The sequence below is a fragment of the Mugil cephalus genome, chromosome 5 (genome assembly GCF_022458985.1).
Source record: "Mugil cephalus isolate CIBA_MC_2020 chromosome 5, CIBA_Mcephalus_1.1, whole genome shotgun sequence".
Taxonomy (NCBI): Eukaryota; Metazoa; Chordata; class Actinopteri; order Mugiliformes; family Mugilidae; genus Mugil; species Mugil cephalus.
Genome location: NC_061774.1, coordinates 6,895,120 through 7,000,803, shown reverse-complemented (window position 1 = coordinate 7,000,803; position 105,684 = coordinate 6,895,120). Strand labels below are relative to the sequence as shown.

Below are 105,684 nucleotides of genomic sequence, written 5' to 3'. Positions count from 1 at the left end.
AAATGACAAGAGCGCTTGTGTGTTTCTGCTGACTGATTATGTGAACTCCTTCCTCAGATCTGGGAATCGACCGGGAAATTGGAGAGAATAAGAATTTTATCAGCTCTGCACGCTTCAAGTGAAGTGGGAAGGAGAAACATTGGCTAAGCATGTGTTATTTAAATCTAGATTCGGAAACTTAATTTCCATGTGTTCAATATAATACTCTCTCACTAACATTTAATCTGACATAAAAAGATGTAATGGTGTTAACATACTGTCCCTGATTGACCCCGGATGCTTCATCAAAAAGTACCCGAACACAATGTCTATGCAAATATTTCTTCCATTGTTTTCTAGTTTTTCCATTTATATTTCCACTTCCTGAGGTTTCCTCAGGCTATTTTTAGACCCAGATCTGTCTCAGGGCTGTTGGATCAAAACCCCAGACAATGTATGACGGCACCCACACTCAGTAGTAGGTTGAAAAAGATGTGAGAAAGGAGAAGACGCTACAGTGTGTAATCCAGAATCCATCAACAAACATTTCTGCAGTGATTCTTGCACCCACGGGAGGATTTATTTGTTCATATTGCCCTGGATTCATTCCCTCCATACGAGCTCTGTAGACATGTCTACCACCACACCTCTGACACACAACCTTTTAACATGAGCCAGGTAATTAAGGCAACACAAATGCAAGAAAACACATGATGCTGAGGAGAGCTGACAACTCCGTCGTCTTTGCACGAGTCAAGAAGGTTGATGCAGCTTTGATGCACCAGCAGTTCGCTCTCTAAAAGATGGTCAGATGGACATCCAGGCTCTTCTGCTTCTAACTTCTCTCAAAGTAAAGTTTTTCATCGATTTGAATAATGAAGTCAAGGAATCTTACTTCTTCAAGACACAGAAGGAAAACATTTCAAGCAGTACTAAAAAAAAAAAAAATCATCCCTGTGTATACTTATACAGAACAGAAATCCTATGTGGATTCATTTCCACTAATCCCTTGCTGTGCTTCCACTTTTCTGTAATGCGAACATCTGTGAGAAGCCCTTCAGCTGGGAACAGTGCAGCTCAGGGTTTACATGGATGATGGCTATAAAAGGTACATGCTCCGCGCATTTTCTTTGTCGAGCGAACGAGGAATTAGTCCCTTCCCAGGCCTTGCATGCAGAGAATAGGCATCAGTCAGACCCTTTTTATTTGAATTCCCATGCTGTAGAAGCGATTCACACTTTCTAGAAGAGGCGAGCTTACTGGAAGATTGAATTAGGAATGACAGAAATTCCTCATACAAGATGCCATAAAAATTGTGAAGGCTTTCCTGAAGTGCAACATGCTGAATATAAGAATTCTGTGTAAGACTTTAGGTTATAGATAGCAGCATTAACAAAGATTTTAAATTTAAGACTGCGCCTGTGCTTTGATAATGAAATGAATTGAAAGATGTAGCAAGCTAAACCTAGATTCAAATTTAGTACTACTGAGTCCAAACAACAAAAGAAGAAGAAGAAGAAAAAAAAAAACAACTTCTGAAAAGCTTGTAATATCTTTTATGAAGGTTTTTACCGGTGGTTCAGATCTGGTTAGAGGGCATATTGTTGTTAGCACTTTCACCGGAATCAGATATCCCCTCTAAATATTCGCAGTGATTTCATTTAAATTACCATTTGATGGTTAATATTATGCAAAGGGCCAATTATAGGAGTGGTAATAGCCAATAGCAAAACGTGAAGCATAGATTGAGATTAGCTGTATGCACCGTCATGCAGGAAATGAATGAGAAGAGGTGTTGTTGGGTAAATTCATTAAGAAGTGAGCAAGATAAAAATTTATATCTCACATAAGGAAGAGCAGAAGGTCGCTGCTTCGACTCTGGCTCGGAGAGCTGGTGCTTAGAGAAACAGTCTTGGGACAATGAGGTCACTGGTTTGATCCTCATTATGTCCATGGCTGAGGAGCCTTAAGCAAGCTCCTAAAAGCCCCGAACTGCTCCTCGGACACGCTGCAGAGCTGCCCACTGCTCCAACAGTGCTGACATAAACGGGTTACATGCAAAAATCTAATCCGTTGAATATGTGCGCGTGAAGTACGTACATGGCAAATATACCTGATTTGACTTCGATAATTTGCTTTACATCACTAAAGCATCTCATAACTTCATCCACCACTTCATTCATTTGCTTCACTGTTAAATGTTTTAATTGCAGCGAAGAATTTGCCTGGCACAGACACAAGCGCTGACACGTGACTAGGAGACGGGTCATCTCTGCCTGTTCTCCCCCTCTCTTGCTGCTATTTAAGTAAACGTCAGATATTTTTCTCCTCCTCCTCCTCCTTTCCTGCCCTGTCCATCAGGCACGACTGTCACTACCGTTAATGCCCAAGAGAGCGAGGGAAGGAGACGGTTCGCAGCCTTTCTCGTCTGCTGCTCTGACACCGATTCAGTGTTGGTTCTGTAAAGTGAGCCGGGAGGGAGAAATAATCTTTTCCCCAGGAAGACGACGCATGTATGTGCCTAAGGGTGTGTGCGCGTGAATTTAAGACAGCTGAATGTCTCCTGGCTTCTCACCAAAGAGACAGAAGAGACAGAGGAAAAGAGACAATTGTGGTCTTTCGCTCCTCCTCCATAGGAGTGACCATAACTCTTATCTGGTTTCCTTCCGTGACCCTGTCAGCTGAGCATCACAGACTCTGTGTTTTGTAATGTTTCTAGGCATGCATACACAGAAATGCTTTTATGATGTCACTTTCCAATTAGTTTTGGGGATTACTTCCTACAGTGGTGCGGCCGTTTCAGAGAAAATGTTTTTATCACAAGAAACAGAAAAGGATATTTCCTCGAGGCCTCCATCTTCACCAGAGGACGTCTACGAACTAACAATGAGGATCGTATGAACTCTGATGATGCAACTCCACAGTTCAACTCAAAAACACACACTTTCCTCAGACTTCAGTGTGTGTTAGCAGACCAGACGAAGGCACAATACTAACGGCTGAAGACAAAGCTCAACACCAGTCAAATACCACCTCAAAATGGCTCCCGTGTGTTTCAGGGGCCTGTATTTATGACAATGATGTGTTGCTTCCAGCCTACAAGATTGAGATTCTACCGCAAATAAAGTCAAATTTGGCAGCACATGTAGAAACGTGATGCAATGCCACGTAGCATGACACGGAGGAATTAAGCTAACTGAAGAAGTTGTACTCAGCCACAGAAGATATAAAGTGTAAAAGTAGATGACTTCTACTTACAAATGTCGTCCACATCATCTATGATCGTTTCAGGTGGCATTGGTCAGTCTTCTGGGTGCTGATCCACTTCCTCGGGTGCTGCTAATCCTCTGCCATTTTAGAATTGTTGCTCAGTCCTGTGTCCCACTGGGTTCTTCTGGAAATCATCATTTCAAAGCATGTTGCTGCTGTGTGGTGGTTTGACCCCTGAAAACTCCCTGATTCCCTGCTTATTTGGGGACATTTTCACCACAGACCTTGTATATGGCAAAAATACTCTCCAAAACGTGTGGCTCATATTTGTGGGAAAATAAAAAAAAAAATAAAAAAACTCCCATGTGTACTTCACCAACACAGTCTCTTTCCTCAAACCGACACATAAATATCTTCAGCAGAAGCCAGACCCCATTTTGATTAATTTATTAAAGGACTTTGCAATCGTCTCCTGTGTCTCATGACATTACAGCAGCCTATTGAGTTGTGCCTTTTATACACCAGGAGCAATCAAGCTAACCCTCCTCAGGTGTGGACTAATGGGCTGTTCCAGAGTAGGAGGAGTCAACATGCTGCTTAGCCACACCCAGTTCTCCCCTGGCTGTCTTTTTGACCATTATGACCACTGCCTTTTGGGTTGTGGATGTTTGTTAGACATGTACCACCCACCTAGACCTGAGCCCCACCTTGAGCCTCCAAATTGAGCTTTGCAAGTATTTCTGGGATGATCCACAGAGGCCCTCTCCCTTCAACCCATTTGACCCAAAGGCCCCCACTAACAACATCCTGTTACCAGACACCATAGGACACTCTCAGAAGGTCCATGTCCATTCTCTGATGAGTCACAACTGTTTTGGAGATAACAAGGCAGACCTACACAATAACAGGAAAGTGGTCATAATGTTATGCGGGGCAAGATGTATAATGTCTATGAAAGACCTGTACAAATGGGATAACCATTTAATGCCTGGCTCTAGTAACTGCACATACAGATGCAGATGTAACATCTGAGATTTCCTCCAATTTCCCCTTACAAGGTGACAGAGGCACTGACAATCCACAAAGGTAATTTTCTCCTGTGCTAATTAAAAGTGGGGCAAAGAAAAGTCCCTTTGTTAAATATCACGTGTCCCAGAGAATGCCAGAGACAGCAGGATAATGAATGCTTCAGATGCCTCTTAAGGTTAGCCTTTCCATCTTCATCTTGCCTGTTTTCAGTGGCGGATCAAAAGAGAGGTTAAGTCTGGAGGAGCTTGTCAGTCTCTGATTTAGAATGCAAACAGAGTTTACCTTCGTGCTTCCCAAAATATATTATCAGAGAGTCTGCAGAGGTTTTTCTTTTTTTTTTTTGTTAAAGAATAATACAACCAATTATACAACATGTATAGCAACAGTTATACATAATAGCTTTCAAATATATGCACTCTACTATGGCATAATTTTTCATCCAGTGGTTTTTAGGTAATGTTTTTGTAGTGGTTTCCTTTTTTTCCTGACTTCTCAAATGTCTCGTTTATCAAAACCTTTGCCATCCTCATTCTCTTTGTGTCATTTGAATTCAGAGAATCATCTGTGAACTATTGCTGATCATGACATTATTTTAACGAGAAACCACAAACTTCCCAGCAGCAGTACAGTAATTGTCACTGTGTTGAAGTTTTAGTTCATAGGGACTTTGTATTTCAGTGCCACTAATTGGTTATGTTGTTCCTTCAGTGTGTTGAAATTTGGTCCCTTCTGCTGTAAAAGCCTGAGATACACAGTCCTCACTGCCTCGCCCCATTGGTCGCCACCACTATAGCCTAAGTTAAAACCCCACTGGTATGCATCCAATGCTCCTGTGGTCAGGTGATTGTGTATGAGAGGGTGGACCTCCAAATGCTAGGCCCGCTGCCCTAACATCTGACCAGCCCTCACTGCTGGCGTGTAACCTAACCTGATCTGATGCTGCTAGAGGAGACCACTCATTATGACCTCTTTGGATGTTGAGAAAGTTACCAAACAGATACACCCAGGATGGAACAGACAACTCTTCAAGTGGACACGTATGGTATGGGTGCGGAAGCAGCTGTTTATTTCCTGAGTCTCATGTTTTCCATTTTGGCGTTTGTCCGGAAACGGTGTTGTGATTCAAGTTCCTCAAAGAACTAAAGAAGAAAGATGTTCTGTTTATTTTTGTTACTGCTCAGAGTGAGAGCAATCCTGCAAGTATTTTCAGTTCATGATCTCCTACAGTCTTGTGATTACTGTGAAGATAGGTCTTCCAAGACACGCTGATCCCTCACTGTTGGTCTACGCCCATCCCACTGAGGTGGATGATCTGTTACCTTGTGAAGCAGTTGAATTTTCGAGATCAGGAGATCACAAGACAGTTCAGCTTGCTGGGCTTCAAACTATGTGCTGCAGGCTCATACAAAGAGGTGCGGACCTGTCCTGTGATGAACTACTTGCAGCTATGAGCATATTTTATGAACAAATGTTCCTTACAAAGATGTCAAGAAATGTGTAATTGCATAGATATCTTTCAAAGCTCCTCATGATAGTGGGTTAGTGTGTTTATCCAGTGACAGACAGAAGGTTCCTCGACCTGCCAAATATGTTTTTGAAAAGGCCTATCCAAACCAAATAGCTTCCAAGGACGATTCTTCAGATGGTTTTATGTAGCAAATAATTTGGTGTGTCAAGTTAGTCATGCCCTGCAGTGCTCTCTCTTGAAATGTGTGCTGACTGGAAGTAACTGAATTTATTTAGCAGAGTACTCTCACTTCTCTCTCAAAGTGTGTGAACGTGGTGCCTAAAACCTGCACAGGGAAAGGTTTCGTCTCGTAGAAACAGGAATCAAATATGTTCTCCGTGTTTCACAATACCCACACCCCTCCATGAATAGTCAGAAGAGGACACAACCAGGCTTGTTCACAGTGTTGTGGGGTGCCGCCAGATTTTGTGGCCTAATTAATTAGACGTTGGAGGCGGTGTTTAGAGAGCAGAGCATCTTAGAGTGATGACAGTTTTGCCACAGCAGGGCAGCTATGGCTGAGATTCAGAGGTGGCTTACTGGGCTTTGCCTTATTAAAGAAGGTCATTTGTGGGCTTGTGACAGGATATACAAACTGGGTAAGCTACATGTTTACCTACCAGCTCAGACTCTCCCTGTTCAGTGGCACTGAACAGGGAGACATAACATTAACATAATTTCCCGTCAGACCATGCCAGCTTGATCACTCAACCAGCACTTAGCGAGCCTCCAGTGGTGGTGGAGCTGAGAAGGACAGCCATCCATGTGTCAGTAAACACAAACACACAGGTGACCTGCCTTGTGGGGAGGCGTGCTGTCTTCAAGGTTCAGTTGGCACACCAACCTGCGTCAACCTGTTGTTGTTGTTCTTGTAACTCACTGAGTCAGTGATAAGCAGGAAGGATCTGCTAGTGAGAATCTGTCACTGCACCCCAGCGACTTCTCGTATCAAAAAAGGGCCTGTGTGCGAGAAGCCTGGAATACACATGAGGAAGGCAGGGGAGAGAAGGATTCATTCATCAATGTACTATACTTCCCATCCCCTCCATTACTTTTCCTCCACTCTAGAACACATGAGGTTAATCTTTCTAATGATCCACATGCTGGTGCCCACTGGATAGCTGCTTACTAGTGGAATTGGAGGAGCTTCGTGTTTACAAAGCTCCTGACTAAGATCAGTATGAACATGTCAATGTGGTGTGCAACAGAGTGCTTGGAGAGTACTTGGGTGCTTGTTTACATGTGTGACAATCTGTTAAGGTAAATCAATAAGCAACATCAGATACCAAGACAAATAAAACTCCCTCTCATACAGAAAGACCACGGGCTACTTTGGTCTGAGAAACAAAAATAAAATGCTCTTTTATTTGGTCAACTTTTTCCATCAGGCTAGGGAACGTTAAAAATGCTGACACTTTTGAACACAGCAAACCCAACACTTCCTCTAAGTCTTGTTGCCTTGGAAACAAAGGGCCCGCTGAGGAGCCTAGACTGAATAATTCGGTGAGACATGGGGATGTAATTGAAGGCGAGGCAACCAGTCTATGGGGGCTGACGCATGAAGGTGTGTATATGTGGATGCGTTTGTGCGAGCACATGTGCTGTGCACGGCGCATATGCTTGTGCTTGAGGGAAGGTACTTTGTTGTTTGAAGGAGATGCACCAGGATCAACACCAGTGATTTGAGCTTGTGTGCTCTTCTCGCACATTTTTTTTTTTTCCTCGCAACATCGTTTGTGTGAGCAGCCTCTGCAGGAGCTTCAAAAATAAACACCACATCTTTCTTTGTTAGCCCTGTTTGGAGCTTTGCATCACAAGGCTGTTTCCGTGCAAAAACATCCAACAACCTAAATATGAAACATAAGTCTCAGGAGGGAACATTCAGCAGGTGCCATCACACCCTTATATTTACTGTCCACTTCCTGCTGAGTAATAGTCTGTCCCATCCAGTCACCCCCCACTACACACATATCATCCAATGCTGCATGGGCTTAAAAAAAATGCTGTACCTACCTGCATTTATTTTTCCATTCTCTGGCACTGTTGGTGATGTATAGATATTACAATAGAGCTGAATGTCATAAAATGTCCTTACCGCTGGCCATTTGTCAACTGTTCAACCTCACTGTGAGCGCTGACAGCTTTTCCACATTGAGATTTTATCTTTCAGGTCAATTTAAAGGGAGCAGGCATTACAGAAAATGGCTCGAAAAGTTACTAATAATTCATTTTTAGAAGAAACATACGGTTTTAGCATCTCAGAGCTATGAAATTGCTACTGAAGGTTAAATCTGCATTAATGTTTTCTGATATGTTGCACACAGAAAGGGAAACACATCTAATTGCCTTTAGAGGATGTCTACAAAAGTGATTCTAACCTCTGGGTTAAAATCATAAACTGTATAAAGATGGACAACAGAACAGCTCCTCAAAACGGAAGCTAAAGCAAGTAGAGCTCCCCCTGGTGACTGGCTGAATAAAGGTGAGACTTATCTGGGATTGCCATTTTTATCTAAAAACAAACAACTTTTTACTCTGAAAAACTGAGCTTTTTTGTTAAAGATGAAGAAGGGTTTTGTTTCAAAGCGGGTTGAACTTATTCATGCTCAAAGAAATCTAAAATGTCTGTTTTGTCTGTTTAAAACAGTTTAATCTGTACTATGAACTATGTACCCCGTGCTCAAAGTGAGAGTAGACTTTCTTCAAACAAGTTTTTTAAAAAAATACTTGAAACATGTTTGTTTTTTTCCACCCTTCTAAGTGTTGCTAATAGGAGCCACAACCTTTAGTCTCTGTGTCAAATAATTAAAGAGCTGTGGATAGACTTTGCTTTAACCTACCAATTCCTCATTAGCATCCAACATGAAAAGAACAGAGCATTAAAATTTTAGCATCTTCAAGCACACAGAAGTTTATTCTAATAGGTTAAAATCTCATTTAAATCCAATTACGCCTTTGCCATTTGAGCCAAGTGTTGCAACACTTACCAGCCTAGTGTAACAAGGGTAATGAGCTGAAGACTCCATTTTCACAGGTCTGTAAACAACTGCTGGATGTTTAGAGCATGAAGACATGGACATGGAATTGCATGGACGTGGGATCTCCTGGACGCGCCGAGATAGGAATCTGGACGTGTTACCATGGAGATGATGGTTATAAAATCCTGACAGTGTTTTCCTGTGCAAACCGTTGTTCCTTATACTGTTTTTGTGTATTAAGCTCAGGTGTGGTGTTACATATCACAATGAGTCACGATACGATACATTATCACAATATTATGATATTGTGATATATTGTAATATTCTACATATTTCACTGAGACATTTTAAATGCAACTTAAAATACAAGTTGTATATATGTACATTGGATGACAATAATAATTCACTGGACGAATTAAGTCAAAAAACATTATTAATCCAAATCATCCATTTCCAATTTATTGCACTTGTACAGAAAAGGTGGAGGTGGAGGTGCAGAAGTAGTCAAGATAGACCAAGATAGGTCCTAATTTACACCTTGAGACCGGAGCCTCTCAATTGCTGTGTTTCCATTATCCCTAGAAAAACTGGTCTCGCTTTTGGTGTGCTTTCACATCGGCAAAAGTCCTGGGTCCAACTCCCACCATGAGAACAGAACAGCTCCTCAAAACTAGTAAGTAGAGCTCCCCCTGGTGACTGGCTGCAGGGGGGGGTACAGGCTAAGTCGTCGTAAAAGCATGTCATAAAAGTGACACTTATCTGTGATAACCTGAGTGGGAAAAAAAAAAAAAAAAAAAAAACATTTCCTGTCTCTGCTGCACATTGCATGACCAGGTGAAATAATATGACCTGATGACCTGTTCCCTTATTATGACCGAACAGAGCAATGTAGCAGTACAACGCATGTGTGATAACAGAGAAGAAGAGCGTAGTGCGTGACATATTTGTTTTTTTTTTTCTTCTCAAAGCAAAGAGAATAAAAGATGTGCTCGGGGCTGCAAGCTTGCCCCGAGAAATCAATTTGTGGGTTCATGGTAACCTGAGACATATTGAACTCCTGTACAGAATAATTTCTTCAAGTAATCCAAAAGTAGTGTCTGAAAGAGAACCTCAAATGAAAAATTAAATATAAAGTGCAGCCCAAAAAAAAAAAAAAAAAAAAAAATTGATTCAGAATCATTGTGAGGCTCTGCTACAAACTGGTGCACATGAAAACTTTAAAGTGTTTGGTTCAGTACGCTTTCAGGCGGCAAACTGCTAGCCGCATGGTCCATCTGCATGATCGGAGCTGTGTGGGGGCATTTCTGGCACCACTGTTTATATCTATTTGAAAAGGTCAAGACTGCACGCAGAACACAGATACACAGATGCAACATGTGAACCATGAAAGAGGAGTTTGAACTAGTGAAATGGTTGACGGCATTCTCACTTTGTGAATGGCAAAAGACCTTTTTGCTTACTGTACAGTGTAGCGCAGTGCAGCTACATCAACAACCCCAGAGAGAAAACACCCAATCAAAGGTCACTCTGTCTGGAACTTAGGCAGCAAAATCGGTGAAGTAAGGCACAGCGATGGAGGCTGAAACAACTGCTCTCAGCTATTCATTCAGCAGTCGAGGAAATAGCTCTCCTTGGACTTTTTTTTTTTAAATGATATCCAGATCAACCAAAGTATGAGACAAACAGAGAATATGACCAGATGACAGTGTCAGTTTAAAAATGAGAGAATCCCAGATTTTTATGCTTTTCATCTGTTAAGGGGCACAATAGTGTCTTACTAAATATCGTTAAAATTCATTATTAAGACCAAATATTACAGACAAAACCTCAACTGTTTGGGTTTGCTATGTGTTGATTGTGCCAATGTGATGCTACAGTTAGTGCTAGACAAAACGTCACACCCAGCAACTGTGTGGACTTTTCAGTCTGGTTCAAATGGCAGATCTGACTGACACAGCAATTCCTAGAGAAATGCCGCTAGCGTGGCTAAAAATCAATTACTTGTCAGTCAATACAACAATAAAAACAAACTCATTCATGATTGACCTAAATGACTCTGTAATCACCTGCCTTGCATTTAATTGCTAAATTAGGCAGAGCGCCCTAATCCTCACTGCTCTATCTGGGAAGCCTTGAAGGAACAACTTTTTACTCATTACTTTTTGCCCTGGTTCTGATGTGCAGATTGTTGAAGCCTTTTTTACAGGAGGAACTATTTTACATGTCTTTTAGCAAAACACTATCTGAAGAGTCCTTTATAGGTATGCTTTGACAGGCGGCTCAATCGAATCAGACCAAAACAGATGTAAGTTGAGTCTGAAAATATCGCCCAGTCACTGATTTCATCAAAAATGTACTGCCTCTTTTTCATTGGTATTGATTTTGCAATGCACTTAGTTGAACAACTGCACCACACAATGGAGCTCTCTATCTAATTACTGTAGAAAATGTGCCTCACTGGGACTCCTCTAAGGCAGGATTAGTCCTGGCAGACCCTTAGTGTCTTTGTAAAAGCAGCCGGAGCGAAAGTCAGTCTTTGTGTTCTCCCTGACTTTTTAAGGACTACAAACTGAATCATATATTGATTATTCTATTAAAATAGATTCTTCACAGCATATACTCTGTGCTGAGGTGGCCTCTCTCTCTCTCTCTTTGCTGCTCCTGAGATCATTAGTAATAATATTTCAGATGTAATCATTTCCACATTGCAAGAAAGTGATGAGGAAGCACATTCACAGGACAGAAATGTTACAGATGTTGTGTGGAGGAGAACTGGAGATGTTCTCTTTCCTTTTAAGAAAAATTACAATCTTAAGAAAGCAAATATAGCTGAAACAAACAAACAAAAGGGAACGTGGTAGACTACTTCTTTCGATTAAACCCTTTAGCCATTAGGCAGTGAATAATTCATTTGGTTAATAATGTATTATGAAGGTTTATTGATAAAAAAAGACTTGTCTCCAGAGCAGTGCCTAAACATGTGCAGGGGGAGATGCAGAAACTGACGTAAGGACACACAGGAAATCGAATGCTTCCTCTGTCTGTGTACGTCACATGTAATCTCAAATAATTATAATAATAGTAAAGACAAACAGGACATAAGTGAAGAGAAGCCTGGTTAATGCATGCGTGTCTAACTCGCTTAAGATGTCTTAATCTGTGGGAATGCAGCAGCGTGGTCCCCCTCCGAGAGCCAAGAGATTTAACCCGATTCATAAAGAACACATCCAAATCCATCTCTGCACTACATGCTTACATCAGTGAGAATCTTGAAGAAGAAAATGGAATAACCACCAACTGAAACGACAGCACGTGGAGCAAGTGGATTTAACACAAAGCATATAAGACAGACGTGGCGCACACATTTAAGATAAACTCGCTACATTTGTGACTTTCTAATTACATTCTGACTTGTAAGAACGACGCACTGAGTCGTATGGAGAATCTAATTATAGATATCTGCAGTTAGGTTTAAATAACCGTACAACTTAATGGTTCATTCTTTCTAATTACAGTGTAATTAGAGATATCCTAAATGGACTAAATATTAAATTAAACTTGTGACTATATGGAGGGAACGGCTGACAGCCTGGTTAAGCACGTGGTACATGCATCAGAAATGTCATAAAGTCTGGACAGCCTAATGGAGGGCTAGCAACATTATAGACACATTTCACATGGTATTTAAGGTTTATGTAAAATACAATGTCACAGAGACATCTCAATGTGTCTAAAATATAATAATTGCCGGTGGATGCTGAAGTGAAGCCTTGCATTTCCTAACTCTGCTTGTCACATAACATCAGACAATAATAAACCCACTGAGAAAGAAGCAGCTCTGGCAACCACCCGGAAAACCAAAACGATCATTAAGCCGAGGAATTTAAAGCTTAATTAATCTTTAACTCATTAGCAAAATGCTTGCACAAGTTATTTGATTTTTTTTTTTTTTTTTAAAAACAAACATCTGAGCTGAAAAATATTGTCAATACTAATTTATTGGTTATCAGCTCACCTCTCAATATTATTAGCAAAAAGCCATTTCAGACACACTCAGTCCAACAAGGACCTAATTAAAGCAGCAACATCAGCACATGTAGGCGCCTTCCCCGGGACGCTCGAATAAACAACTTAAGCAGCTAATTACACGACAATAAATGATTTCCCCCAAGTGTGCATGAGCCATACACGGTTTGTATTTATGGAGGCTCAACTTCTTCTTCTTTTTTTTTATGACATTTACCCATGCTGCCATCTGTTCCTATAGATCAATACAAAAATTAAACTCCTGGGTAAGACGGCGCACCATGACGCGGCGCTCCCTTTCATTTTACCCTCCGTACACTTCGAAGCAAAGTTGCCAACATAAGTCAACCATGGCAGTATCTTCAATTATGTGACAGCGGGGAAGAAAGGAACGTGATGGATCTGTAGTGTGAGCCAGGCAGCAAACATGGGCTGACCCATCACTCAACAATCTCAATTAACCACTGTAAAGATAGAAGCTGCTCTTATGTGCAGCACGGTGGAAAAACAACTGTCTATGAAACAATGTATTTAGATGAGCTGGAATGGTCCATCCATCAGCAGGAGGTGGTGAGTCAAATTGAAATCTGACATTTAGAGCCTCAACGCCTTTGCTCGCAGGCTCTGATATGAACTACAGCATGTGACAAATTGTTTGTATCAGGCCTGTCCCTGGGTGAAGCATCTGATAATGTTTAGGGTTGAAATAGGCACTCTTGACATTTCACTGAAAGGTCATGTTTTGTGTTCATTAATGCTCCCCTTTTTACAGCCAACAGTGGGGGTTGAGGACCATTGTTCTAATCTGGGGCTGTGCCATCTCCCCAGTGCTGCTTCATTTGTTTTGACTCCTCTCAATGGCAGGACAAGAGGAGGCATGCACAGCAAGGATGCGAAGGCCGCGAGGAGAAACGCCACAGGTGTCTGTTGATTCAAAACAGTGTCGCACGAACTTTCAACTCCTTTGGAACTCCTTCCCAGCTCCAAAATAACCACTCTGGTTAGCAGCACTCTCTTTACATTTCTACAAAGTAGCAGGCCACTACCAGAGACAAAACTCATCACTGTCTCTACATGCATGCAAAGATCTTTGACAGCCTCACAAATAAAGACGTCTAGAATTAATTTGATTCAGTAGCAGGGTGTCGGCTTGCAGCTGAATTAGGAAGGCAATCTGTAATTCATTTAACATCAGTGCTGTGCAAAGCAGTGTCTTGCAGCCTCAGCTAATAAACAGATAGAAGCGGGATTTTTGATTAATCATGCTCTGCGGGGAACGGGGTAAAAATCAGACATTTTGTTTCACTGGAAAACAAATACAAATGAATATTCACAGCGTGTGCCAAGGTTTTCCACTTAGATCCTTAAAACCTTTGGATAAGATGAAGGTTCACTGCCTCAATTAGCCATTAACTGCTCTAAAGAAGAACTACGCCACTTTATGTGGATTGATGTTTGTACCAAAATAGACCCAGAATCAAATATTCCCACCACCATGTTCCAGATTTCTACACTTATCCTCTCTCACGTTATTGTCTTTACACACACTGTTATCTGGAAATACCACGAAAAGAGCCAACTGTGCCATGTTGGGAAGTGTTTGTCTTCATTTCCCCTCCTGAGAAGTTAGATACTACGGATCCTCTGAGATCATGTCATAGTCATAGCATGTACTGACACAACTCACACACACAGAGTGGGAAAACAAGTGCTCATTAGACATTTTGGGAATTACTCTCATTTGCTTTCTTAGATGAAAAGGTCGATGTTGCTCTCATGTCTGGCATAAAATGTGAATGTGAAGTGAGAAACAGCTATCATGGTTTGCCCAAAGGTAATAAAATCCGTCAGCAGGCACCTACAAAGCTGAGGGACCTGTTTATCTGTTTAATACTACCTATAACAAAGAAACTGTGGTTTTATGTGGAGGTTGTGTTGGACTATTTCTTAGCCGTGAAGAGCAACTTTCTGTACGGCAGCTCCGCAAAAACTCCCTTGTGTAAAGCATAATTACTGCTTCTCTATATTAGTTTGTGTGAAGCACAATTACCTCTCAACAAATCTGGAGGCATATCACCATCCAGAATTCAGTAGTTCCACGCAGCAATGGTGTTGGTGAGTATAAATAGCTGTTGGTTTTTGTTCAAGGCATTGCAGCAAATTATTTCGGGGTTGTCCACAATAAAAATAAAGCTCGTTTTGGTATTTAGAAGAGTCACGAGACAGGGATATCACCTTTTCATGTCACCTGACTCGTTTTTTTTTTTTTTTTTCCCCCCCCCACCTGACTCACAGCGAAACTCCGCGCTTCCTTATGTGCGTTAAGGGAACCTGTGCGCAGCGCCATTGGAAGCGTACAGACGCATTTTGATCCTGTTGGTCCAGGGATATGTCAATCACCCAGGAGAGGCGGGCTGTTTTGAATAAGGAAATCCTGAAACAGCTACAGCCGGCATTGTGTTTTTGTATGCATGAAACGTATGAAGTAGGAAAGTGAAAATGCGCAAGTTTGTGTTTCTCCTCTCGTTCATCGGTTTTATCAGTCCCGCCGCTGAAGCCCTGGATAATGGTCTGGCGCTGAAACCCACCATGGGCTGGCTGCACTGGGAGAGGTTCATGTGTAACATCGATTGTGAAAGAGACCCCGATAACTGCATCAGGTACGACTGTGGAGACCAGTCAGAGGGATCGAGAGCAGTCTGACATGTTTGTCTGAAACTCCAATGAAATTATGTGCGCACATCTCATAGAAATGCATTTACATATTCTGCATTTTCAGTTTTATTTAAACACAAACCTACTAAAAGTGCATATGTAGACTATACACAGGAAGCGACCTTTTAATGTCCACATAGGTTTGGATCCTAGCCGTATAATCATTCAATTCAATTCAATTATCAAATGTAATTATAGACATAAACATGCAGAAACCGTTTAATCATTTATAACTTCGCTAGTCTAATTTAAACCAGGAAGAATCTGAGAACAGGAACACGTGATTGTTGACGCTTGTTGACAGCTGATTAGTTGCTCTTCAGGTTCCGGTAACGCAGAAAAATTATAATCATAATTAATAATTATTTGTTTTTTGTGCACCTGTCTTGATTTGTTCAATTGTGAGTTCAAATTTCAAAGATACTTTTTGTACTATTGTATGGAACAAGCAAATGCTGTTGAATATGCTGATTTACGCTTGAACCAACAAACGTCTCATAGAAACATTATTTTTCTCGACATTTTCTGAATTGACCACATATCTACCGAAATCGCTACACAGGAAGTGGTATTTCAATTTCCGTGTTGGTGGATTTATCTTGATTAATCACGATTAAATATCAATATCCAATCACGTTTCATTTTGCGCGAGAAAACAGACTCAAGTGAAAAGGGAATATATTTGCACTAGATGTGTTTATTAAACACCTTCAACAGTTTCAACAAAACAACACTTTTTTTTCTGTTGGTGTTTTAAGATGGAAGTACTTCTGTGAAAAGAAAACTCCTTCCTGTAGCGTGTGCATAATAATATTGGCCGACTGTTCAGTGCTGTTTACTGTCTTGCACCTTTATGAGGTGGTTTTGTTTGCGCACGCACGACCACGCTTCTACTCGGACAAACTGTCCGAAATGTGTTCCCAGAGACGTTTATATGGGTTAATTGCGTTAAAATTTTTGAATCAGATTAATCGTGATGTTGGGTTAATCCGCGTTAACGGGTTAATTTTGACAGCCCTAGTAATAACTGAGGCATCTCATAACATCTCATTATGAGTGGCTGTCACATGAAATTTGTGATCTGTAAGGCTAATTTGATTTGCTCTTATTTGATCTTCGGTTTAGGTATTAGGAGATACCCAGGTCTGAGATACTGTAGTGTAATAACTTACAATCTGCAAAGGACTTTGCAAACATGTAATACGAAACTCATTTCTAATTTATTTCCAGTGGAACTAAATAAGACAAGTGGTTTGTATGGTCGCAATTTTATGTGAATGGACTGATTGTAAAAATAAGACATAACACTTGTATCAATCAAAAGAAATAAGGATTTAAAGGAAAAACGGATGCAGAGAAATAACACAGAGCCATGCCAATCAACTGTTTCCATTATCACTTCAGCTGATGATTTCATATTTTTTCTATACATATTTTTCTTTTATTTTATAAATGCTGCAAAATTCTGTTTCTGCACATCCCTTCAGTGATTAATGACAAACATAATATCCCTCTCTTCCTGGGCGCAGCTAATTGTTTTTTTCTAGCCAACAAAGCACCAAATGTCACTGAGTTGGATTAATCTTTATTGTTGTATGAGCAAGCCTGGCATTCGCTGTGCTAATAATTCCTTCAGCATGTGTGTGCCATATTGCTGTTGCACATGACACCGGATACTGGCATCTAACTGGTACCATCGGGCCTGCCTGTCTGCTCCTGTTGCCCTGGCAGCGAGCGTCTGTACATGCAGATGGCTGATATGATGGTGAAGGAAGGCTGGAAAGAGGCCGGTTACGAGTACGTCTGCATCGATGACTGCTGGCCCTCCCATCAGCGCGATGCCAAGGGCCGCCTGCAGGCAGACCCCAAAAGATTCCCTCAGGGCATCAAGAAACTGGCCGACTATGTGAGTAGCAGGTATAAAAGTGTAATGAAGACTGAATCTGATATTAACGCCATGAACCCTACATAGACATCAAAAAGAAGCTGGTTCAGGGAGACTTAAGGAAAGTGAGAAATGCATCAATTTCTGTTATTTTACTGGCTGGAAGGAGCAAAGTGAGGATATGTGACAGGACTGCTTTTATTAAAGCTTGCAGTCTGTGTGCTGCGGTATGAATACTACCCACAGTTATATAATATTAAACTATATTATATTTAACACACACACACTTACTGATGTGATTCTATGGGGTGCAGGGCTCTCGAATCATCCATACATTGTGTCTAAGTTTGCAAATGTTAAAAAGTTCTTTCTTGAATAAGAAGTGAAAGTGATTACGCAGTTGAATTATGTATTCATTATACCTCCAACCTGCAGTTATTTACATAATGAAGGGAGAACAGACCAGATGTGGAACCCAAGTCTCAGATTTCATACAGGCAGAAATACAGCACAATGAGCCAAGGGAGATAACGTAGGCATATATATCGTCTCAGTTGGGAGGGAGCTGCCGTGCACGTTATTTCTGAGCTTTATACTGACCCAAGCTATGCATACAGGGAAGCAGCACCAACCAAGGGAGGGTTGTTTCTTGTACCATCAAGTTCTCAGCTGTGCAACATCACCACCTACTGGCACAGAGACCTGCTGCTGGAATGAACGTATTCCAACCTGTTGTATCTGATTTAGGTCCATTCTAAGGGTCTGAAGCTGGGCATCTATGCAGATGTGGGGACACGTACCTGTGCTGGATACCCTGGCAGTCTGGGTCACTACGAGACAGATGCTCAGACTTTTGCTGACTGGGACGTGGATCTGCTCAAGTTTGATGGCTGCTACATGGACTGGACTTTTCTAGGAGAAGGTGAGCTTTTAATTTGGAGTAGAAGTATCTTCCAATGTTGCTGATTAATTCTGGTTCACGTTAAAGTCTGCTGATTGAATTTATTGCACTGTTTGTCATTTAAACTGCTCCTTATCAGTGTTTCTTGATGTTTTCTGCTGGTCCTCGTACGAGTTAACTACTTATTTCCTTCTGGTTAAGGTTACATAAACATGTCAAAGGCACTCAACAAAACTGGAAAAAGTATCCTGTACTCCTGTGAGTGGCCTTTGTATGAATGGTCTCACCAAAAGGTGAGAGAGGACTTACTTACTTACTTATTTAAAATATATAATAAAAATATATTGTCCATCTCTGGTTTTCCAAAAGGCTGCACACTGACTGCATGACCATACATCTTGTCTTATTCTGTTCCTCCAGCCTAACTACACAGCCATCCGTGAGACGTGTAATCACTGGCGCAACTTTGATGACGTGTTCGATTCGTGGAGCTCTATCAAGTCCATCTTGGACTGGACTGCTGCTCACCAGGACACCATTGTCCCTGTTGCTGGACCTGGGGGCTGGAACGACCCCGATATGGTACGCTGCTCTACTCATTTCTCTGTTACCCTAAACTAAGCAAAGAGACGCGGGTCTTTAAGTGTCGAGCTACTTCACTATAATTTCTAGTCAATGGCGATCCAGTGATTTGAGGTTGCATATAAAGAAATCCTTTTTAGTGCACTTATTTCCCTTCTTGCTGAGGGATACGAGACATGTGCTACCACTTTCACATCTCTACACCTAATATGGAGCCACAAATGACTAAAAAGACAAGGTTACCATGCTCACGTTACTCTATGTGCAAATTAAACTAATGAGATTAAGATTTGTCTTTACAACAGCAAGGTAGATGTTACCTTTAGAGCCATTTCAATGTTTTCTCCATTTCCTGTTAATCTAAATCTAGTACAGCTTTTCCTAAAATGTCCATATATACCTTTAAAATGTTGAACGCCATAATATATTTTTCTATAGCCTGTTGATTTAAATGCCAGAAGACCACATTCCTCAGCAGTCAGTTGTTGATTCAGCCCTGTATCAATAATGAATGAATTTACATATTTATGATATTTTCTCTAGCTCGTAATTGGGAACTTTGGCCTGAGCCATGACCAGCAGGAGTCTCAGATGGCGTTATGGGCCATCATGGCTGCCCCTCTGCTCATGTCTAATGATCTGAGGAACATTTGTCCTCGCTCCAAAGAGCTGCTGCAGAACAGACGCATCATAGACATCAGCCAGGATTCGTTGGGCATCCAGGGATACCAAACTGCCAAGGTGGGTGACAGAGACATGAACCACCATGGCCTCCTGTAGTGACAGCTGTCAGTATTTGTTACGTGTCCTTCCTGTTTAGATAGGCCAAGTGTTTTGTGATAAGGTTGGCAGGATGTGACCGAAAACTTGATGGCAGAGATTGTAATAAACATGATGAAAGTGTGTAGTAAGGGTTGTGAACTACTGCCATATTTTCCACAGTTGGACAGTTTTGAAGTGTGGGAGAGGCCGTTGTCCAAGAAGCGTCTGGCTGTTGCGGTGCTGAACAGGCAGGAGATCGGTGGTCCTCGAGGGTACATCATCAGAGCCATTCCTGGATGGAAGATCTGTGACCCCATGTGCAATGTCACACAGATCCTCCCTCAGTACAAGGAGATGGGTGTTCAGACTCAACTGAGCACAATTGTGTTGTCCGTCAACCCTTCAGGCACCGCTCTGCTGACCATCACTCCAATCAGCGGCGACTTTAGGGGGTTTTACAAGCTGCACTGGCAGGACACGTCTGACAAACGCAAGCAAATGTTTTTATAGTCCTGTGGTGGTTATGCACTTTATCCATGTGCATTGTTTTAATTGAGGTGTTTTTTTAAAAAAGGTTTTGCTTTTGTAACTGTTGTAAAAATAAATAATTCATACAATTTGCATTTGCAAATTTTAATCAGATTGAATAAATGTAGCTGAAAGTATTGTTGCACACATGGAGTCTGTCCTGCTGCTAAAAGGTTAAAAAGCCTTAACAACTTAAACAAGCATGATGAAAAAGGTCAAAATAAACACCCGACACCAGAGTATGTTTCCATACATTTATTGAAAATAGTGACAGCTTCAAATTGGACCACAGTTTAGAACTGGATGACCTGGCCCTGGAAGAGAGAAGAGGAAAAGACTGGTTAACATGTTGCACAATATGAGTTATGTCAATGACATGTCTCTCTTGACATGCTGCTGACATTTATAATGATTTAGTAAGGAGACCGAATGACTTTTGTATTATAATTGAATTAAACTGTTGATTTTGACCCGACTCTTGTTCTGGTTCTTGGACACAATTTCTGCTGAAATAGTGTTTTCAGTTCACATCTACCTACATGCACAAGGCTGCAAGAACATTTAATTTTACAAGACAAAATCTCAAGGTCAATTAAATATCTTTGTAAATGATTTGTTCTAACACAATTATGAGTAATGCAGGTGACTGATTTTGTGGCACAGGAGAACTACACTCCAGGAAAAGGGGCAGCTAGTCTACTTTATTTTCTCAAAGACTGTTTGAAGGAATGTTTCAGTGTTAATATGGTGACAACTGATGATGACTGACCCCAGAGAAGGGGGTACAACCATAAAATGCAAACCAATGTGTTTGCAAAATCGTTGTGTAAAACGTAGTCTTTATTGTAACAGACAGCGTCTTAAATGCAAAAAAGATGATCCTCCATGTTTCTCAACTCATATGGTCCCAAATTAAAAAATTTACAATCAACCAAATGCCTGACAAGTCAGCAAAATATGCTCTGGTCACAATGTAAGATGGGGCTAATTTCTTCTGGTTCTTTACCCCTCCTGTCTGGAGTTGTATGATCCAAAAAGCCTTCACTCCCTTTTATTCTGTATCCAATATCTTTATGTGTTTAAGTCCACAAATTGAGCTAATATGCAAAAATTAAGTGCACAAACAGTAAAATCCAATTCTAATGGATGTCCAGAAATGACGAATACCAGATTATAGTCAATAATTTAGCAGCGACTCAATATGCAATACAAAGTCAATCATCTTCTCTTGAGCCAAATAGCTACCCACATCAGGAGCACCTTTTGACAACACCAAAGGATTTAAGATTTTGGTTATTTGTTTTAACTTGGAGAGAGACTCTGAAAAGTCCACATTAAATATAGCACAGTGAGGGTGAGCCCATTCAAAATTCATGACACGAGTGGCGCTTACCTTTCTCTTCTTGTCACCACCCAACTCGAAGTGCTTGCATCTCTTGATGGCCAGCATTCTCTTGGATCTGCAGTTGGGCTCCACACACTCCAGCCTCAACACAATCTTCTTTGTAGTCTTAGCCTGAAATGAAAGTGGTTCAGTAAGTCTCATTTCACATACAGTGACAAAGTTTACATGTTCAACATTTCATCACATCAACTGAAATCACCCAAACTACACGGTTCAACTCAACAGTTTCCACAAACTAAACAAAATGGCCCAACAAACTATAGATATATTATACACAACATTATTGGAATACTAGTGTCCATGTCAAAGCACCAAACAGGACACTTGACACACCATATCAAACATAAGTAGAAATCTGGGGTTACCTTTTTGCGGAAAATGGGCTTTGTCTGACCACCATAACCACTCTGCTTTCTGTCGTATCTCCTCTTACCTGCAAAACAGGTACAGTTCAGCTCATTAACCACATGTGAATCAGTTCATTATGTACATCTGTGAAAACAAGTGCATCCTAACAGTACAGTCCTGCACTGAATCCTCCACAAAGGTTATAAGATAAAACAACCTAAGGTAGAAATGCAGTTACTTTAAAGGATGTAGATTATGGCACTGTTAAACTGTACCGAGTTAAAGACTTAAGTGTTATTTAACCCAGTCTATACCAGGGCTGTTTTGTTAAATGCTGATGGACGTCACCCAATGAACTTATAGGTGAATTTATGATCCTTTAATATATTTACCCTGTGCATAGAGGGAATCCTTTCCCTTCTTGTACTGGGTAACTTTGTGAGGTTGGTGCTTCTTGCACTTCTTGCAGTAGGTCCTGCGGGTCTTCGGGACGTTCACCTGCACAACAAGAATGACACTCTCTTAGCAAACACAAAATAAAGATAAACTAAAACGAACTACTACGAGGCCTTGCTGACGACTCGTGGCTAACCGGCTAATGTGAATGCAACAGTACGGAATAAAAATAAGTTTGTCTCAACTGACATTAAACCGTATATGGACCTCGTTGAGCATTTATTTAGTATTAATCATTTCAACTGTCAGCACTCCGGTCAGAGTAAATGTAGACGACGTCTGCTAGCAAGCTAACACATTAGCACGGCAGCTAATCAACCTCAATGCGGTTATAAACATGAGACACCGTCATAATACAAAAACGAAGCAACATTTTGCTTTAGTGTCTAATTCTGTGGACGGCTGCCTTTATAAAACATTAAGTGAAAACCCGGTTGGAGCAAAGCACCGCCAACAGCGGCATTTTACTACTCACACAGCAGTCAGTGCTAATCAACAAATTACAGTGATAAATATAAACCAGATTAGCAATATCGCCATCGTTGGGTGTATTAGAAGATTATCAACATATCTGAGTTGATTTGATGAAGAAATGGTGCTTTAATTGACCAGATTGAATTAGATTTTTCAAAGTGTAGTCGTGTAGTCTTTTCATACCATGGCTGCGACCCGATGCAGAGGGAAAGAGGAAGACGGAAGCGGAAGCAATTCTTGAAGTAGTCCGACCTCAGCGGTGAAGCGGCCATCTCCTCCTTTGACTGCCCCCTAGCGGCCTAAAATGACACCGGGCCGTGAACAAACCAGATAACTAAGCTCAAATATGAATGAAATAATGTTACGGAGTGCAGAATTATGAATCTAGTTTTTGTAAAACACATTAATCAGGCTTTATTTCACCACCTGCAGAATAATTACATGCTTATTTATTAATCTCTTTCCCTTGCAGTAGTCATATAGTTGACCAAATAACAAATTTTCCCAAATTGAGATGCAGAAATTTAATTACATCCATACAGATGTTTGTGAATATAGCGATATACAGTATCCAAATATGGTCTTCTGTTAATGTTTAGCCCGCTTCCACGTATCACCAAAACTGTCCAGGGGGCTGATATGAAAATGAGCAGGAAGAAAAAGGGGAAGTAAGTAAAGCCGATTCCTCTGTGTGGGTGTGTTTAAGTTTCTTGCATCACAGACTAGCTACACATTTTATGGAAAGCAAGCGACTGAAGCAAAGGTTCATTCCACCGCTTGAAGCCTCTGCACTTGTCTGTCTGATCTGATGCTTGGCTTTTTCGGGCGCCTGGGTGAGTGACGATGCTCTTTGAATGAAGGTCTAGACGTAAGCTATTTTTAGTCATGCTTTGTTCACAGAAGTATAAAAAATGTGCATTTCATTTGAGAGATTAGGGAAAAAAGTAGAAGTAAATACGCGAATTTTCAGCAAATGCTGGAGTGTGTACAACTATTTAATCGTACGTCAAACCCCAGAGACATTATGTGTTAAAAACCCAACAATACTGTATTCATTCTTGAATGTTTCGTGCCCGTACTGTACTTGTCAGAGCAGGGAACCTGTTGCATTTATTTAACCCCTGGTGAATAGTTACTCAGCTAGTAGTTTCGTGTGGTTACATACTAATGTATGCATAACACTGTAAAGGTTTTGCATGGGGCTTTTATAACCCACAATTTTGAGATGTTTTGCTAACACATTTACATGCATCACAGGAAATTCTCTATCCTGAGACCTCACCTTCACAGATTACCACATAGTTAAATTTACTTGCTTATTTTAGGATATGTTATAAGCGTTTTTGTGGTTAGTTTCACGATTTTGCTGTTTTTTCCCATAGTGTCTCTGTTTCTCTCACTCTCTCTCTCACACACACATGTGCGCGCGCCCACGTACACATCTTATTGCACATTTACCACTTATCTGTCAGGAAATGTCAGGAAAGAGAGCATCTTGACAGGTTCCTGTTAAACAAGTCGTGACATGGTTTAGTTTGCTGTGTCATATGCAGTTGACGCTGTGCGCTTATGAATAAGCACACTGAGTGTTAAAACACACGTTACTAAGTAGTGACGGTTATTTCTGCTGTTTAACAGCCACAGTTGTGTTAGTTAATCCTCGGCCACAAATCAACTGTAATATGTAGAAGTTAGGAGATTACCTAGACATTAGATGATTCTGTTCCTCTTGTTCCATGCCCCATCGCAAGGTTTATGTTATGATTTTGGGAACTATTTCTAAAAGTTTATACCCGGTAATGAAATAGAGAAATGGATTCAATTTCACAACACAGAAACACACTTTCAGTAGAAAGTGAGATGTTTTTTTTTGTTTTGTTTTTTTTCATGTCAAACATGCAACGATAGATGAGAGAAAGATAATGTCAGGTAGAAGTGCTGCAGGACACAGGGTTTCTTCTCTCTTCATATTGCAGTGCTACACTGATGCAACTTCCCTATGAGTTTGTCTGTGTCAGCCATCGTGAGTCAACTCCCTTTAGAGAACACAAAAGAGAAATCTCCCTCTCTGGTAGCCACAGCAGTGTACGCATACGGTTTCAGTGGACGGGCTCCGCTTAACCTGAGGCAAAGAGAGAGGACGGTGCATCAGTGCTTTCATTATCCACTATCAGCGCTGACTGACCTTCACTCGACTTAGTGATGTGAGAAAACATAGGTGGTGGCAAATGAGGAATGAGTAAACAATGTTTCACAGAATAGGGAACACAGCTGGCGGTTCATGACAGCATAAACAAAACCAATTGGTATTGTGAGTCTAGAGTGAAGAAATGTCACACTCCTGGTTAGCAGAGAGTGACAGAAGCTTCTGGTAGTGTTACAGTTCAGATGATAGAAGGAAGTGCTCACAGGCTGAAAATAGGCAGAGCAGCAGTGCAAACACACTTGACAAAGAAGACAATAGCCACTCAGCTACATGACATGGGTGAGTTTGAGAACTTCAGAGTCCATATTTGACCAGAGACCATGACAGTATTAGCTCCTACCCTTAGTGCAGGGCGTACTTTTGTTGCTTTTGATGGGAGTGTGTCTGTGAACAGTGCTTTTTGAATAGTGCAGTCATTTGATGTGATTTGAGTTTTAGTTCTGCATTGGCTGCGACCAAACCCAACTTTACTTGCCTACTCAACAGCATGTTGATATGTTATTTGGATTAAACAGAGATATGGTTCAACTGTGTTTCAGTCCAGTAAACACTTGTCTACTTAGAGGTCTAGACTTCGAACACATGGTTTCTCTGCCCCATGTTACTCACACCAAGAGTTCTTGGCAGTTCTGACTTAACCTCGTTTTGGAGGTGCCACTTTCATTTTCCGCCATGGTGATTAAGGTGCAGAAAACCAAACACAACTCCTTGCCACGAACTAAAATCACATCCTTAATGGTTTTCATCTCACAACCTAGGTAATGCACAGTCATGCCATGGTTCTGCATAATCTCATAATGAAATCTAACAAAAAATAATGTAATATGTTATCCAGTGTAAAATCAAACTGCACATTTAGGTCACTGCGACGATGACCAGGATATACAGGCTGAGGGAAACTGATATACCACACGGGGAAATGCTGGAAACAGAGGATGTTACTGGCATGAAAAGCAGAGGTTATGCAAACTACAGCTAATCCATGCACGCTGATACGTACACTGCATGTCTGTTCCTCTCTTTCCAGATCTGTTTTGTTACCTGTTATAGTGGCACTGACTCTGTAAAAACTGGGTAACTTGGAAATGTAAAGACTGAATAATAACGTGCTTTCATTTTAATGCTTAGTACAGTGACACTGGGTGAGTCAGTCACAGCTCTCAGCAAAGCGACTGCTTCCTCAGTCCATGTGTGAACATGCTGTTAAATGTCACTCCGCCACAAATGGGCAGGGCTTCATGCTACTATAAAACATGGTATACCAAATAATTAATTCAGTGCTTCTTCGACTGTAGACTAGCCCTGACTGAATCATGTCAGACAGCATCCTGGAAGACACCTTCATCAAACGATCCCAGCAGAAGAAGAAGACGTCCCCTTTAAACTACAAGGAGAGATGGTTCGTCCTCACCCAGGAAAAAATCGCCTACTATGATTATGATCCTGATAAATTGGTGCGTATAAATGACTCTGTCTAAACAGAGCCAGATTAAACTTGACTGGCAACCTTAAAAAAGAAATTCTCTTCATACCCAAGTTACCAGACTGTTTCCTCATCTGTTAAGCAGAAGCGAAAAGGTTTGAGGGGGTCAGTTGACCTCGAGAAGGTCAAGTGTGTGGAGACGGTCCAGCCAGAGCCCAATGCACCACAAGAGCGCATGTTTGCATTCCAGGTAGACATTTTTCTCACCTTACTTATTCCAAAAGTGTCCAGTGGTCGGCTTATAAACAAATATGAATGCAAGTAATTCCAGTTATTCTCCTTCTTCATATCTCAGTACACAGTGTAGATTTGCTTCTAACTACGATCTCCTCTCCCCGCCCATTTAGCACAATTCTTTTTTCAAACTGTGGAATAATAAGAAATCATTTCATTATTTCCCCATTTCACATGCTATTTAAATCAAAACCACACACTAGGTGGAGTTTTGTAATCATGTTATTTCTTGGCAGACAAGAAAAGAAAATCCTCACCAAATCCTCCAATAGTTAATAATGTGAAAGTCAATTGATAAGAAGTGAAACTCTCTCTCACACTCAGATGAACAAGGGGCTTTCAGGGACAGTGCAGGTGTTGTCATTGTAAAAAGCATAGTAGCAACGTAAACGTGTCTTGCTGGCTCTGGCCATGTAGATTGAATTAAAGGAAGTGTATTTAATTGTAGAGTTTACCACACAAGGCATGGCATGCATCTACTATTAACCACTTAAAAAATAAGATCTGTTGATGTCTTGGTAAATGTGGATAATTCCACAGATCGTTTACGATGAAGGGCCCCTATACATCTTTGCAAAGTCTGATGATATCCGGGCTCAGTGGATAAAGAAGCTGAAAGAATGTGAGTATATGCATACAGATTTGCACATTTATCTCTTGTGCATGTACGTGCCTTGTCAGTCACAGTATCTCACAGTCTCTGCCACAGTAGACCATATCTAAACACTGTGCAGAGCGTGAAGAAAAGAAGTGCAGCATACGCATGCAAATGCCAAATGTAATGTAAATGCTCTGTGTATGCGTGCGTGTGTCCATACTTGTGAATAGTGGTGCGCTTCAACAAAGATCTGATGCAGAAGTACCATCCTTGTTTCTGGGTCGACGGGGTGTGGCTGTGCTGTCAGCAGGAAGTTAAACAAGCTATGGGTTGCAAAGTGCTGGATAGTAAGAATGGTGAGAACTCCCTTTAGTTTGAAATATGAAAAGGTCAGCAACTAAATTTCAACTTATATATTCGGCAATGCTATTAATAGGTTTTACATCCAAAGCATCTCGGCGAAAAGGATCCAGGAAACCTCTTCCTCCAACGCCAACAGAGGTACACACACCGTCCTGAAAGATCAATATTCACTAACCACTGTCATTTTTTAATTTATTTTTTTTGTTCAAACTTACATCAACTAATGTTGTGTTGCTTTAGGAAAAGCCTGGCCGACCTTTACCTCCACAGCCTCCTGAGCCATCAGGCCCTTCTGTAGGCATGACCGTCATAGCAGAGTACGGTTACACGCCCATGACACCCCAGGACCTGGAGCTGAGGAAGGATGAGGAATACATCATTCTAGAGATGTCTGACGCCAACTGGTGGAGAGCCCGAGACAAATACGGGTGAGATGACACATGCTACAGGAAAGCAAGAGCAATCAGTTAACATTGGATTGGAAACTTTGTTGAAGAGCTATCAGTGTTGGTTAACATTTAAGGTATTAAAATCTACAATGTTTTTGTTTGACTTTGCAGTAAAGAAGGATATATACCAAGTAACTATGTAGTGGAGGCAGAAAATGGACTAGAAAGATTTGAGTAAGTATGAGAGCTATTGATCCGTCTTTGGCTTGATAAAGTAATGCCTTACGTCAGTTTACAATTCTTATAAAAGTAGGCGGATTCTTGGTTTGTTTCTGCATGAATATACATTTGACTGTTGAATTCATAAATGAACAAAAAACAATTCCAAAAAAAAATGGATATGGATGATTACATTTACTTTCACAGCTGGTATTGCAAGAATATGAACCGTAGCCAAGCAGAAAAGCTGTTAAAGACTGAGGTAAACACCAATGACCCACATTCACAGTGTAATATAGGAGCACACTTGGTTTACATCTAATTTGTGTTTTATGTTGTTTCTTGGTCTTCTTCAGAACAAAGATGGCGGCTTTCTGGTACGGGACTCAAGCAAGGCTGGGAAATACACCGTGTCCTTGCTCAGTAAAGGAAGCGGGTGAGTAAGCTGTGTATAAACACGTGACATTAAACACTGCTAACATTTATATGATGTATCCACAGGCTCCAGTCATGTGTGAACGTATGAAAAGAAGAACTGTTTGTAATGAAAGCGGAAACAGTGGGCAGCAGAGGGAGAGAGATGTAAATTATTCATGCAAAACCTGGACTAATCTTCCTGCAGAACTTTTTTATTTAAGACTGAACCACATTGTGGATAACACAGAGGAGATATTACCTGCTCATGCATACATGATAGACGATGAGTTCCTGTGTAGATGAGAACGTGTTGACTAAATCTACTGAAAGTTGCTCTTGTCACTCTCCCCACAGGGAAACAAGTGGAAGCTGCAGACATTATAATATCTGCACCACCGCGCAGGGCCAGTTTTACCTGGCGGAGAAACATAATTTCAACACCATTGCAGAGCTCATCAACTACCACCAGCACAATGCAGCAGGTTAACAGAGAAGCTTATTATAACCAGACATGTAACACCTTTCACATGTTAGCTCGCTGGATTTTTTTTTTACGAGAAATTTAAATTTAGTCATGGAAACACGATAAGTAAAGTGAGTCAACGAGTGGAGCGCTGTAAAACTTCAATTCACAATTAACATTTCCTTCTTAACTCATTGTAAATTTAGGGTTATTGTTTTGTTTTTTTTTGTTTTTTGTCAAATGTTTATATTCACATACAACATATGTTGACACAAGTCATGGCCGCTCATTTTTTAAACCCTTCTCACCCCCAAGACTACGGTCAACTGTGCTTACAGATGGTCCCAAAATGTGCAAAATAGCCAGTTTGGATAGACTACCTAATCAAATCTCTAGTAAAACTTCTTAAAAGCCACTGTGCTTCACTTGATACCTTGAAATCATTCTTGGCACAGGCATCATTGCCATGTTCCTTCTTATATTACTTTGACCCAGTGACATATAGTCTGATTCTTACACCTCCGCAGTAATTTTAGAAGCAGAAGTGTTAAAAGCTGCAGGTGGTCAGTATACCTAAGCACCTTCAGCCTGGTCGCATGTCACCTACAGATATATTTATTTTTAGCCGGTCATTTTCAAATACAAGTCAGAGAATGACGCACAGGGTTCGAGAGGTATCGTATTAGAGTAAAAGCAACAAAGTATAGGCACACACAAATTCATCATCCTCTCCATCACAGTAATTATTGCTTTTATTTTGTCTCTCACTAGGTATGGTTAGCAGGCTGAAATACATTGTATCTAACCGAACTCGGCCTCCATCAACAGCAGGGCTCGGCTATGGTAAGACTGTGATTGTATTGACACTTGAAATGCAGACTAATTACATATGCTCTCAGACCTTCTATTTATCTCATCATGTTAATCATTTTCTGTGTGTGTACTTTATTTACTAAGTCAATGAGGACAGAGACTGTTTTTAGTTCTGTTTTGGAGTAGCATCACATATCTAAAAGTTTTAAGTACCTTGACTCAGCATGACTCGGACACACTGAAGTTATTTTTAGCTTAGCAGAATAATAAAATGGAAAAGGATGTAAACAAATTAGCTTTTCTAATCTCTATGGAATTATGAAAATAACTGGGTTTATAATGGTTTCTGCATCCAACCCCCAAAATGTAAAACTCTTCTTTTAATGCGCCTGCTATTATAAAAGTGCTCCTCTGTCGTTTTCTTATTTAATCCAGGCGTGTGGGAGATCGACCCGCACCATCTCACCTTCATCAAGGAGTTGGGAAATGGTCAGTTTGGAGTGGTGAAGTATGGAAAGTGGCAGGGCCAGCATGATGTGGCCATTAAGATGATTAAAGAGGGATCCATGTCAGAAGACGATTTCATAGAGGAAGCCAAAATCATGATGTAAGCACAACTAAATTTATTTCAACAACTCTACTAATGGACTGCCACTCAGCACACTGACACTGGACATAATGCCAATAAGGGTTGTGTTTGAGGCTCATAAAGCTGATGTGTTACACTAGTATGGGTAGTTCACGCATACCGCTTAGCTTCCTTCTGCTTTTGCTCAACTCAGGAAGCTTCGCCATGAGAACCTGGTCCAGCTCTATGGCGTCTGCACCAAACAGAGGCCTATTTACATCGTGACCGAGTTCCTTTCAAACGGCTGCCTGCTGACATACCTGAGGGAAGGCCTGAAGCAGCACCCAACAGCTGTCCAGCTCCTAGAAATGTGTAAAGACGTCTCAGAGGGCATGGCCTATCTCGAGTCAAAGCAGTACATCCACAGAGACCTGGTGAGAGACAAAGGCCCACTGTGTGGCAGTTTAAAACAAACCCAGACACACTGGTATTCAAAGATAACCCTAGAAGTTTAATGATTATGCCTTAAATCTAACGCGTTGTTTGTTTTATTCTCAGGCTGCCAGGAACTGCTTAGTAGACGGAAATGGCACTGTAAAAGTGACTGACTTTGGCCTATCACGGTAAACAAATTCACATAATTGCACAAAAAAGAAACACTAACCCATACGGTATATTAAAATCCTATTCTTCTGACGCCAGGTATGTTTTAGATGACGAGTACACAAGCTCAGCAGGTTCAAAGTTTCCTGTTCGCTGGTCGCCTCCTGAAGTCCTTCTTTACTGTAAATTCAGTAGCAAGTCAGATATCTGGGCATATGGTGGGTAATATATACTGTTTTATGATAATCTGTCAGTTCACTGACACATTTATAGCCAGTTATAGGATGAAATACCAGCGTTTTACATGTTGCATACTTCAACAGGGGTACTAATGTGGGAGGTGTACACTCTGGGACGGCTTCCGTATGAGCGCCTCAACAACACGGAAATAGTGGATCAGGTGTCCCGGGGCCTACGTCTCTTCCGCCCCCAGCTGGCGAACGAGAAGGTCTACAGCATTATGACGAGCTGCTGGCTTGACGTAAGTAGATTTTGTGTTGCATTTTGGGCCTGCACCGACAAAGATGATGATGGAAGAGAATATCCTCAGAACCCATTCAGCTGTTCTCATATTGTCTCTTTGTTTTCAGAAAGCAGATGAGAGACCCACCTTTCAGGAGCTGTCACTGACTGTTCAAGACTTGCTTTATGAACTCCAGTAAAACCAATCCAATGACACAGAGACAAACAGTTCGCTGTGTCCTCAAAAGAATAGCATCTCCATATGTCCCTGGATCATTAAAACACCTTCAACGCGGGGCTTTACAACCACTCCAGTGTCCTCTGTACTGTGAATTTGTGTAAAGTTAATGTCACTATTACTCTCTGATTAGACGAACCTTACAATCACGGTAGCGGACGAATGGCTGTACAACATTTGAAATGTGTATATTTTAGTTTAGTTCGTTGGAATAAAAATGTATCTGTTTTACTGTATTCTGTAATGTAGACACATTTGCCTGTTTAACAAGCTTTGTAAGCGCATATGTATTGCACAAATAAAAGCCAAGTATGCTGGGCTATGAAGTGACTAAAATATCACGTGAAAATCAAATGACTGTCAATTTTGTCTAATTGACCTCTTGCTGTTCTGTGATAAACAAATATGAACTCTTTTGAGGTACGAGCAATACGCTTGTATGAGATGGAAGTGGGTTTATTTGATTAATTTTAAAATATGCCATTAAATGGACACTATTAAGTGGACTCCATACCATTGATTGTATCATACTGTACATATACTCTGGACGTGGATGTTATAAAGGTTTACGTTTGCATGATGACGAGTGTCGTCACAAAACGCGCTCCGTGATTGGCTGAACCACTTCCTGTTTCTCGTCGTTCCCACACACACACGTGAAGGTCAGCAATAAACCCTTCAAGCGCTGATAAATACATACATACAGCAAGCATTGTCCCTTTTTATCCACTATGGACGGCCAGGGAGCGACAGCTGACCCTCAGCTTCAACATTTTATCGAAATCGAGTCTCAAAAACAAAGGTTTCAGCAGCTGGTGCATCAAATGACTGAGGTTTGCTGGGTAAGATCAGCTTTAAGCTAACTGTACAGCTCTGTGTTTGCTATATAAATGTATGTCTGCAGTTGATGAGTGGTCGCCCGTTTGTCTTATATTGATGTAAAAGTTGCAGATTAGTGTTTTATTTGCTGTGGCCAAACCATGAAACCTAAATGTATAAACTTATCTTCATCTGTTAACTCCGCTTGTCACTCTTGTTATCCCCGGCGTTCCTCGCGCTAACACGATGCGACAAATAAAACTCGTACATTTACCCGTTATTCGGTCATGGGTTGGATGCTTCTATATCTATTCGCAATGCAAAATCTTCTTACTCTCGTTCCGCAATGCGAATGTATTTTCAAAATGAACGTTTACATCTAATTTTTCCTTAAACCGCTATGGTGGCTCCGCCGGCCTGTCGTAGCTAGAGCTCTGAAGGAGCAAAAGTGAAGCACCGCTGTGTGGAAATGATGGATTTAAACGTCGATTCTCCCCTTAATGGTAAAAAAATAGTCATACCAGACAGAAAGTAGACACACGCGACAACACGAAAATAGAGTTGAAGATGCGTCCTGATGAAGAATAACTCGGGAAAATTACAGTTTTAGCTTCGCTCTCATGTTTGTGTGTGGAACGTTACATGACCAAATTCTAAAGTTACGTACAGCGTGATGAGGTCACAGCTAGGTCAAGTCTACGTACCTTCATTAGCAGTATTTGCTTTAATTACAAAGTTGTCACGATTTTAAAAGACGAACTATTGTGCCGCATCATGCCTACTTTGTATAAACCATTGCGTCTCTTCTGTGTTCTGTCTGTCTCCAGGAGAAATGTATGGATAAACCTGGGCCAAAGCTGGACTCCAGGACAGAAGCGTGCTTCGTTAACTGCGTGGAGCGATTTATTGACACCAGCCAGTTCATCCTAAACAGACTGGAACAGACTCAAAGGAGCAAAGGGTCATTCTCCGAGTCCATGTTGGACTAAAAACTGTCTGTGGGCAGACTGACAAGGCACATGTGCACGGCCACTGCTGTGAGAAGAGGCATTTGGTCCTGACATAGCTGCCTGTACAGTATGTTGAAGACCCGTTCAGTCTACTTGGAGAAGGAACATCAAGTGTTAAATCTGATAGAATTGTCTGAGATTAACACCATGTATGAACTCATGTTTAAGGATTTTATTGTCCCCAGCTGGAATATCAATGCTTAGACTGTGGTCTCTCGCTAGCAGTGACTTTATGTTGGTTTGTCAGGTCATTCACCAAAAATAAGTTGCATACTCAAACTAAAACTGAGTTTGAAAGTGTTAACATGCAATGCTGGAACTTGTGGGTGTGTGTAGGAGACTGCGAAAACACCATCACTTCTGGGACTCTCAACTTGCCGGCTGTTTTTGACAGGACTTTGAAGGACTTTGAAAGGACTTCATACTTCACACACTGGTGCAATTTAAAAGACCTAATAATGTCATCTTGTTTGGTTGTTTGGTTTTGGACTGTACATATGCAATAAACAAAATGCCAAATCATTCTGTTTGTCTTTTGGAAACTAGTCAGCTAAAGTATCCTTTAATAACCTCCTCAAACACACAAAACCGTTACATCAGTTTGGCACGTGTCTGGAAATAATACATACAAGGACATTGCCATGATAGATAGAAAATTCCTGCAGGTAGGAATCAAGTTTAGCCTTTACTATATACGTTGTCAACTTACAAACTGCCCCAAGCCACACACAGTATTTTCCTACGTTGCAAGAAATGGCTGTGAAATCTACAGTAGTAGTAAACACAGTAATGTCACTGTTTGATTTTTACAGTGTTAAAATGATGTAGACTTTACAGTAAAACTTTGTCCACGAGACAAAATCACAGTAGACAAAGGGTTACTGTAAAGAAAATAACAGTAAGAAATGGAGTAATTACACACCAATATTACCTCCACCTCCTCCCTTTTAAATTCTCATCAGAACCCTGAAACACACTAGTTAGTATAATAAAAACAGAATATATCAAATGTACAGAAACATTTACCGTCACTGTACCAAGCTCCAGTAATTAATTACTAATTAATAAATTAAGTTGACAAAAAAATACAACCAACTTAAAGTGTAGAATAGGTAAAGGTTGAATATCATGACTCAAGTAGGCCTACAGCTCGTAAGAAACCAAATACTACCCAAATATAATAATAATGTGACTTGCACTTGAGAAGTACATTACTGCACAAACTGGAATGATAAATAAGTAATAAAAACCTTAAAAGCTTTAAGCTGTTGGTATATTGACACGAGTGTGTTTTGCAGAAATTGACATTTTTAGTATTCTGCAAATGTTTGTTTCCATACTACTATTACTGTTTCATTAACGGCAGCAATCTGACATTTCTAAACATAGGTTGCCCTGAAATGATGGAAGTAATCTTCAGGATTTTCTTCTGATGCTGCGTTTCATCTCAGTAATAAATAATATGTGTCTTCCAAACTGTTTACTGAGATTTAGATTAAATAACTTACTGTATAACTTATAAAATATGAAATACTCTGTGTGGTTCACTTGTGATTATGTTTTCAGATTAAAGTTAATTTAAACTGAAGCACATGTTTGGGTTTACTCTTTTCTGCAGGCAAGCAGGAAATCACTTATGGTAGTGATTTATAATATTCGCATAGTGGTTTTAAATGAGGCAACATGAAATAGACAAATTCATGGTTCACTAAACTGTTTCTGAATCATTTGCAACTTTTTAATGTGACAGAATGAAACACAGAAACCTTAATATCCTGGTTTATAAAACTGTGTCAGTTCACTTTGTAAAATCATCATTAAGACCAATTAAAGTTTATGTCTGCAGTTTAATTCATACTTGATACTTTAGCATGAATAAACACTCTCACTGAGGCTCATGTTAATGTTTTTATTTTTATTTATTTATTATTTTTATTGGGGTGGAAATTTCTGTGAAGAGGTAGAGGGTAGAGGGTTAGAGGTGGGGTAGGGGTGAGGAGGAGTTAGGGTTGGTGTCGGAGGATGTATCACGGTTCTGGAGAAGAAGGACCTTCTGTCACTGTGGTGTCACTGTGGCGGCTCATCATCTTTCGAGCCCTGCACCAGAAGCAGTGATGTTTCTTCTTTCTGTCATCTCCCTGTTCTTCCTGAGACACAGACGCAACAGCTTCAACATCACTGGCCTTTGGTTGTTTTCTCCAGAAGCTGTGTTTCTTGTCTCTTTTGGTGTCCTGTGGTGGAGACTCTGTGGCCTCATTGTCTTCAGTGCTGCTGTTTTGCTTGTTTTAACTTGTGAGGCCCTTCTACTTCTTCTCTTTCTTGGTTTTCTTTTTATTTTGAAGGGTGAGCTCTTGAAGGCAGATATTTTCAATGATCACAAGCTTTAGGTGTTCTTCAGCTTTGCTGGCCGCCTTCTTCAGGGCTTCTTCTTTCTCCATCCACAGCTTCTCCATCTCTTTCAGTCTTGTCTTTGAGGTTTCTTCTCTCTCAGCCAGATCCTCCTTAAACTTCTCCTCCAGAGCCTGGCATTTGTTGATGCTCTGATCTAGTTCAACTTGTTTGAGGCTGCGCTCAGATGAAATGGCCAAATGGTCACTTCTTACAGTGTTAATCAAGTTGTCTTTCTCGGTGATCTGATCCTGCAGCTGGTTCACCTTCTTCTGATATTCAGTTTGCATTTGCTGCAGGTCAGAGCTGCGCTGGGCGTCGTATGTTGATTTGAGCTTTTTCAGCTCATTCTCAAAGCCAGTCTTCATCTGGTCACAGGTTTTCATCCAGAAGATTTCTCCTCTCTGTGTCACCTGTATTTCAGCACGGAGTGAGGAGATTTGCTCTTCTCTCATTATATTCTCTGCTCATCTATCCTTGCGGTTTCCAAAGCTTTTTCCAACTCAGTGATTTTCTGGTTGGCGATATACAGCTTTTGCCCTAGCTTGCCCTGTAAGCAGCGATTGTTGATTTCCAGCTGCATGTTTGTTCTCTCCTGTTCGTTAGCGAGATCCGCCATGGAGTCAATTGCAGAGGACATTGTCCGAAGGTCCTTCCTAGCAAAATGAAGTTCTTCTCTGACCCTGAGCACATTTGAGCCATGACCCGTCTGTGCATATTGTATGTCATGCCATGGCCTGGGATGCTGGGGGGCGCGAGTCTGTGCTCTGCGCGATCCCTGTTGCGAGTGCATATCTGAGCTGGGGGGCACTCCTGTAGGTTGCATGGCACCCTGGGGATGGCCATGCTGGGGGGCGCGAGTCTGTGCTCTGCGCGATGCCTGATGGGAGTGCATATCTGAACTGGGGGGCACTCCTGTGGGTTGCATGGCACCCTGGGGATGGCGATGCTGGGGGGTGCGAGCCTGTGCTCGTCTCGATGCCTGATGTGAGTACATAGCTGATCAGGATTATCAGTCGTATGAAAATGTAGTTGACAGTTATGCCCTGTAGGTGGCACTTGTTGTCAGTGATTAACTATATGTGTGAACGGTTGTTCAGAGTATCGAACGGTGTTTGATTCACGGGGGTCTGTTGACAGTAGTCTATGCAGCGTCGATCTATATCTTATCGTAGCGAAGTAGTTCTGACAGATTTCTGCTCTGAATATAAGAGGTTTAGACCGTGACGTCATCGCAGCAAATCGAAGACAAAACATTTCCTTTGGTTTCGTTCTAATGTGACGACGTCATTGACGGAGGAGGACGACGACGATGATGATGATGATGTCGATGATGAAGATTATGATGGACTCGACAGGTTTGACCAAATAAAATACAAATGAATAACTGGATACTTTAGTTGATGTTATAGTTGCGCACCGGATACTGATAACAAGGAAATCAGAAAGAAATTACATGTCACATCGTGCAGCATTTAAAAAGCAGAATGTTAAAGGGTTAACAAACAGGCTCTAACCTTATGATAACCTCAAATGGTAAATGATTTTATTTGCACACAGCAACTTTCTACCTATTGGTAAAGCTGCACTCCTTGACCAAGGAATCACTGACATGACAGACATGAGGTGGGTGTTTCTCTGTGTTTTAATCTTTAAAAGAATTGTTCAACATTTCCCGAGAGACCGTTATTACCGGGTGTGGAGGTAAATGAGAAGATTGAGACCACTCTCATAATACATAAGACAGTGATCAGTTATACAAGGGAAAGATTTCATTTCAGCATAATTGCAATCAGTCATTTTCTGACTGCTACAATATCAATAAAAGTACCAATGTGCTTCCTAATAATTGTGTTCTTTCTGTTTATAATCACATACATCGTAAACTAAAATGTTTATTTAATTAAAGATTTAATTAAATTTCCTGAAGTGTTCACCTTTATTTGATGCTATTGTCTAGAGATGCAGGTAATATGGAGAGATACAGAGAATTATTAATTGAACTAATTTCTGTCCTAAAAATTTAGAGCCAAGCGACAGAGCTGCAACGGACATTATCATGTGAGCTTACGTTTATGAGTGCTGATTACTGCCAAATTTGAAACATTTGCAAAATGTCACCAATTCATTTTTATTTGATGAAGACACTAATATGCCTATCAGCCCCATGGAAGCTCAGTAATTAGTTTTAATTTAGTCTGACTGGCACCTTTATTAATGTTGGGCCAGCTCCCTCTTTTTAAAGTGTAAGTTAACTCAGCTGTAGCTTTATGATATATTTATATTCAGCACTAACAAGGAAGTAGATTAGCATAATTTATGTATTCTTTTATTATATTTTCTGCATATATTGTTTCAGATTTTACGTACTACATATATTGATAGTTTTTTTAATTAATTACATATGGGGTACACTAGGATGTTTTGGTTTACCATGTAATTGGAGCATTTGCACTATTGATGTGAAGCCAGTTAAAATTGAACAAAATAATATGAATATGTAAAATTATGATTTAAACTGTAGGGTGATGTACACAGTGTGTATAAAACTGTTTAATATTTAATATACCTTCTCTGTGATTTGAGAAGAGGCACCCTAGATGCCCTACCAAATATTCCATTCCAAATATGCTACATATATATTTTACAAAAGGAGCACAAAAAACAAAAAGAACAATAACAACAACAACCAACAAGGTGAGGCTGTCAGAATCACTCTAAGTGGTAATCAAAGTTGGAACACAGTTAAAAAAAAAAAAAAAGACAGTTAAAAAAGAAGAAGTTGGTGGGTTCACCTGAATGTGTTGGTCAAATCCTATAATGACTTTTATTAATGAAACCAGAAGAAAATGACATATTAAATAATGCAGCATTTACTCAACCACAACTTGTGTACTTGTGATTGGTTCAAAAAGCTACTGTTGTCCTGTTAAAAATCATACCATAAAAATAAAGATAGACACGAAAAACACAGGAAACATGACAACTGATTATAAAAATAATGCATGGTAACATAACAAGTCTCAAAGAAGTGTTGTACTCATACACTGTCCAGTCCCACACATCTCTGCAGCTCTTTTCTCTCTCTGATGTGTTGGTGGTTGTAGCTTTAACAGTGAGCCAGGGTGTGTCCCCTGCACAATGTTATTTATGCGTTCTCAGCCCCCCCCCAGGATCACAAGTGTTATTTCACTAACAGCAGCTCTAATCATTTACTGAGAGGATTTAAACATTTTTCTCCCTTAAGGAGTAGCTCATATTATAAAGTTAAGTGAACTGTATTTTATTTATTTGAAGTCAAAACATTTAAATCAGTATCATGAAATCCCTCCTCCTTCCCTTCAGTTTATCTGAGCTATTGACAGCATCTGCATCATCGTGGCCCTGGTCAGCAATCTAATATTCTTCAGAAAGTTCTTCCCAAGTGTATTGCAGAAGTTCCCACAAATGTGTGGCACTTGTAGGTCGCTTGGCTTTCACTCTTCTGTCCAGTTCATCCCAAACCAGCTCGATGAGGTTTAAGTCTGGAGACTGTGCTGGCCACACCATGTTTTCAAGCTTATCAGCTTGTTCTTTTTTCCTGAGCTAGTTCTGACATAGCTTGGACTTGTGTTTTGGGTCATTATCTTGCTGTAGGATGAACCTCTGACCAACTAGGTGCATACCAGAGGACATTGCATGGCGCTGCAGAAAGCTGTGGGAGCCGCTTTGGTTCAGGGTGCCGCTCACTCTGTACAAGTCACCGAACCTGGATCCAGCAAAACAGCCCCAGACCATCACACTTCCTCCTCCATGTTTGACAGTTGATGTCACACACTGTGGAACCATCCTCTCGCCTACTCGATGGCGTACAAGGATCCGCATGACGAACCGAAGATTTTAAATTTATTTTGATTCATCAGTAGTCCAATGGCGGTGTTTCGTGGCCCAGGAGAGCCTCTTTGTCTTATTCTGACATCTTAGCAATGGCTTTCTTGCTGCAACTCATCCTGTCAAACCTGCAGCTCGAAGTCTTCTCTTCACAGTTGAAACTGAGACTACTATTAAGCTGTGCTTGAACCTGTTGTCCTGTGAGCCGCCTATCACGCAAGCTGTTAACCCTCAGAAACTTGTCCTTCCTCTGATTCAGTTGTGGCTTTGGGTCTGCCAGACCGCTTCCTGTCAGAGTTTTCCCCCAGTTTCTGAGTGGCTGTTGTGCCTGCAGGAAAGACCTACATTTTTAAGTGTTATGATGGTCTGTCTCGCTTTCATTGTTTATTGCCTTTTTCTCACCATTTTTGGAGCAACACACTACTTTCTGCAGTACAGTACTGTTCACCTGATGCTCATGAGGGTCTGGTACCACAGTGTGTTCCAACACTGCTTTTATGCAGACAGAGGGGGTTGTAAGTAATCAAGAAAAGTCGGAACACCTGCAGGAATTAGTAGCACCAGCTTTCAAGGCTGATTGAGCCTTCATTGCTGCAGAACAGCTTTAACTTGTTAAAGGCCTGAAATGTTTTTCTGAATTCTGAAATGTACATTATTTTTCAGTTTTGGGTAACCAAACCTTTTTTTTAACCTCTGGCTGTTCAGTACTTACCTTTGTACCATTTCAAGCTATTGAATGGGCTTGCATGACTTGAATTGCAATAAATAACTGTGTATATATATGTGTGTGTGTGTGTGTGTTTGTGTGTGTGTTTTTTCTGTAAAAGAACAGAAATATCGTGTTTTTTCAGTTACAATTACATTATGTTGTTTTACATTTAACATGCAAAATCAGTCTATTTTTGTAATTTTAATGGTATTTTAATAATACAGAAAAAACATACAGTATACAGTAAAATTATGTTATATTACACATTTTTTTACAGTGTAGTTACTCAAAGAAAAGTACTAATCACACGTGCAAGTTGATGTTTTTAGTTTTACATAGTAAGGTCTTTTAGGCAGGTACAACCCCAGGATGAATCTGTAATTTTTTTCTGTGATCACTCAGCCGTGATTGGGCGAGAGGTGGGGTACATCCTGGACTGGTCTCCAGTCGATCTCAGGATTAACACAACGAACCTAATGAGCATGTCAGTTCAAACCTAGAACCTTCGTGCTGTGAGGCATCAGTGCTAACCACCACTTTAGACTTTAATCCATGAGGGAAATTATTTGGTCACAGCAGTGTAGTTCCACATAAAAGAAACACTCTTAAAAACCACAAGTAACAAGAAAGATGAAATAAATTGAGATTAGATGAAAATATAATAATAATAATAATAATAAACAAGTATTATCTAGTAACATAAAACAGTGTATTGTAACATTGTGATGGACTTTGAGGCAAAGGGGTACATAGTTTCCGAGGTCCATTGCGTCCGGGGTGCCTTTAAGAGACGAATAAAATAAATAAATAAATAAATAAAATTGGCAGATGCACACGTAACACGACACTGAGCCCCAGAACTAAATGGCAGGAATGAGCCAAAATTATACAAATTTTTCTTCTCTTTCTTCTTTATTTAGAAATTTCACATTGTTCATAAAACTTGTTTTGTAAAAGGTTAGTTCTTTAAACTACTTCTTTGCATTCAAACAAGGGGGGAAAAATAGAGTTATTTATAGGTTTTCATGTGATATTATGTTCGACACCTCTGCACCAAAAGTGCAAAGTTATTTTCCACAACAGAACAAATGTGTCATCAAATGATTAAGAAGAAGAAGAAAAAGAAGAAGAAGAAGAAGAACGTTAATTGTCATTGCACACAAGTTACAATGAAATTTTGTTTGGTAACTATCTCTAGTAAAATCTTGATGTCATGTGTTTAAATGTAATAATATATTAAAAATATAATAAGTATAAAATAGATAATAAAATCTCTTTCATCTACAATATAAATTTATTGCACTATTTCAGATCTGAAACAGGTGTTAACGTTCCTTCAGCAGCTTTTCACAGCCATTGTGTGTAATCCACACAAAGGGAGAAATACAATCATGAGGCTAAAGGTGAACTGTGGTTAAAAATCGAGCTCCTTCCTGCAGACACCTGTCCCTGTCCATGCTCCGGAGGGCTCTGCTGGCTCCGATGGTGTGGATCTTGGTCACTCTGCTGGACAGAAAGATCTTCATCTTTGCCTTTAGTGTGAGTGTAGACCCGGGGCTCTTCACAGGTACCAACCAGCTCAACCCTCTACACAGACAAATCTAATGAGTGTGTTTCCTGTTTTTAGTTGGTACACTACTCCCTTACCTCTTCCTGTGTTTATATGTGTACATATGGTGCACACTTCTCATCTAATATATGATTCATCATTTTATTTAGATAAAGTCTAGACATTTTCAATTTGTTATTTACTGAACGAGACAGTTTACACCTGCAAACTAACTTAAAAGGTGATAAATATAAATATTAATATTATAAATATACTTGCTTAGACTGAAATGGTGCACAATGTAGTCACTGTACATGTTTAAAAATAAAATTATTCTATTAGGAATAGATAAAATAAGCATAAATAAACAAGTGTATTGACCCTTTGCTAACAAGACAAAAGTGTCTCCTTACGAGGACAACGGGTCTAAATGAAGCAGAATAACCTGCAACAAACCTAAAAGATAATATCCCCATATGAGGACATCGGGTCTCTGGAGGTTAAAGTACAGAAATGCACACACATGCAGTCCAGAGTGCCTGCCCTCAACCCTTTGAGGAACTTAAAAGAATTGTTGTATGAGTCAGCTGACCAGACCTTTTGTGAAGTGGTTGCAGACACCCTCCACATGAAGGCTGATTTTGGGTTTGTCACGGAACCACATGAACGATGGCTTTTTGTTGCCTTTATGCCCTTCTCTTTCCTTTATAGATGTTGACATATATACAAAGTGCATGTTACAGAGCTATAAAATAATCTGAGTTAAAGAAGTTTTAGTCTGCCTGAGGACCTGAGGAAAACAGACAATGTGGACATTTTAAAAAGCAAACTAAAGACCTACCTTTTTAGCCTGGCCTTGAACTGAATTTTATTTTCCCTTTATTCTGGTTATTTATTTTATCATTTTATATTTTTTAGTCTGACTTTTAACTGAATTTTAATTTTGACTTATTTTATTATTTGACCTTTTTAGTATTTATTTATCTAAAATTATAAAGTTATTATAGAGTCTGATTGTTTTATTGATTGATAAAAACCTTTGAAGAACCTTTTAAGTACCATTGTTTTTCTCTGCGTAGGCAGTCAGCTGGTCCATCCTCCTGTTCATGATTATCCCGGGAGCAATGGTGCGCCTCATCAAACCATTCTTCGACCACCACACCGCCTTCCTGCAGACGCGCTACTGGAGCAACTACCTGGACGTGGAGCAGAAGCTCTTCGACGAAACCTGCTAACTTCACGCTTGAGCCTTCGCCCGGAAGTGCATGGTGCAGTTCTTCGAGGACATGACGGAGGACACGGTGCTTCGTCTTCCCCATCCGCCTTTCATTGGCAATTTCAAAGACGTGTCAGGATGAAGAAGAAGAAAGGCTTCATGGGATAATGAGGCAGGAGCAGGTGGACCAGCTACTTGACCAGTGGTACCACGGTAAACCTGAGCTGGATGTGACCAGGATACCGCAGTGTTGGGTCAGATGTAGTTTACCGCAAACTAGCAGCGAGCTTTCCTTGAGGCAACCCACAGGTTCACTTAATGAGCTTTCAGCCTCATCTTACCATCTTCACTCTGCAAATGGTTCTTGCACAGTTGTCCACAAACCAGACAATCAAGACTTTTTTGAATGACTGTTTTTTATTGGATATAAGATGCCGTCCTCCATCTTTTTCTGACATCCTAGAGAGGAGGCTGTGAGTGAACCTTGGCTAAACATCACTGTAACAACAAAGCTAGAACAGTAGACGCTAGAAAATTCTACAAAACCTCTTATACTCAATTAAACAGACAGATTTTTTAAAGCCGAAAGTCAAGGTTTTAATTGACTTGACTTCTCACTTTCTGCAATATGTACATGGTAACAAATTAGTTATAGTTTTCAGTAACAGGCACAATCTGGCTTAGGAAGGCAAATATTAAATCTACATTCATTTTTAAACAATATATTGTAAAGATGTGCAACAGACATTTATATTGATAAATTATGGAACTTATAAACTTGTTCTGTCTCTGTATTTAACAAAAAAAGGTGTACATACCAGGTACAAATAACATTTTAAATAAAATCCAGTGTACTGATATCTTAGTTAAGGTCACTTTAAGGCAACTTTGTTCATCCACTCCAATCTGCATTGTGTAAAGCTTGTGCCAGCATTGCTACTGCCTAATCGATCCTTCTACATTGTCTTTGCCTTTAATAGTGGCCATGATTAATTCAACTGGGTTCCATTTCAATCATAATTATTCTTTTTGATTAACTTGTTCAAAATGAGGAAGCATTTCTGCACTGACTGAACTTAATAGGACAGACAGAGCCTCCACTTTCTGCTTTGTCTTTGCCATTGAGATATACACTATATTAGCTAAAGTATTCCCTCAATTGCCTTTACACACATGTGAACTGTATGAAGTGACATCCCATTCTTAACCCATAGGGTTTAATATGTTGTTGACCCACCCTTTGCAGATATAACAGCTTGGACTCTTATGTCCAAGAGTTCTTATGGGAACTTTTGAACTTCCAGAAACGCATTTGCGAGTCAGACACTGATGTTGGATGAGAAGGCCTGGCTCATAGTATTCGCTCTAATTCATCCCAAAGGTGTTCTAGTGGGTTGAGGTCATGACTCTGTGCAGGCCAGTCAAGTTCTTCCACATCAAACTCAATCATCCATGTCATTATGGACTTTGCTTCGTGCATTGGTGTGCAGTCATGTTGGAACAGAACAGGAAGAGGTCCTCCCCAGACTGTTCCCGCAAAGTTGCGAGCAAAATCAAGTTCCAACTAAGGGGCCAAGCCTTCCTCCTGAAAAACAGCCCCACATCATAATCCCCCCTCCACCAATCTTCACACTTGGCACAATACAATCCAACAAGCTCCATTCTCTGCCAAACACATGCCTAGGTGCTTGATTTTCTATACCTGTGGTCATGGAAGTGAATAGAACAACTGAATTTGGTTATTTGGATGGGTGAGAGAATACTTTTGACGATATAGTGTAATGTCCTACACACTGAAACTATAGTGAAAATGTCAGTGTAATCTTGCTGGTGTAATGTCAATATTATTGCACACATATATTTTTATTGTCTATTTTTTGCTGTGAAACATTCCTATAGTTGACCTGCTGCATGACCAGACGCATGTCTCACACAGGCCACGTGGCTACACTAATCTGTTGACATGGGCACTGAAATGAAAAAACAAAGGAAAGCAGTGTAGCACAGTCGTAAGAGACTAACTTGTCACACTGTAAAGCTATGATGGACATGAAAGCGTCACAATTGACACACAGTTTTTTTCCAGGAGGTCACAGGATTATTGGGTCTCCTTAAGGAGCTCTCTGGTGCGTACCCCATGCTCCGTTTAAGCCTCCTTCCCTAGGCAGCTTCACGTTATCCTCTGCTTGCAAGTCCTGGCTGGGAAGAGCCAGATAAGGCTGCTGTCCCCATGGAAAGTCTTGAGGGCTCTTCCTCAGAAAGAGTGGGAGGGAATCCCAGCTAAACGTAATGTCTTTGAAAGCATGGAGGAGGAAAATTCCCAAAATGATGGTGAGGAACCCACTAATTGTTCCCACTACTCCATCAGTGGTCATTCTCAACCATTCCTTGAAAAGGATACCTGAACATGCCATGACCGATGTGGTGAAGAAGACGTAGTAAATGGGAGTGACTATGGAAGTGTTAAATATGTCGAGGGCTTTGTTCAGGTAATTGATTTGGATGCTGACACAGACTACGAGGCAGATGAGTAAGGACCAGAAGAGGGGTTCCTTCAGCACTGCTGTTCCAGCAAACAGCTCCTTAATGCCAATGCCCAGGCCCTTGACACAAGACACAGAGAGGGAGCCAATCACAGAGCAGATCAGGATGTAGACCAGCACGTTCCTCTGTCCGAACCTTGGAGCCACAGCAAAGATTAGAACCAGGCTGCTTCCCACAACGCACACAGCAAACACAATGAAACCTAACGGGAGCATTCAAGAATGAGTTACTTCAGTGAAAATAAAGCATCCAAGCCTTAACTGGGAGTCACTTCCTGCATGGTTAATCAGATCACACTGATGGAGATTGCAGCCTACCTGGGTCGACGAGCTTCTCGGCCATGGCAGCAAGGGATGCGACCTCCTCTTCCTGCGGTGCATGGATCACCATCACTGTAGAGCCCAGGATGCACAGCAAACAACCAGTCTTCCCATGCACATTCAGCCTCTCATTCAGAAAATAAGAGGAGAGCACGGCACTGGAAAAAAAAAAAAACATTCAATGTAAAGTTAAAACACAAATGGTCCTGCTTACATGCCTTTTTGAAATCCCTAGAAATGACCAAAACCAATACTGTGTTCCTTTTATTTTCAAATCACATTCATTATACTTTCCTTAAAGAGCTGGACACATTTTTTTTTTTTTTAGAAAACATTGTTAAAACAAAAGAAACTGAAAAAAAAATTACCTGACAAGTACACTCAGCGCTCCAAGAGGAGTCACTAGTGTAGCCGGTGCAAATGCATATGCAGCAAAGTTAGCGGCCTCTCCAGCTCCCACTACAAGACACCAGATAACAATTATTAGACACAAATTCATAACTGCTGCTGGTAAAGTTATACGCTGAAAAAATACTTCCTTCCAACCCACATATGCAAATGTATGCTTTGGAGGAATGCAAAGGATCCACGCTGTGTGGTCAACAGAAAGTCATCAACAAGAATACCAAACCCACAACAGTCACATTTCTTCTTTAAAAAACAAAGACCACAGTGTGTTTGGGCATGGCTGGTCAGCAGGGTAGCCAACAGCTGACCGTGTCAGGCATGAATAAATCTCCAAATCATTCACTTACTTGAAATGAGTCCTGCCCACCATAGCCATTCTTTCAGATAAGCATGTCCTCCTTGACCTGTGACAGACAGAAGGCAAAACTGGAGCATGATGTAACAATTACAGACTTCTTGCTGGAAATAAGTGCCCACAGGCTTTAAGTTGGAGGGACATTACCTTCTTTGAACCAGTTATATATAAAAAACATTATGGCTAACTTACATCTTGTAATTATTTATAGCATTAAAAGTTAAATATGGCTACACCTCTTACAGAATACTTGTAACATTCACATAAGCAGGTCATGCTTTTTAGTAATTTAGCTATGGTTGTTAGTTTGTTTCCAGATTGATATACCACATACAGAACATAGGTTTAAATCAGCAAATGCAATATACTGTTATAAACTTAAAAACTCAAAGGGATATAAAGAATTTGAAACTAGCCACACATTCACCAGCCACACCTGTCAACTATTACTTACACTGTAATACACAAGTAATAATCTGTTATAATAGAATAATACATTGTGATCAAACTGCAATGATTACTTAACTGATGAGGTAATTGGCAGAAACTAACAACTATGCTGCAACTACATATTTAAATGATCATCATTCTTACAAACTCATCCCACATAACCTGTACTTAAGTTTAAAGGGGGCTAAATAATTTGTTGTGTTTTGTAGTACTATTGAACTTCCTTGTGTTGTACTAACATGTTTCTGTTATTTTGACAACCCCGTTTTAGTAAGTGGACCAGGCTAAATAACTGAGACACATATGCAATTCAGTGGTTTATGAGCACCGCAAACCACATCCTCCGTCCTCCATTATTATTTGAGTTATTCCACCTACTCAATATGACCATATGTCATTGTTAACAGATTAATCAATAATAATAAGAACAACAAAAACAATACTTAGTTGTACCCTTAAATAGTTGTCAATACAACAGAGGCAATATATGCTGCATAAAGACTACTTGGCACTTTTGATATCGTAAATACATTTTGACAATGGCACTTCCGTTATTCATACGCATTATCATGCAGCACATTTACATGTAACCCTAATCAAGGATCAATAATCGTTTGTTATTATGTGAATACTTTATAATATTGTAAGTTTGCTAGCTGACGTTTGTTGTTACTTGACTGTGGTAGAGTTAAAGATTTTAAGCATGTCTTCCGTATTTGCTGAAGTTTACAAGCCAAAGCTTACATTACCTGCTCGCATCGATCCCTTGCCGGCCAATCGCAGCAGGCCTTTCTTTTTCAGGATGAAACTCGCTCCGATAAAAGCGCTGGAGCTAATAGCTAGAGACAGACCGATGTAGAAGTCCACCCGGTTCGCTTCCATCTAAAATTAATACAAAAGAAAATGTTAACAACACAAAATGGCGAATGAATTAAGCGAACTTCTCTCGTGAACTTTTCAATACTCCAGCAACAGGCTGCCCATGTTTAACATCACATGACAGGCTGATTCTCCGAAATGCGACGAAATGAAACCAGCAATAAGACACAGAGAAACGGAAGACTATCGATCTTTCTTACTCTTTAACCGTTTAGTTAAGTTTAATACAGTATTTGACTGCCGCTTAACTTTAAAGTTTGTAAAATGCTTTTATTTTTTATGTTTTTACCTCGGTTGTCACGTCAACTCCATTCGCCGCTGTCTCAGGAAGTGAAGCAGCTCATTGGCTGGTCGCTGTTACTTCCTGGTGGTTGCCTAGGAAACAGAAGCAGGGAGGGGGCTCTCTGTTTTGCTGTCTAATGAATTCATAAATACTGCATATTTCGTTGTCCTGAACCAACAACCTACAAACACAATTATTCTCCACATCGTTACATTATTTTTCGCAATAAAGTAACGATTTAAAAAGTGGTCTCTATTTTATTTGATCTTATGCTATATTTTTTTGTGTTTTTATGCAACAAACACCAAGGCAAATTACTTGTATGTACAAATATATTTGGAAATAAAGTATTTTTTGATACTGAATTTTTATGCAATGGCAGGTGAACAAAAACTGTGTAATATTGAGATTTTTGTGTCTTTATTATGAATTTTATTTATTTATTTGCCTTACGGTGATCGCAGACATACACTATACATTTTTTTGGGTATACAATGCCGGAAGACTTAACGTCCATCATAATAATAATAATAATAATAATAATAATAATAATAATAATAATAATAATAATAATAATAATAATAAACCTTTGGCAGAACCTTGGGGAGAGAGACTTCGCAATTTGATTGGTCGCTCGTGTTTGAGGCTGCAGCGTTTTGATTGGACGAGCCACTGTCATTCACAGGAACCGGAAGAAGCGCTCACCTTGACAAGCAACCAAAACACATGGAGTACAAGAGAATTGGGAAAACAAGGCATACTTTAAATTACTCTTTCCGGTTCACTTGCAGACATTAACACAGGATTGCTGTTTTAATATTCAGTGGTTACGTTAACCGTCTTCAGCGCTAAAACAACAACAACCACAACCACACTCGGTAAATGAGTGAGCAACGTTAGCAGTTCCCCTGGAGTAAATACCGTGTCCCTGGATCAAATATCGCGTCGCGGTCCGCATGTTGGCGTCTCCTGGTTTTCAATTATGAGGTTTCCTTTTATTTTTGTTGCCAGATGCTGTACAGCTGTTAACAGTCTCCAGAAAGGCCATTTTTTATCACCAATTCAAGCTCTGTTGAAACATCAGAAGTGCGCTGCTTTGAGATACACGACCACCCGGCAGTGCAGAGGCGACAGGAGTTTCTATGTTACTACGCCCATATTCTATGTCAACGCTTCTCCTCATTTAGGACACCTGTATTCAGCTGTGATAGCCGACTGCTTGCACAGATACAAGCTACTTCAGGAATTTAACTCCAAGTTTGCAACAGGTATATCCCACAAAAATAGTACACGTTGAAACACGTTGCATTTCTTGCATGTCACACACACTCACTAAATCTCTGTAATATCTCTTAATCTATGATAATACAGCTGTAAAGCTTAGTCTGGATCCAACTAACTAGTCTGTAATCAGCTAATCTCATCAGTTACTTTCTTTTAAAGCCAAATGATCATTTTTCAGTTTTATATTACTGCCAAAAATAATATTAGGTTGTGCAATTTTCTATTTCAGGAACTGATGAACATGGCTTGAAAATACAACAAGCGGCCGAAGCTGCAGGGCAAGATCCCCTCACCTTCTGCACCAATGTTTCCGACCGATTCAAGCATCTCTTCAGCAGCTGCAACATATCGTACACAGACTACATAAGAACCACTGAGCAGAGACACCGGCAGGCCGTAGAGCATTTTTGGTCGGTGCTTTGGAGTAAAGGGCTCATCTACAAGGGGAGTTATGAGGGCTGGTACTCCACACAAGATGAAAGCTTCCTCATGCCGACGCAGGTCTGTGATGCTCTGGACTCAACAGGGAAGGAGATCAAAGTGTCGCTGGAAAGTGGACACAAGGTAATTGACAGCATGATATTCGATTGAGTGCAAACTTTAAAGGGGCACATAAAACAGCTGGATATGTCTTTAATTTGAGACAGAGCGAGGCCTGTGGTTTCCTTGTTTGTTTTTTATTTTTATTTTACTTTAAATTAACAGATCTTCTCTCCACTGTTTTGTAGGTGGAGTGGATGAAAGAGGACAACTACATGTTTCGTCTGTCTGCGTTTCGGTCACAGCTGCTCGACTGGCTCAGAAGTAATCCTCAGGCTGTTCAACCCGAACGTTTCCATCAGGCTGTTATCCAGTGGCTGCAGGAAGACCTTCCTGACCTCTCAGTGTCCCGTCAGAGGAGTCGCCTACAGTGGGGCATCCCAGTCCCAGGAGATGCTGAACAGACTATTTACGTGTGGCTAGATGCTCTTGTGAACTATCTCACCGTAGCTGGCTATCCAGGTAAACATGACCAATGGTGGCATGTAGCTCACCACGTTATAGGAAAGGACATCTTAAAATTCCATGCCATCTACTGGCCAGCTTTTCTTCTTGGAGCTGAACTGCCACTGCCGCAGGTCATACATGTGCACTCTCACTGGACTGTGGGAGCGAAGAAGATGTCTAAAAGTTTGGGTAACGTGGTAGATCCTCTTGAACGTTCACAGAAGTTCACAACTGATGGTATGAGGTATTTTCTGCTGCGGCAGGGTGTCCCAGACTCAGACTGTGACTATACAGATGACAAAGTTATGAAGCTGCTCAATTCAGAGATTGCCGACTCTCTGGGTGGTCTGCTTAACCGCTGCACTGCTCCAGCTCTCAACCCAGCTCAGGTCTACCCCCATTTCTGCCCTCAGTCTTTCTCCGTTGAACACGGAGGCAAAGCTGTGGTTGAAGATTACCACATGTTGACTTCTGTTACGAATCTACCATCCGTGGTAGAGGAGCACTATGAGAGCATGCATGTGTACAAAGCTCTGGAGGCCATCAGTGCCTGCGTGAGGCAGACCAACGGGTTTGTTCAGCGACACACACCTTGGAAGCTGGACAGGAGGGACGGCAAAGACCAGCGCTGGCTAGACACCATTATCCACGTCTCACTTGAATGTCTGAGGATATACGGAATTCTCCTCCAGCCAGTGGTGCCAGAGGTTTCTGACAAACTGCTGTCCAGACTCGGAGTGCGGCCACATGAGAGGAGCTGGGCAGCTCTGAACTTTCTGCCCAAGTATCAGGGAATGGATTGTCCCTTTGAAGGGAGATCACTAGGACCTGACGCCGGACTGCTTTTTAGTCGCTTGGAGTGTCAGAATGTAGGTAAACAAAAACCCAAGAAAACAAAAAAGTCAACATGATGTTTTCTCTCAGTCATATCCTGACACTCTGAAGTTCACAACTCATAACAGAAAAAAAACACAAGTGGAGCTTCTGTCATTGCTTTGTTGCATGTTAATATTCCAGTAAACCAAGGCTTTAAGTGACTACACCCTGATCCTGTCTTTCATTTCCAGCTGGAATGCAGTCATCATTATTGGTATCAATCACATGTACTTTTTTTGCTTTGGTATGCCAGACTGTAGGCTTTGAAGATCTATTTCAAGCAAACATTTGCCAGACTTTCACCTGAGCACAAGTCTGATAAGTAAGACTAAGTGCAAACACTTGGGTGGGTGTACAAGGCCGTTTCATTGTTTGAATTAATTTATCACACATTAAAAGGTTCTGTAGAGTCTGAATAAACATATTGATTGCTGTAAAATGTAACATAATTCTAGGTAGTAAGAGTCTGTCCTCAAACAAAGGTGATTGTTAGACATTCGTTCTTTATCACTTACCAGCAATACTCCCATTACAAAAGGACACACCTTAACATTGTAATGGTAAAAGTCATCGGTCGACTACCAGTAAGTGTTTTCCTGGAAGACATTCCAACATGTCACAGTAGGAACAATTCAGAAATTAAATTACTGGTCGCATTCCAGTTTCACACATGAACCCGACAGGTCTCAAAAACAATCTGCAATGCACTGTGTGTTCCAACACCTTTCTATCAGAACCAGCATTTACTTTTTCAGTGATTTAAGTTGGATCAGTCCACACAGGCCCAGCCTTTAATCCCCACATGCAACCAAGAGCCTTGGCTGTTTAAAATGCCCACTGACAGGTGCCGTGATAATCATTGTTACTCACTTGTCTAGTCGGTCATATCATAATGTTGTGGTAAGATTGCTTTGTGTAAAAAGGTGAAAATGTTGAAACCTTCATTGGCAAGTTTTAAAAATATGCAGCCAACGCAAGTACAAGACATAAAAACTGACATGAGTTTTTAATGAGAAATACACGAAACTGAAAAAATTGTACAAATTGAAATAAAATAAAAAAATTGCATTATTCTTATAATTTGTGGTACTTTTTTGTTTGTTTTTTTACATAGACTTTTCCATCATCAACCATAATGTGTTTACTTCAGATCAGGATCCCTTCCTTTGATAATCCATAATTACACAGCTGAAGTCAAGATATTTACTGATCGTTGCCTCAGTGGTCAAACTTGGATTTGGTTCATCTGTTTGGTGGTCCTTTGTGCCTCGAACAGTCTTCCCTCCTAAATCACTTCATGGGACACATTCATTTGCCAATCAATGGAGCTGGGCCTCCCCACAAAATGAGAGCCTTTTCTCCACACACACTACTATGAACAAGCATGATCAGTAATATGAATTGGTGCCCTGTCCTGGTTGTGTATCTGAAGAAGGGGAGAAAGGGTCATTATTAACACGGAACTTCAAAACTATGATGATAAAAAAGCTGAATGAAAAACAGATGCCACTGAAGAGGTTTCTGACTTACTTGAAAGTTGTTGTTGCAGCTGTCTGACCAGAGCTGCAGTCTGCTGCTGCTGTTGAGTCTGCTGCATCCCCTGTCGTGGGAACTAAAACAAAGATATGCAAATACAGTCGTCAAACCTATTTCGTAGCTTTCTATGTTGTGCATGTTTATCCTCATCAAAATTGTGACATATATTTAACAAAAAAAGAAGTACACCAAGAGTCCCCTCGTCGCGTTGCTTAGATTTGAAATGCAATGACTTCAAATGAAAAAACTACGACTAGAATTAAAACATGTCACACTGAACAACTGTTATAACTTCTGGTGTTGCTCTTCAGGATGAACAAATGTCGAGACTTTGCAACAAAAAACAATAAAACAATAGTCATTTAGCAGCTAGCTAAATGACTGTGAAATGAATGTGACTTAAGCTTTTTGTTTAGCTTTTAGTTTAGTTTGAAGCTAATTTCAATACTAAAATGAACAATTCCAGAAGCGATTATCATGTACAGAACAACAAGAGTTCCATAGTAAACCACGCTCAAGTACTGCCATCATCTTTTGGACCTGGCTTGGACCTACCATGGGCTGCTGTGGAGGCAGCGTCTGCATTCCCAGACCCTGGTTCTGTGCCTGCCCCGGTGGAGGCACCGCTGACACCTGCTGCTGTTGCTGTTGAGGAACCTGCTGTTGAGGAGGAACCTGCTGTGGTTGGACCTGCTGCTGCTGCTGCTGCTGCTGCTGCTGCTGCTGCTGCGCTGCTTGTTGCTGTTGCTGTTGAACTTGCTGCTGTTGCAGGAAAGAGTTCATGATTGGCAATATAAAGTCAAGTAAAGATCATTATGTTTCCGCCGGGTAAGCATAATGGGAAAACACTGAGCGAGCAAGATGTTTTTGTGCAAAGCTCTAAACACTTCAGGCTAGCAGGACTCACATATACATTTTAAGTCTTAAATGATTTTTTTCTGCCAAAATACAACCAAACACTACCCAGAGTTTTACTTCAAATTATTCTGACAATAAATCAGAACCACGAACTGGATAAATGAATAATGTGTGTCGTACATACATTATGTACTCTGATTGCATGTTGTCTGAGGTACTGCTGCTGCGCTGCTTGTTGTTGTTGCTGTTGCTGCTGCTGTTGCTGTTCTGCCAACATCGAATTAGGCCTCAAGTTTGGATGTACACCTTGGCCTCCCATGTGACCGAGACCGTGCATCATAGAGTTCTGCGGGAGGGGCTGGTGAGCAAACCTGAGAATTACAAGAGAAAAGAAGAAAAATTAGGATATATAGAAACATAAGAAAAAGTTGTAATGCAATGTATTAGAATAATGCCAACGTTCTATAATTGGACTTTTGAAGGCTAACAAAGCTGCAGTCTTTCTTGCAACACAAGACCGACCTCTGAGTGTTCTGCATATTGTGTGCGTAGCCTGGAGCCTGCTGGTGAACGTATCCACTAGGCCTCTGCTGCATTTGCCTCAGAGGATCCACCACAGCCGGGTTGGCTCCAGGATGGGCAGCTTGGTAGTTTTGGTTCCCATAGGAGGAAGGACCTATACCACCTGCTTGGGACGGATGCTGCTGCATGCCCATGTGGGACCCATATGTGGTATAGCCCTGAGAAATGTTCTGCACAAACCGAGACAATGTGTAATTAAAACTAAGGCACTGAAGGAAAACCATCAAAGAGCAGCATAGCAGCATAACAGCATTTTCTTCATACAAACATCAGTGTGTATAAATAAACATGTCGGGTGACATATTTCAGTAGGTGGTAAGTCAGGTGATAATAACATTTCTAAATCAAAGGAAAGCAGCACAACCACACAAGACTTACCTGAGATGCCTGCATTGGTGTGTAAGGTGGGTTGGGTGCCATTGGTCTCATCTGCCCTATCAACCCCTGATTCTGAAAAAGAAAATGTCAAGTCAGCAATGTTGTCTTCACGAAGTAAGACAGTGACACGCAAACAATCAACTATCTTAATTGTTCTCTTTCTAGATTTCTAGGCTACTAATCGATCTTAACTATAATTGACTAAAAGTTGACATGTCAGTGTGGACTGACTCACCAGTCTGACCTGTAGTTGTTGTCGCAGCATCTGGCCTTGTGGCATGCTGGCCTGGGCCTTATAACCCATTTGGTATTGCTTGTCCATTCCCATCATACCAGGCATGCTCCCCTGCATGCCAGGCATCATGCCAGGATAGTTGGGCCGAGGGGTCATCATTTTGTTGATCTGTGGGTTGCGGGCAGGTCTGTATGGAGGTTCTAAACCTGGACCTCCTATGGAAAAACAAAACATAAACCACAATCTCAGTTGGCTTTTAAGCAGTTGCCATTTCAGCCAAGGATGTACGTGAGGAGTGTGTGCGATAAATATTCGGCGCTCTGACCTGGAGGTAGAGGCTGGTTCTGTGTGTACATGCTCATAGGCTGTTGGCCATAGGGCATCCTGCTATATGGGTGGCTTTGGATCAAATCCGGTGGCATATTGGGGCCACAGCTCACACCGCCTGGAGTACGATTGTAGTCCTGCTGAAGAAAAAATCAATTACTTATTAAAACAATGTACAAAATATGTTAATTAACCCATATTATTCTAAAAGCATGACTTGAAGAGATGGCCTACCTCTGTCTTGTTGGACTGAGCTTTCTTTTTCTTGTTGGATTTCTTCTTCGAGTCAGGGGGCACAGCGGGCACACTCTTTTCTGGCTTCACTGCCTCCATCATCTTCTTCTCCGGTTCTTGGGAGACAGGTGTCAGGGGCTCCTCCTCTTCAGGAGGCAGAGGCAGCGGCTCCAGGTAATAGCTACGAGGTTTGGGCTTCAGGTGGGTGTGGTAAAGCAAGAAACGCTGCTGCTCCTCAAATTTAGTGACCTTACGGTCGACGCGGACTGTGCCGAACCAGCCCCAGGAGAGTGGGGCCGAGTGTTTCAGGCCCTCAAAGACGTCCCACGGAGAAATCTTCTGTTTGGTTGATACTTGAAGGCCCTGATGGAAAAGAGTGCTTTTTAGTTCACACGTGCATTTTTTTCTCTCTCAAGCCTTTTATAAGTACCCTTGCGTGCACATTTTGATAAAGCTTTAACATGTTAATTTGGGGCAAAACATTAGCATTGCAGTCAGCAACCTTGAACTTACGACTTGATGCGCTGATGACCAACTGGTCAAGTGAAAAACACTGATTATCTGGTTATCGTGACACCTTATGTGTTAGAAGCAGGAAAAATAGGCACAGAATAGAAACAACTTTGTATGAGGTCATATTTTGTTGGCTAGATAACTGCGTCAGAGCATCTTTAAAACCGGAGCTTGTGTGTGTTGTTCCCATTCTGCAGTAGTCAGTGCTGGACCACAGAGCCTGGTCTGCTGAAGTTGAGAGACATATGGCACCAGGAAGTAAAGGCTGTCCCCTTGTCGTTGCAATCATAATGAAACTACGAGTGTTATTCAGTTCATCTGTTGGTGGTTTTAATGTTGTGGCTGATCAGAGTATATTTCTATATAATATCCTGACTGAGCTGGGTTATGCGGTCAAAGTGATTACCTCCTTCTCAAAGCCAGCGATCTTGTTTCCCTTAGTGTCTATGAGCGAGCCCTGAGGTTCACAGGTGATGACATCACGGAACTGCTTGGGCAGCGGCAGAAGCTGGCGAACCTTTTCCAAACTTTCAGACTGCCGATCTCCAAGCTCTTTCTGGGGAAATAAAGTGGATGGAGAGCAACCATCATGATGATGTTTATAAAAGGACTCTTTAGAAGGACAAAGTGTCTCATTTCTACATGAGCCTGTAATTCAAAAAACCCTCTCACATACAAAATAATCAAATTATTGAGACACAAGGAGCTTAACCAAGTCCTTTTATCTTTAAGGCCTCTGCCGTATGGGCGACAGTGTGACTGCCTCACTTTGGTCATCGTCGATGCGGTTAGTCACATTTTTAGTGTGAACTTTGTTTTACATGACTATTCTTTTGGCAGGAAACTAGGGAGGATCTTTTCATCAGTATACTGAGTATCGGTGAGTCAACCATTCTTACCCTGAGCTTCTTAACCAGGTTCATATAGGCTCTCTTATTCTCCTCCATGCTGCCCTGAGAGATGCTGGACATGTCAGCGGCCAGCGTGCCATTAATCAGCACACTCAACATGTCCAACACTGTTGTGAAGAGCTCACTGTTGGAGAAAGGCAAACATAAGAGCCAGGCAGATCAATTGACTGTGTGTTATGGTAAAGTGTTGAGTCAGATAAATAACATGTGGATTGCACTTAGGAATGGGCTTTTTTCTTTTTTTTTTTGAAGTCAACACTCACTTATTGGACTGCATGTCCACAGTGCCGCTGCTGATAATGTCGAGGAGTAGTACCGCCCACTCAGTGGTCTGCTGGGTGCTGCGCTGCACCGTGTCAAACATACCACCAACCTACGGGGAAAAGACAGAATAATGCTCACAACATGTTTAAGAAAAACTAATGCTGGATTCACAAACAATAAGGTCATTAAGATAAGAATGGTATTACTTTATTGTTTAATATTTTGTTAAGAAGTCCATTTCTGGTAAAGTGGTATATGTTATTCAGGATAAAAACAAAAGTTTTATGATTATTCTTTTGATCTATTGTGACTTTATTCTGATAAAGGCTTGTAGTAGAGAGAGAGGAAGTGATGAGGTGAGAGAGAAGGAATTACACAGAACAGGCTCAAACCTGCAACAGTGAGAAGAACTACAGCTTTGGTTCATGGGGCACTCACTCAGCCAGAGTTATCAGGGCCACCCAAGGTTGATAACAACTGTTATCAGAAAGACTTGGTGTACTATGGAGCCAACTGTGCTTTCCAAGAAGTGCTTACAAGATTGAGTCGTAGTTTCAGGGCCTCGTGCATCATTTGCTTGGCCTTGCAGTCGTCCTGGTACTGGTCTTCTCTCCAGTTGGTGACAATCTGCTGCACTTGACTGTAGAGAGAGGTGAGAAGACCTTCCCTCTGTTCATCCTGACCCTTCAAGCAGGTCAGCACCAAAGACAGGAACGGCTGCTGGCTGAGTAGGGACATACTGGGAAGAGAAAACATATGTATATTAATAAAGAAATATGTGATAATGGGCAGATTTGTTTTTTTATTTTACTTGTGAGTATAGCACCAACTGAAAACATCCTCCTTCAACACAGTTCTTCTTTTCAGAATAAGAATAAAGAGAATCTAACTGCTGCCAGTGCCAAAGAAACTGACTCGGTCACATACCTTTTCTGTTTCTGCCTGTCCCTCTCTTTACGGGATGAAGAGCCAAGGTGCTGTCCTTTCTCCAGCTCCTCTCCGGCTGCCTTCAGCACATGGCCTTGGACTGAAGTGGGCAGCTTGGCTATTAGTGGAGCCACCAGCCAAACTCCTGACCGCTCGGACGAGCTGCAGATAAGGTTGCAAATAATAAATGTTAGACTTCAATTCAAACCTCTGCACAGGGGCTAGGACTTAATGTTGCAATGTTGTTGTCAATGCAAATACAAACTGATCAACTAATTCCAATGAGACTTGAACAGGCACCTTAAAATAGGTTTCATCTTGTTTGTAGTGCTATTGTTAGTAGATGCGGAGCCCCCTTGGGCTGTTGCTCCATTCCCTGAGGGGTTATTGGAGTTCATCTCAGCTGATTTCTGAAACACCTCTATAGTGGCTTTAGCAATGTTCTCCAAGAGAGAGTAGAGCTCCTACAGGAAAAAAACAAACACAATTATTATTATTTTATTTTTTTATACTGTGATAAGTGCACAATTTTAAAAAAGTGTCGATATTTTTGATACCATAACAAATGACACTTACATTGTTTGTGCTCTGTTTGATCATGAGCTGCAGCTCCAGAGACGACTGTCTCATCGTCCATTGGTCCATATTCTACATCAGGGACATGGTCATGGTTACATTTCTACCTTGTGGTCAATAATCAGAAGCCACTTATAACTTCATGGCATTAGTAGCACATGTGCCCATCATTTAGCCAGAAGAGGGCAGCAAAAGACCACAGATTATATGGACTAATCAAGAGGGTCCAAGCTAAGACTCTCTACAAAATGTTTCATGTGCACTGACAAACAGATGATTCCACCATGTGTGTTTTTTGTTTACCTGCAGGATGCGCTTGATCCTCTGCCTCTGAGGGTTGTCACCATCGTCACTGTCTAACTGGCGGTGAGGGTAGCAAATAAGCTGCAGTAGCCGCTGGGCCTGAATGTTTACCAGCACTGGGTCCTGGAGGGCACTGCTGTCCTCAGACAGAGACTTCAGGCACCGTTCTCCAACCCATTCCTACAAGAGACGATAAAAGGGGACAGAGGGGATGAAGGAAGATGCGTTAGAAGTGTGAATATCACAATAGTCAACTTCAGAGACGTCGAAGTTTAAACTTGACAAAAGCTGGTTGTGTGGTCATGAAAACATGGTAATGGGTCATATCTTAGAGACAGAAATGAAGATGGCATGAACATGAGTCATGAGCATGTCCAGGTCACTGAACTGCTGACGGCCATCTCTCTTTATCATATCTCTGCGGTACGGTTGACATCTGGTGCAGAAAATATTCTCATTCATGTGTTTTATGCACCTTCACCTTTGTGCATTTACAACAATCTCACAAAAGCAAAAATAAAAGCTCATTGTTTTTGACGTATGTTCTCATAAAGACTTTTATGAGACAGTGTCTACAGGTTCTCACAGCAGAAAGCCATTTTCACTCATTATTTATCTCAGCATCTTCATTTTCACTTTTTCCATTTCACACCGACTGTGTGAACTGCCAAAGTGAATTTCATTGCTTTCAAATTTCCCATTTTTACTCATATCCTCACCTGCTGGCAGATCGTCTTCAGAACATACTTTGCATATACATCCAAGCTTGCTGTCTCTATGGAGACATTACATGCTTCAGATATATCGTCGAGGCCTGCTGGGTGTGACAGCCCTGAGCCTCTTAGCTCAGCGTCGCCTGCAACGACATGAAGGAACCAGTTAAACCAAAGCCAAACCTACGAGCAATTCCAACTTTACGCTTTACATGGATACCAAATGGATATATTTATTCACGCAAATGGATATATATTTTATTTACACATTTTAGTCATCTTACAAGAATAAAATGACTAAAATGCCCTGAGATCATCATACTGGTCCCGTCTTTTTCTCTGCCACTCCCTCCACGATGGAGTGTTGACTTAGTAAAACCTTATTAATGTTTCAAACCACGTTATTTAGACGACACATTCTGAGTTATGAAAGAGTAAAGTAATGACTCATACCGAGCATAAATACTGCTTTGAGGACGGCAAATACTGCTCCAACAACTATGCTGTTCTGAGAAGCAGCAAGAAGATGGCGATCACAGGAAGACTGGATACCAACTGAGGACTTATCTGCACAAGCATAAGATTAAAACAGTCACACTTTTGACCAACAGAAACAAAACGAACAGAAAAAGAAATTGTTAAACTTTTTCGTGATTGTGTTCACTACCTGACTTCACACCATCTCGAGGGACCGGGTTGCGCTGTGGGGTCCTGAAAAGGTGTAACAGGATTCTGCAGGTGAGTCTGGCTCCTGGCTCAGAGTCTTGCTCGCTGCAAGCTGAAGATAAGAGTAGACACATATACATTAGGGAGGTTGAATTTTTTTTGGACGGCCTACACATTACACTACATCAAAGTCACACATCTAAATTTAAACCTCGTCCTGGATAGACTTCTCAAAGGCAGGATGAGGAAGTGGAAAATTCATAGAGCTGTTGTTATGACGGGGGGATTCAGAACAAAGCATTCAACACAAGTGAGAACTGTTGGCATTTGGCGTGTGCAGTAAAATGAGCCAACCCTAAACAGCACGACTGAATGAGCCTTTGTCTCCTCACTCGGAGGGAAAAAAATGATTAGCAGTGGGGAGAGAGAGGCACTTCTCTGGTGACTGCCCAAACGGTACAAAGGCTTCACAGACCCAGATCAAATATGTCACATTTACTTTCCTCTCTGACACAAGTAATGCATAATACAGCCAGACAGATCTTCAACTGAGCCGAACTTTGATGTACTGTTCACTCATTTATAGAATAAGTCATGTGTGTGAGGTTATATACAGATGCTTAGAGGGCAGGATGTATGGAGGACCTACGTTAAGCTAAAAATGTGGAGTTTTACTGGACAAAAAACGTTTGAAGATTATATTAAAGATGTGACTCCATATCAGGGTTCAAGGGAAAGACACACTATAAAAGATATTAGTTTGACTTAGTTCAGTGTCACATTAAGGGATTAAAGTAGACACACTTTGAGGATAGAGGTTAAAATAATTTCCACATGTTTAAATAAGATAGCAAAAGTCCAAGGCACTAACAGGCCTATGATTCTACATCAAATATTAAAAGGTTGGAAATGACGCGGTGATGATGAGGTAATTTGCAGATTTTATGCATAAAATACTTAACCTGATGCAACAGATGGTTTGTTAAACTGAACCATCTGGGAAGTGGCTGTCCCGTTTGGAAAAGGGCAGGCGCTTTCAAAAAATATTTGGCAGGTGATTGTATGAACCATCTGCCTATCAAGGGAGAGCACCAAAAAGAGAACATAACAACAGTGTGAGGGGCAAACTCTAGAGGCGTGTTGATGATGACTACATATTCACCATCAACAATCACAGCCACTACTAATCATAGCTGGTGATTGTTGCTGTATTTGTAAGGAGATTTTGTACTTTCAATAGTGACAATGATTGGACCTAAATCACCTACAGACACATAGCTTGAAGTCTGGCAACATGGACTGTTTGTGATTTCCTGATCTGGTGAATGTTCCACCGTCCGGCCGCCTCGCCAGAAAATCATGTTTTTTTTCCGCACCAGAGTGCGTGAGATTTGATAACCCGTACCTGCATTGAGCAGTGAAGGAATGGCCACACAGCGAACCAGGTCTTCCAGTAGCAAGCACTGTCTGGCGATGAGAATAGCTACGAAGGTTGCCAGGGAATCATGGAAGGACAAATCGCTAACCTGAAGGACACAAGGGCAGAGATCCACTTTCAGTGATTTATGATGAGTGTACTCTTATTTAGAGAATAGGAAACAAACAACCTGAAAGACAGCCAAGAGTTAAACATGTTATTTGAGTTGAATAAGTAAAGTGTTCCATAAAAATCAAAGAAACCCCAACTTACATCGACGTTACAAAGCAAATCATTGAAGCCACAGTTGCCGTTGTTAGAGGAGCAGCACAGAGCCTTGAGAATGCCGAGCCACTCCGCACTCAGGGAGCGACAATACGCCGTCAACTCCGCACACAGGATCCCGATATCGTTCACCCTGAAAGAACGTCACATGACGTGAAACAGCAGCCCGACAAAAGGTACAGAATTGTAGGTGTACACACAAACAAGACTACCACACCTCTCTGGGTCTCGGTGGTCCACACACACATCCATGAGCACGTTACAGACAAAGCTGTAGCGGTTGGCCGGGCTGTCGTTGAGGATCTTCCCCACCATGGAGTGGTTGAAGTTGTGGGACGATGGGTTGGCAATGGCCTCTATCATGAAGTGTTGGTCCCAGCGCATGTTGGAGTCTGATGGGTCAATGTTGCAGTAGATGGAGTTTTTCACTTTAGAGCAGAACTCGCTGAAATAGGAGGAAAAAACAGAGAATTAGCGTTAAATGTGCAAATAAGTATTGAAATTATTCCAATTTAGCCTGATCCACGAACTGACAGTGACGTCTGCACAACATTCATTCTCAAACTGATTTATCTGTACCTAAAGATCTCTCCAAACTTGTTCTTGAGGTGACTGCAGGAGGTGTACAGGTCATACAGGTAGGCCAAGATACAGCGCTCAGCGGAGGAACAGTCGGCCGGATTCACACCTGACTTCACAACAATGCGCAACCTGTGAACACAAGTGATAAAAAAAAAATTCTTCCTTTTAGCCGTCAGCTCAGCTCAAACAACTAGTTGTGCAATAAAAAAAACCCTTGTAACAAGAAATTCAAGACTACTTGAACTTGTCAGTTACTACTGTGGTAGAAACTTGACAAATAGCGGAGTACTCAAAGGGCCTTTGTTAATAATGTCAACACAGGTGACGTTCTTGAAATATTTGTTTTTTTTCTTCTTGAGTTGAAACTATTTTGTTTAACTTCTTGTTACAACCTCAAGCATCCTTTTTACTGCTTTAATTATCCATCAACGGAGGCTTTGATCTTGTAAAGATCCCTTTATAGATGGATCAAATCTCTCTCTTTTTTTAAGTTAATGACTTACCCATCAAAAACTTGTGCTGTCTGTTCAGGATTGAGAATGAGGCAGGAGTGGTACCTCCTCAGCACAGCTACGATGCACAAACACAAGCTGGTGGTGTAGCTTCCCACCAGGCTGGACGACTTGAGCAGCAGCTCAGCTTCCACCAGACTCAACTCGTTCAGGAGCTGCAAAGCAAAGTCGACCGTTTGTCACGATGATTAAGACGTCTGGATTTGTACACGTTAAACATAATGATTCATCAGTGGTGATGAAGTACCTGAATAGCAAAGTCTATGAGGCCACTGATATTGAGGGAGTACTCCATGAGGTCAAAGATGAACTGAATGTGCTGGACGAGAGGCAGGTGATAAGACATCCCTAAGGCAAAGCTGGTGATCTGTTCCAGCACGTTTCTGGACACCTGCACGCAAACAGAGATCAGATGTGAAATGAAGGAGCAATAGGAAGTTTTAAACATTCAAACCTTGCCTGCAGCTCATAGGTCTGGGAAAAATATCTGACTCCTAATTTATAAACCAATGAAACGGAATCAAACAGATAAATGAAATTCTCATTATATGATGAAATTGCAGTGGGTGGGAGATGCATATCAGATTATGCAAAACGTGTAGTTTGGTCTGCAAGAAAAGGCTAAACTGATACAGTTTCTCTGCTAAGATTATAAATAAGATCAGTTGAATATGAAGCTTCAGCCCAGGGGTTGGTTCGTGGAAAACAGTTTTATATTCAACAGGCATGAAACAATCTTAATTCAATCTGCAACAAAATGAATACGCATGTATCCTAAGATGTTAAACTATTCCTTTAATACAAATATGGCCGCCAGCTGAGCCGTTCTGTTGATGAAACGTTGATCTTACATATTAAACTGAAACTCTCTCAACATTATGAAACAGCTCTTGGCCTCATGAGACCCGCGCAGACTTAACTCTGGGATTGACGGCAGCTAAACTTGAGTGAAAACGACATAAAAACCTAAATGAAATTTCCACAAACGCAATGTTTTACAACTTGTATAATCTTCTGGTTATTATTAACTGTACCGTGCTGTTCAGGAGCCACTGCACTTTCCCTAACAATCAGCACCATCTAAAATTTAAATATATTGTGCTTCAATGGGTTTTCAGGTTACAGCCACCCGAGCACATTATCCATTCAAACTGTGTCCTGACGTCTCACAAGACAAATCAGGTTACATTTACTTTGGGCTTCTGCTTTATTTCCATCAATAAATGATTGGTTCGTCCCGAAATTCTTAACTGCTTTCTACATAGTGTGAAACACAACATATTTGGGGTCTAACCTGGGAGGTGACCTGGTGCTGGTCAAAATGGGAGAGGTGCTGGAATTTGGAGAAAATATCTTCTGCAGTGGGAAAGGCCTCCGGCTTGCTCCTCTTCCTCTTTTGTCCTTCCTCCCCTCCTTATGTAGGAAAGAAAGGAATTAAAAAAAAAAAAGAATAAGAGAGGAGGCAGCTACTAGTCATAAACAGTGAGCGATATCCGTTCTAGTCTGAACAGGTCAACCGTGAAATCCGGTCAAGCCAATGGTCTGTTATCTGATCTCTAGCCTCCTTCAATTTAAAGCCAAAAGACACCGCCATAAAAGCACTAGTAAAAGAAGGTGGCATTTTTCCTGAGAAACACAGTTCTGAGCTGAAGGTCATCATGAGCTCGCAGGAATCTGTCACAAACCAGTCGAGTCTACTGAAAACCTTAAATCAGCTTAATAAGGTCACATGTATCGGAGATAAAGTGATGTGAACACATGAAAGCTATTAGCATAGAAATTGGGTGGGAAGAAGATTGAGAGATGCAACCCCCCAAGGGTTGATAAAGAAATAAAAATGGGTTGTTCTTTTTAGAAAGGCGAGAAGAAAGAGGGAAATGAACGTAAAGTATTCAAAGATGAGAGTTATTAGGAGGATAAGAACTGGTCTCAGTGGGAAAACAAGCAATCAGCCAGCGTGTTAACAACGTTTTACATCCAAATGTAATGAAGAGCTCTCCTGCTGCCTGACAAAACATAAAGTATTTCAGATAATAAATATGGATTAGTCTGCACAAAGGTGACGTGGAAAAATCTAACAAATACATTAGTGAAGACAAATGAAAGTTAAATATGAAACAAAGGCTAAATAAAACTGAAACATAATCCGGTATGAAAACTGCATGCCTACAGTAAAGGTAACGTAAAATGTGACACAGCCAGAAGATGGTAAAGTTGAAGAACACGGCTACCTGTTTCTGCTGTGCTTTTGCGGTTGAGCACCTTCAAGATGTCTTTGGTAATCTTCTTGATGGTGTGTCGCGCCTCATCTCTCAGCTTGCCTACACCATAGAGGACCACTAAACGCTGGTTGCACTCATGACTGGCACTCTCCTCCTACAGACACGAACAAAGACAAACAGATCCTCCGTAACCTGAGCAGCACAGCAGGACAGAACGTTTTCTTAAAGTTTTCAGTATCGTGAACACGTTTTAGGGAATGGAAACCATATTTTTATATCTTTAACAGCAGAAAAAAACAGTCAACGCGCCATTATAAACAGAGTAAAGACTCATTTTGACAGTAGAGTCTGATGTTAATAATACTTGCCTAAACCCACTTGAGATCATTTGGCTTCATATGACAAAAATGTTAAGGCTTAGTTAAATGTCAGATTTATAAAACTATAGAAAGGAAAGAAGAGAAACCACCAATATCAAAAGAAATTGCAGTAGAAGGTTTTTCCATTCTTCATCACGATTAGTTTACGGTTTACTAGCATTACTATTACTAAGTACTAATAGCTGACATAATAAACAGTTGTCTGTTGGGTCAAAAGACGTGTCAATTATAGAGCTGTTTAGGAATCATGTTGTGGCCGAGACATTCAAGCTAACAGAAGCTACGATTGAGAATATGTGCAAAACATACACTTCTAAGTGTGTTCTAAGAGGACATTTACTGGATCCATGGCAACGTAACAGGACCACTTTTGTTGTAGTTGGTCCTTGTAGCGCTTTGAATACTGAGAGACGACGGATGAGTTTTATACATGTCTGTGTTTGTGACTGGTCTGGCATAAGTGTTAAGTGAGCATGCAGGTGTGATTGTTTCCTGAAATAGTGCGCATCATTCTAATCTCCATCGGTGCATAACATGTGTTGACACATAGACAGAGGGCTGAGTTAATCCCCAGGTTTAAGTGTGATTAATACGAGCACGTGAGTTTGAACAATATGCACCTTGAACTTCAATCGTTGCCTTATTCTTCACTACATTCAGTCATATTGTATATTCATTTATATTTAATATTTATTAACACTTTAACATTTTTAAAAGCTTTTCGGATGAATACATGTACAGGACTGAGTTCGGCTTATGATGTATGTAAAACCTGTGAAGAACCCAGAATTGGGATTTTCTTCTGAGGGCAGACTGCGAGCGCTCTTACCTGAGGAATAGGGAAGTGAGTGGCATACTGAATGTGGCGGGGTTGCTCATACAGTTGAGGGAAGGCAGGGTCCATCCCCTTGTCCTTACAGCCGGCCTTGCTGTCCTGCTCCGGAGCAGGCTTTTCTGGAGAGGGGCTCCCCTTGGACTCACAGTGCATCTGTGGTGAAAACATCTGCAAGGCAACAGAACACAAAATTAGAACACCTGGCTAATGCTAAAACTTAAAAAAAATAAATAAATAAGTATGTGTTGAAGAAGAAATGTACAAATAAGATACTCTGTTTAAAAGGAATAAAGGCAAAATACGCTGTCTTCACCTCATCAAAATTAGCACTGGAGTTGTGATCAATTTCCATTGACTCTGACAGACCAGTATCCTGTTAAACAAAAAAAAAAAAAAAACACAACCTCATGTTAGTCTTTTACACCACACAGCACAGAGACTTGGTCTTTCACACCACACAATCCCAACAACAGATGCCTCCAACGTGCCTCCATCTTGACACTGCTGCTCGCGTCCTGCTCCTTGCGCTCTGATTCATCGGAGGGTTCGTCACTGGGGGAGCGTGGACGCGGCAGGTGGGAGTCGGACGCCAGGTCGCCTCGGGAGATGAGTGTGCACATGTAGATGTTGTGGGAAAAGACGTCGTGACGGATGAGCTCACAGAAGAGGAGGACCAGGTTGGAGAACTCCACTCGTTCACTCTCATTCCCCGGCTCCGCTGTGACGGCAGAAAGGGATTTGAATAATTTAATAGCAGGTTCCCTTCGCTGAATCCCTTTTAATAAATATGCAGTGGGTAATGAAATAAAAGGAACAGACAAAAGTTTCCTTAATATCCAATTCGAGTTTGACACATTTGAGGATCGCACCCGCAGGACTTGAAGGGAAAAAAGGAGACTCACTCAGTGTGGGGGCCTGAGTATCAAGGAACTGCAGCAGTACGTCCTGAAAGACCGGCAGTGTTGCAGCTGAGAGGGAACCGGATGACACAGAGCCCTTCTCATCCACCACCTCCAACTCACCACACCTCTGCAAACAAACACACACCAGACAGACAACACGCAACAAACAGCCTTTGAGTGCTAAATTTACAAACATTCCCTATTCAGCATTTTAAAAGATACTTCTTTATTTGAAGGCTGTACAAGTCAGAAATTTTGCATACTGTTGACAGAGGAACTGTAATAAGGATAACTATTACTAAATTAGGGGGAAGCTAGTTTAGAGATAGAACCGTGTTAGTAGGAGTCAGGGTGCTGTGTCTCTTACCTCTGCTTCTATTTCTGCCTGTCTCTTTTCCAGCAGCTTGGCCACCACCATGGCTCTGTGTCTGCCAGAGCGCTTACAGCACACAGCCCATTCACAGAGCAGAGTCACCACCGCATCGTCATCCGGTGACATCTGGACAGAAACATATATTATGAGACATGACAGCTAAAATAAGAGACGCAGTTTGTAATCTGATGATTACCAACCTTTAAATCCGTACGCATGATAAAAAATAAAGATGACAGGAATAGATCGTTACCTCATGGCCGTCTTTACTCTGGCTCGAACCAAATATCCTGTTGTACAGCGAATCCAGAGAGTTGTTGAAGTCTGATTTCTCAAAGCTGTGGTTGTCCAGAACCTCCAGGGTGTGGAGAACCCTGCCGATGGTGAACCCTGGCAACACATAACATCCTTTTAAACTGTACTAGCAATCTGTGAACAGTGGAAGCAGAGAAATAACACTTCTCTTACCTGCTGTGGTCTCCTGGCATTTATCAAACGACCACCTAAACTCCACTGCCTGGCCCCGCTCCTTGATTTGCTCCTCAATTTCTCGCAGCTTTGCACGAACCTGCATAGAACGGACAATTCAAAGAGTCATCTGGGAAATAAAACCTCCCCACACCCAATGGAACTACCAACCAACTCTTTATGCAAGAATTAATTAATGCAAGTAGTGCTGCTACAGGCTTTATTTCCAAATAAAAATAGATTTTTGCCCAGGCAATCTTTGTCGTGATTGTTCTTATTTTCCTCCCAGTCTAATGTTATCTGTGTTACATTCTCCTATGTGACCGAGACCGTTTTTATTGAACAAAAAACCCTTTTACATCCAAAAAAAAAGACAAGCAAGAGGCTTTTATGCTGCACACATAATTAAAAGATGAAACAAAAGCACTGTATCTGTACTGATGGAAGTACCTGTTGTGTAAAGGCAGTATTGCCTCCTGGCATTGGCAAACTGGACGGGGCGATTGGCAGCAGGTCGAGGGGTGAACCAGTCTTGTTTCTGCTGTCCGTTAAAGAGTAATGCCACACCAGAGCACTGGGACAGCACAACACGATGCTCTGATGACGCAAAAATGGGAAAGAAAGAAGAAAAAAAAAGACATTTTTAGAATAATACACCACAGTTGTATTGTACAAATTATTTATCGGCCATAGTGAACGTTAAATACCTGCAACATGCAGCTGAGGCCGAACACCAGAGGCCTGTGCTGTGGGCAGATGTAGAAATCAGTGAAAGGTGTCTGTGGCTGGTTCCCTCCTGCCGGCTGGGAGGTTGGTGTTGGGGGCAGGGCGTTGCCTTGCTGTGTCAAGATGCCATGTGTTGGATGCCCTCCTGTGCCGGGGCCCAGGCTCCCGTCACTTAGCAACAGGTTGAGTCGGCGTGTGCAGAAGTAAGCCAGTCTCCGTGACAAATAAGCAGACTGTACGAACTCCCCTGAGTACTGTGGCACAGATGAGAGATTCACAGCATTAACCAGAGCACTCAGTGTCCATTAACATCAGCCGGCATTGGAGATAAAAACAAAATGAGGGGCTGTGGGGCACGGCAAGTAAAGGTCACCACCGCCACACGAAGACACAAAACATGACAAACTGTCGTCAGCTGCAGAAACTCGTGTGTGAAAGCACGAACAGCTGTGGACAGCATTGTTTGTTTGAGGCAGGTTCTGAGGTGATAGAGGTGCATGGATGCGCCTACCTGTAGCAAAAGGGGCAGAAGAAGTCTAAGAAGCTCATCTTCACCAGGTCGGACCTTTTCGAAACACTCCAGCACCCACGTTAGGAACTCATGTCGGTCCAACATACCATCCTGAAGGAACAGGTACATTTTTATTGTCAACGAGACGCACAGAAATCACACTGCCTAGTGTTGAGACCCATAATGGATTTATTCTCAATTCACTGATTTTTGCTCTTCAATTCAGGGATCCTTTGTTTGAATTCCTTAAAATGCAATGTTGTTGCTATTTACCTAGTGGCTTTATATAGATGTTTCCGATTACACTTACGTTGAATAAAAAAACTGCCATTTTCTACGGCAATTGCGACACTATAAGTATTTTTGTGATTCCTGCTCTGCATCCGACTAAAACTGAATCCAGAATGTTTTTTTTTTTTAAACACACTGAAGTCGTCTCATTTAATAGACCTGCTAACCACGTCTGTTGTTTTCACATAATGAACTGTAAGTCCAGTACAAAGATCTTTTTTAATCAGTTACACGTCGGCTTTATTGGGGAAACTGTATGATGTAACTCAAGTTTTTCGACAGCAAACTTAAGACAATGAACCGACCTGGAACATGAACATGGCTAGCTTCTCGTTGTACTCCCACTGCTTCATTGCCGTCTCCACGTCCGCTGGCGTGGCTGGTAAGGGTGAGCTACAGCCTTGGCTGGGAAACTGTCTGTAATACTCGGCGACCTTCTGAAGCTGCTCCCAAAGGTACTTAGTAATAATTTGGGTCCATTCTACAAACAAACATGGACAAAAATACATTTCAAAGCTGTTAAAAAAATAAACAAACAGAAAATCTGCGGAAAGGTACTTTATATATTTTATTTTGTATGACAAGACTGAATAAGAATTCATCTGAATACCTGTTTGACTTGCTTACCTATACAAGGATCAATCACATGCCTCTTCTTGACTTTAGTTTCTGTGATAGCCGCGTGGTAAGCACAGGTCATCTTTATCATCCACGCTGAGCGCATGACAGGGACTGAGTACTTGGCCAAGTATCCAAAAACCTCCTCCTTTTTGCTGAAGATTGGTACCTGTGACAAAGACGTTTCATGCTGGATCAAACGCTAAAAACATCACAGAGCAAATTAAACAGGGCTCTGCTGGAAAGTCTGAGTAATTTATTCAAATAGTCCTCTGACCAATCTGTCCAACCTTTAAAGTGATTTTGCTGCCTATATCTTTTGCAACAGACTTGATAACAGATGCTAAACAGCTCGGACAGCAGCCATTTTGTTGTAAACAAATTCAACCCAACAGTGCTCAGATGAAAACGATTAAGCTGGCCCGGCAGATGTTTACTGGAACATTATCAGTTCCCAGGGGAGTGGTTCCAGACCAACTTTCTGCAGCAAAAGGTGCAGCTTCCAGCAGTAGTGGTGGTATATTGGAAAACATACACATTTAACAAGGTTCAAACCAGGATAAACGCAGCTAAATCTGCTAAATGCACATCTAAAGCATGTAAATACAGTAGCCCTTTGATAATTAATGTCCAGAAGTATTTGCATTCATAAAATCAGCAATGTCATCTTCTGTGTTTTCCTAAATCTAATTTATTTTAGCGATAAAACTACCCAATGTAAACGGGAATACAAGAGAGCAAATAAGAAATTATAAAGCAAGTGCAACATGGTGAGAAGCTTCTACACATGGAGAAATCTCACCTTTTGTGTGGGTTTGTTGTATTCAAACCCTTTTTGCTACTATTTGGAAGAGCACTTAGTGAGAAAATAATTTGTTGAGAGCGAACAAAAACACCTCACCAGGCAATCTATAAATAATAGATTTTTCTAGTTATAAAAAACAACTAAACTGCAATAAAAGCTTTTGCCACTTCCATACACTGACATTTATTTTGTTCTGGATCAATATGCCCAAACAAGACAAATAATAGACTTGATTTACACAGAAGCATGAATTGGGCTGTTTCAACAAGGACGTTTAAAGCCAACAACAACACTGCATTACTTTGTTGAGTTGTTGTTTTTTAATGTGGGTCTGAATCATCCACAAGAGCTCCGTGCAATGTAGGGATCATTTTGTCATAAATTTGTTTCTTTTCTTCAGCTTTTGTAAAAACCAATACATACATTTCTTCCACGGACTTACAAACAATCTGTTAATAGTTAGCTATCGCAGCAGAAAAATCCCAAGCCAGATGAACAAGCAAATCAATCGCAGAGTAGAGACATACACTGATATATAGAATCCGCTTAATAGAATCAGGCAAAATATTAGCTGAGAAAAACATTTTTAAGTATATAGCTAGTTAGCCTCCCCTGGAGGCTAATTTATGCCATAAAAACAAACTTACTTTTGAATGAAAACTGCAAAACAACATTTGGTTTTACAGCATTGCTATAAAAAGTTAAAAGGTCTGAAGGTAAAATCTGTTCATTACAAGTAATTTAAATCCACTAGGTCATTTTAGCCTAGCGTAAGACGTTTATGGCGGTCGTTTTGTCTGTACCTTCTTAAAAACTTCAAACAGACACATCACATGTCACGAGTCTTTTGCCCCTGAGCACTCCACAAATAATGCAACTAGCAACCACGTACATATAGCACGTTCCACGTCTGTGTCAAAGTAAATAATTCTCTGGACCAGCGGGTGGCAGTAGACTGCGTTTATCATTCAAAAAGGAAACCGGAAGATCTACTAATAACTGGAAGGCTAGAAAGCTCACGGGAGCCACAAACCGTCACACACGAATGACTGTAAGTTTTCTTCTTGTGCAAATGTGCTCTAAGCTCAACAACCAATCAGAGAGATCCACCACCAAATTCAATGTTGAATCTACTGTCAGCTTGGTGTGGAATGGCCCTAATACTACATTTTTAAACTTTTCTAATGTTCCTTCCATCTCTGCGATCTGTCACGCTCTTGTTTACTTTTGCAAGCTCAACAGCTCCGCCATTATTTAGACTGGAGTATTCAAGTCAAGACACAGGATGATGTTAGCATAGGGTAGCGTGTCCCAGTTTGAGGGGGCAAGTGCTCACATTTAACTGCTAATTTAAAGAACTAATGTCTTGATATATACTTAATATACACTTAATCAGACACATGGCTATATGTTTAGTCATGCAACTGTACTAAAAATGTAAACTAAGCTAAATATTTTGTATCCTGGGGAGAAAATCCGATTCTTCTGTTGTGGATAAGATCCCAAAAGCTTTTTGGTGAGAGCTTCAAAAGATCCATACTATTTTTTTCCTGTGTAAATAGTAAAAATGAGCAGGAATGTAACAAAAAGAAAGAGACAAACAACAAAAAAAATGTAGCATAAACACACCCAAAGAATCGTAACAGTGGACCAGTACACAATGAAGAGGGTGAGGCTCCTTGTTTGCTCCACGAGATCTTTTAAAACTATCTACTCGAGATATACTACCAACTTGAAGACAACACGACGAAGTAAGTAAGGCTTTGAGTGACTCACACTAAGGTCTTACCTTTTTAGCGAGCTGTGTGAGAGGTTTAGTCCCAGCTAAATCCGTGAACCAGTTATTGATGGAGCTCTGCGACCTCGCTGTGACAAGCCAAAAATTATCCTTCTGGTTGACCTGTGGTTTACGCTTCCCTGTGTCCGGAAACGTGCTGTAGCGCAGCTTCTCAGCGATGATGCTGCTGAAGTTTGAACTGATCTGTAAACATGTATTATGATTAGACCAAGGCTAAAGGGCCACATACAGGGGACAGACACGGCTCCAGGAGAGACTACCTTAGAAGGGTTGAAGTTGACATTTTTGGCACTGCCATGTTCGTCTCCAGACACAGCCGGCTGGTTGTTGAACCCTTGCTTCACATTGAGCGCAGTCAGCTCATCCTGAAAGACAACATTTGAGCTTATATTGATAAGGAATCCATTTAAAATGATTATTCTCCCCCTAATCATCTCCGACACAGAAGGCTGGAGAAAGACAGGATGTGCACGATTTGTTTTGGAGGTATTGCGTGTGGTGAATTAGTTAACATGCTAAGTATATATCACGAGCAAACAGCACCATCTACCAAAGTAGGCCGAACTCCTTCTTTCAAACTGAGAAGATGATTTATTTTAAATTACAGCTTGCAGGTAATGTAGGTTAGCTGTGCGGCTTTAGCTTAATGCGTTGGAGCAAAACATCAAGCTAGCGGACAATTTAACCCACCCGACGCCTCCTGGTTTTCGTCACAAAGCAAAACACTAGCTAGACTTTATATGAAACTGCACAACAACGGCTGTTTTCCAGTTGAGCTGTCGAGCTAGCTCAGAAACTGACACCTGGGTGCTGTTCATTGTTATTGCTAGGCCCGAGCCCTCTACAAGGCTGCTACGAGGCTAGCTGCTGTTAGCTCGCTCAGATCCTCCGCGGGACGTTTTCTTCATTAAAACACCGGGGCCGCCGTTTCATATCGCACACGGAGAAAGCTGACCTCTTTTTGCCTCGGATCCTGAGGATAGACGTCCGGAGGGCCAAGCCGGGGCCGCTTTAATGGCCGGTGTTCGTAACTTAAGATCCCGAAAGCAGCCATCATCCAGCGGCATCACAGCCAGGGCTTTCCTCCCTCCTCCTCCTCCTCCCCCCAGCGACCAGAGCCGAACTACAACAGCCAAACACGCTTCCGCTACGAGCTCGTCCGCGAACTTCAAAATAAGAGCCGCTAATGGTACACAAGGGATCTTCTCTTTTCATTTATTTATGTATTTATACTTATCGTTACCCCAGTAGCATAATTGCCCGAGTCCTTTTTGACGAACAGTTACAGTATCAATAAAAACGCGCTTGCTAAAAATCGTGTTCTTGTTTTCCTATTACGTTCAAATACGACTAATATAATATTTGAGTCATTCAAGCTAGTAGGATCTGGCTTATTAGTGTTAGGAATGATGATGATGATGATAATGATGATGTTGAAGCAGATGGGCTAATAAGATGTTACAAATTACTGCAAAGACAGGTTTTAGACAGGTTCAATTTAATCGAAATGAGGCACGATGCAGCACGATCTTTTATTGATGCGGGTTGTTGACACAGGGAGAGAGGAATTCAAATCACTAATCACAATCACATGGCAATTCAGAATCATCAGAATGAAACAATTTATTGAAATAAAACCAAGAAAAAAATAACAATGAAATACAGCCAAGAATTCAACAACAATGAAATAAAACCAGGAAAATGAAAATGGTGGACTCTCAACACTGAACAAAATCAGACTAAATAACACACAATGTAAATGTAAATGAACTTGAAGTAAAACGGTAAACAACGAAAACAAAATAAAATTGAATGAAACCAAAATGAAACTAAACTGAAGAAAATGAACATGAACAAAAATGTCATGCACGGAAACGATGCAACATGCACCACAGAAAGGGAACTACATGCATGAATCATAAAATAAAAATTAAAACAAATGAAACCAAAATAAAACAAGGAAAATGTAGATGGAGCCTGAACACTAGCTGCACCTTCAAGTGGAGCCACAGCAGACTCAGGCTCTGGGCTGGATGTAGTCTGCTATTCATGTCCAGTCTGGGTTTGGTGGACTGTAGGGATGGAAGGAGATTGGTTATTGGAGGGTACAGAAGCTGATGGAGCTGCAGCCACAGAAGACTCCTGTTCCTCCATTGCATCCTGGGTAGCATACAACAGTGGTGGTTCAGCAGTGGCGGCAAGAAAAACAGGAGGCAACAATGAACAGATCTCTTCTGCTGGAACATCAATGATGGTGTTCAGCAACTCTGCTGCAAAACAGTTGAGATTCTTCTTCAAGACATGTTCGGGGTAGGCCTGTCTAACTTTCTCCTGGATAGACTGGATCATACTGTCTCATATGGCGCAAGTATACATGAACTGCACAAATATGGAGGACAGAGCAGCATAGAACCAGTCCTCTACTGCTTTTGTGACTTTACCAGCTATTATACAGAGCTTCTTGGAGGGCATGTGAACACAAGTGATTGTAGGATGGTCCCAGAAGCCCTGCAGGACTTTGGGGACCACCCCTGCAACCACCTCGCATGGTTCACACCGATGTTCTGTCAGTCTCCTGGCATACTCCTTGGCCTGGCTGATGATTATGGGATGTCTGTGGGTTACAGTTATTCTGCGTTAGTTTTAAACGCGTTAGTTTTTAATAACACAAACATCACAACCAGAGAACTTAACTGAGAAGAAATGAATGGCAGATGTAACTTACTGAAAATTAGGAGGCTTGGGCTCTGAAGGGTGTGTGTTTCTGTGCGTGTTTCTCAGGTACTCACTGGATTCTCAGTCTTCTTGCTCTCCTCCATCAGTAGCTCAATCATGTCTTCATATATTATAGTCAAAACTGTAGAGGACCTTACATAAAACTTGTAGGAGCTGAGATGCCAGCAGTTCTGAAGAGGTTGCTCATAGAGGATGGTGTCAAAGAACACCTGTGGAAAAGGGTAAATTAAGGTAAAAAAAAAAATAAAAATTGTATTTGTATTAACTACATCTGGAAATGTTTAGAATCAGACTAAAAACAATTGAACTGGTCCTTATCCTGACGGGACTGTTAATACCTCTACTTTAATACAGTTGACCAAAAAACCATAGATGAAACAGTTCAGCATCTTAAACCATTGACATACTGTCTTGATACATCTAACTATTTTTAAAACTATTGTAAGCTCTGTCCAAACAGATATTCATCAAATAATACATTATTCACTTCATTCGGGCACGTTTCCTAAACCCCTAAAAGTAGCTGCCATCAAACCACTCTTAAAAAAGAGAACACTGGATGCTTCCATGTTAACCAACTACAGACCTATCTCAAATCTTCCTTTTATAGCCAAGATCATTGAGACAGTGGTTTTTAATCAACTCGGCAACTTCTATTAGACGTCCAGTTTAAAGAGAATTCCTTTTTGGTTTGTACCCCGACCTAATCTTTTGTCCTGCATTTGGATCCTCCCTTAAAACCCACCAACGTGACAGAAATGAGCCACGGTGGGGCCATTTAGTGGCATAATCCAAAATGACTCATTGTAAATTGTTCATTTTGAATACAGCAAGTGTATTTTAGCAAAGACAATCTGTGTAACAATTGCCCAGCAGCCCACCTTTACTCTGGAGCAAAGGAAAGAATGATTGGTTGGCCAAACATCCATGAACAGCAATGAAATAAAAAACAATATTTCTTGTACAGACTCTGTTTTAAGAAGACACATAGACAGTTAAATATATGTGAGTAAGGGACAAAGAGACAGAACAGTAAGCAGGAGAGAACAAATTTACAGTCAGTTACACACATCAAACATTTTCCTCTTAAACACTGTTGTGTTGAATAAACACTAGTTTGACCATTGAGTTGGCTGCATTTGTAAAAAGGTTTTAACTCCGCCCCTGCATATAGCCTGGAAGGGATTCTTAAATGTCATGTTTACATTGAGCTGCAGGGCTGTTCTGACTTGTTTAAAAGTTGACTAACAGGATATCTGTGATGCTTGGCCATACATGTCTGACTTGCACTTCTAAGACAGAGTCAGACCACTACCATTGACTGTATGGGACTTACCCATAATGCAAGCCACCTTGCAATGGCCTCAAGCAGCTAGCCTTGATCGACGAAACATTGGTGAAGGGTGCCCACTTGAAATGAAATATGCCACATACTGCCTACTGCTGTTGACTAGGCTAGTTAGCTGGTGTCTTCTTGTTGGTTGCTGGTTGGTAGCTGACTGCTAAGGGATTTTAACATCTTATCATGTTGTGACGGCCCATTATCCTGTCTGTCTCTCTCACTGCAGTTTCCCTCCAGTAGACCTGGCAAAAGTGGGCTGTCCAGAACCTCAGTTAGTCTGCTCTCTCTCTGGTGACTGAGCATCTGCATGGGATGGCCTACACCATGATATAGTTTGTTTTGTGTCTGTGCTCCCATATACCCATACAAATACCCGTACACACACACACCTTACACCTACAGTCACACTTCCTTCATTGGACCATTCTTAGACTTAGACAAAGTCTAAGTCTAAGTTACTTTGTCACCATAGCTTTGTTGCAAATGAAAATAAACACTCAAAATCACAAGAAGGATAAATAAAATAAGATAAAATAAAATGAGATTAAATTAAAGTAAAATAAAAATGAGCAGTGTACTCAAAAAATATACAAAATTAGCATTATTAACACATACAAAAATAATTGGCAAAATAGTGTCCAAGGAGACGTGGATGTTTGGCCAGTTGTGTAGCAACAGTGGTGTGGATCGTGTCATCATGGTTTTTCTATTGACTGTACTGGTGTTTCGGCTGAGGGAGGGATGTAAATTCAAACGGAGTGTCTGCCCTTAGAGTCCTGAAGTCGGGCACAGACGTATTGTGGTCCTATGAACCAGGTCTCCAAAGCACTCACGACACACTCTGTCTAGGTCCACAACACAACGGCCGCCCTGCCTAACCCACAACCCACGACACAGCAAAAAAACAAAAAGTCCAGAAAAAAATAATACAAAAAGAGTTAAACGACCAAAAAACATTTTATTGGTTCAAGTCACAGAAAAAACAAAAACAAGTCAGACAAAAAAAAACAACCATTAACATGCTAAGAATAACCTAAAAAGGTAATTTTTCGTGGAGCTACTGACAACATACAGCCACCTATGTTCTTTTGGTGATTCAGTTGACCTAAATAAAACGGTTAAAAACAGCAGTAAAATTGTGTGATCTCTTTCTCCTTTGTTTCAGGGTCCTTTGAGTCAGGGTTGTAACACTGTGTAATAATGAATGCAGAGGGTTTGAACCTCCTTTCTTGTCATGCCACAGCATCTCAGTAGGATCCAGGTCAGGACTTTGGCCAAGGCCTCTCCAAAGTCTTCATTTAGTTTTTCTTCAGCCATTCAGAGATGCACTTGCTGGTGTGTTTTGGATCGTTGTCCTGCTGCAGAACCCAGGTTCACTTTAGCTTGAGGTAATGAACAGATGGCCGGACATTCTCCTTTAGGATTTCTGGTACAAGCAGAATTCATGGTTCCATTTATCACAGCAAGTCTTCCTGGTCCTAAAGCAGCAAAACAGCCCCAGACCATCACACTACCACCACCAGATTTTACTGTTGGGATGATGTTCTTTTTCTGAAATGCTATGTTACTTTACTCCTGATGTAATGGGACACAAACCTTCCAAGAAGTTCAACTTTTGTCTCATCGAGTATTTTCCCCAAAGTCTTGGGGATCATCAAGATGTTTTCTGGCAAAACTGATACAATGCTTTATGTTCTTTTCACTCAGCAGTGGTTTTGGTTTTGAGCTCTGCCATGAGGCCATTTTAGCCCAGTCTCTTTCTTATGGTGGAGTCATGAACACTGACCTTAACCGAGTCAAGGGTGGCCTGCAGTTCTTTGGATGTTGTTGTGGTTCCAAAAGGCGTTGAATAAAGTAAAAAAATTAGTTGATTGAGAACAGGTGTGGCAGTAATTAGGCCTGGCTGTGGCTAGAGAAATCAAACTCTGGTGTGATAAACCACAGTTAAGTTATGTTTTAACAGGAGGGGCAAACACTTTTTCACACAGGGCCACTTAGGTTTGGATTTTTTCCCCCCTTAATAATAAAAACATTCAATTAGAAACTGTTTTTTGTGTTTGTGCAAACAAACTTTCACTTTGACATGTGAAATATCTTGGACAATTCAACGTCATCTACAAAAATATTTTATTAAAAAAACAACAACAATTTTATATTAAAAATTCGACATTAATCAAAAATATATTGCAATGTACAAAGGCAATCTTGAAAATGCATCAAAGCAATAGGAAGATATTGCACTTTTCATGATTGTTCAGCACACTCTTGATTATAAGGCAGAAGTTTACAATCTTCAAATTTGTGAGAACACAACATTTAACTCCTGATGTTGCAGCTTTGTTGCAAATAACGCAGCGTACCTGTAAAATTGCAACTGAATAATACACTTTTCTCAACATCAAAATGACTGTACCCCACTGGCAGAACAGATAAACCAGCAGTGTAAATTGTGCAGATTTGAAACTCCAGCATTTGGAAACATTAGCTCTTTTCAATACACAGTACTTGCATGCAGTCTAAAAAAAAGCATGCTTACATGGCTAACTCCATTATATAACCTGAAAGTGTTAACAGCTCTAGGCACATATCTCTTCTGCAATAACTCATTTAAATTACTGCATTATCAACAAAAGAAGAAAAAAAACAGACAACAATATTTTTTAGCATGGTTTACACCAGGGGTCGGCAACTCGCGGATCTTGTAACATTAAAATAAAACGTGTTTAATTTTTTAATCAAAATATACGCCACAACTGCCGATGTGCAACACCCGCCGGCAGGTCCAACCCGCTATATATTGAACTTTTCGATTGCAGGTAAGCCAACCATGGATAAGTCCCTGTTATGTATGCATAACTACAATTTCGTTTTCTCTGTAGCAGTTCTTTCATTTCATAAATGCAACACACTATAGTTTTTTATACATAGGCCTAGCATAGAGGTAAAAAAACGCTATATGCAGTGTTATCTTCATTTTAGCTGTCACAGGGGTTTTGTGGCTCACAGTGTTTTCTTTTCTGTGGGAAACCGGTCCAAACGGCTCTTTGAGTGTTGAAGGTTGCCGACCCCTGGTTTAGACAGTGCCTCCCAGGAATGGATAACAGGTGATTTTCTTTAAATATTGAACAATCAACGTAAACTAATACATTCTTCAACCAAAACATATAAATTAAAACATTGATGTCATTATATTAATTGCTATTCAGTTCTGAGCTATCCTTTGCTTAGGTTTTTGTTACGGAAATAAAATGACTAAAACTAATTTGGAGTCTCACTGATTAACTGACCTCCAGAGGAAAAGGAAATACTGCACGTTGTTCCTCGTGTCCATATGAAACATAAAGTGCTACTGTCAGAGACACAACTCTGTTTTACTTGTAGTTAATGATCTGGCCTCCAGGAAATGAGTCCTTCGACACGGCGGCAATGAACGGAAGGCTGTTACGTCTTAATTTGCATGCTGAGATTGTGATGTGTCCGTCAGAAAATGTGGTCCCTGGGGCTTTGGTGTGTAAATAAACAGACACTGTTACACAGAGCAGCCATCACTGTATTTCTTAAGCTACCACCGTGGCAGGGTTGGGTTAATTGTGTAGTCATTTTTTTGTTTTTTTTGTTTGTGCAACTTGTTTTGTTTTGCAGCGCCACCATTCAGGTCTTGAGCTCAGCTCCAGTGTGTTTTATCTGCTTTGGTTTTCTGATGCTCCGACCATGGCTCTGAATCTTGAGTTTTCATCTGCCAGCAAAGCTGCAGGACTGTCAAACTCCAAAATCTAAGAGAATGAGTAGGATAAAACAAAATCAGTACCAGCATACAAAACCAAGGCTTACTATCTATGGTATCCCAATGGTAGTGCATAGAAAGCATTTTAATATCTGGAAAATGATGTCCTCAGGCAACTTTGTTACACTTTGATGAAATCAGTGCTGATCACTGTACTTTCCCCTCAGCTGCAGACATTCAAATGTTGACACCATTGATAATGTCTCATCATTTCTGCCATATTGGACATGTTAGTGAGGACCAGAGATCTCGTACAATTTAATTAAACGCTAAGGTTAAAGTTAAGTTGACAAACATGATTATCGGACCCTTTTATGAGCTTTTTAATGTAATATGCAACGAGCACTAAACCATTTAAAGGTATCTAATATTAATAATAAAATTCCACTTCAATAATGTCTGTATTGAAATAGCCTTTTCACTAGCAACTTGCTGCCTGTGAGCAGGTTTACAAAACCACAGTGGTAATAGGTTAAATTTACAGTGAGTCATGTTCTCAATGTTTCTGCTCTAAACTGCACACTGACGAACAACTTGGACAGAGAGATGGTCTTGACTTATTAACAAGGCTAACAGTGAATCTGGTATGTATTTATTTCAGGTTCTGCTTGAATCAAAAAGCAAAATGTGTACTTATTACATCCATCAACTCAAAGGGACCAGCTCACAAAGCAAATTAGGACAGTTTGAACTTGGGATAAGTGACGTTACGTTTGTACACACCTGGCCGTTGTCTAGTACCATGACCCTGCTACAGCTCATCACCGTGTTGAGACGATGGGCGATGATGAGAGTGGTGCATCTGCCAAACGCGCAGCGAATGGTCTCTTGGATGAGACGATCTGTCTCTGTGTCAATTGCTGCCGTTGCCTCGTCCAATATGAGGACCTAAAGAAAAAACAGTAAATGTTACAGAAAGAAAGTCAAATATGGAAAAAATACTGACCCTGAAACCAGGGTGTATAACATGTAGGAGATAAAAGATAAAATCATCATATATACCACACTGTACATGCTGCTGTTTATGAAAGGCATTTATGATGCAAGCCACTAGGTGGCAGTGATGTCCCATGTAGGTAGTGATGTGGAGAAGTTTTTTTTTGTTATTTTTTCGATTTCGATTACAAAATGAAAGTACGGTTGTAGATGCAAATATGAAACAATCAGCACCTTGCTGTTCCTCAGCAGGGCTCTGGCCACACACAGCAGCTGCCGTTCTCCCACCGAGAAGTTCTCTCCGTTCTCTGTCACTTCAGAGTGGAGCGAATGAGGCAGCTGGCTGACCTGAGGAGGGTCAAGGGGGATACAGAGGTGTGAGGACTGTTAACTGCTCTAGTCATGCAGTGTAGAATTTACAATGCAAACATCTTACCACTCACCATTTCTTTTATGTGTGTGTTCTCGAGTGCCTCCCAGATCTGAGAATCACTGTATTGATCCCACGGGTCTAAATTACTCCTGTTGGAATATAATGGCAATACTCAACAACCGGATTGAACATTAAGACAATTTAAGATGAGACAAAAACAAAAACAAAATCAAAATTTAAAATATATACCATAGTTTTAGTGTAAAAAACAAGGAGGGCAGAATAAAAGCCTATCCCTGTATCCAGGATGGCGTAGTGATCTGTATGCGAAGGGAGCATCGCACACATGCAGACCTTTAAACAACACGCGCCTAGTTTGACCACCTGCTTGCACTACTAAGCAGATTTTCCACGAGAGTGGCTGCATTAATCACAGTGTGGGTGTTTTGGTTTTTCTTTGGTCACCTCCTCTGGTTTTTAGTCAAAAAATGAATTTCTAACCCAGAATAATGCATGAGTCATGTTCTCAATAATGAAAGTAATTGTCATTGGATTACCTGACAGTACCAATGAAGAGTACAGGCTCTTGAGGAATGATGGCTAGCTTGCTCCGCAGGTCATCCAGACCAATTTGTGCTATATTGATCCCATCAATGCTAATGGTGCCTCCGGTCAACTCCACAAGTCTGAACAAAGCTACTCCCAGAGAGGACTTCCCTGCAAACACATACATGCAAGATGCAGTATTAGTAAATGTGGACATTTTGAAACCGAGCAGCTGGCTGGGGAACAGAGAAAGGTCAGGATTACCTGATCCTGTGCGGCCCACAATGCCGATAGTCTCTTCAGGCAGAATGGTGAAGGACAGGTCCTTGAGTACCAGTGGCAGATCATTGCGATATTGCATCTTCACATCCTGGAAGGTGATTTTTCCATGTTGAGGCCAGGAGGGGGCAGGAGTGGCTGCCTCAGGGCTGTGTCTAGGCGCCTCACTCTCAAGACTCTAAGATAAGGAAAGGTGATGATATCTGGTATTAATCTCTGGATCTCTGTAGAGGTGCAAGCCCTCGAACTGATTCGTGGGGATTTTCTCAGCACAGAAGACAAAGTGGAATTGATATTTGTATCTTTGTGGATTGATGGTTGTTGTGTGACACGAGCCCTGTCATGTGCACTGCAGACCACACCGAGAGTTTCAATCTGTTTCCTGCTGAGTTCATCACACATACGCAATCACATGCACACAACGAAAGTACACACCAGCCTATCTGAGAATGCCAAGTGTCATGAATTCAACTGCTCTGTTATAGAGGGCAGGTTTGCTGTGATTCGATTCCCAGTCTATGTGCACAATTTGTCTGAGTGCCACATAATCCACCTTCCTCACTGTGCTAATCAATGCTCTTACCTTTATGTAATGATTGATTCTCTCGACTGATGTAAACCGAGCTTCTGTCTCTGTGAGCAGCCGCACTGTGAACTGAAACAAGCCCGTCAGCTGGAAGTGAAGGGAAAAGCAGAGAGGTAAAAGGTTAATGATTAGCATTGTCACTTCAATTACTGCGAGACAGTAGCTATTTACGTGTAATGCTTCCCTTCAGAAACAGAGCAGTAAAACATCTAAAAATGTACAGCCTAATAAACGTATTTGCCGATATGGCTCCGTCATAGTCTTGTTAATCCATTCCAATTCTCTGATGGGGCTGTCATGGCTATGTCGATCACAGCATGCATCATAGCAGGTTAAAAATATGTCTAAACTACATGTTGGGCAATGAGAAAACAAACACTTCTCTAAAACGTACCGTGGAAATAACCTTGGGTGTTACTGAATCTAAAATTCCGTCCTAACAAGCATTTTAGTTTCATAAAACAGGATGAGGCCATCAGCATAAGAAGTGCAGGGGTATAATAAACACTGGACAATATTTATGCAATGGTGAATGCACCACATTAAGTTTTTTTTCTGTTTTGCTGCACAATCACCATTCATGCAGCACTTTTAAAAAAATTAAGATAAATGCTAAACAGTATATAGCAACTACAATGTTAAGTACAGAAGAGACATTAAGTTACACACTCAGCCAACAAAAGCGGCTACTTAGCCAGGCAGCAAAATTTCAGTGATGATACTTCAGTGTTAGCACTATGTCCACAAACAGTTTAAAGGTAGTCTGAATAAATGAGCTTTCAATCATATATATTTAATATGTAGATAGTGTGTAGTATCCAATGCTGGATGCAGCACAGGAACATTTGAGGCACAGCGACCCTTTCATGCAATGCTGTGGGCTACAGTTTAGCTAAATGTTAAGCTTGTAGATAGCGGCGAAAATGAGAGAGAGAAAAAATGAATTAAAATTAAAGCTACTGGTCAGACAAGACCAAGTTTTGCAGCAGAATCTAAGTGCATAAACTGAGCAATAATTTATTTCTTTTTTCCAATGTGACGAACTTTCGCATTTTAACTATTTAAGGAACTGAGCATGCTTAAGTTAAAATGTGCAGATTTTTTACAGATGTTTCAGGCTCAGCTGACTGCCAGCGTCTCCATACATTCAGTGTTACGTGTGTCCATTTACAAACCTGCACTGCATACGATATGGCCAGGCCCGCGTAGGCTGGAGGTATCTGATTGTGCATGAAGACAATGAAAAGGGCGACAGCAGTGATAAGAGAGATGCTGATGAGGTCCAGACGAACAGCCAGCCAACGCATAGCACAACTGAAGAGGTAGTTGGAGGCCTGGTTGGTGTCCAGTAATTCCTGATATCTGAAAAAAGATAATGCAAAGCCATTTAAGGTAGAGCTCACACAATCCGAGCTCCACAGTGCTCTTTGCTGGGAGGAAATTTCCTAGAATGAGTTCTGACGTGTTTCGTAGCTGAGGAGTAAACTTAAAAACTATAAGAAGAGATAGGATGGAATTGAAGTTTAATGATCTCCTTCTCTGACAGATAGCATTGTAGTCACCTTTGGAGGAAATCGTGGCCTCTTCCATAGGCGTGGATGGTGGAGAGTCCCTGAAGACTGCTGGTGATGTGAGAGGTGAATGGTGAATGGCTGATATTCTCCAGGCGCTTCAGCTCACGAATCAGAACCCTGGAAAAAGACAATAAAGATTTTTTACAGTTAACTTACAAAGAATACACATTTCCCCGTTTCCCATTTCTACTGTTTATACAACACAGATGAAGATGTATGGTAACTGCAGAAACACATCTCAACTAATTTCTGTTTTGATGTGTAACCCTAATAGTAAACACATTCAGTCAAGTCAGAAGAGTCAGCCTTCCGCTCAGATTCCTCATTTAAATGAAAATGGTAGGGTATTGAATGAAAAAAAAATGCTCCGCCAATCGAACAAATAACATTCAACTTGAAGTCCTACAAAACAAGCCACAATAAGCACGAAAGAGACAGATTTTTTTTAAATCCCATGTGAAATGTGAAGCACAAACCTTGGTCTGGCTTAAGAACCAACGCATACAATGTTTCAGTATTTCAGTTAAATTGAAACTGCAGCTTTCAGCCACCAATTGTAAGATCTTAGAGGGAACACTGACATTACATTGAAACACTGGAACAACTGAGTAGTGAAGGAATGGAAAATAAATCAGTTCCAAAGATGTAGTTGCGTGGCAGCCAAGCACAGATGAGACCATGGACAGGGACAGAGATGGTCCATGACAAAGTGCCCATTTTACATGACTGGTTTCTGATGCTTGTGTAATATTATGAGTGACGTCATGCAGAGACATTCATTAGAAGCTGGCGAGAAACCAGACTTATCGTCCACAGGGTAACGTTAGAGACACAAGTTTACAGACGAAGGTGAGCTATTTTTCTACTTCTACATGCCAGTACAGAATGGATCATTTGTGAGAATTACTGGTCTCCTGTGAATCATTTGGGTTTCTCATAAAAGCAGAGAAGAGACAGGGAAAGAACATGACACCTAGCTGCTTCGAGGCTACGATCCAGACAAACGTGTTTATGCCTGGGGCAGTTTCATTTCAGAATTCAATAAAGGATGCTTTAGAACTGGGTAATTTCAATGGGAATACAAGCTTCATCTAACATCCATACACATCCTGGGATGTTGAAGATACAGTATGTGATCCTTTTGAACAGCATCGCCAAGGGTCATCGCCACCATTTGGTAACAGCTGTGGATCATCGCTTCCTTATGCTTCGGGTGTGCTGTTTCCTCTTTGAAAGTTTATTATTAATCCCACCCGGTCTACACACAAATCAAGCGTCCCTTAAAATCTAACGGAGATGGTTTATAGGACGGTCTGTAATTGAATTTGTCTCTCAAGAGACAAACTAGTAGCAGATCATATTAAGAAATTCAAGAATATGTTTATGTAGTTATTAGACATCTGGTGAAGGAACTGAAGGGAAAGGGCCAGCTGCACCACACCAAAATAATCATAGATGGATCATTATTTATCGGCCGTTGCCTATTATGTCTACTACTATGTAATGCTAGAATAGTTACATGTATATTTTACATGTGCATAGATCCCATTTCTGCACAAAATTGCAAGTCATGCTGCTGTTGATCTCACAGAAAGTGGAAATAACAAGACATGGTGGTTATTTCCCAAGATACCAGTGACATGTGGTTCCCCTTTGTGGATTCACCTTTATTGCTCAACTGCAGCGGAAATGTAAATAATGACTGAAGAAAAGTCATCAGGTCATCCAGTGAGCTCCTACAACATTTAACACAGCACAGGAGCTGTAAAAACATGTATCACAGCCAGAGAAGACTCAGGTTTACCTTTAGTTCTCTGTATCTGAATCAATAATAAACATTACTGAATGGAATAATCTAATTGTAATGACAGCTGAATAGGTTGTGCTGATATGTAATATGTAGGCCAACTCTATAACCATACAACCACAGCACAGAGCAGAGAGAGATAGAGTATCTTTAACTGACAGATATTGACAGATTTTTGTGTTGTCATAATAAACAGAACATAGCACATAGTATACACATACTTGTATACACAAACTTTAAAGCTCAGTGTTGATTTCTGAGCCCCACCTGGAGTAAAAACAGGGACCCATCACTAATAAAAATAAAATGTTAAACCCATTACACAAAATAGACTATTTGACAATAAATAACAAGGAAATAAATGAGAGTCTAACCTGGAGACACGGTTGACAATGCATAGGAAGGCCCCCAAGGGCAGGATGGAGATCAGGAACCAGGGGAAGACAATGCCCACCATGGCCAAGCAAAACAGCACCAGGGTCAGGTTCTGTAGCAGCATTTCAGTTTGCATGGTCAGACGCACATCAACTACAAGGAGGAGAAAGACACCACATCAGAACCACTGTGGAGAGTTGGGTGTGAGCACTTTCCTTCTTGTGCATTTTTGTGTTGCTTTTTTCGCAGAAAAGAAAAATAGAAGATCCGCAGGTGACATAAAGCACAGTAGAGTCAAAAACATTGCTCTTGGAAACAAACTCAACCATCCAAAAAACAACAATGCGCAAATCAACATGTCAAGCAAACATAGCAGTGAAGTGGATAACAGAGAGCCACTCACGAGGGAAAACACTTTGTCAAATCACACTGTTTCTTGGCACTACACCTTGTCAAACGGGGCGACTTCACTGACTGAGAGCTCTCCTGGGGGAAGGGTTCACAGTCAAGACAAATCAAACCTCACCCTCGTCCATGTCCCTGGAGAAGCGGGTCAGGATACGACCCAGAGGTGTCGTATCAAAAAAGTGCATGGGGCTGATGAGGAGCCGGCTGAACAGCTTGTCGTGGAGTGCGGAGGACGCCTTTACCGTGCACTGTCAACACAAACAACGCGCTGAGTTTGAACATGAGACCACCTGACACATGTAAACAAACAACTTTAAGAAACATATGGAGACAGTCATGGCTCGGATAAACAGGCAGTTGGAGGAAAACGTGGGTGGCTATTTTCGCCCCTCTGACTGTCAAATTTCTAATTTCTAATTGATTTTTGTGATGCTGACATAAAGGTCATGACCTAATGCGCAGGAGACATTTCACCAATTGGACAGAAATTACTCGTGGCAGCAGAGAACAAATTAATTCTATTAATGGAATATTAAACACAAAGATCTCATCACAGAGAGAGGTAAAAAAAAGACTCGTCGTCTTTGAAAAATTTGCAATTTCAAGTGGCACACATTAACGTGGGGACCTAACCTCTGCAATGCAGTGTCAGGACGGGTTAGCTTGAAATTGAGGACGCACAGCCGAGGGGCCACATACACACACGCATCCTCACTTTCTCTCCGCTCCTTTATTTCTTTATTGCCCTCACAAATACAGAGACAGAGAGACATGCACAGCTGCCATAAAGCTACGAGATGTGACTGCGGACAGATAAATGGATTGGCCTGCTGGCATTTTCAATTATAGTGTCCGAACCATGAGAGCGTGAACAAATGACAGTAAGGACAATTAGGGAGGAGCACTGCTTAACTGTATAGCACTAATAAATCAGTTTTTAATGACACAAGTTTCTCAGTGGTTAAAAGGACAAATCATGTCACAGAAAGAGGCGTACCTTCACAAACACCAGGCCTCTCAATGTCTTCAGCAGCAGAGCAGCTCCCATGGAGACGACGTAAACAGCTGAATAGAACTGAATATGAGGATTGAGTCTCATGCTGTTGCTCTCCATCGTTTCATTCACCAAGATTAATGATGTGTTCTGGGGGCAGATGGAGCAACAAATTACAAACTCTTACAGAAAAAAATTAACAAGGAAAATTCCTATTTGGCCTTCAATGAAATTCAGAAAAAAAAAAGTACACAAAATCAAGTTCAGTGATGTTTACTATTCAAGCACATTTCTCAACAGAAGCCACCGCTTGCTTTGCTGCACATCTGTTTCTCTGTGCTTGCTTTTAATTAAGTTTACCGAGGTGCTTTTTTAATCATGCACATTCAGATTAATGCTCAGTCGGCTGCCACAACTCATTGAAGCATAGGAGTTATTTTTCTTTTGGGAGCCAAATACACACTAACGAGAGGCGGGTGTTATAGTGAAGCAGCAGCGACTCACCCCGCTGCCCTGCCTGATCCAGTGACTCAGCCACCAGTTGCTGAAGGCTATGCTTCCTGTGGTGGCAAGGAAGAAGAAGGCGTTGATGAAGAAAACTATTGGACCTCCTGCTGCTTTGATGTAGGCTCCATACACAGACCAGGCAACTGCACCAGAGCCTTTCTCTTCAGCTTTCATAAGTTTTTCTAAAAAGGAAAAAAGGAGGGACTTTACTTACAAACTCAAGGGTAATAGCGTTTAGTACTCATTTAACATGGGGATCACGAAAAGTAGCTAGGTCTCTCACCTCCACTCTTGCTTTCCACCTTTGGTCCGACCTTGGCAACATCAACAGTACTGTCAGGCTTTTTTTCCGCTGCCTGTTGCTGTTTGTTTTTTAAATTCTCTTTAACCATGTTCTGAGAGACAAAAACGTGAATGAGGGCGAGTTTTGAAACCAACCCTAACAACCACATACCGAAAGTAATTTAAACAGAGATATGGTCTACATGATCTTCAGCAGCTTAACAGAAAATCAATGCACGCATAAATAATGAAAGGCCTTGTATGCATTAACATTTCCCTTCTATTGGGCCTGCCTTTCCGGGCTTATGAATTATTCAACTTGTAATGTTCATTGTTATTGTGTAGCGGGGCCAAAGATGCCTTATTCAAAAGAGGTGCCTTTGTTCCTCATGTGCCCCTGGCCTTACCTCTTGTTGCATGCTGTGGAATAGGGCGGCATAGTCGCGCTCTTTAGCCATTAGTTGCGCATGAGTGCCATGCTCACCGATCTGCCCGTCCTTCATCACAATAACGCTGTCACACTCAGGCAGATACTAGAAAATAAATAAATGAATAAATAATTTAGCGCTGTCATAATTAATGCGTTAACGCAGATTAATCCATCATCATGATTAATCTGACTGAAAATCTTAATGCAAATATTTAATCGTGATTAATCGAAATTAATCCACAGCAACCATGATTAATCTGATTAAAATTTTTAATCGTTTCACAGCACTAAATAAATATAAGTGGGGATTTAGGTTTGTGGACATTTAGAGCAAGAAATTCTGGTTGTTGCAGTGAAATAGAAAACGTGGACAAAAAGAGACTGTTCTAAACACATTCTAAAGGAACATTTGGAAACTTAGTCCTCACCTGCAGCTGGTGTGTCACAAAGAGCACTGTCTTGCCTTTAGCTAGACCCCGAATAGCTTTATTGAACATATGGGAGCCCACACAAGCATCAACAGCACTGAGAGGGTCATCCAGGAGAAGTATGGGCCGCTCACTGTAGAGTGCGCGTGCCAGGCTCACTCTCTGACGCTGCCCTCCGCTCAAGTTGGCACCCCTCTCTCCAATCTATACAGACAAAATAAAAATAAATGCTCCATAAAACTGCATGCTGTGCATCATTATTGAGAAATCAAAGCTTAGAGAAATGACTAAAAATACCTCTGTCATGTCCCTGTACGGGAGCTCTGCAAGATCTGGGAGGAGACAGCATGCTTCAAGCACTGCATTGTATCTGAAACAAATATATAAAATTAGGGATGATTCTCCAATTGAAGCTTTCGTTATAGCTTCACTTTACAAATTCCAATCTCACTTTTCTGGTTCATAATTCTCTCCAAACAAGATGTTTTCCTTCAGGGAGTCATTGAGAATCCAGGCTTGTTGAGACACATATGCGAAGCCCCCACTGGCAGCTACGTTACCCTCTAACAATGTCATCTGCAAAGCAAAACAGAAGGTTGAAATCAGAGAAATCATTTACAGCGTTCCTGTTCAAACTGTGTGTCATTCTGTGGTGCATTCAACAGACCTGTCCCAGCAGAGCGGACAGAAGAGAACTCTTTCCAGTTCCGACACCGCCACAGATTCCCACCAGCGAACCCTAGAGAAAACAGCTTTAGATAAAGACCTGCCCAGCTGGTTAAGAAACATGTCCCCGCTTCGCTGCATGTCAACAGCGTGTTTGTGACATTACCCTTTTGATACGTAGGTCAATGCGGTGCAAGGTCTTGTGCAGTGGCGGCCGTATGCTTTGAGTGGAGGAGATGGTGCTTTGCGGACTCTCCTGCTCCATGTTTGTGAGCAGACTTTGCGTGTTGGGGCCGTCCTTGTTTGCTTTGCCGTCCTCTGCGGGAATGTACAGGGTTAGCTTCTCCCTGCGCAGCAAGCGCTTCATCCCTCCTTGTTTCTTGGGAGGCGGGTTTGGTTTTGTAGCTGGAGAGCGAGCCTTTTCCCAAGCCAGCGTGGCATCCCGGAATTCAACTGCATTGTCAGGATCTTCCATTTTGGCTAACACAGCCTGCCTGTCATCCATCATGAAGAGTCTCTGCAGAGTCAAACAGGACTGGTTACTTCATACAACATCGCAACAAGTATGTTAGTAATAGAAGCAATGACAATAATTCAATGCTCTTTTTCTTTTATACATAAAAAAATAAATGTATACTGCTGTAATCACTTAGCTTCATGCTTAAATAATACAGTCCAGCTGGTCATTTTGTTCTTCAGTGGATTATTCTAGATAATGCACTTGTACAACACAAAATATCTTGAGCCGTAAAATGCGTGCTTGACAGAAATATTTGTTTGCTTGACCCTCGCTGTCTGTGTGAAACCCTCTGTCACTAACATGTGACTTTTACCCGGTATGTTGAAAATGTCAGTATGTGGTGTGGGCGTATGTGTTACTAGCATTAACAGGAGCATTTTCTGATTGCCCAAAAACAAACTGGACCCATGTTAAAGAGCCTTAACCATGCTGAACCCTGTTGTGTGTCAAAACACAAAGTGGCCATATTAAGTAACATCAAAACTGACTGTTTATCTTAAAAAACCCCACCTTTACTGGAGACTTGTGTGTCTTGCTCACCTGAAATCTTTTGACGGCGACTGCACCCTCTGACAGGGACCTCATGGCCAGTGGTGTGACTTTCAGGGCAAAGGTCATGGAGTTAAAAACGGCAACCACAGTGAAAGCCTGTGTGAAGAAATGGAGACAGTTATTTACAACTTTTCTTTAGCGACTTGTAGCTAAACTTTAAACTTCAACTTTAAAATGCAAATTTAATATGACCCATTTAGTTAATTAAAAGAACTATTTTTAGGTGTGAAGACCATTTTTTTGTCCTCAAGAGACGGTAAAGGAGGTACCGCCGAGGTAGTGGTAAACATGCTAATCCTTAAATAATCCAAATGGAAGATATGTAGTGAACTATACTGTGACTGTAGATTTCCATTTATACCTCAGCTGCAGTGAGATCGTAGCCCAAGGCCATATGTAGGGTGAATGTGCACACACTTGCTATCACCACGACAATGGGAGCCACACCCACTGTGAGACTCTGGACGACCCCGGCTCTCTCTAGTATCCTCTTCTCCTCTGATCGCACCTCTGTCGAGATAAGACCGAGAGACAGGATGAAAAGGCAATGACGGACAGAAAGCGAGAGAAAAAACACTCACTAACCAACAGAACGAGCAGACTGATACTAGATACAAGAGGGAGGACAAGCGCCTGTCTCGTGAATGGGGCCTCTAATCTGGCTGAACCTTGATAACTCTCCGAGTGTTATTTCCAAATACCGACCCCTTTGTCCGTGTTTGCATCTCCCACATGCACGCTGGGCAAGCTGCTTTGTTAACATCATTCACTGGGCACAAACACTGGTGTGAAAGCATTGTGAAACTGTAATTCAACCCCAGCAGCACTTGTGTGAAATATGAGGACTACCTCGACCTTTTACACCTTATTTCCCACTGAGGTTCCCTTGTGGAAGTCATAAGTGTTTCTGAGTAGACTATAAAGGACAAGAAAAGTGTTCAGGCCAAAAAAGAAAAACAACAAAACCCCAAGGACTGATCATACATTTAAAAGCAATGCTGATTAAAGAGAAAAACACTGTAAATCTACACTCATTGGCCACTGAATGTCAATTAATTTTCATTATGAGAGGTAATGACAGGATGTCAGTGGGAACAAGCCCCACCTGGCCACTTTGGAGAATGATTAAAAAGGGATGATGATCCTTATCCTTAACCTCCAGTGAGGGCCTCATGAGAAAAGGCTGTCACAACGTTGTGGATAAGCAGAGGAGTCGTGACAGACATTTAAGGTATCATAAGGGGATTTAAATGGTGAGCTGCTGGAACTGCACTTCAGTTACTAATTACTGAGTGAGTTGGGGATAAAAAAGACATCACAAAGACTTCCGAAAAGTTACTCTGCCTTGTCACACCGGAAACAGGAAATGAGATATGCTGAGTCATTTAGGAGCCTGACTCACTGTGAATGTTCTGGGCAAAGGCATCTTCCCAACAATACATCTTGATGAACTTTATGCAGCCCAGGATCTCGTTCATCAGCCTCACACGTCGGTCAGTGACCGTCACACACTTCTTGCGAAAGTACGCCGTCAGCCTTGATGCAAGCATCTGTCCAGACAGGAACAGGGGAAATGATGACAAGAGTTATAAGTGGCAGGGGAGGAAATGAAAGTAGACACAATCACGTTAGCTGTGCTGCAGGCCCGTCCGGGGGACCAGAGTGATAAACGCCTTTCACATCAATACCTGGGTCTCTGTGTGTCAGAGTACAGCTTAAACTGAGCGTAACTTGAAAATAAAAGCTTGAAAGTTGTTAGGAAATTGATAGATACAGAGCTATGATACTTTTAAAAGTGACAATGACTACTTAAGCTTTCTGTTGACCAGATTCAAAACAGTTCCCACTCAGCAAATAATGACACAGCAAAAATATAATATTATATCTGGATATAAAGTTTTGGGTAAACGTTCAGAAATCCTTTTAATTGAATTGCTGGTATAATTAGTGCTATAATAAATATGTCATAAAACCTCTGACAAACATGGAGGTTTTACTTATTTCCATAGTTTCAGATTTTCCCGCTGAAGTCGTACCATTATAGGGTAGAAGATGATGAAAACGGCTGACCCCAGCAGAGCAGTGGGGCCCAGGAAGAATGTGGTGTAAGACAGACCCAATATTCCCACGAGGGGCCCCCCAGCCATCAGGCAGCCCACTGACACCGCTTCATACAGCCGCTGGCCATCGCTGGAGCAGATGTTGATCAACTGAGTAAAAAGACAATACATTACAGTAAATACAGTATATATATTAAACCAGTTCAACTTTGTCGAGATCCGAGCAGCAATGGTGTACAAGCTGAAATGAGATCCTTCTCAGTCATCTGCACGTGGTGCCCTGCAGTGAGGGATGATTGAGTTAATTTAGAGATGGGTACCCTCTGAGGTTAAACCACCCACCTCGCCTGGACTGATGTCCTTAGTGCTGCGCAGCCGGAGGATCTTGTGGAAGGCAAAGGTAAGAGCAGCCCCACGGAGGCGTGCAGCAGTACGATAGTTGACAGCCCACATCAACGCTAGAGACCAGGAGCGCATCAGTTCCATGAGGAAGATCCCGGCTGCCAGAGCCAGGCCATACTGCATGCTGCTCTGTGAGCTCTGGGAATACTCCAACAGAGCTCGAACCAGGACAGCCTGGGGACGAACAGAAACAGACAGGACAAAATGAGAGAAAAATATGTAACAGAACATAAGCCCCAAAAGAAGACAGAAAGCAGGGACAGGGAGAAGTATGACCAGAGATGAAGAAGAGGAAAAAGAACAAAGAGATAGAAAGGAAAGGGTAAATAATCAAGGAAATGCCATAGATGTAGATAAGCGGGCAAGGGTCAAATAAAAGGGAAAATAATAATAATAATCTATTTAAATAAGTAGATTAGATTAAAAATTTAAGCAAAAATGTTCATGTAGAAAAGAGGCCTATACATTTTAAGCTCCAATGGACAAGAGTAATTATAGTTTGTGTTTACTTGCATACATAATATTGTTAAATTGCAGAAGGAATCTATGCAACCCTGTCATCTGCTTTGTCAGCAGGTGTTCTAACATTAGTCAGACAGGAATGTGAGACAAATGCGTCATTGTGTAAAAACTAAACCCACTTAATGCTATTAGTTGCAGACTGCAGCAACAGTCACATACAGTAGAACACTACAAGATACACTACAAAATAAAGAACTTAGAGCCAGAGGGACAATGCAATCCACAGAGAAACATGAAAACCCTGGATAACCCAAACACAATAAATGAGCATAACAATATGCAGACTCTGATTCTCATCTATGTGTATTTTTTTGGGAAATTTTAAAGCCATTAAGAGTGCAAGATAAAAAGCAATTCCTGGACCAAAGTGTGTGACTGGGCATAAACCAGCTAATCTATGAGTTTCACTATCTAAAGCTTTGTAATCTCCCAGTATGTTTTTACTTCTATTGTATGACCAGCGTGAAACGGGATGAAGTGATTTTCAGAAAATACAAGGGCTTGGGGCTCCGAGGCATATTAGCCGAATCAGAGTGAGGAGGATTTGGGCGGTACTCACAGGCCCAACGAAGCCAGCCACCATTGTGAGGAGCAGGGAAAAGATGGCCACGAGCATTCGGGTGTGGCAGAACCTCCAGAAGACTCTTGTCAGAGAGGCCCCCTCCCGGCCACGTCTTTTCAGCTCGTCGTGCCACAAGGATTCGAGCCTGGGACCAAAAAAAACAGGAGCACAAAACACTTTTGAGCTACACAGAGAGATGCCTCTATCCAGTATCAATGCATCGCCACTGAACTCTATTTAGACAGATAAAACCTAAAAAATATTTTCCTTGTTTTGCACGGGAATGCAATGCAAAGTGCCAATTAACTGTATGTAAAAACTGGCGTTTTAAAGGTCAAAATTATCATAAGTGGGGAACAGTTGGGGGGAAAAAAAATCACATTGAGGCAGACATCAAGACAACTGAAGATTACAAAAGAAACGTGAAGGCAGCCACGGTGATGATAACGTAAAGGTGACCTACAATATACCGTCCTGAATGATGCATTGCATGATTAGACTGAGAAAGGTAGTGCTAAACATGTTAAATGTGTGCTAATGTACTTTTATTGCTGTATAATGCCCCTTGAAGTGGGTAAATATCTTGTTGGCCAAATGCGTCATGGATAATGACTCCATAAAGCAGCAGCGGAGCAGCTGCAGAAAGTAATTTACGCACTAATGACTTTATTAAAAACGTATCAGAGATAGACAGAACATTAAACCAACTAGACTCTCACACAGCCTGATAATTACTACTTGAAGTCAAATGGTGGTGAATCTAAGAAATTAGAATTAAGTGCCGCCAAAAATCTGCAATGACGCAGTTTCAGTCATTGGAAAAGAGATTTCTATTTAAGGAATACATTTAGCAAAGAACAATAATAACAAAAAATAACACCCATCTATTAATGTAAAAAAATGAAGACAATAAACACCCCAAATCATGAATGTATGGTTTTCGGCATGATAATTTCTATCATTCAGATGACATGATACGCAGAGTGTGCATGGACACGCACAGAAATGGAAATGAGAACAGCAGGTCAACTCTGTGGGCTCCAAATGATGAATTATTTGCTTTTAAACGGGAATGAAATGTTCGAAAGAGCCACCATTTCAGTTTGCCAGATGGCAAGCGAAGCTGATGTTTCAAGAGCGTGTTGGCCAGCACTTTGCGTTCAAGGTTCGCACCTCACTGAGCACGAAACAAGTGTCAACTCTCCCAGGGTGCCTTTCCAATTCCCCCCTCTTGCCATCATGTCTGCTTTGCATTGGGGTTGCGTAACTGTTCTTGCTATGTAAACACAAAATAAAGCCTTCCTGTCTCCGGTGCCCACCCGTGCCGAAGTGATAGCATTGTGGCCCTTTCGCTGCTCGCCTTCTGTGTGCTCTTTAATACACAGAAAACAGCGAGCGGCTGCACTGCAATGAGCCACAATATTTAACTACAATAAGCAATTGATAGCCTACACAATTGTCACCAGATACAAGAGTGGACCTTTGTACTGCTGAGGCATGACATTGACAGCACATATGCAACAACAAACACAGGTTTTCTTTTCAGTAACCAACATAACCTACGTGCCCCCTGATAAGCTTAGTGTAAGTCAATGCAGTTCATTCACGGAACGACTGTGAGACTAAGAGACTAAGAGGCATTTGTCAACCTGTGGTTTGGCAGGCAAACACTGCCGTTTTATCTCATGGTGTACTCTAGCCTGGCTCCAGTCAATGACAGCTGATCAATGTGACACTGTTAATTGTAGATGGAGGAGTTAATGACATAACCAACCAAGTCAGGCACCAACTCTCGCTGTAATCTCTAATCCCTGCTTTTCTAAGAACTCCCCAAACCCAGAGAGATGTTCCTGCTTGCTAAAGAGACGCAGGATGTTCATCTATTAAGTTACCCCGCACAGATAACACGCAGCCACACAGCGCACACCGCGAAACAACAAGCTGCACTGCATACTTTAACAAGATAACACAACCCTTACCACCTTCATGCATCATTCTCTGTGTCAGTGCTTGTGACTACAACGTGACTGATGCACTAACTCCGAGCCACATAAAACCTTCTACAACAATTAATGCATGCAAACCAAGCTTGAGCCAATCACAGGTTCAATACATGTCAGTTAGTGATGGGATTATTTACAAATGAGTATAAACCACCTCAGTCACTAATGTAGCTGCTATGTGCAATCTGCTGTTGGTGCTGGCTTTCCTCATGAAGCTTTCCCAAACAAATCTGATTAAGAGCAACAAAATCCACTTTACACTGTCTTCCTTTATACCAGCCTTCTGTGACTGTGGACCTCACATGCTCTCGTACGCACTGAAGGCACAAGACTTTATATATGTCACAAATGCGCATTTAAATGTTTTAAAAAACATTCAGGAACTTTGGTACACAAAGTATATTTACAAAAGCCAAGCCATGAAGGTTATGGTATTCAGCATTTTTTTTTTAATAACTGAAAGCTACTGTTTTCATTTTGGAGGTTTGTATTACTATTAAATTTGTGTTTTTTTATTACTCTGACAACCTCTGTTTTGGCCAGTGGACATGGCTAAATATCAAAATTTTGTATTTTATATAAAATCAATTAGTGTTTGACTCACTGATGGACCTAAACTGGACTCCAGTGTTTATGTTTAATGTAATAAACCTTTGGCTCATTTCGATGTCTGTCGGTAAAATCAATCCATTATTGGTTTTATAATATAATAAACAACATACTAATATGTAGCAGTCTTTTTCTTTCATGGGGACAAACAGTGTGGAGTAGATACACAATTCACAAAACTGCGTGGTTTGGGGTCAGTAGGGGCCTCATAGCATGGTACTGCTAGTCCGCCTTTTCGTTTTATGTCTCACCAAGAACCAGCTTTCTGGGAATACTGTGTTATAACATAAATAGAGTTTTCTTAACACCACAGTTGACTTTCATCAGGCAAACCTCAGCAGTGCCACAGTTACCTCACCTTTGGCAGTTGACTGCAGAGGCTTCGTGGCAAGACAGTCCCCACACATCATCTATAGACAAGCTGGATGCCTTGTAGGCCTTCAGTGCCAACGGGGAGAGCCAGTGCAGAGTCATAAATGAGAAGAAGCCAGCGTTATCGACTGGGTGCTGGTGCCTGGAATAGAGTGGAAGACGTGAAAATGGGTGAGATGTCTAAAAGTGCAGGCACACACAGAGACGCTATGTTAGTGGAGCAGGCCCACATGAGAAGCAAGCGGCGCCTATGCTCGCCAGAGTTAACGAAAGGTGAATCATGCTCGCACTGTTTGGACAGTAATTTGCACGCTCCTCACAGAAATCTAAGAGAGCAGCGAAAAGAGAGAAGAAAAAAAAAAGGGCTCTGAGGTAGTTTATCAGTCAGCATATGTTCAAACGTGGTGCGGTGTGTCGCTGGGGGATAAGTCCTCATTCCTTATCAAGGCCTCCTGCTGCACCCAAACAGTCAGCAATTTATACAGACGGAAAACATCAACAAACATCACCTTTTGTGTCTTTGTGTGTCTTTAAAAAGTCTGTATATATCTGACTCACTGTCAGAGAGTTTCCGTATGGACACAAATACAATTTTGTTTACTTGTGCGTTATCCTGAAGGGCTTTAAAATCTGCAGGCTGTGCCGGTAGCGGCCTCGTCGCTTCGGGCCCCTCTCCGCAGACTCCTCCGCTCCCTCGTCCTCCAGCTCTGGTAGCGGCTGTGGAGAGGAGAGCGACAAGCCCTCCACGCGCCCGGCTTCTTCCAGGGCATCAGGGAACATGGTGGACCCTCTGAGGAGAGAATAGGAAAACTCAATTAAATCGCAAAGAAATTCCATATCTGTAACAACCGCCCGTCTATGTAAAGCCCCTAATTAATACGCTATTACCTGAGCGATCTCATTCCACTCAATCCCCGAAATGAATTTAATAACTATTTAATTTGATAAATTAATTACATCATCATTTTGAGGGGGCCTGTTTTATGAGAACTCACAAAATCCAATTTACATTTTTATACAGCACAGGTTTAACCTCAGGTTTAAGTAACAAGTGAATTATTGGAGGATAATTAGGATGAATTTCCCGTAGCAGCAAAAATCTGTTGCCATACAACCACGCCATGCCACAAAATGTTTACTTTTGTCTTACACGCTTCCAGAGTTTTGTTGTTCAAGAGAAACGCTCCCAACCTGATATTTTTCAAATAACGTTGTCAGCGGGGAAGAGATGAATAAAAATCAGTAATCTTCCTGTTCAGTATTTCCTCTGATGCAGAGAACGAATATAGAAGGACGGCATTTTGCTGAATCATCCTCTGAGACGCAGATAGACTTGAGAAATCACCTTGCTCGTAGGCTGCGGCCTCTCTTGTGGCGCACAAACTAAAGTGCTTATCTATTTAAAGACGACCCGCCAGCAGCCCCAGGAGCTCGGGAGCAGACACATGAGCTGCCAGCGTGTCCGTACACGATCAGCTGATCCCTTCTATGGCAAAGCTCCGTGACAAGGTCAGCCAGACTTGGTGTGGGGCTCATATAGACTGTTCAGAGAACGTGGCCAGTGATGAGATTCAAAACAGATAGCCCAGCGGGTGCACGAGCTGAGTAAAATAACAGAAACTGATAGGCCTGCTGAGAAATACGCTGCAAAACAATACAGTCACTGTTGATGCAAAAGTGCGATGGGAACCAAACTCTGAGGTTGAGGAAAAAAACCCCAGTGCCTATATCATGTGAAGTTTATCATATGGCTGTTAACTTCCAGACCTCTCCTCAAGGGAAACACTGCACGTCATTCATTAGAAATGAACACTTTGCTGACATGCATTTAGACTGCCTAGTAACATATTTAAATAAAATTTAAATGGTTACATGTTCAATAATAAACAGACTCCCTCGAGAGTCTGGGGGCTGTTTTGTTTCCCTCATTTGCAAATATATACTCCCAAATTTAACATTCACGCACACACAGCACACAACCTTCCGTGAGTTGTCTTCAAATGCAATAAGATTACCGGTTTGTTGAACGTGTTTTCTATAGGCTAGAACAGGTTCATCAACATACCACTGTCTCCCAACTCAAAAATACTCAAACTAAAACAAACACAGCTGTAACTGACACACATTATCAAAGGTAAACCTGAGTACTTGTTACAGATACTATGTTTAACTGACAGGAAATGTGTCAGCAAAAGATTTAAATTTAAATTTAATTATTCAAGCAGAATACCATTGATTCATTTTTGCTGTTTTTTTTTTTTTTTTTTTTTTTTTTTTTTTTAACAGCGTTTTCAAACTACAGTGTCTAAAAATACCACCTCAAACTATCATCAGACAAAAAGTTTCCTGTGAATGAAATGACAGGATTATATCACTTAGACACTTACATTAAACTCGGCCTTGCTCTGGTCACTTTAGTGGCTGTGCAGCTCTCAGATGTTGTGTTTATGCGCAGAGGAAGATGCGGACGCTCATGTTGCTTCTTCTCCGACTTCTGTCATTAAACTATAACTTCTCAGACACATCTCGCTTTGCGGTGGATGAAAACACGGCGAGCTACCGTGGTCAACTTGACGCCTCACGTGTATTCAGTACGTGCTGCTTCCTGACAGCGGCGTCTGGAGCTCCGCTGCACCGTCACACGGAGCCCTCTCCAGCCCTACAGGGAGAGGAATTCCCGATAACGCTCTGATGTCATGGCGATTCCGCCAACCGGTGACTGGGCTCATGAGCGTCACCATAACAACGGCAATAATAACCAGGAAGTAACATTGTGGGGAAGGGGCGTGTCCAAAGGAAGGGGGAGGGAGGGCAGTTGTTGACGTAGGATTTGTACCGAAATCTGATTGGTCAGCAAACGTAATCAGTAATTAGTGAGCCAATCAAAGGAGGAAAAAATGGGTTCAATGAGTAGCAGGCAACTAAGACTAAAGTTTAATTGAGGACGTTACATTGGGCCACGAATACTTTTCCTGCAGGATAAATAAGGCTTGTTTGTTCAGAAATGTGTTACTGTTTTGTTATTTAGTCCTGTTTAAAACTTTAGTAGGGACATAGAAGGGGATGCATCTTTTTCAGTGATGCCATATGCAGTTATACACAGCTATAAAAGAAAAGAATATATTGCTATATCAGTTGAATACATTTAAATGAGTCAATAAAGCAATAAAACATTCTCCTCAAACATCAAGATTAAAATAGCAAAATACATTTCTTTGAAGTTCATTAAATAATTTCAGTGTCAGTGTTCTTCCATGCACTTTTGTGGCTCTTGAATGTGATATCTAATAACAAGGGACTGGGCAACATTATTGTATTTGGCCTTTTAACATGGCAACAAGATAAAAAATAAATAAAAGTAAGTATCTGAGCTCATGCCCTCTCTTGGAGGAAGGGACAAGAGTAACAATATCAAGTTCTGCCTTTATTCAAACTTTCCGAGTTGTAGCCAATCTCACAGTTAGACCACTGTAAACAGCTTTATATTCTGGGTAAACACTGACCTGCTTACACCAAAATACTGGGGCTCTGGGCAGACCTGATCAGGTGCACTACCAGTCAACATTTTTAGAACAACGCACTGTGTCCTCTGGTGTAGTTGGTCAGGGCTTCATCCTACAGCAAGATAATGACCCAAAACTTTAGTCCAAGCTATACCAGTATTTCCTCAGGATAAAAACAAGATAGAAAGCATGAAAACTTGGAGTGGACCATGACCCAGTCTCTAGACTTTAATCCCGTGGAGGTGGTTTTGTGGTGAGCAGAAGACCGAAAGCAAAGCACGCTACAAGTGACACACATTTCTGAGAACTTCTGAAAAATGTTTGATTTCCAGTTTAGACAGAAAAAATGTCACAAGTGTGTTCACATGTTAAATCAGCCAACGATGGTTACTTTGATGAGTCAAAAGTTTAGAATATATTTTGGGTTATATATTGATTCCATGATTTATTTAATTATTTTCTAAACGTCAGTTGCTTATTTGCTCTATGCTTTCATATCATAGTAAAATGAGACATTAAACTGCACACATTTCAATAAAATGAAAGAAATATTGGAGTGTTCTAAAACTTTTCACGGGTAGTGTATGTATGCAGCATGTTATATTCAGCTGCTAGAAAGATCTCATCAGAATGTCTGTAAATAACAGCATGGAGGTTGTTTCTTTTTATTTTTTTGTTGGCGTGTTACTATATATAAACTCAAACCAATCCAGGCAAACAGCAGTCTAAACATATGCATGAAACACATGCTGAAATATTAATTTACCACACAGTCTACGTGTTAAGTGTCAATCAAATCCTAGGGAACAAGGTTTCAGAATTTGGAGGCCATAAACAAAAAGAAACACCGAAGACACTGATGTTCAGGTAAACTGCAATTATAAAGCTGAGCTGGAAAGCTGGAACTAATAAAAATTCAGTTTTACCATCCCGCCTACAGTATGCTTTACTTTCTTCTTCCCACTCTCTCTACAGTGACTTTAAATTGTCCTTAAGCTCAGGGTGCTTTAATAACACTATACTCAGACTTCCCGACGGGCCAAACAAGTCAAGCAGTCACACTTCGTACGCCTTAACTGAGCACAACAGAACAAAACTATACAAAGGCAACTAGAAATGCAAATTATTATTATTATTTTATAATCAGTGGAGGAGGTAAGTGCCTTGGTTGCAAACAAAGTCCCATTTATCTCATCTCATCTTCTGCTACCGCTTAATCCTCACTAGGGTCGTGGGGGTCGCTGGAGCCTATTCCAGCTGTCACTGGGCGAGAGGCAGGGTACACCCTGGACAGGTCTCCAGCCTATCATAGGGCTAACACAGAGACAAACAACCACTCACACTCACACTCACACTCACACCTAGGGTCAATTTAGGGTCACCAATCAGCCTAACGAGCATGTCTTTGGAGGTGGGAGAAAACCGGAGTACCCGGAGAAAACCCACGCAGACACAGGGAGAACATGCAAACTCCACCCAGAAAGACCCGAGCTGGACTCAAACCCGGACCTTCTCGCTGGGAGGCATCAGCGCATTTAGACAACCTGAAATAATTTATGAAGGTGAAGGTTCCTGACAAAACAGCAGGGAGGAGTTAGAGACTCACTCTTTCTTATCAAACACTCATACACCTTTTTAAAATACTTGCACTCTGATGTAGAATGAGCAAAACCAATTCCAATGGAAGGTCTCAGGTCTCAGGGTTGTTATTTCTGCAGCACTAAAAAAAAATCATCACAAATACAGGCAACGTACAGCAGTAATGTAAAGGCCATTCAGATATGGAGGCATACTGAGGATCTGATGTTGATAAAATTACATTATTATTACCTACACAAGATAAAAGTCTAAAATATTATTTTTGAAACCTGTCACATGAATAATGTTCTCAGTCCACGTGTACAGTACAGATTTTTCCATTTAGGTTAATGATTTAGGTCAATGATTATGTCTGGATGCTCCGATAATCAATCCCACCCTCTACATAACGGTTCACAGAGCAAACTGTTGGATCTGAATTCTTCCATCCATCCAAATGGGACTGAAACATTTTATCCTCCATGTCCAAGTTTTGTAGCAAATAATCCAAGCGTGAGAGAAAAAAGACTGCAAATACAGCCTTCAAACACCAACCTAACTGATATCACATAACCAAGGCTGTATATGGAGCAGTTGATTAGACTTTGAGTAAAACATAACAAAGAAGTCTAAGAAGTTTAAAGTAATGCTGCTACAGAGGAATTTGTATGTAAAACGTGTATCTGTTTTTCTTTAGGCTGGCAACATGTGAAGTGGAGTTGTTTGACTCTCAAGCTGTTTTGATGAAGATTGTGTGAAACAATGCAGAAAAACAGACTCATTTCCTTTTCTTTTCACTGTCTTTTTAGCAAAAACAATTAGAATTGCGCAAGCCAAAATACCTGCCAAAATGAAAAGGCAACATCTAAGAGAGATCAACATTTTTTAGTTTAAACGTCTCATTGTTCACATCACTCTGGTGACATTAAAGTTATGCACATGTCTGTGAACACAAACAACTGATGACATTTCAATGGTGTTTCGGAATAGAATAGAATAGAATAGAATAGAATAGAATAGAATAGAATAGAATGCCAGACCAGTATATACAGTCAATGGGTCAGACACGTCAACACCATCTTGGGCCGGGTTCTGACCAGCGGTCAGACTGTAGTCAGTGCATCTAAATGACTAAAATGACAGACTTTTGTGTTGTTTACGGATGTTCCCATGAAAGAAACAAAAAATATGTTTTATATTATTTAATTGTTATGAACGTGTTGAATGTATCTCTAAAGTTTACGTAAATTAAACTGTCGTATCTTGTTTCTAGCTTGTGTAAGGATAGGAAAACAAAATATGTTTATGTTAGTAAGACATCAGTAATATGATAAAAGTGGCATTTAGAATGAGCCACTGTATGTAATTGTACTAAGTAGGAAATGTTCCTGAAGCATCTATCAGTTTCATAT

At 41.1% G+C, this 105,684-nt stretch overlaps 8 protein-coding genes and 1 long non-coding RNA gene across 16 annotated transcripts; 5 read left to right on the top strand and 4 right to left on the bottom strand.

Annotated features, from left to right (window-relative positions):
• Nucleotides 1-15,137: 15,137 nt before the first annotated feature.
• gla (galactosidase, alpha) lies at nt 15,138-20,341 on the top strand. The gene is made up of 7 exons (XM_047584794.1): nt 15,138-15,389; nt 17,176-17,350; nt 18,077-18,251; nt 18,432-18,523; nt 18,651-18,812; nt 19,356-19,553; nt 19,755-20,341. The coding sequence occupies exons 1-7, from the start codon at nt 15,229-15,231 to the stop codon at nt 20,082-20,084; spliced, it is 1,293 nt and encodes a 430-aa protein (XP_047440750.1). The 5' UTR covers nt 15,138-15,228; the 3' UTR covers nt 20,085-20,341.
• Nucleotide 20,342: 1 nt separating this feature from the next.
• rpl36a (ribosomal protein L36A) lies at nt 20,343-23,098 on the bottom strand. Its single transcript, XM_047584795.1, has 5 exons — nt 22,969-23,098; nt 22,248-22,353; nt 21,873-21,940; nt 21,496-21,618; nt 20,343-20,416 (listed from the first exon to the last, which is right to left on the bottom strand). The coding sequence occupies exons 1-5, from the start codon at nt 22,969-22,971 to the stop codon at nt 20,396-20,398; spliced, it is 321 nt and encodes a 106-aa protein (XP_047440751.1). The 5' UTR covers nt 22,972-23,098; the 3' UTR covers nt 20,343-20,395.
• Nucleotides 23,099-23,465: 367 nt separating this feature from the next.
• btk (Bruton agammaglobulinemia tyrosine kinase) lies at nt 23,466-32,191 on the top strand. Of its 2 annotated transcripts, none has more exons than XM_047584793.1 (18): nt 23,466-23,618; nt 26,287-26,445; nt 26,560-26,664; nt 27,249-27,330; nt 27,537-27,662; nt 27,758-27,807; nt 27,910-28,097; nt 28,230-28,292; nt 28,485-28,539; nt 28,634-28,713; nt 29,049-29,176; nt 29,929-30,000; nt 30,406-30,577; nt 30,753-30,972; nt 31,097-31,161; nt 31,241-31,359; nt 31,465-31,622; nt 31,732-32,191. In XM_047584793.1, exons 2-18 carry the CDS (start codon nt 26,305-26,307, stop codon nt 31,801-31,803), a joined length of 1,896 nt encoding a protein of 631 aa, XP_047440749.1. In that variant the 5' UTR covers nt 23,466-23,618; nt 26,287-26,304; the 3' UTR covers nt 31,804-32,191. The 2 variants fall into 2 exon arrangements, with proteins under 2 accessions (XP_047440749.1, XP_047440747.1); XM_047584791.1 differs by having other exon boundaries at nt 27,743-27,807.
• A 267-nt stretch (nt 32,192-32,458) lies between these two features.
• Nucleotides 32,459-34,192, top strand: timm8a (translocase of inner mitochondrial membrane 8 homolog A (yeast)). The gene is made up of 2 exons (XM_047584796.1): nt 32,459-32,683; nt 33,488-34,192. Exons 1-2 carry the CDS (start codon nt 32,573-32,575, stop codon nt 33,647-33,649), a joined length of 273 nt encoding a protein of 90 aa, XP_047440752.1. The 5' UTR covers nt 32,459-32,572; the 3' UTR covers nt 33,650-34,192.
• A 9,608-nt stretch (nt 34,193-43,800) lies between these two features.
• On the bottom strand, nt 43,801-48,751 carry zgc:101583 (uncharacterized protein LOC494104 homolog). The gene is made up of 6 exons (XM_047585913.1): nt 48,648-48,751; nt 48,229-48,361; nt 47,022-47,078; nt 46,635-46,725; nt 46,264-46,424; nt 43,801-46,148 (listed from the first exon to the last, which is right to left on the bottom strand). The coding sequence occupies exons 2-6, from the start codon at nt 48,359-48,361 to the stop codon at nt 45,514-45,516; spliced, it is 1,077 nt and encodes a 358-aa protein (XP_047441869.1). The 5' UTR covers nt 48,648-48,751; the 3' UTR covers nt 43,801-45,513.
• A 560-nt stretch (nt 48,752-49,311) lies between these two features.
• mars2 (methionyl-tRNA synthetase 2, mitochondrial) lies at nt 49,312-51,892 on the top strand. Its single transcript, XM_047584859.1, has 3 exons — nt 49,312-49,909; nt 50,155-50,489; nt 50,654-51,892. The coding sequence occupies exons 1-3, from the start codon at nt 49,624-49,626 to the stop codon at nt 51,821-51,823; spliced, it is 1,791 nt and encodes a 596-aa protein (XP_047440815.1). The 5' UTR covers nt 49,312-49,623; the 3' UTR covers nt 51,824-51,892.
• An 883-nt stretch (nt 51,893-52,775) lies between these two features.
• med12 (mediator complex subunit 12) lies at nt 52,776-74,652 on the bottom strand. 4 transcript variants are annotated; one of them, XM_047584855.1, is made up of 43 exons: nt 74,492-74,652; nt 73,797-73,901; nt 73,528-73,719; nt 70,943-71,102; nt 70,621-70,796; nt 70,025-70,135; nt 69,495-69,767; nt 69,238-69,384; nt 68,788-68,887; nt 68,573-68,709; nt 68,314-68,445; nt 67,947-68,073; nt 67,533-67,762; nt 67,358-67,417; nt 67,039-67,212; nt 65,839-65,983; nt 64,902-65,020; nt 63,855-63,998; nt 63,599-63,762; nt 63,093-63,224; nt 62,731-62,958; nt 62,502-62,646; nt 62,217-62,337; nt 60,813-60,923; nt 60,599-60,712; nt 60,152-60,288; nt 59,433-59,612; nt 59,130-59,201; nt 58,854-59,017; nt 58,554-58,715; nt 58,164-58,365; nt 57,626-57,735; nt 57,351-57,486; nt 56,858-57,007; nt 55,939-56,301; nt 55,703-55,844; nt 55,378-55,592; nt 55,143-55,214; nt 54,705-54,934; nt 54,367-54,553; nt 53,880-54,086; nt 53,319-53,400; nt 52,776-53,214 (listed from the first exon to the last, which is right to left on the bottom strand). In XM_047584855.1, the coding sequence occupies exons 1-43, from the start codon at nt 74,591-74,593 to the stop codon at nt 53,177-53,179; spliced, it is 6,498 nt and encodes a 2,165-aa protein (XP_047440811.1). In that variant the 5' UTR covers nt 74,594-74,652; the 3' UTR covers nt 52,776-53,176. The 4 variants fall into 4 exon arrangements, with proteins under 4 accessions (XP_047440811.1, XP_047440813.1, XP_047440814.1 ...); XM_047584857.1 differs by having other exon boundaries at nt 53,880-54,083; XM_047584858.1 differs by having other exon boundaries at nt 55,387-55,592.
• LOC125007921 lies at nt 57,670-59,568 on the top strand. Its single transcript, XR_007112820.1, has 3 exons — nt 57,670-57,807; nt 58,594-58,726; nt 59,439-59,568. It is a non-coding gene; the product is annotated as an uncharacterized LOC125007921 (long non-coding RNA).
• A 5,072-nt stretch (nt 74,653-79,724) lies between the features above and the next one.
• Nucleotides 79,725-101,890, bottom strand: wu:fb13g09 (ATP-binding cassette sub-family C member 5). 4 transcript variants are annotated; one of them, XM_047585339.1, is made up of 29 exons: nt 100,342-101,890; nt 99,793-99,981; nt 99,178-99,333; nt 96,205-96,352; nt 95,064-95,297; nt 94,698-94,871; nt 94,064-94,211; nt 93,023-93,171; nt 92,650-92,757; nt 91,756-92,106; nt 91,591-91,662; nt 91,375-91,499; nt 91,221-91,293; nt 90,924-91,127; nt 90,473-90,598; nt 90,067-90,178; nt 89,781-89,965; nt 89,280-89,426; nt 88,401-88,530; nt 87,874-88,027; nt 85,681-85,809; nt 85,294-85,480; nt 84,116-84,205; nt 83,518-83,710; nt 83,265-83,424; nt 82,778-82,856; nt 82,569-82,682; nt 82,122-82,286; nt 79,725-81,387 (listed from the first exon to the last, which is right to left on the bottom strand). In XM_047585339.1, exons 2-29 carry the CDS (start codon nt 99,969-99,971, stop codon nt 81,295-81,297), a joined length of 4,185 nt encoding a protein of 1,394 aa, XP_047441295.1. In that variant the 5' UTR covers nt 99,972-99,981; nt 100,342-101,890; the 3' UTR covers nt 79,725-81,294. The 4 variants fall into 4 exon arrangements, with proteins under 4 accessions (XP_047441295.1, XP_047441293.1, XP_047441296.1 ...); XM_047585337.1 differs by having other exon boundaries at nt 100,383-101,890; XM_047585340.1 differs by having other exon boundaries at nt 100,537-101,890.
• Nucleotides 101,891-105,684: the final 3,794 nt, after the last annotated feature.

Excerpts from the sequence above, each read along its gene's own strand:
- gla (XM_047584794.1), top strand. The coding sequence starts at position 15,229 with ATGCGCAAGTTTGTGTTTCTCCTCTCGTTCATCGGTTTTATCAGTCCC. Across the intron at positions 18,252-18,431 it reads CTGGACTTTTCTAGGAGAAG|GTTACATAAACATGTCAAAG; the intron begins GTGAGCTTTTAA and ends CTTCTGGTTAAG. Across the intron at positions 18,813-19,355 it reads GCTGGAACGACCCCGATATG|CTCGTAATTGGGAACTTTGG; the intron begins GTACGCTGCTCT and ends TATTTTCTCTAG.
- rpl36a (XM_047584795.1), bottom strand. Across the intron at positions 21,941-22,247 it reads GGATTCCCTCTATGCACAGG|GTAAGAGGAGATACGACAGA; the intron begins GTAAATATATTA and ends CCTGTTTTGCAG. Across the intron at positions 21,619-21,872 it reads AGCCCATTTTCCGCAAAAAG|GCTAAGACTACAAAGAAGAT; the intron begins GTAACCCCAGAT and ends CTTTCATTTCAG.
- btk (XM_047584791.1), top strand. The coding sequence starts at position 26,305 with ATGTCAGACAGCATCCTGGAAGACACCTTCATCAAACGATCCCAGCAG. Across the intron at positions 28,098-28,229 it reads AGAGCCCGAGACAAATACGG|TAAAGAAGGATATATACCAA; the intron begins GTGAGATGACAC and ends TTGACTTTGCAG. Across the intron at positions 30,973-31,096 it reads AGTACATCCACAGAGACCTG|GCTGCCAGGAACTGCTTAGT; the intron begins GTGAGAGACAAA and ends TTTTATTCTCAG.
- timm8a (XM_047584796.1), top strand. The coding sequence starts at position 32,573 with ATGGACGGCCAGGGAGCGACAGCTGACCCTCAGCTTCAACATTTTATC. Across the intron at positions 32,684-33,487 it reads AAATGACTGAGGTTTGCTGG|GAGAAATGTATGGATAAACC; the intron begins GTAAGATCAGCT and ends GTCTGTCTCCAG.
- zgc:101583 (XM_047585913.1), bottom strand. The coding sequence starts at position 48,361 with ATGGAAGCGAACCGGGTGGACTTCTACATCGGTCTGTCTCTAGCTATT. Across the intron at positions 47,079-48,228 it reads CAAGGGATCGATGCGAGCAG|GTCAAGGAGGACATGCTTAT; the intron begins GTAATGTAAGCT and ends TGTCTGTCACAG. Across the intron at positions 46,726-47,021 it reads GTGGGCAGGACTCATTTCAA|TGGGAGCTGGAGAGGCCGCT; the intron begins GTAAGTGAATGA and ends GGTGTCTTGTAG.
- mars2 (XM_047584859.1), top strand. The coding sequence starts at position 49,624 with ATGAGGTTTCCTTTTATTTTTGTTGCCAGATGCTGTACAGCTGTTAAC. Across the intron at positions 49,910-50,154 it reads TAACTCCAAGTTTGCAACAG|GAACTGATGAACATGGCTTG; the intron begins GTATATCCCACA and ends TTTCTATTTCAG. Across the intron at positions 50,490-50,653 it reads CGCTGGAAAGTGGACACAAG|GTGGAGTGGATGAAAGAGGA; the intron begins GTAATTGACAGC and ends ACTGTTTTGTAG.
- med12 (XM_047584855.1), bottom strand. The coding sequence starts at position 74,593 with ATGATGGCTGCTTTCGGGATCTTAAGTTACGAACACCGGCCATTAAAG. Across the intron at positions 65,984-67,038 it reads CTCACTTCCCTATTCCTCAG|GAGGAGAGTGCCAGTCATGA; the intron begins GTAAGAGCGCTC and ends TCGTGTCTGTAG. Across the intron at positions 55,215-55,377 it reads AACAACTACAGGTCAGACTG|AATCAGGGGTTGATAGGGCA; the intron begins GTGAGTCAGTCC and ends TTTCTTTTTCAG.
- wu:fb13g09 (XM_047585339.1), bottom strand. The coding sequence starts at position 99,971 with ATGTTCCCTGATGCCCTGGAAGAAGCCGGGCGCGTGGAGGGCTTGTCG. Across the intron at positions 94,212-94,697 it reads TCATCTTCTACCCTATAATG|ATGCTTGCATCAAGGCTGAC; the intron begins GTACGACTTCAG and ends CTGTCTGGACAG. Across the intron at positions 82,857-83,264 it reads CTCTTCATTGGTACTGTCAG|GAGTAATTTAGACCCGTGGG; the intron begins GTAATCCAATGA and ends ATATTCCAACAG.